General features: G+C 42.4%; 1 pseudogene across 1 annotated transcript; it reads left to right on the forward strand.

Moving 5' to 3' along the window:
* Positions 1 to 73,044: 73,044 nt before the first annotated feature.
* Positions 73,045 to 73,505, forward strand: LOC308416659 (ubiquitin-conjugating enzyme E2 N-like; annotated as a pseudogene). The gene has a single exon. The product of its transcript is annotated as a ubiquitin-conjugating enzyme E2 N-like (transcript).
* The last annotated feature ends 70,674 nt before the right edge of the window (positions 73,506 to 144,179 follow it).

A 144,179-nucleotide genomic window follows, 5' to 3' on the forward strand; every position in this document is an offset into this window, starting at 1 on the left:
TGATTTGAATGGCAATGACCCTCATGGGCTCATATATTCAAATGTTTGATTCCCAATCAGTGGACTGTTTAAGGAAGGATAAGGAAGGTGTGGCCTTGGAGGAAGTATGTCACTGGGAGAGGGTTTTTGAAGTTTTGAAAGTCCAGCCACTTCTAGTCACTGCCCTTCCTCCCTCTCCACCCCGACCCCTCCCCTCTCTGCCCCCTGCCTGCCAATTGGAATGTGAGCTCCTAGCTACTGCTCCAGCCCCATGTCTGTCTTTCTGCCATAGTGCTTCACATGATGATAGAAACAGACAAGCTCTCAGCTAATTTTTTTCTTTTATAACTTGGACATGGTTTTTCATCACAGCAATAGGACTATAGCTAGGACAGTAGCTTCCTCTCCTTTTTTTTATCAGAATTGGTGTGTGAGAAATAATCCAAAGATCTTAAAAGATTATTTTCTGAAGCTCTCCTACAAAACCCTCATTCCCAACAATGTTTGAATCAGATTAGTCTCGACCATTATTTAATAATAGTTTCCTGGTTGTTGTCAAGGCATAGTATGAAGCAGTTCTGATTGTCTATCTCACAAGTTCTCAGAAGTATTAGAAAGAAGGGTGGCTCTACCACTCTGTCACTATTATGGCCTTGCACAGATCCATATAGATCACAGAAGCCAAGAACACAGCATAGTAGCCAGCTTTTGAGGCGTTCTTCAGCTCAGGGAACACCAACTGTGTTGTACAAAGTCAGCATGAGATGGTGCCTCATCTGCCTGCCTGTGTATGGTGAAGCCTGTCTTAGTTATGGTTTTGTGTGTGTGTGTGTGTGTGTGTGTGTGTGTGTGTGTGTGTGTGTCATTGGCAGAGCATAAAATATTTTTTCTTACAACTTTATTTTTAAAAAAGAGAGATACATGTACAGATTTTTAAAAGCATTTTGGCATAAAACTATATGAACCTATTTTTGTCAGTACTTGATTTTTGTAAAGGTTTGATAGTATGCATTGAAATCTTACTAGTTACCATAAGCATAAAGTACATGTAAAACAGAACGTAACATGGAAACAGTCAGAGTTTTCTTGGTGTGTAAAGATTAAACATAATGATTTTTAAATACCAAAATTTTCCACAAGGCTATCTTCTTAGCTCTTGAGTTATTAATGATTTAACATCTAGGTGTACCCCACTCTGAGAGGGTGATATACATTTGTTGTTGCTGTTTGTTTTGTTTTGTTTGTTTTTCTAAGAACTAAGGCTTTCACTTTTTGGTCTTTCTTTTTTTGAGCTTCATATGATCTGTGAGTTGTTTCTTGGGTAATCAGAGCTTTCTGGGGCTAGTATCCAATTATCAGTGACTGCATATTATGTCTGTTCTTTTGTGACTGGGTTACCTCACTCAGGATGATATTCTCTAGATACATCCATTTTCCTAGGAATTTAATAAAGTCATTGTTTCTAATAGCTGAGTAGTACTCCATTGTGTAAATATACCACAATTTTTGTATCCATTCATCTGCTGAAGGACATATGGGTTCTTTCCAGCTTCAGGCTATTATAAATGAGGCTGCTATGAACATGGTGGAGCATGTGTCCTTATTGTATTTTGAAGCATCTTTGGAGTATTTTCCCACAAGTGGAATAACTGAGTCTTCAGGTAGGACTATGTTTAATTTTCTGAGGAACCACCAGACTGATTTCCAGAGTGATGTACCAGCTTACAACCCCACCAACAGTGGAGGAGTGTTGCTCATTCTCCGCATCCTCACCAGCATCTGCTGTCATCTAAGTTTTTGAACTTAGCCATTCTGACTAGTGTGAGGTGGAATTTCAGGGTTGTTTTGATTTGCATTTCCCTGATGACTAGGGATGTCGAGCATTTCCTTAGATACTTCTCAGCCATTCGATATTCCTCAATTAAAACTGCTTTGTCTATCTCTGTAACCCATTTTTAATAGGGTTGTTTGATTCTCTGGTGTCTCGCTTTTTGAGTTCTTTGTATACCTTGGATATTAGGCCTCTATCTGATGTGGGGTTGGTAAATATCTTTTTCCACTCTCTTGGCTGCCGTTTTGTTTTGACAGTGTCCTTAACCTTACAGAAACTTTGCAATCTCATTAAGTCCCATTTCTCAATCCTTGATCTTAGAACACAAGCCATTGGTGTTCTGTTCAGGAAAATTTCCCGTGCCTATGTGTTCTAAGGTTTTCCCCACTTTCTCATCTAATAGTTTTAGTGTACCTGGTTTAATATGGAGATCTTTGATCCACTTGCACTTGAGCTTTGTACAAGGAGATAAGAAAGGATTGATATTCATTCTTCTGCATGCTGAGTGCCAGTTGGACCAACACCATTTGTTGAAGAGGCTGTCCTTTTTCCATTGAATGTTTTCAGCTCCTTTGTTAAAAAATCAAGTGACCATGTGTGTGAGAGTTTATTTCTGGATCTTCTGTTCTGTTTCATTGATCTATCTGCCTACCTCTGTACCAGTACCATGTGGTTTTTAACACAATTGCCTTGTAATATAGCTTGAGATCAGGGATGGTGATTCCCACATAAGTTTTCTTGTTGTTGAGAATAGATTTCAATATTCTAGGTTTTTTGTTATTCCAGATGAATCTGCAAATTGCTCTTTCCAACTCTATAAAAAACTGAGTTGGAATTTTGGTGAGGATTGCATTGAATCTGTAGATTGTTTTTGGTAAGATGGCCATTTTTACAATGTTGATCCTTCCAATCCAGGAGCATGGCAGATCTTACCATCTTCTGAGATCTTCTTCAATTTCCTTCTTCAGAGATTTGAAGTTCTTGTCATACAGGTCCTTCACTTGCTTAGTTAGAGTCACACCAAGGTATTTCATATTGTTTGTGACTATTGTGAAGGGTATCTTTTCCCTAATTTCTTTCTCAGCATGTTTGTCCTTTGAATATAGGAAGGCTACTGATTTGCTTGAGTTAATTTTATATCCAACCACTTTGCTGAAGTTGTTTATCAGCTGTAAAAAGTTCTCTGGTGGAATTTTTGGGGTCACTTACATACACTATCATGTCATCTGCAACTAGTGATATTTTACTTCTTCCTTTCTGATTTGTATACCTTTGATTTTCTTTTGCTGTCTAATTGCTCCGGCCAGGACTTCCAGTACTATGTTGAATAGGTAGGGAGAGAGTGGGCAGCCTTCTCTAGTCCCTGACTTTAGTGGGATTGCTTCAAGTTTCTCACCATTTAGTTTGATGTTGGCTACTGGTTTGCTGTATATTGCTTTTATTGTGTTTAGGTATGAGCCTTGGATTCCTGCTTTAGTTACGGTTTTACTGCTGTGAACAGACACCATGACCCAAGCAAAAGAACAACATTTAATTGGGGCTGGCTTACAGGTTATCATCGAGGCAGGGACATGGCAGTATCCAGGCAGGCACGGTGCAGGAGGAGCGGAGAGTTCTACATCTTCATCTGAAGGCTGCTAACAGAATGCTGGCTTCCAGGCTGCTAAAACTAGGGCATTAGAGCCCACAGCCTCAGTGACACGCCTACTCCAACAAGGCCACACCTCCTAAGAGTGCCATTCCCTGGGCCAAGCATATACAAGCATATACAAACCATCACAAAGCTCAACCTTTCAGCCTCAACTGTATCATATTCCCATCACTCTTAGCCCCTGACTTTCCCACATAGGGCATGGCTACTCCTAGATACAGTCTACAACTGAACAACCTATCTGGTCCATTTCATTTTGTTATCTTCTTGTGACAAGGAACCTAGGAAAGTGATGTCACTCTGAAGCCTGCCCATGTAAATAGTAAACCACTGGATAACAAGTCCTCCTACCCACTGCTTCTTAGAGGATGAGCATGATACTTACACATCAGCATGCTACTGTAGCCAGCATTCTCTGGGATTTTCAAAGTTGAAATGCCATTTTTTTATTCTAAGAAAAATTTGTCTTGGCTCTTGTTTTCTTATTGAGTTGTGTGAGAGGCATCTCTATTTGATTACATTGAAAGAACCAGCCTTGTTTTTATAGACCCTCCTTTTCTGTTGTTTATATGTTACCGTTTTTAGGCCTTTGTGTTATCATTTTCTTTATGTAATCCTTCTCAGACAAATTGTATTTCTGAGTCTTCAATTTCTATGAAAAAATATGACATACCTATGTATCTCTAATATTTCTTGTGCTCTGATCTCTTTCTCTTGTCTATATAGATCTGTTTGTCTCTCTGTTTATCTGGTATCTGTCTATATACATACAACTCTTTATGTAAAGTTATTGTGTTTGTGATACATATGGAATTTTTTTTCTATTTTTATTACTATGCCTGTCTCTTCAGAATGGTCTCAGATCCTATCTCTAGTTTGTTAATTTGTTCTTCAACCACATCTAATTTTCTGCTGTAAAAAATCCAATATGGGGGTTGGATAGAGGTTAAGAGTTCTTGTTTTTTCAGAGGACCTCAGTTCAGATCCCAGCACACATTCAACTTGTAACTCCAGCTCCAGAGTATCCAATGTGCTCTTCTGCCCTTCAAAGGTACGTGCTGATTGTGTGCATACACTGATCATGCGCGCATGCGTAAGTGAACACACACACACACACACACACACACACACACACACACACACCCATGCATGGGATTACCAGCTACAGCTTCAGCTTAAACGTATTTCTATTTTTTTTAATTTTATATTCCCTGAGTCTCTGCAGATTTTCCCTTTTCTAGGAAATCCAGCCACTTAGTCTAAGGTGGTCTTCTACCTACCTCCTCCAACATTTCTAGATGTTTCTATTTGGAAAGGTCTGGTGCACTTTTAGTCTTCTCTCTTGCTGTAACCACAAGCCAACTGAACATGCCATATGCAATAATGTTGAACTATTGAGGAGTCCAAACTAATGCTAAGAACCTCACTATGTGCCTCATGAACTTACATATGACAGACAGCAATTTCTTTTTTAGAATCGTCTTGGAGTGGGAGACCTCAATACCCCACTCTCACCAATGGACAGATCATAGAAACAGAAACTGAACAAGGACACTGTAAAACTAGCAGAGGTTATGAACCAACTGGAATTAATAGATGTCTACAGAACATATCATCCTAAAACAAAAGAATACACCTTCTTCTCAGCACCTCTTGGCACCTTCTCGAAAATTGACCACATAATCGGTCACAAAATGAGCCTCAATAGATATAAGAAGATTGAACTACTCCCATGCATCCTTTCAGATCACCATGGTCTAAGGCTGGTCTTTAATAACAACAAAGACAACAAAAAGTCCACATACACATGGAAACTAAACAATGCTCTATTAAATGATAGCAGGGTCAAAGAAGAAATAAAGAAAGAAATTAAGGATTTTCTAGAATTCAATGAAAATGAAAACACAACCTATGGGATGCAATGAAAGCAGTACTGAGAGGAAAACTCATAGCTCTGAGTGCGTCCAAAAAGAAACTAGAGAGAGCATACATCAGCAACTTGACAGCACAGCTGAAAGCTCTAGAACAAAAGGAAGCAGATACACCCAAGAGGAGTAGACGCAAGAAATAATCAAACTTAGGGCAGAAATAGACCAAATAGAAACAAAAAGAACCATTGAAAGAATCAACAAAACCAATAGCTGGTTCTCTGAGAAAATTAGCAAGATTGACAAACCCTTAGCCAGACTAACTAGAGGGCAAAGAGAGAGTATCCAAATTAACAAAATCAGAAAGGAAAATGGAGAAATAACAACTGAAACTGAGGAAATTCAAGAAATCATCAGATCCTACTACAAAAGCCTATACTCAACAAAGCTGGAAAATCTGAAGGAAATTCCTAGACAGATTCAAGATACTAAAGTTAAATCAGGACCAGGTAAACCATCTAAATAATCCCATAACACCTAAAGAAATAGAGGCAATCATCAAAAGCCTCCAAACCAAAAAAAGCCCAGGTTCAGAGGGGATCAGGGCAGAATTTTATCAGACATTTATTGATGACATAATACCAATACTCTCCAAACTATTCCACAAAATAGAATCAGATGGAACACTACCTAACTCATTTTTTGAAGCTACAATAACCCTCGTTCCTAAACCACACAGAGAACCTACAAGGAAAGAGAACTTCAGACATATCTCACTTATGAACATTGATGCAAAAATACTCAACAAAATCCTTGCAAACTGAATCCAAGAACACATCAAAACAATCATTCACCATGATCAAGTAGGCTTCATCCCTGGGATGCAGGGATGGTTTAACATACAAAAATTCATCAATGTAATCTACCATATAAACAAACTCAAAGAAAAAGAAACCACATGGTCATATCAATAAATGCTGAGAAAGCATTTGACACAATTCAACCAACCTGTCTTGGAAAGAACAGGAATTCAAGGTCCATACCTAAACATAATAAAAGCAATATACATAAAACCCACAGCCAACATCAAACTTAACGGTGGGAAACTTGAAGCAATCCCACTAAAGTCAGGGACTAGACAAGGCTGCCCATTCTCCCCCTACCTATTCAACATAGTACTGGAAGTCCTGACCGGAGCAATTAGACAGCAAAAGGAAATCAAAGGGGTACAAATCGGAAAGGAAGAAGTAAAAACATCACTATTTGTAGATGACATGATAGTGTACTTAAGTGACCCCACAAATTCCACCAGAGAACTCCTACAACTGATGAACAAGTTCAGCAAAGTGGCTGGATATAAAATTAACTCAAACAAATCAGTAGCCTTCCTATATTCAAAGGACAAACATGTGGAAAAAGAAAATAGGGAAAAGATGCGCTTCACAATAGTCACAAACAATATGAAATACCTTGATGTGACTCTAACTAAGCAAGGGAAGGACCCGTATGACAAGAACTTCAAACCTCTAAAGAAGAAAATTGAGGAGGATCTCAGAAAATGGAAAGATCTCCCATGCTCATGGATTGGAAGGATCAACATTTTAAAAATGGCAATCTTACCAAAAGCAATCTACAGATTCAATGCAATCCCCATCAAAATTCCAACCCAGTTCTTCATTGAGTTGGAAAGAGCAATGCGCAATTTCATCTGGAATAACAAAAGACCTAGAATAGCGAAATCCATCCTCAACCACAAGAAAACATCTGCAGGAATCACTATCCCTGACCTCAAGCTATATTACAAGGCAATTGTGCTGAAAACTGCATGGTACTGGTACAGAAATAGGCACGTGGATCAATGGAATAGAATAGAAGATCCAGAAATGAGTCCTCACGTATATGGTCACCTGATTTTTGACAAAGGAGCTATAAACATTCAATGGAAAAAGGACAGCCTATTCAACAAATGGTGTTGGTCCAACTGGCACTCAGCATGCAGAAGAATGAAAATAGACCCTCTCTTATCTCCTTGTACAAAGCTCAAGTGCAAGTAGATCAAAGATCTCCACATTAAACCAGGTACACTGAAACTATTAGATGAGAAAGTAGGGAAAACCTTAGAACTCATAGGCACAGGAGAAAATTTCCTGAACAGAACACCAATAGCTTGAGCTCTAAGGTCAAAGATTGGCAAATGGGGCTTAATGAGATTGCAAAGTTTCTGTAAGGCTAAGGACACTGTCAAGAAAACAAAACGGCAGCCAACAGAGTGGGAAAAGATATTTACCAACCCCACATCAGATAGAGGCCTAATATCCAAGGTATACAAAGAACTCAAAAAGCGAGACACCAGAGAATCAAACAACCCTATTAAAAAATGGGATACAGACTTAAACAAAAAGTTCTCAATTGAGGAATATCGAATGGCTGAGAAACATATAAGGAAGTGCTCAACATCCTTAGCCATCAGGGAAATGCAAATCAAACCCAGATTCCACCTCACACCAGTCAGATTGGCCAAGATCCAAAACTCAGATGACAACAGATGCTGGCGAGGATGTGGAAAAAGAGGAAGACTTCTCCACTGTTGGTGGAATTGTAAACTGATACAACCACTCTGGAAATCAGTCTGGCGGTTCCTCAGAAAAATGGACATAGTACTACCTGAAGACCCAGTTATTCCACTTCTGGGCATTTACCCCAGAGATGCTCCAACATACAACAAAGATACATGCACCACAATGTTCATTGCAGCTCTATTTATAATAGCCAGAAGCTGGAAAGAACCCAGATGTCCTTCAGCAGATGAATGGATACAAAAATTGTGGTACATTTACACAATGGAGTACTACTCAGCTATCAGAAACAATGGCTTAACGAAATTCTTAAGAAAATGGATGCATCTAAAGAATATCATCTTGAGTAAGATAACCCAGTCACAAAAGAACAGACATAATATGCAGTCACTGATAATGGAATACTAATCCCAGAAAGCTCTGAACACCCCAGAAACAACTCACAGACAGTGTGAAGTTCAAGAAAAAAAAAGAATATATTTTAATTAAAATAGAACTGTATCACATCCCCCTTTCCTTCCTACAACCCCTCCCAGTTTCTCTCCTATTCCTTCAAATTAATACCCTCTTTTCCTATATTATTGTTACATATATACATATGTGTATATATATATGTACCCACAAATACTTAATTACAACCTTAAAAAATGTATTCGTATACTTCTATGCAAAAATGTACATTTATCTTTGTTTTTTTTAAATAAAGTTTTTCAATTTATAAAAATCATCTTGGGCCTTCTAGTCTCAGAGAAACCACTTTGAATTTTAGCTCTGCAAATTTTAATGCTTATGTGACCTCAAATAACTTAGACTTTGCAAGTTTCGATCTCAAAATGCAGATTTTGACAACTCATGGTTGCTAGCTGTGCCAAACCTAAATACATGCATTAAGATATATTTAGTACAAAAATAGTTCCAAGTTCTATGACCCAGTTCGTTCTTTCTACCAAAGAAGCAGAATTACTTTGCTTCAACTTGTTGACTCAGAATCAGCCCTTTAAACCTCAGTGACCAAGGTGGCAGGTGGCCTGTTATCAGAAACCCAAGACTTCTGAGCCCCAGCAGGACAGACAGTCTCACAGTTGCATCTTCCCCTTAGAGACTTGCTCTAAAGAGAAGTCAGGAGAGACAGGTGTGAAGTTCTAGAAACAAATGCAAAGCACCTCCTGTGAAAACCTTTACACACCCTCTCAGGGATCTGCAGTACAGCCCTGGGGATACACCCTTCTGCCTCCGTTTCTTCAGAACTGGCATTTCAAGCATGTGCCACCATGCCTGGGGTTTCCTTTTGTAATAATTTTTTAATTATAATAACACCATATCCCCCTTTCCTTTTCTCCTTCAAATCCCTCTCATGAATCCCCCTTATTGTCTAATGCATGGCCTCTTTTTAACAATTGCATTACACATGCACATGTGCACACACAAACACATATATCCATATATGTATATGTATGTGTTCACTCTTAAATGTATAAATATAACCTGTTCATTTTGTATAATGTTATCTGAATGTATATGATCTCAGGAATGACCATTTGGTATTGGATAACTAATTGGACGGCTTCTCCTGGGGAAGACCATTCTCCTGCTCCCAGCATCCCCAGTTGCCTGTAAGTCTTATTGAGGCCCCATGAACTTTCCTTCATCCTTATCAGCACATCCGTCATTGCCTGGGTCTTGTCATCATTGTCTGGTTCTTGTTTAGACAGCCATGTTGATAAGACTTCTTACCAACTGAGCAAACTTCCCAGCCCCCACTCAGGACATGATGAGGACACCTACTATATCTTGTATTCATCTTTAAGTCCTAAACCTCTTGACAAGCTGGATCAATCAGAGATTTACTAAATGAATGAAACATTAGCTTCCTGTCTCCAAATCCAGTTGCCCACCTCTGGACCGTACTATCCCCTGCTCATCATGACAGGAAGCTCCAGAACCACCCAAGCATAGGCCCACAAGCTGCTGCTCCTGTATCCATGCTCCTGCTGCAAGATGAGTGTCTCCATGAGGCATTGGCCCTATAACAGTGAAGAACTGTGATGAGTGTAAGTTTTTAAAGCCTTTTAGATATGTAGAAGTATCTTGGTCAGGAACCCCAATATAACTGAGGCTGCACCTAACAACCAGAACCCAGTGATATCACTCACTCAAAATAACAAGCATATGATGTCATAAGCAGAGAATGCCCAAATGCCCACAAGACCATATATAAGCAGAGACTAAGAGCAATACACCACTCCTTGCCTCTTCGGGACTGATATAAACATTGGAGAAACACACCTTGATCTGTCCTGTTACTGGAGAGTCTTCCCCAGGGTCCTGAAATTTCTCTTGGAGACTGGGCCCAAACTTTGGCTAAGATCCATCGCACAGATGAGCAGCCTTGGGAAGATAGGTGTAGTGCGTTCCCAAGTGTGAACCTTGTATGATGACCCTGAGCATAATAAAACATAACCTTTGTTGTACCAGTCATGTACACCTACCTGTCTGCTTGCAACATTAACTAAAGCCTAACCTATTGTGGTGTCCCTATCTAGGCTGGGCACAGCATCTGGTAGAGCCAGGCACACCTCAGGTGCCCAGAAAGCCTTAGTAGTTGCCTTGGTAGTTGCAATGAATGGGCTTTTGACTTGAGGAGCTTCAGACACAAAACAATGCTGACTCAAGGAATCGCTGCTCCCTGCCATGACTCACTCATCATGACCCCTTTAATGTGGAACTCTATAAATGCACTGCCTAGTGCTGTTTTAGTTAAGGACAACCTGGTCCTTACTGTGCCCTCTGAACGGATTCTCCTCCCCTCCTCCTCTCTCCTTCTCACCTTGACACTTGGAGGAAAAATAAACCTGGCTGCCTTTGACAAGGTGTCTTCTCTCAGCAATGCTCATGACAAGCTCAGTTTGGTAACAGCTGAGCTAGCCAGAGCTGGCAGCCCTTCCCCCACTCCCAGCTTGAGGCTCTCTAACTGACCACCTAAACTAGTGAGCAGCAGAGCTCTCTCCCACACTGCCCTGTGTGAACTCTCAGGAACTTTGAAGGCGGGCTTGTAAGCAGACCAATCAGGCTGAATGCTCCTCTGGGGTTCCCATCCCCTCACCCCCCCACACACCCCCACACCCCCACCCCTGCTATCTCAACACTAGTTTATCCCAGAGAGGACAGTTTTTCTACAAAATAAAGGTGGATGTCTGAGTTAAGGAGAGAGGTTAATGGTTAGGTGTTTGCCAAGCAAGTGTAATGCCCTGGGTTGGGATCTCCAGAATCACATAAGTTCCCAGCGGTGTGTCTGTAATTTGGGCGTTGGAAGGTGGAGATGGGATTGTCAGAATAAGTTGGTTTGCAAGATGAGCCACATCTGAGAGTTCTGGGTTTAACTGGGAAGACTTGCCTCAAGGAATAAGGGAGGAAGAAGATGGAAGACAATTTCTGACCTCAAACTCTAGGCCTCTGCATTCATGCGCATCCACGTGCACACTCATCCGTGTGTACATGCACCCACACAGTGAAAATGTGAGAAGGGAAAAGAGGAAAAGAGATGAACTCCTTGACTCCCTATCACCTCTGAGCTCCAGCCCCAAGATGGACTCAAAGCCCCAAGGCAAGGGAAGGTATGTGCTCTGTGGGCTTGGGACGCCCAGGGACCACGGTAGAGGCTTGAACTTCAGGAAGGTCTGGCTTCCCACACCAAAGGTTTTGACTTTGTGGTTTTCTTCTTCTCTTCTACATACACACACACACTCACTCACTTATACACTCAAGCATACACATACATTCACCCACACATACACACATACACTCATGCACACACTCACACATGCATTCACACAAGCACATACACACTCACATTCATGAAACCCACAGAGAAAAAGTACAACTGCACTCACAAACTCACAATTAGACCCTCATTGGAAGACACATGTAAATACACTCAGTTCACTACAGGGCCATGAAATAATTACTCAGAAAATGAACGCAAGAATACTTTGTAGCCTCTTGTCTATATTTCACCTCAGTAAAATGTTCTCTCTTCCGCAATGAAGTCTCTCCAGCTAAACAAATCTTGCATGTATCTGAATCCTTGAGTTTGATCCCCAGTGCTGTAAAAAATAATAATAATAATAATTTATTTGCATACATATATCCTCATGAAATTACATTAAAAATTCTTAACTTTTCAAAGGAAATGCTCAGATCTTGGCTCTTTATAGCCTCACAGGGTTTGGGTAGTAGCGATGGTTTGAGGGGATTTGGGCTTTGGGAGACAGTTTTATTTTCTGCTGTTGTGGAGGTAGGTTTTATAATTTCCAAACCCATACTACCCCAGATCCACTCTGTTAGCATTCAGATGCCCATCCCTTCTGAGTTTTCATGACACCAGAGACAAACATTTCCTGGATTCCTTGTCAGCAGCTGCTTTGAGTCCATCAATAAGAGGCACCGTGATGAGATTTGGCAGGTGAAAAACTGTTGGTCCTCTGGTACTGGTCCTCAGGAGTTGTACCATGACCTCCCTTCCAGAAGCCCTCCTGTGAGTCATCCAAGGGAAACTTTTCTGTCAGCTCAGTGACGGTTTGTTCCTTTGCTGATAACCTTTATAACTTCCTGGTTCTCTAAAACCACTGTTAGCTTTTCCCAGCCTCCACTCTTCCAGCCTTCAGCAAATAACTGTTTCCCCTGCCTGATACCCTTCTGGATGCCACACATGTATTTGTGCAGATTAACAACAGCTTCACAAACAATGACCTCATGAGGACACTCTGCTCCAGGGCCATCAGGCATATTTTACTTACACTGAATCATTCTACGGGGACTATTGTTACAAAAATAAATGATTGGGCAGATTGTTGTTGCTTGTTCTCATTGTCTTTTGAGATGGATGAGGTTAAGGTGGGTAGCTCAGGCTAGCCTCGATCCTCCCTGAGTGCTGGGGTTACAGTAGTGTGACCCGTGACTGGATTTGCTCAACAGTTGAAACAACAAATCTGCTGCATCAGCTCTGGGAGCTAGAAGTCAGGAGTGCACTGTAAACAGGACTTGCTCTTCCTGAGGATGAGAGGGAGATGCCGTCAGTGGGGCAGGGAAGGTGTCTTTCCTATCTTCTGGTAGATTGCTGGGAATCTCTGGTGTTCCTTGGAAGCAGCTGCTTCACCTGGGTCTCTGGCATCTCCCCTGTATCTCTGCATCCAAAATGTCTTCTTTGCCTAAGGACAGCTGACATGTCCGATTAGGGCCATGCTGGTGAGCTCATTCTAATGCAATTACCTCTACAAACATACTTTTCTGAATGAAGTCACTGTCTGGGGTTCTGTATAGGCTGTAGATTGTCACTGTCTGTATAGGGTGAAGATTATGCAATTCATGACGCCATCCAATGAAAATGCCCCGGCAATATAGTCAGCTCTGTGCACATCTCAGGAATGAAGGGAGTTTGAGTTAGAGACAAGGAGTTCTGAGGTTCAAAAAGGGGTAGTGAACTCACTGAAAGTTCAGTCAAAAACTAAACTAGACAAGGTGCCCAGACGGCTGGAGATATAGATGAACTGGTAAAGTGCTTGCCTACTGTGCATGACTAACACTGCATAAAACCAGATGTAGTAGATACAGTTGTAATCCCACTCAGGAGGTGGAGACTGAAGAGTCAGAAGTGAGGCCATCCTTGGGTTCATGGAGTTCAAGGGTAGCCTGGTCTACATGAGATCCTGTTTCATAAACAGAAAAGGAGGTGAACCAAAAGGACCAGTAGGACCAAAAGGAGAAGGGGGAGGAGGAGGGAGGAGAGAAGAGGGGGGAGGAAGAGGAACAGAAATGTCTGAAAGTCTGCCAAATCCCAGAACACACTGGTGTGCACACTGGGGACAGAGGAACAAGAGGCACAGAAGAAAGTGTTGACAAGGTGGAAGACGATCTTCCTGAGAAAGGACCAAAATTCACCACGCTTATGTCACACACATCATCTGGGACCTGGCTTTCAGCCAGCGGGGTGGATGTGTGTAACTAACTGACTTTGATATTGGCCAAACAGTCCAGATTTACTATCAGAAGTGTGAGGATAGGGGCTGGAAAGATGGTTCAGCAGTTAAGGACACTTGCTGCTCTTCCAGGTGTCCTGAGTTCAGTTGCCAGCACCCACAGGGTGGCTCACAACCATCTATGATTGTAGTCCCATTGACCTAATATCCTATCCTACTGTACATATAGAACAAACACCTTTATACATTAAATAAACAAACAAATAAAGTGTAAAAAAGATGAGATTTTATTGGAAATTTTATGTATTTACATTTCAGATGTTATCCCCTTTCCCCCTTCTCCCCTCCCCCTGCTTCTATGAAGATGCTCCCTCTCCCACCCACCTACTCCCACCTCATCGCCCTGGCATTCCCCTACACTGGGGAAACAAGTCTTCACAAGACCAAAGGCTTCTCCTCCTATTGATGCCAGACAATGCCGTTTTCTGCTACACATGCTGCTGGAGTCATGGGTCTCTCCATGTGTACTCTTTGGTTGGTGCTTTAGTCCCTGGAGGGGTTTGGTTGGTTAATATTGTTGTTCTTCCTATGGGGTTGCAAACCCCTTCAGCTCCTTTAGTACTTTCTCTAGCTCCTCCATTGGGGTCCCTGTGCTCAGTCTGATGGTTAGCTGCAAGCATCCTAATCTGTATCAGTAAGACTCTGGCAGAGCCTCTGAAGAAGCATCTATATCAGGCTCCTGTCAGCAAGCACTTCTTAGCATCAGCAAAAGAGTTTAGTGGCTACATATGGGATGAATCCCCAAGTGATAAAGTCTCTGGATGATTTTTTTCTTCAGTCCCTGCTCCACTCTTTGTCCCTGTATTTCCTCCCATAAGTATTTTGTTTTCCCTTTAGGAAGAACTAAAACATCCACATTTTGGTCTTCCTTCTTGAGCTCCATATGGTCTGTGAGTTGTTTCTTAGATATTCTGAGCTTTTGTACTAGTACCCACTGATTAGTATGTGTGTTCTTTTGTGATTGGGTCACCTCACTCAAGATGATATTTTCTAGTTCCATCCATTTGCCTAAGAATTTTATGTAGTCATTGTTTTTAATAGCTAAGTAGCACTCCATTGTGTATATCTACCACATTTTCTGTATCCATTCCTTTGTTGAAGGACATCTGGGTTCTTTCCAGCTTCTGGCTATTATAAATAAGGCTGCTATGGACATGGTAGAGCTTGTGTCCTTGTTATATGTTGGAGCACCTTTTGGCTGTATGATCAGGAGTGGTACAGCTGGGTCCTCAGGTAGTACTATGTTCAGTTTTCTGAGGAACCTCCAGACTGATTTCTGGAGTGGTTGGACCAGCTTGCAATCCTACCAACAATGAAGGAGTGTTCCTCTTTCTCCACATACTCACCAGCATCTGCTGTCACTGAGCTTTTGATCTTAAGGATGTTTTTTTTTTTTTCCATGTGAGGATGCAAAACTCAAAGCAGAAATGGAAAACAGATGTCTGACACACCACCCACTATTTTAGCAGCCACCTGCTCGGTTGAATTTCAATAGTTATCTGACTATGTGGCATCAAAGCAGTCTCTTCCTCTCATTGGTCCAGTGGGGATGACTATGCCATAATGAGAATGAATGAAATAATGCATGTAAAAGCCCCTGTGCTTCCCAGGATTGTTACATAATGAATCAGCAAAGAAAGGAAACATTGTTGCTCCTACTATCAAAATAGGCTGGGAGAAAATAGAAATTTTGCAACTCAAACTTCTGAGCCTATTTTCAAAGAAATAGAAAAGAGAGGGAGAACCTAATTGAGGGTAATTATATTTACCCCAGGACTAGGCATTTATACAGCCTCCTTGAATATGCAGCTTCAAGCCCAGAGAAGTAAAGAGCCTGCCTCAGATACAAAGATTAGAGCTAAACAGTGATAGGTGTGGGACTAAGACCCCTTAATTATAAAACCAGTCAGTCCCAAGTGCCGACCCAAACCTCCTGCCTCTCCACTTTACCATGCCCAGTGATACCCCAACCTAACAGTTAACATCCTAAGCCGACACCGCGGCCTCTGCTGCACCGTGAGCAAGCTCATGACTGCTGAGCCACCAACGCTATGGTGGAACTGAAACCCAATGGGGCATCTGGAAAGCTGGTGGGATGTCTACAAGTAATAAACTTGTGACTGTGTGTTCATTTGGCACCCAGTCGCGATAGCACAGATTCCTCTCCTCTCTGTTTCTTAAGAATCAATAAAAAGTTAGTGATGCATTTAGCTGGGGTTCAATAAATGGGATTGAGTTCCTTTTTTAACCTTTTATGGGGCTGCTCCTTGGGTTGCACTCCTGAGAGCCACTCTGGGGCAATCAGATACATCATTTGGTGACTGCAGCACAATTTTCTAAAACAAGAGTATTGGAAGATTGCTAGAATCCAAGTCAGAGAAGCATTTAGCTGGCTAGAGCGGGGTGGGCTGACAGTGAGAAAGGAACGTTGTTTTCTGAACCTTGAAGGCTGAGCATTGAGGGGAGTGGACCAGAGTGACTGGGGATGTGGCAACAAGAAATAGTCTGTTTGGCACTGATGGATGAAATGTGAACTCAGGGGTGACTTTAGTGAGCATCAGATACTGGCTGAGACCAGAGGAGTGGTCTCAACCATCCCTGTCCCATCTGTCAGCCACAACTGAGGCAGTGGGGTCACAAGAGAACATATAAGCCAGAGGTGGAAACAAATGTGTCTTTTCTGATCCTGACTCAGACATACTGGGAGAAACATACCTGATTTCAGACCCCACTACCCGCCATGATTATACGTGGTGTAAGGTTTTGTATGCCATTATTTAATCTATGGCATATCTGACTTCTGGAGGTCTGGGATAATAATTCTCCCATTAGAGAATTCAAATATGACACCTACAGGGAGAAACAAGTAAAAGCACCTCACCCTGGTGTGAAAAAAGCCAAGGAGTTGCAGAGATTTGTTCAACCTCCAGTGCTAAAAGTAGTCAGAAATCACAATGTTTTTACAACATCGCTCAGGCCAAACAAAACACTCTGGGCCATGATGTCCACTCTGAGTGTGAACGTGACTATTGGGAGAGGTAAGTGTTGTCTTTTTTAACAGAGTGCCTATTTACAGGAAGATCAAGAACCAGGCAAACCTGGGTTTCGATGGCTCAGCAAGTAACCAAGACTAACAATTTTAACTCAAGTTCCAGAACCTACTGGTGGGAGAACCAGCTCTAGCAGGTTGCACTCTGATCTCCGTGTGTATGCTGCAGTGTGCGCACGCACACCCATTCACATACATATGCGTGCACACATAAGTAAATAAAAGTAATTCAAACTTTAAAAAGAACAGACAGACCGAGCTGTGATCACTGAACTCCAGGTAGTGTCTGGGGTGGGGAGGTTGGCAGTGAATATGCACGAAGGAGCCTTTGTGGGTGTGGTTATTCATCACGATTGTAAACCTTTCGGGAGTTTAAGTCAGCTAAAAGACACACTTCTGTGAAGATGGTTCCAGAAAAGTTTAGCTGAAGATGGAAGACCTGCTCTGGAAGTGGCACCATTCCATGGATAAGGAGGTCAGCTGAGCACTGGCTGTCACCCCTCTGCTTCACAACTGTGGATGCTATGAACCAGCTGCCTCATACTGGCTACCATGTCTTCCCCACCTTGATGGACTGTATCCTCAAACCATGCACCAAAATAAACTCTGCTGTAGTGGTTTGAATAAGAATGTCCCTCGTGGGCTTATATATTTGAGTACTTAGTCACAATGTAGTGGAACTGTTTGATAGGGTTAGAAGGATTAGGAGGTGTGGCCTTATTTAAGAAGGTGTGTCCCTGGGGTGGGCTTTTGAGGTTTCAAATGCCAGGCCCAGACACTCACTCTTTCTCTGTCTCTCCTTCCCTCCCTCCCTCGGGATCAGGATCTAGCTCTCAGCCACCACCCCAGTACCACGTATGACATCTGCCATCATGATCTCTGCCATAATGACAATTGACTGAATCTCTGAAACTGTAAGCCAGCCCCAGTGGAAAGTTCTCTTTTATAAGAGCTGCCGAGGTCAATGCCATAGTCACTGCTGAGGTCACTGCCATGGGCATGGTTTCTCTTCCCAGCAATAAAACACTGCCTAGGACACCTTTCTTAAGGGGCTTTTGTCAGGTATTTTTGTCATAGCACTGAGAAAGGTGACTGTCATTAAGGGTGTCAAAGTCATGCTAGAAATGTTTGCTGTCTGGTTCTAGATTCAGTTAAACGCATGGAGCTGTATGGATAAGTCTCATGAACCCCACTGTATCTAAGTTAAACCTCTGATGAAAAGAAGATGTTTAAAAGGCAATATTTTAGTAAATGTCTAATAGGTAGTTATTGTGGGAGGTGCTGGCATTACGGCTTGCTGTTTTGTTTCGTTATGTTTTGTTTGTTTTGTTTTTTCCCAGTACAAGGGATTGAACCCAAGGACCCAGGGTATCATATACACTAGGCAAGCGCTCTACCCCTAAACTATATTCTCATAGCTTTTTTAAACTTTGTTTTGACATAGGGAGTTACTAAGTTGCCCAAGCTGCCCTTGAACTCACTCTGTAGCCCCAATTGTCCCTGAATTTATGATCCTTTTGCCTCAGCCTCCCAAGCAGCCTCACAGGCCTGTACCCGGTGTAAACAGTACTTTCATCTTGTTAGTAGTAGTCAACCTTCAGATCAATACAGTGGCCAAATCAGTCACAAACATTCACCATAGACCCACTGAGTATGACGACATATGTCACTGTTCTTGCTGCAATAGTTACACTTGTACCTAGATGTATACATACAAAGGGTGTGGGTCGATCCTAGATGCTCCTCCTACAACGTAAACTAACATTCCTCCCACCAAAAAGTCTCTCATCCTCTTGGATCCTGCCTGTGTTTATAATTACTGCCACTGGTAACATGTTGCAAGTTTTTTAGATTAGGTCATAAACAAACAGAAGGCCTCCACCCAGCTCTCTGTGGAACACATGCCTTCTTAAGACATGAAGTCTGGCTTCCCTGAAGGTACCACACTGGAGAGACCACAGGCCAACTGTGATGATTAAGATGCGTAAGAAGCTGTGGGCTGTTCCCACCCCTGCGTGTTATCTTATTAGCCCAGGTACCAGACACATGAGTCAGGAAGCCTTTTGAATGACACAGATATCAGCTGCCTGCAGCTCTATCAGTGGCTGAGTCAAAAAGGCTGCTCCTCCACTCCTGGTCCTTGGAGACCATGAGAAATTAATAGATTATCACCTGAAGTCCATGTTTGGAACAGTATTCTGGAGCAATCACAGACATCTGGTATCTATTTTTGGCATTCGGAAAAGAAATGATGCTATAACAGAAAGAAAGAAAAAAGAAAAGCAGAACCAAGTCTAAAATTGTGAGGGCTCGGGCTGGAAGGACTTTGAAGAGCTGTGAAGTCTGTGGTCTTCAAGGAGGCAGCTACGGCAGTGTACAGAAGAAAAAGTCCCAGGTGGAGAAGATAGGACCGTGTGTGTGTGTGTGTGTGTGTGTGTGTGTGTGTAATGTATAGTGCATTAGGATGCTCAGGTTCCATAAAAAAACACCAGAGACTAGAGGGCTCACATGATAGAAATGTATTTTCCTACAGAGAAATACAGGAGAGCTGGTGAGAAGGCCAAGTGTGTTGACCGAGTCCAGTTGGATTCCTGGAATCCACAGCAGGAGAGAACCAGCTCCTGCACATTGTCTCCATGTGCATGCTGGTGCATCGTGTATACTGCAAATTTACACACAGATAAATAGACACCCATAAATGTGATGGTGGAAGAGGGAAAACCCTGGCTCCTCTCCTTCCTACAAGGCCCCTATGCTATAGGACTGAGGCCACCCTGTGGTCGCCCATAACCTTTCCCACCTTTCCCTGGGCCTTGTCTCTAAATCCATGCAGTTTGACTTCCAGTGTGCACAGACAGCACTCGCTAACATGCAAGGAAAGAGGTATAGCAATGCTGTCTCTCGTTATAAAATGGGAAGCCGTGTGCGCAGTGAAGCAGGTGACCCATTAAAGGTAGTTTCCACATTTCCAGGGAGAACATCGAAGATGCTGCCTGGCTTCTGTATGTTTACACTAAAGTGGGAAAAGAATCAGACACATTAGAGAAGGAACCGTCACGAACAAAGGAGCCAGGGCTTGCTAGCTTTGAAAATAAAGACGTGTTATTTCATTCAGTGTGAGATACTAAAAGTTTAAAATGGCCTCCAGGCAAAAATCAAACCCGGGATGCTGTCAAGGAAGTGTGGTCTAAAGAAAAAGCTGGGGGAACCTATGTGAAACTTTTATTAAGGCTGCAGGGATACAGAATGTGATGCTTAGACAAGAAAAGCATTTGTGTGGATCCTGGATATGCTGCCCAACAGCAGCCACAGAGGAGACTCCAGACAGTTCACAGGAATCCTGGGTATGCTGTCCCATGGCAGCCACAGGTTCTAAGCCTCTCCAACATGCAGATAGCCACCATTGTTGGACTAACCAGCTTGAAGTAAGCCAATTTAATAACATCATGTAAACATACATACATGTTATGTATTCTTCTAGAGTCCCTGATAATAAAAAGCTATGACCAAAATACCTGACCTAAATGGCTCAAGAGAAAATTTTCTTCTAGTCCATGGTTTCAGAGAGTCTCTAGGCCCCTCAGGCCTGGCAGGAGTTGTGGTACTTTAAGTATGCTTGGCTCAGGGACTAGCACTATTTGGAAGTGTAGGCCTTGTTGGAGGAAGTATGCCACTGTGTGTGTGGGCTTTAAGACCCATGCCCTGGCTGCCTGGAAGTCAGTCTTCTCCTAGCAGCCTTTAGATGAATATGTAGGACTCTCAGCTCCTCCTATGCCATGCCTGCCTAGACACTGCCATGCTCCCACCGTGATAATAATGGACTGAACCTCTGAAATTGTAAGCAGCCCCAACTAAATGCTGTCCTTATAAGAGTTACCACGATCATGGTGTGTCTGTTCACAGCAATGGAAACTCTAAGACAGTGGGCAAAGGGAATTCTTCACTTCATGGAACAGGAAATGAGAGAGGAATCTGGGAAGGACCTGGGCAAGAAACAGCCCCTAAAGGCACACTGCCAATGAGCTATTACTTCAGCAAGACCCTTCAATGCCTCCCAGTAATGACCTTTTATTATGATGTCATCAATTTTCCAAAAGTGCATCCATAGGTAACCACATGCCCAACATGTGAGCCTCTGGGTGCATCTCACAGTCAAATCATAATAACAACAGCCTCCCAAGATTCTTGTCTTCTGCTATTGATTACTTCAGATCAACCCCCACTCCACCTCACCCAAAAAAAAAAAAAAAAAAAAAAAAAAAAAAAAAAAAAAAAACAGCACACACACAAGTTCTACGTGGCAAATGTCGCCAGAAGAAACAAGGCATTGAACCCTCAGACTTTGAGACTCATGCTGCTCTGTGGAAGAAAACAGGGGTCTTTTAGCCAATCCCACCACACACTCCTGTGTGTGAAGCCATCTGGGCGGGGTCTTCCATCTGCAGGCAGCATCTGACTGCAAACTCAGGAGCTTCTCTAGGCCAGAATCCCATCTGTTCCAGAAACTTCATCTTAAAGCAACAACAGAGGAACAATTGTTTAAAGACAGGAGATAGGGGTCAATTTGTTTCACCACAGTGGATGCTAACAGGACTTTGTAGGGTATACCTGAGGAGAATTTGGACATAGTGATATCCATAAAGGAGAACTAGATACAGAGACACCATGCAGACACTGGTGGACACAGTTCAGGGCAGCCTGAATTTCCCTTGTCCACCACATTAAAAGGCAGTTTCTCTCCCCTGCTCATACTGACAGAGTTCTGAGGTGTGGTGTGTAGGACTGTGAGCAAATGGGAGACCATTTTAAGATGGAATAGGTGCCCCCATCATTTTCTTTTATCATGTATTTATTTACTTACTTATTATGCATACACACGCACACTTTGGCATCCAGAGAACATCTTGTAGGGGCTGATACTCTCTTCCTATCATGTAGGTCCTCGAGCTCAGACCCTCAGCCTTGCAGCAGGCTTCTTTACCACCTAGCTATTTTGCCAGCCCATGAGAGGTATATTCTCACCAGCACTAACCCTATGGCTTTGCTGTGAAGAGGTTTTTCCATTTGCTGAGGTCTCTTCAGCATTTGGTCTGCCATCAGGTAAGAGAAGCAAGTTGGGGATTATCACCCTCTAACACAAAGCAAAGTCAGAAGCCAAGTTCCCACTAAAGAACTGGGTATGCAGGCCCTCAGCAATTTCTTCTTGGAGCCGTATGTCTTTGGAATTCTAAAGAATCGGTGTTCAAAATACCTGGAAGCTGAGCCTAAACACACATGAAGAATCAACATGGAGGAAAGATGTCAGCTAATTGCTCTGGTTCAGAGTAACAACAGACTTTGGCTACCTTAAAACCACCCTTCACCCCTCTGAAAATCTGTGCCTAGCATGCCAAAACCTGACTAGACCCAGAGACTGATTACATCCCTCTGTAGAAGTAACCTCAGGTCTCTCTGGCTCTCTGAGCCTCATCCATGTTCTGTGGAGTTAACAAGGTTGATCTCTGAGACTCTGTCATCATAGGTTCCTGAGGAATTTGTGGAACATCCCATACTGATGTTGGCAGAATAATAAATGTCCATTTCTGTCTTGAAGCTACAATCCACAAGATCAATGCCAAACAGGAAATTGCTGGTGGTAATTTATTCTGAATTCTCCCACCATGGAACTTGTTTAATATACATTGCTACATAAACTCTTCTAAAACATTAAACTGACAGACATGGCTTCTGCCAGCTTCCCCAACCCCCCTGACATATGCTCCCCTTTCTGCCAGGCCTCCCCAGAGTGGGGCCTCTCTGGGACAGCAGCCATGATCAAAAATAACCACAGAGAGCTAGGCGGGGGGTCATTCATGAAAACAAGCCAGCCTATAAACTAAAATCACAAAAGAATAAAACATTACAAAAAGAAACAAAACGAGCAGGCTATAGTAATGTCACAAGACTCTTTCATCAATATACACCTTTGTATAGTTCAAAGAAGGAAATTAATTAAAATAGTTAGAGGAAGGAAATTAATTAAACCATCAAGCAAACAAGATATCCAGTTCTGTCCGCTTCTCCTAACCTGTGCGTGTCTGGCTTCTCCAGATAAATAGAATCAATAGGAAAAGGAATCAGAGAGAGGTTTACTATAGCAAACTAGTCTGCACAGTGATGGAGGTAGAGAGTCAGCAAGCTGGACATCCAAGAGAGCCAATGGTGAAGCCACAGTTCAACACAAACCCAAAGATGGAAGATGGGTGTTCCAGTTCTAAGTCAGGCAAAGAGAACAAATTCTTTCCTTCTCACTTCAGTCCTCAGGTAGGTTGACTGAGGCTCACCCACATCAAAGAGGGTGGCTGCCTTACTCAGTCTGCTAAGTCAGATATTGTCATCCAAAAGCATCTTTAAAGACACACCTAGAAATAACATCTAACCAATTGCCTGAGCACTATCAATGAATTTGGATCATAAAATTATTCTTTAAGGTTTAAGGATCACTGAGAAACCTAACTGAGGAAGTGGGGTCTGGAAAGTAACCATGCAGATGCCACACCTAGTGTGCTGGACTTGTGTTGTGTGACTATTTCTTTTCTATTGAATCATTCTTTCCCAAGGCTCATAAGATTAAGGAAGGAAGCAAACTATACCAACCTAGAGAAGTTATCAAAGCTTAGAAGCAGTAACAATCTCCAGGGAGAGAAGGGTTCCCCCAACTTATAGAGACACTTACAAGTCATACATGGGCTCCTAGAATACAGCCTTTTGAGTCATCATCCATGCTGGAATGGGCTTTAGAGAGATGCTGCTGCCTTTGAGTCACCATGTTCCTGTAAGGAACCCCAGTGAGGCTCTTGTAAGAAACCCCAAGGAAGCTCTCTGGTCCCAAGCCAGACTGGGGTGAAACCATTTCTTTGGTCTGTCATTAGATGAACTGATACTTGTCCACATCTGTCCAGAAAAAGTCCAAGTTAGAACCAAACTAAGACTACATTATAATAGCAACCATTACAGGTCCATGGGAGAGGGTCAATCTTTCGTCTTTCTCTACCACGGCATTCTCTGCTGTAGCATGTAGAACAAGAGAAACACAGAAATTCAGATGCAAGTCAACCATATGAAAGCTGTGTTTTGATTCATGAGGGCTTTGGGCAAGGAGCATGCCCATTCTAAGTAAGGTCCCTGGTGTGACCAAGCCATGGGCTAGCCCAGAAGCAGATGTGGTCCTGCAGAAAATGCATAATCAAGACCAAGTAGGTGAGTGGGGATCTGGATGGTGCTTAACTAGCTTTGTCTAAGTAGGTCAATGTCACCCTGGGGATCCAGGTTGATGAGCACACGGCCCCTCCTCATATGGTGCTTCTCACTGTGACTGCTGAGCAAATGAAACACAAGAAGCTAACTCCTGAGATAACTGTTGCTTTTCTTGGCTATATGACAAAACGCCTGACCTACAGGAGTGGTGTTTTATCTTTTGACTCAGAATTAGACTTCAACACATCATGGCGGAGAAGGCATGGTCTGGGGAGCAGGTGTGTCTATGGTGGGGGTTCATGGCAACAGATCTTCACCAGGACACTGGTGCGGGAGTCTAGAGCAGACTAGAAGGTAGGCCAGGCCATAACTCCCAAAAGCCTGTGCCCAGTGACCTATCTCTGCCAGCCAACCCCACCTCCTAAAATTCCACAACCTTCCCAAAACAGTGGCCCCAGATGGACAGTAGGTAACCAAATACAGGAACATTTCACATTCAAACCATATTACTAACCTTTCAGCCATTAGCACACTTGGTTATTTAGTTAGCGAATGTGGGGGGAGGGGGTACACATGCTATGGTACTCCTGTGGGAGTCAGAAAACAGTCACAGGAGTCCATCCCTCCACCTTGTGAGCCCCAGGGATCAAAGTCAGTGACAAGTACCTCTACCTACTGAGCCATCTTGTCAGCCAGCCTTTTTGCTATTTTCACGGTTTCCTAAATAAAGGGTATGCTTTGGTACCTAGAAGAGAGACTAAAATGCAAGGACATATATTCAACGTTTATGGTGACCACTCTCATGTTAGGCATGGTTGCTCAGGAAACAGGCCCCTGTTCCTGCTGCCCTAAGAGAAAAGGGAGCGCTCCTCCCAGCTCTAGAGGGTCACATTCTCCTTATAGGTCAGTGATAGACAGAAGTCCTTCCTACATGACTTGATTCCTAGCCCTGTGTTTTCTCTTTTGTGCTATGAAGCCAGACTCAGGCTGCTCAGAAACAAACACCAGCTCCCTATCAAGTGGACACAAGTCAGCCCATCAACGGTATTCTCTCACATATCCTCCCAGTCTAGGATCACTCGCAGACATGGACACACATGTGCACACAAGCACACACATCAACACCCATAAACACTGTGAAAACAACTGGCACCGAGGAATAAAAGTGGAAGAACAGGCTGATGGGCCCAGGTCCCGAGAAACTCAGAGCTACAGAGAATCTGACAGCTAGAACCCGGCAGATAATGGCAGAGCAGAGGCTTGGCCTGTTCCCAAGGATGTGGACTTCCCAGCCCACAAAGGCTGCTGTGGTCATTCTAATCCCTTGCCTAGTTCCTCTCTAATGTCACACCTGCCATTCACTTGTCCCTAAACCCAAGCCCCTAAACTCCAGCTCTGGAGACTGCCCCTACACAAGGACGCTGGTACCAGAGCCTTCCATCTCTTATGAACCATTACGGGGGTACATCCTGAAGACCCTAACGCACTTAGTTTCCCTACCTGCTCTGGCCCTGAAGATACCAATCCTGATCTCAGTCTTTTGGCCAAGCTTTCACCGGCCCAGCTTCCCCTAACAGGGTGAGGACAGATAGCAGGACGTTCCCCTCCATTTCAGCCCTGAACTGGAGGACTGGAGCAGGCAATTCAAATGTGTCTCCAAAGAAGACAACTACAAAAGCATGAAAAGTTGCCCAACGTTATTAGTCACTAGTGATATGCCCATCATACCTCACACTTCATAATTCATAGGATGGCAGCTATCAGAAGGAAGCAACCGGCTGGTGAGATAAAAGCATTTGCTGTTCAAGATTAGTGACCTGACTTTGATTCCCAGAGCTCAACCACAGACCTCCACAGACATTCAGTGACATACACACGTACCTGCTCTCACAATGTTTGCAACACACACACACGCACACACACACACACACACACACACACACACACACACAGTTAAACAGAAAAAAAGGAGAAGGGAGAGAAGGACAAAGAACAAGACACAACAGCAGAAACAGCAGCAGCAGGAAATTCAGCGTGACGGCACATGATTGCACAATCTACAACCCCTAAGGCACAACAATCACGACTTTGAGGCCAGCCTTTGTCCCCAAGCTAGCCAAGGCTATTGAGAAAGAAGAAAGAAAGTGAAGATAGAGAAAGAGAAGGAGGTGGATGAGGAGGCGAGGCAAGCTGTGATACAGAGAAGCGAGACAGTGTGCGCATTGCTGGTGGAAATGTAGAATCGCTGTGGAAACCCATCTGACCGTGGCCTTCATAGGCCCCAGACATCTATGTGCACACCTCTTAGAACTGAAACCAAGGACTCAAGCGCACATTTGTGTATCAGTGCTCATGACAGAAAAATCATTATAGCCAAAGTAGAGACCGTGTCCGTCCACAGATAAGTAACAAACTGGTGTCGATACAGAAAAAGGGATGGGAAGAAAGAAGATGCTGACACAGAGGGAATGATCCTCAAAAACATTCCACTGCATCAAATAAGTCAGATGCAGAAATACAGATATTATCATCTAAAACCACTTTGATGGGTTGCCTGGCAAAGATAAGCTCAGATAAACATCAGAGTAGTGGCCACCATGTGAACAGGGGGATGGAGAATGAGCAAATATTGTGGGTAGAGTCTCTTGTCGGGAAGGTAGAAACGTTCTAGAAAGTTAGCAAAGTGGCTCAGCAAGGAAAGCTGCTTGCTCGGATGGCCTGAGTTTGATCTCCAGAGCCCACAACGAGGTATAAGGGGAGAACAGAACTTACAGATTGTCCTCTCACTGCCCTGCTCAGGAGCAGTGACTCCCACCTCCCAGGAGTGGGGCAAAGCTATTGTATATGGGATATAGCTCTCCCAGCAAGCCAGATACTATCAGCCTTCACTTTTATTGATCAGGACATCATTACCCATTCGTCACACATTCTGTGAAAGTCATTTCCAATTCTGGGGCCTAGGAAAATGGCAGAGAACCAGGCAGGCACCGTGTGGCCTCAGACAGCAACCACCGGAGTGGAAAAGACAGGCGGGCAGTGAGCCGTGTGATCGCCACATGCCTGCCGAGTTCAGCGCATGCCAAGGGCTGTCAGCCAGAGTCAGATCTCCTCTGGACCATCAAGGTGGCTCTCCCAGAGGCGACAAGAGCCATGAGGGTGAGCCCTGAAGGCCAAGAAGGGTCAGTGATCCTAAGTACAAAGCACTCACAAGTCACTGGCTGACACCATTAGAGAAAGCCTCGGCACAGCCTGGGCATGTCGAGTGCATCCAGATGAAGGTTCTCTTTGTCCTTTGTCAAGTTGGAAAAATGAAGATGAATTGAAGTTAGCCAACATGGCAACTCCATCCTGGCTCTGGTGTTCTCTGGGCAAATCTCACCCAACTCTGCCTCGCACTCATCAACTGTGGGGGGGGGGGGGAGTGCTGATATTGATTTCGGGTTCTGTACGTGTGCCTAAGGGTATGCGTGTACATACATACATGTGTACATGCATTTGTGCATGTTTTATGCACAGATATGAATTTATGTGTGTTCATTGAGGCCATAGGATAACTCCAAGAGCCATTTCTTTTCAGGTACTAACTGCCTTGTGTTCTGAGCCAGGGTCCCTCACTAAGACTTGGGCTTGCCTAGGGGTTCATTCAACCCTGCCTCCCCCAGTGCTGGGATTCTAAATGTACACCATATTACCTGGCCTTTTGTGTGACCACTGGGGATCAAATTCAAGTCCACACTCACACAGAAAGCACTTTACTGTCTGAGCTTTGTCCTACACTCAGCCAACATTTACCAAGAGCCTTCCACCTAGCCAGCCCTGATCTCATCCATGAGACGTGATGGTTCCGTGAAGGATGCCCTCACACAGCCTGCCTTTGAGGAGGAGAGATGAGCAATAGACACACTAGGCTATGGATTAGAGGAAATTGGAATGGGGACGGAGGACGGCAGCTTCATTATAAATAGAGGGACTCATGCAGAAGCAGGATGCGCTGAGAGGCATAGTGACATTGTATTACAGCACAGTCCAGAAAAGGGGCCACAGCACCAAGGCAATGCAGCAAAGGCTCTAAGCAGAGGGTGCACAGCAGGTAGGAACCGTGGAGGAAGCCAGCCCCACCTGCAGCAGAGCGTGAAAATGGACGTCAAGTGAAAATGAATCCAGAGAGGTAACCAGGATGGTCAAACAGATGACAGAAAGCTTGCTAGGTTTGTCAATTGCTCTAAGGTTCCTCTCTATAATGGCTGCAAAGTTCCCACCTCCCACCTGCAGCACCCCTTTCATTTACTTGGGGCCCCTCGGGGAGTAGGTTCATCATATTCCTACAGCCCCGCCTCGTCCTCCAGCTGGGTGCTGTTGTGGCATTGTCTCGGGAACAGCTGCCATGTATCTCGGCACTGAACTTGGCAATCGAGACTCAGGCTTGCAGCATGGCGCTAGAGTAGGCAGGCTGGGGGATCTATGGCCTGCCCCCTCCCTCAGCAGGGCTCCCACTTCCTCTAGCCCAGCCTTTATCCAGCTAGGCACAAAGGAAATAGAAAAGAAAGCAGTGTTAAGCGGTGTTCCGGATTGCTGGTGATTTTTCCCCTTGAGCTAATGCTATTTACCACTAATTGATCCTGATTGCTCACTTCCATCATTTGGAAACCCATGCCAGCCCTCAATTGCTCTCTGTGCCTCTGAAAAGTAAAAAAATCACTAGGCTTCTAACTGCACAATAATTACCTCAGCATCACAAGGCTAACCAGGCCCCTCACCTTAGTTTATTGCCTTTCTTCTCTCTCCAACCTGGAGAAAAATATGAATCGATACAGGCAGCCATTTACTCCCCACGTACCAGCTGCACTCCAAAGGAGTTTGTTGGGGGGCCTTTCAAAACCCACTTCCTCTTTTGCACTCTGCTGGGCAAGTTGCTTTGTCATTCTCCTGGCCATTGATTTCTGCATCTCCTTAGAGTAGGCTTGTTCTATGCTCCTAAGAATTAGTAGCGAATTAGCTAAAGCCAAGCAGCTTCAACTCAACTCAGCCAGTTGGACATTCGAGGTGAATGGGGGTGACCCTAAGAAGAGTTCCTAGACAGGGGTTCAGTCTTGAGACTCTTAAGTCTTACTCTGTGTCACTGACTCTAGGCTTCTTATGATTTGAATAGGACATGTCTGCCCAGATTCCTGTGTTGTGTGTTTAGTCCCCAGCTGGTGGCGCTATTTTGAGAAATAGAAACTTAACAGGCATGTCCAACCTGCAGGCCATGGACTGGCCAAGGATAGCTGTGCATGTGTGTGTTTGTGTGTGTGTGTTTGTATGTGTGTGTGATTTTCTTTTTTGAAATCCACTGTGTTATTCTGCATATGAACTTTACATTTGACAAGGTCATTGTCTTAGGGTTTTATTGCTGCCGTCACTGTGGCAACTCTTATAAAGGAAAACATTTAACTGGGAATGGCTCACATTTTCAGGGGTTTAGTCCATTATCATCATGGCGGGAAGCATGGTGGCACGCAGGCAGATGTGATGCTGGGGAAGAAGCTGAGAGCTCTACATCCAGATCTGCAGACAGCAGCGGGAAGAGACTTCAAGACACACCGGGTGTAGCTTGAGCATATACAACTTCAAAGCCCATCTTTGTGACACACTTCCTCCAACAAGGCCACACCTTCTAATAGTGCCTTTCCCAATAAGCCAAGCACGAAACTCACAAGTCTAGAGGGGCCATTCCTACTCAAGCCACCACAGTCATATAATGTCAAAAAGTTGGACACATCCGCAGGGAAAGACCTAAATGGGGAACACAGGTCCCTGAGGTGTTGGTCTTAGCAGCTATACCTTGCCCCAGACACATTCAATCTTTCTTCTCTTTCCTCTTCCTCCCTCTTTTCTCCTCTCTCCTCTTCTCTCTCTTCCCTGTTTCTCTCTCCTCCCTTTCTCCCTCTCCCCTCTGGCATGTTCTTTCTTTCCCATCCTCCATAAAGTGAGCATCTCTGCCTCAAACTCCAATCCATGTGATCTTTGCTTCACCATAGGCCCAGGATGAATGGAGACAAGAAGCTGAGACTAATATTTCCGCAACCATAATCTAAAATACAGATCATCCTTCTCTTTAAGCTGTTCTCATGGATATTTGGTCATGGTTGTCAAAGCTATTAGCTTTCTTGGAGTCTTTAGGATTTAATGCAGACCTCTAAAAAAGAGGGAGGTCACAAAGAATGGTAAAGTAACTTTTGGAGCCCCACAGATCTGAGCATGAATCCTAACGGAACTACTTCCATGCTGCAAGGCCTTGGGCAAATACCCCACCTACTGTTGAGTCTTACAGAGGGGCCATTGAAAGTAGTAGTACATACAATCAGATCTGTAAGAATATGGCCTTAAGTTATGCTGGGTCTCTGTCCTTGGAAGGGGCTGTAGAGGCCATGAAAAACTAGTCTAGAGTTGAGGCTAAGAGAACAGGTTTTTGAGAGGGAAAAGGTTGAAATATGGTTCTCAGTGTCCAGCCCAGAGTCATGAGGTACCCTGGTCAGACAAGGCAGGGGAGGGGAGGTGACAGTGCTTCTTGGAACATTGTGCTACAGACAATACAAAAATGTAGCTAAATGCCCAGACCAGAAGTCAGACTTCTAGGATCCAAATCCTACATTGACCAGTGAGCTAGGGCTTTGGCTGGTTTTGAATTTTGTCTTTAATCTCTATTTGAAACATAAGTAGAAGCACCTGGCAGATTTCTTAAGGTTTGTACCTCAGTTTCTCGTTGGCAATAGAAAGTTAGACCTCATCCTTCCTGGGGTTGTTAAGGAGTTAAAATGTGTAATTGGCTAAGGAAAATGCCTAACACCTGTGAATTGCTATGTACACACACACACACATACACACACACTCACACTCACACCATTGTAACAGGTTAGACCTCATTTGTGAGTGTGTCTTTGAAGGTATAACATACACCTGTGATCTTGATCTCTTGGACCTACTTCTTTCAGTCAAGCCCAAGCCCATCACTGGCACCGTCTGCAATTATGAATCTATCAGTGAGTGAATCCACGGCTGATGTCAGAGCCCTGAAGATCTATCTACCCACTTCCCAGTAGTCCCACCAAAATACCTCAACACATGAGCCTTTTGAGGTAGTCCTTTGATGTCTGTGGGGTGTGATAAATGTTCCCCCATGGGCTCATGTATCTGAACACTTGGTCCCCAGTTGGTGGCACTATTTTCAGAGGATATGGAACCTTTAGAGATGGAACCTTGCCAGAGGTAGCATGTCACTGGGGGAGAGCTTTGAGAATGTGTAGCCTCTCCTCACTTCCTGTTCTCCCTTCTCGGCTTCCCGTATATGTATGAATGAAAATGTGATCACCCAGCTTCTTGTCCCTGACTATCAAACTGCCTGCCACACCATGATGGATTCTCTTCCCTGGAAAGGCAAGACAAAATAAAACCTCTCTTCTTTAAGTTGCTTTTTGCCATGGTATTTTCTCACAGCCACGGAGAAGGAACTGATATAACACCTAAACTACAATGTGTACTCTGAATAAAATCCTCCAGCTTTCCAACCCCGTATCAACTTTAGCACAGTGCTTTCCCCACCCCCAACCAACGACCACCTTGCCTTTCTGCTTGTTCTACTCATGTGCAGCCACACGCCCACTACTCCTGCTGCGGACCATTGTGTCAGTTCCGCCTCTGACTGCTCCCTTGTCTTCCGGTCTCTACCCTCAACTCCTCTAATCCACTTATCACACTGCCAGCAAAGGGGGCACCATAACTCACAAATCTGATCAAATTGTCCATTTCAGATCATTCCACTGGGTCCTTCCACGTGTCTAACAGCATGATTTAAAAATCCCATTAGACACTCCATATTTTCTTACAGCCTGTTTACTGTCTTCCATGGCCACTCCCTATTTCATTAACACTCAACTGCTTATTGTCAACAAACCGTAAGATATGTACACACACACACACACACACACACACACACAGTGTCCACATGCAGCATGCTCCATTTACACTGCTTTCTCTGTCTGAAGTATCTCATTTCTGTGCCCTCCTTCCTCTTACCCCTAAACTCACCACCACTGTCCCTACACAGTGTTTGACTCACAGTCAACCCACCAATATCAAGACTCACCTAAATAGCTATAGTCTGTTTCCAGTCCAACCTCTCTCATCCTAAGCAGCATGGGCTTCTTAGGTCATCTCTATGTACCTGCAGCAAGAGACCAGTACTCACTCAGATAGTTGCATGAATGGATGACCCAGTCAGGGCCAGATCTGGAACTTGTGGGTCTGACTCTGCAAACAGAAGGGGACTTCCTGAAAACACCTCAGCCAGCCTTGGGAGGGAAAAGAAGTTAGACCAGGTCATGTAGGGAAACCTTCCCAGGAGGGAATCAAAGACATAGAAAACGCTATGGCTCTTTTTTGTTTTCTTCTCTGTTGTTTTGATTGGGCCAAAGGTTGCTCACAGAAAGCTCTAAAACACACGGTCTTCATAGCTAACACATGTCATTCATAACATGCACCAAACACTATCCATAAATCCTCAAAACAGCCCATTTCACATATAAGATAAAGTTCACAAATAGATTCAAGGGGCTAGGGAGACGCTTAGACTGATAAAAAAAAAAAAAGAGTGGTTGCCATTTGAGCATGAATACTTGAGTTTGGATCCCAGCAGTAGAAATTGGGGCAGAAGCATGCAGCTATAATCCCAGGGCTGGAGAGGCAGAGACAGACACAGCTCTCTAGAGCTCACAGGCCATCTCCCATAGCCAAATCAGTGAGCTCTAGATTCAGAGACAGACCCTGTCTTCAAAAATAAGGTGGAAAGAATTGAGACACCAAACTTCAACTCCACCCTCCACAAACATCAATACATGCACACATGCACATTCGAACACGTATATACACACATACACAGGCACATGCGCACACACAGAGACATAGGATAAAATGGCATGCTACTGTCTCCACCATAGTCTGAGCCTCTCTGGTTCCCCTGAAGCACTAAGACAAGGATGCTTCAATCCAACTCCCAGAATTTCTGCCAATGAGAACTGGAATTTATAGGGGACTAGCTCGCTGAAGGCCAGAGCACACATTTCAGAACCCCCTACACCCTTTCTATACCTTGGCTCAGGAAACGGGCCGACAGCCAGACAAACCACCAAGATGACTCTCACTATGCATTCTAAGCACTTTTTAAGCTAACAAAGACTGGGCCTTCCATTGCTGTTTAATACTACAATACCTCTTGGTCAGATTAAGGAATGGCCAAGATTGGAGCAAATTAACAAACTGGAAAAACCCCAAACCCATCTCAAAGACTTACCAGTGTCAATGTTATGACGGTTGTCTCCTCTCCACCTGCCGTGGTGAAGCTGAGGACCCAGAGGCCAGCAGTGCAGAAACACAGCTCCACTCAGCCACGCTTCACATCCCCTGCACCAGACATTTCCATAATCCTAACTGGATAACAGCCACTCCCCCTGCCAGCCCCCTTGGGAAATCACTGCCTCGAAAATGTTTTCACACTGATGACAAGAGAAACAGCTGTAATTTGTCATTATAGAAATATCCAATTATCAAGCCACCGAGTGATGCCTGCAGCTTCCCATCATCGCTTGCCAACAGGCTGGGCTCAGCTAGCACACCTGTCAGAGCCAGGACCTGCCGGCCTCAGCCAGAGCCAAGCCTGGGGTACCTCACCTGTAACCAGGAGGGTTTAGCAGCTCCTGCTCTGCAGAAAGCAAGGTCTCCAAGGGCACATCTCAGTACCATCTTTGACACAAGCACAGAAAGGACAGACAGTGAGCCTGTTTATGCCTCAGAAGAGCTTCTCTGGGAAGCCTGGCATAAGCCTGTTATTCAATAAAGGATAGAGAGGCCTGTGGTAAGTTATAAAGGAGTTTGAGAGGTTTGGTTTTTTTGTTTGCGGGTTTTTGGTTTTGTTTGGTTTTGAGACAGGGTCTCAGTAGGCAGCCCTGACTAATCTGGAAGCCAGAGATGTACTTATCTCCGCCTCCCTAATGCTGCTTAAGATTAAAGGCCTGTGCCACTGTGCCCAGCTTTTTTTTTCCCTTAAGGTTCACATGCAGCCCAACCTGGCCTTGAACTCACTATGTGGCTAACTATGACCTTGAATTTCTGGTCCTCCTGATTCACCTCCCAAGTGCTGGGATTATAAGCATGTGCCCACACAGGCGTGTATGGTATTAGGGATTGAACCCAGGACTTTATGAATCTAGGCAAGTGTCACGCGCCCCACGTCCCGCCGGCAGGAATGGCGTGCAACAACAGGATTCTTCTGCGAACAACCTTTATTGTACAATACTCTGAGCAGGGGACCACGTGGAAGGAAAATGCACTGCTTATATATGCCCAGGAGACTCGTGTCGCTACCTGATTGGTGCGCTCTCCAGTAACTCATTAGTATGCCCCGAGAGCGGGCTGTGACGTCTGTGGCACATGCGCACTATGTCTCTTGGGCTCTGCTGAGTTATGGGCGGGAAGCCGGCGCCATGTTTGGGTGCGGCACAAACGGCTCTCTACAGGCAAGTATTCTACAAACTGAGCTACTTTACCAAAAGGTTCAAACTGAACCCTTGCATTCAATTTGTGTCGCTAAGGCATCCTAGCTACACGGCCTGGGAGACACACTTTGGACAGGCTCCTTTGTTGATGGGATGCACTGAGGAAGAAAACAATTAAAACCAGCTAGCCCAGTACAATAATAGCAGCCAGGTGTATTAGTTACATTTCCATGTCTTCAGTTAAGCATTGTGAGCAAGGCAACTTATCAAAGGAAGCCTGTAATGGGGTTTACGTTCTGGAGGGTTAGTCTGTGAGGGCAGAGGAAAGTACTGCCGCAGAAACAGCTGAGAGCATATGGCAAACCTCAAAGTTCATCCCCAGTGACACACCTCTTCCCACAAGGCCACACCTAGTAATCCTTCTCAAGTAATTCCACCAGCCAGTGATCAAGTATTCAAGCTTTTTTTATTATTATTATATTCATATAAGCCTATGGAGGCCATTCTCACTTAAACTGCCTGTCTGACCAAAGCAGATTATGAAGGAAAGAGTTTATTTGGCTTATACTTCTACATCCTAGCCTGAAGGAAATTGGAGCAGGAGCCCAAACAGGAACCTGGAGGTAGGAGCTGTTGCAGAGGCCATGGAAGAGTACTGCTTACTGACTTACTCCACATGGCTTGCTCAGCCTGCTTTCTTATGGAACTCACGATCACCAGCTCAGCTGTGGCACCACCCACTATGAGCTGAGCCCTCCCCCATCAATCACTAATTTAAAATATACTCTACAGGCTATGAACACAGACTGATCTTATGGAAGCATTTTCTCAATAGAGGCTCCCTTCTCTCTGATGACTCCAGCTTTTCTGTGTTGAGTTGACAGAAAACTAGCCATTACAACTATCCTCTTGTCAACTTGACACACAAACATATCACTGTTACTGTTAAGCCACAGCCTTTCCTTTATTTTTCATCCCCAGGAGCACACATTAATATGAACAGTACAAAACATTCCAAGTTTTAAAGGTCCCACAGTCCTTAAGAATTCAGACACTTAAAAGTACAAAATTTAAAATATCCAAGCCCTTTTAAAATTCAACGTCTTTGTAAAACTCTAAAATCTCTTTAAATTTTAATGTCTCTTGACTGTGAGCTCCTATAAAAAAGAGTAAAAATATTTTCTTACTTTAAGATGGAAGAACTACAAATCTGAACAAACCAAAACTAAACTCCAAGAGTGTAAGTGACTCAATGCCAGACTTCTGGATCCACTCACAATCTTCCAGGCGCCTCCAAACCTGTCCTCTGCCACACATACAGTTTGTTTTCTAGGCTCCTGCTGACTCCACTCCACCATTGCTTCTGTTCTTGGTGGTCATCTCATGGAACTGGCATCTCCAAAATGCTAGAGTCTCTTGCTATATTTGCGCTGCACATTCACCAATAGCCTCTCCCAGGCTCTTTTCAGAGGCTCCAGCCCTGCCACGTAGTGCCAAGCCTAAGCTGCTCTCTATGACCCTTCATGCCTTCAAAACTGAAAGCACCTGAGAGACTCCATCTTTCAATGACAAAGTTCAGCTTCCAGCAGGAGGTACAACCTTGGTAGGTTCTGGAACACAGGTTCTGTGCTGAGATCTCTTTCTCGTCAGTTCTTGAGGCAGCAGAGGGGAAAGAGCTTCAGCAGAGAGTAAGACTTGGTCTTACAAGAATTGGGGGCAAGACTTTGTCTTAAGAGATATTTAGGGTTGCTGTATAATAAAAAATTATAAGTTACTATGCTACTGTAGCTGACCTGCCTTCTGTGTCTCTCTGAGGCCAGAAACTGCATTCTCTGGCACATAGCACCTCTTCCTAAAACACCAAAGAATTAAGTTAATAGCCTTTGTACTATCTCAGCTGGAACTTCTGGGCTCTAATTTTCAGCCTACTAGTTGGAAGTTGAGGGAAGAAAAGGGAACAGTTAGAAAAGTGATTATAATGTTTATTACTACATTGTAAAAAGTTTTCTGTGAAAACTATCTAAGAAAGATCCTAAGCCTGGAAAGGGAAAAATTCTAAGTGGGGAAAAGGAAAAAATTCTAGTAAGAGAAAAACGTTCCTTCTATTTCTCATCTCTTTGTACCCAGTACTTATACATCTTTCAGAATACATATTCACGTGTTAAAAAGTTCATCACAAGTTCACACAAAAAAATTAAATCATAAATTGTAATAGAAGGTTACAACGGAGAATGTTTACATGCATATCCATTAGGAGTAATTATCTGACTAAACATCCATCACCTGTCTCAGCTCCACAGGTTGACTGAAGGCTTAAACCCATAACTAAGTTCTTAGTGAAGTTTTGTATAGATAAACCCAGTCAATATTTTATCCTCTGTTCTGGCACCTATAATAAATCATTAGTTCCCTTTTATGACCTTTGGTTAATTGTTTTTACAACCTCTTGGAATGTGCTCTGAATAGGAGAAAGTCTGGTTACTATCTAAGAAGAATTAACTGGTGACACTTGGGAGACTGGCAAAGTTCTCACTGCAGTTTTGACTATCAGAAAAGGACCTAAATAGCAGTTTCACTATAAAAAAAAAGCTTAATAATCACTGTTATAATTTTAGGAATTCTTAAAGGAGTATTAAGACTTAAGAAGTCATCTATTTGTCTATATAGCATCATTACAAGACAGTACATCTTCGTAGATCTGCAGAGATCTGCTCCAAAGGGGTGTGCTATTAGTTAATGATGTTATATATGTTTAATAATAACAGGAAAGGCATATTAATAGCAGGAATCTTTCCTAAAATGAATCCCTTACAGCCTTGCATAATAAGGGTGAATCTATCACAGATTATATAATAATCTCAAGATGGTCACCTGCTGGTTATTAGCTTGTCCTGTTCTGGCTGCTGACAGTCCTGTGTGCTGACTCTTAACACTTTCTGGAAGATTTCACCATACAAACACTGGTTTCTTCCTTATCACTACTAATTTCTCAGACCCAGCTAACCAGCATCAATTGTCACAGTAATGCAAAGGTTTTGCTTCAATGGTATTCCTGTTAATGATGGCTGATTCTTTAGCTTCAGCTGACCAGAACCACGGATGTTTTTTTAACTCAAAATATGCAACACCCCCAATGAAGTTTTTAAGGAACTCAAGCATCCCTCCCGAACTTTATTCACAGGCCAGGACCCCATGGACTGCATTTCTCTCAACTTTCTTATTTTCCAAGCTCCCACAGAACAGTTCACTGAGCTTTGAATGTTTAGCAGCTTTTCTACTCCAAAGTTCCAAAGTCCTTCCACAGTCCCCCTAAAAACATGAATCAGATTGTCACAGCAATTTCTGTCTTAATTAGGGCTACTATTGCAGTGATTAAACACCATAACCAAAGTAACTTGGGAAGAAAAGGGTTTACTTAGATCACAGTTCTATATTACTGTTCATCATTGAAGGAAATCAAGACAGGAACTCAAGCAGGGCAGGAACCTGGAGGCAGGAACTGATGTGAAGGCCATGGAGGAGTGCTGCTTACTGACTTGCTCAATCTGCTTCTTTACAGAATCCAGGAGTGACACCACCCACAGTGGGCTAGGTCATTCCCCATAAACCAGCAACTTAGAAAATTCTATATAGGCTCCCATGCTTCTCCATCTTAATGAGGCATTTTCTTAATTGAGGATCCCTCCTCTCAGATGCCTTTAGCTTGTGTCAAGTTGACATAAAACTAGCCAGCACACCACCATACTAATATTTGGAGATACTGCATACTAGTTAATTCACAACAACCCTGCAAAGTAGATGCTTAGTGTGATGCCTATCTTACAGATGAGGAAACTCATGTTAGTTATCTTTCTGTGGCTGTGGTAAAATATCACCATCAAAGGCAACTTACAGAAGGAAGGGTTTATTTGGCCTTATGGTTCCAGCAGGAAAAGAGTTCCATTATGTCAGGGGAGCATGCAGCAAACAGCAAGCATGTCATCTAGAACAGGCAGCTGAAATAGCATATCATCAAATGCAAGCACAAAGCAGAGGTGGGACAGCTGTGAGCTCTCAAGGCCCACCCCCAGCGTACTTCCTCCCAGCAAGGTTGTGCCACTAATTAAGAACCAAGTGTTCCATGGTATACAGTCACTAATAATTAGACACTAGCCCCAGAAAGATCTGAATACCCAAGAAACAATTCAGAAACCTTATGAAGCTCAAAACAAAAGGAAGGCCAAAATGTGGAAGCCTCCGTCCTTCTTAGAAGGGAGAACAAAACAGTCATGGGAGGAGGTACAGGGTCAAGTGGAAGAGCAGGAATTGAAGAGAGGATCATTCAGGGGCTGTCTCACCTGGGGATCCACCCCCTGTGCAGCCACTGGCCCAAGCACTATAGCTGATGCTGGGAGGTGCTTGCTGGCAGGAACCAGATAGGGATGCCTCTTAAGGGGCTCTGCCAGAGTCATGCAGCTGAGCATGCTTGCAGCTAACCATCAGACTAAGTATGGGGATTCTGTTGAGGGTGATGGGGGGGCAGAGTGTGGGATGAAGGAACTGAAGTGGGTTGCGGCCTCATGAACAACACTGTCAACCAACCAAATCCTCCACAGCTCCCATGGACTAAAATACCTACCACTGAGCATGCATTGAAAGGCCCATGGTTCTATTTGCATATGTAGCAGAGAATAGCAGTGTCTGGCATCAATGTGAGAAGGTGCCTTTGGTCCAGTGAGGGCACATTTCCCCAGTGTAGGGGAAGCCAGGGCACTGAGGTGGAGAGGGTGATTGGGAACTAGTGCACCTTCGTGAAGACAAGTAGAGGAGGGGGGGGGATGGGAGCAGGGTGGGCAAAGGGGATAACATTTCAAATGTAAATACAGAGAGTATCTAATTTAAATAATTAATTGATTGATTAATTAATTAAAAAGAACCAAGTGTTCAAATACCCAAACCTAAGAGGAACATTTCTCAATGAAATCACCACCAAACCAAAGCCATGAAGATTAAGAAACTTACTGTCCATATCTGTGACAAGCATGAGATTTATGCCAGACAGCCTGGCTCTTGGCTTGTACTCTAACATGGTGCCATTCTTTGTGTAAATATATATGGCCATCTATGTCCCAGGCATTGTGTTAGGTTCTTTTTACATGGGGCAGTACATAATCCCTACCATACATTATCCACAGTGTACACAGGGAACAACCAACTAGTTTGCCTGAGTTCATGGCACCACAAAGTAACAGACTCAGGCCCATGCGTTCTAGCATAATGTATACGATGAACCACTGACTGCAGATCCCTTTCTAGGGTTCTCTGATTACCTTATATGAACTCTCGTTTATTCATCCTGCTGATCCTACTTATAAATTTTTAAAAAGGGAGTTCATAGAATTTAAAGAAATTAAAGTCAGTAACTAAGGGTCAGTATTCAAACACAGGCATAATCTGGAACCTGCTATTTAAATCAAATCCTCTCCTGCTGGAATCTGCTCATCACAAAACGTGTGACTTTGAGTTACTTCATGACAAGTGTGCATGTGTGTGGTATGCTCACATATGTATATTCATGTTTAATGAGTATGGCATTCATGCATATGTATGTGTATATGTGGAAGCCATAGGTTGATATTGGATGTCTTCTCTGATCACTCTCATTTGTATATTGAATGAGAGAGTCTCCAGTTCATCTACCTGACTAGCCAGCTCACTCTGCTCTGGGGATTCAACAAGCTGACACACCCACCCAACATTCATGTGAGTGCTGGGGTTTTAAACTCAGATCCTCATACTTGCTGTGTTTTACCCACTGAGCCATCTCTCCAGCCCTGAGTGACTTTGAATTTAAGATCTGAAACGCAGTTCTATTCAGCATTTGGTAACAATGCTACCTCCTATGAAATGCCACCTCAGTCAGGACCCCCTGGTCACCTTTACTTTACTGGCCTGCTGTGATTGACTGTCAGTCCCTGTGCTGAGGAATTAAGCATGCTTACCCTCTTACCCTAGTCCTCTGAGGAGAATGCCTCAGAGCAAGCAGTAGGACAAAGGACAGAAGCAGGAGTGGGTCTTGGGACAATGTCCTTTGGCTAGACGGAGACCTCCAAAAAAATGAGCCACAGGGACAGGGGAGAGGAGATGATAAGGATTCTTTTTGTAGACTTAGTAAGCAATGGATAAGTGGTTACTATCATGGCAGAGCTGAGGAAGCCAGATCCTAAAGGTGAGAATGAACCCAGTGGAAGGCACAGATGTAGGCAGCATGGGAGCCTCTGGGTTGGGGGTGAGGAAGGGAAAACAGGCTAAAGTGTTGGAAAATTATTAAGAATCTGTTACAGCCCTAGAACCCCTCCTCCAGCTGTGCCTCAGGGAAAGACAGGAGTGGTTATTCTCTGAGAAGAAGATGGATATCTGCACCAAGGAGTACAGCTACAGGCAAAACACCGCCATCCTGAGCTGAGAGAATGTTGGGACGCCATCCTGCTTCCTGCCCTGGGCTTCCAGAACATTCGCAAACATGGAAATCTGACAAGTTGATGAGAAGATATTTTTAAAAGTCAACGCTGGGGTTTGTCCCAACAGACACCAAAGTTGGCTACTGAAATTTCCCCATTTGACAATGTTACATATAAGCTTTCTAGTCCCCCACCACCACCCCACTTCTTGCCAAAGTCTCCAACATGAAGGGTAGAGACCAAAATAAATGGGAGGGGGTGGTTAGTCTGAAAGAAAACAAGGGAATGAGAAACACTAAAAAATTGTAATTTGCTCAGAGAAATAAAGGAATGTATTCTACCCATGAGTCACAGAACTTATGGGTAGTCTCTATATAGTAAAGGAATTTGTTACTTACCATCTGTAGTCCAACTCCCCAGCAATGGTCAGCAGCAGCTGTAAATGGAAATCCAAGGATCTAGTGGTTGCTCAGTCCCACAAGGCAAGCAGGTGAAGAAAAACCTTCCTTCTTCCAATGTCCTTATATAGGTCTCCAGCAGAAGGTGTGGCTCAGATTGAAGCTGTGTACCACCATATCTGGATCTGGGACTTGCTTTGTTCCAGATGACCTTGAACTCAGAGATCTCCTTGCCTAGGATTCATAGCCACTATGCCTCAAGATCTCCATGCTAGATCCAGGTCAGAAATGTGTATCTTCCAGCCTCAAGATCAGGATCATAGGTTAGCCTTCCAATTCTGGATTGTAGTTCATTCCAGATATAGTCAAGTTGACAACCAGGAATAGCCACTACAGATGCTATAAAAAAGATGGCAAATACACACACACACACACACACACACACACACACACACACACACACACACAGAGCAAGTTACACAATTAAATAAATATTTTTTAATTAATAAAGAATAAGACATTCAGAGAACAAAGAAGTGCTTTAGGAAATTAGAAACATAAAAATAGAAACAAGAGATTCAACAGATGGCTTGAAGGGCTGAGACTACACAGAATGGTGGAGAAACAAACTTAGATGAGACTATGTTCCTGCTTGGGGAAGGGAAAGTGGGCACAAAGTACCCACCTCTAACCAACAGGCTGAAATTCAGAGCTGCTGAGAGATAATGAGTTTGTTCCAATGGAGTGTCACTGAGAGAGAGAGAGAGAGAGAGAGAGAGAGAGAGAGAGAGAGAGAGAGAGAGAGGAGAGGGAGGAGAGGAGAGGGAGGAGAGAGAGAGGGAGGAGAGAGAGAGGAGAGAGAGAGGTCTGCTGTTTGTTCTATATTGTTTGAGTTTATTTTGTTTTTTAAGAGCAAGATAAAGTTGGGTTGGGTAGGAAGTGGGGCAGGATTTTAAAGGAGTTCAGGGAGAGGAAAGAATATGATCAAAACATATTGTATGAATCTTTTAAAATAATAATACTTAACTAAAAACTACACAACCAAAAATGAAAGCCTGAGTTCATCAATCTTTTTTAAAAAATGATAGTCCTTGCCAGACATGAAGGCTCACACCTTTCGTGTAAACACTCAGGACGTGGACGCAGGCAGGCATCTGGTGTTTGTCACCTAACAGACTACATGCTTGAAGCCCAGCCTCTCCTTAATGACTGGGGAGGAATCTCTGTAGAGCATGCAGATTCCGGCCATCTGAAAGCATCATGTTCATTGTAAGGCAACAAAAGCTCAGGGAAGTCCCCTCTGCATCACCTTCCTTATTTGGGAAGCTGTTCTGACTTCTTAGTGGTGTGTTTGGAATATGACATGTCCCCTGGGATATGTGTCACCTGGTGACAGTATTCTGAAAGGTCATAGGACCTATAGCAGGTTGAGCCCTGTTGAAAGAAGTAGGTCAATGGAGGCAGGCCTTGAGGTTTTATAACCCAGTCCTACCTCCTCCCCACTTCCTGCTTCCTGTTCCTCTGAGATTTAAGGAGAGGAAGAATCCCAGCCACACTCTTCTGCCACCATGGAGCTGCCTGCCCCCATGCCTTCCCCTCCATGGTAGACTGTCTCCCCTCAAACTGTGAGCCAAATAAGTCCTTCCTCCCGCCAGTTACTTCTTGTCAGGTATTTGGTTACTGCAACAAGAAAAGTAATCAATATACTTTGTGTTGCCATTTTTAACATGAAGGCTGTGAGAGGGGCACTCCAAGGACACAGCTTAGTACAGTACATCTTGTTCTCAAAGGGCCAGTGAATCCCAGGTACCTGCCCACTCAGTAGAGCCAGCTCTTTCTACCATGGAGAGGCAAAAAGAAAGAAGACAAGGAAGGGAGCAGAGATGAAGGGGAGCAATTAGAAACAATCTCTCGGAGTGTATTTAACATTCCACTCCATACGTATCAAGCACATCTCTTCACTAAATACCCTCAGATACAGCCACATCCCTGGAGAATTAGTCTACTGCCAATGTTTGCTCCATCTGCCCATGGCAAAGCCGTATTTCAGAGGCAGAAGATGAGCTAACATTAGACTTCAATGTCAGGAATAAAAAGCAAATAACTTTGGGCCTGAGAAACAAGAAATGAGAGTGGAGCCTTAGTACTTCCATAGAAAAGCAAATATTTGCACTTATTAATATCCTGGAACCCGTGTTGCTACTCCTTTCATCCCACGCCTTTTGTCTAACATGATGATATATTGCCACCCTTTCAAAACCCTGACACAGATGACATTGAAGCAAATTATGTACCTCAGCCAGATCTTGCGGTTGAAATGGAGATAGCGGATATGTACATTTTCCCGTCTAATTAGCATTCCACAGTTTGAATAGCTGTTATCGTGTCCCGGGTCCCATATGAATGGGTGCACAGATAGAAAGATCCATAAACAGCCCGGGTGGCACAGAATGAGACTTCTTCTTAACCCGGAAAAAGAGAAAAAGGAATGAAAATTTGTCACATGAATGGTAGCAGTCATCAGAGACTAGCTCAGGCATACTCTACCCTGTGCTCAGAGCTCAGGTATGTCTCCTAGAACCAGCAGCCACTCTGGGGGGTGGGGGCTTTTACACTCCAGATCTCTGCTACATTTAGTCAGGTGATTTTTTTTCTCACCCATGCCTTTATCAGTATTGTATTAGGATCAAAATTACACCCTATGTTTTCTAGGACACCATCATTCAGGAAGTATAGAGTCTTTAGTTTCATACTTAGTGATTTGAGTCCTGTCTTTGTGTCGTGAGTCTATTCACACCAGTCATTGCGAAGGACTGAGAAGTGAGCCATTCTGGAAGCAGATTCAGCTCCAGTCTGTCTGCAGAAGACAGCACAGCCATTACCACAACCATGACTGCAGCCTCACAAAAGAGCCTGGACCTAAACCATCCCTAAGGAATTCCCCATTCTTAAAAATGGCATAATCCGAGGCAGATGCTCAGGAGCTCAGAGCACTTGATGTTTTTACACTAGAGTTTGGTGTCTAGTACCCATATCTGGCAGCTTACAACCTGCCGTAACTCCTGCTCCAAGGAACCTAACGCCCTCTACTGGCCTCTACAGGTACATACACTCACATACATATATACACACATGCACATAAATAAAAATAAGATAAATCTTCTACCAAAAAAAAACATAATAATAAAAGTTTGTTGTTGTAAGCAGCTAAATGTTGGGGTTATCTGCCATAGCACAATAGATAATTAATAAGTACTATGACTTTACTTAACTCTTGTCAGCATGTTTGTGAAAACAATATTTTTTTCCAAATACCTGAAAGCTAAGATGCTATCTGCCTTCACTTGCAGTGAATATGAGGTGAGCAGTAGCTTGCTCCAGCTCCAACAAGGTTAACTCTCTCCTGAGAATCACCTATCCTACTACAGAGGGAGAAAGGGAAACTGAGGAAAAACATCAAGGTCGGGTCTCAGTCCGCTCAGTTCCCACACTGCGCATGCATCTTCTAAGAACTGCCTTGCAGTGATGCGTCTCTCACAAGCCACACGCGTCTGCGGTTAGACACTCTGGTGCTGCCATCGTACACAGTGTCAGGGGACCCTTGGTGATGTCAAAGGCAGACAGGTACAAAAACCTTCTAAGTGGAGTAGCTGCAAGTTTGAACAGTAGTTAATTTAACCATAAAAGTCTTAGCACGCTGGAGCACTCCTTTAATCCCAGCACTCAGAAGACAATGGCAGGTGGATCTCTGAGAATCTGAGGACAGGTAGAGCTACATAGTAAGACCCTGTCTCAAAGGGGGGGGGGAGCATAGTTAAATGTATTCATTTTAGAGATAGACAATCATAAATTTGATTCTAGGATCTGCCATTGACTCACTGATTGGCTTTCAACTAGCTAGATAATTAATCCTTGGGTTCCTTCTCTGTAAAACAAAAGTATAGTATTATCTATCTCAAATGGAATGGCGTTAAATCTATGGGGGTACTTAATACTGACACTTTATTTATAGCCATGCTAATGTAGACGGAGAAGGTTAACACTGTGAGTCCAGTATCTGTCCCTGGCCCTGGGTAGTTACTCTATTTATGAGCTGTAATTTAAACATGAATTGTCCCCCACAGACTGACACATTTGGACACTTGATCTGCAGCTGCAGTCAGGTCCTGAGGGGGAGTCTAATTAGAAGGAGGGGGTTACAAGTGTCACCTTGATGTTTCCTAGCTGGGCTTACAGTTCCAGAGGGATGAGCGTCCATCATAACGGTGAGAGACAGAGCAACAAGTGGTAGGCATGGCAACAGGAGCAGGAAGTCCTCCTCCTCCTCCTCCTCCTCCTCCTCCTCCTCCTCCTCAAGGTTCCATAATTTCCTCCCCCAAACAGCACCACCAACAAGGCTCAAATACCTGTAGGCAGACATTTTTCATTTAAAAGAACCCCACCAGGGAAAATCCTACTTGCCTGTGGTAGCAAATTCCAAGAAATTTCAATAAGGATATTGGCCTGAATAATTTTTTTTTTTTTTTTTTTTTGGTAGCACATTGTTTGGCTTTGGTGTCTGGGCAATACTTGTCTAGTGGAATGAGTTTGGAAGTGCTAGTCAATATTTTGAAAAAACATAAAAAAAGACTAGCGTTGATTTCTCCTTAGGCATCGGTAGAATTCCCCAATAAAGCCATCTGTGCCTTGACTATCCTCTGCTGTAAGGTTTTTATTAGCCCACTGATCTCCCTACTCTATCTGTTCTACTATGCTGTTTCTTCATGACTGAGTCTTAGCAGGAAGCATGTTCAGAAATTTAGCAACTTCTTCTAGGTTATCCAAATTGTTGGCACACATTACTCACAAGACTTTTTATGATGGTGTGTTTGTATGTTGTTTGTTTTCAAGGCACAGTAGAACTTTGCAACCAGGCTGATCCCAAACTTGCAATTCCCCTGCATCAGCTTCCTAAACACTGGGATTACAGATGTGGGTCATCCATCTGGCTACAGAAAATGCTGTTGTTGTTGTTGTTGTATGTTAATGGGTGTTTTGCATGCAAGTATGTTTATCCCCTGCAAGTAGAGTTTCAGACAGTGTGAGCCTCCATGTAGGTGCTAGGAATTGAACCCAAGTCCTCTGAAAGAGAAGCCAGTGCTTTTAACTGATGAGCCATTTCTCCGGCCCCCAGAAATCCCTTATGATCCTTTGTGTTTCTGTGTTGCCATTGGAATCCCTCACGCCTCCTCATGTGTTCACAATTTTATTTGCATCTCCTGCCTTTGCTCTTGGTCTAGCTGCTTGCCTATTTGGCTTTTCTTTCCTAAGCACAATTTTTAATTTCAACAAGCTTCTCTATTATGCCTTCTATCCTGTATTTTGTTTATTCAACTCTAATCTTGTTTTTCCTCCCATCTGCTAGGCTGATTTGTTCCTCCTTTCCTAATATAAATCTTCTTAATGTAGGTCTTTGTTACTCTAAATTCTCTCCTTAGAACTTCCCTTTCTTTTTGTTTTCTATGTCGCTCTGACTCACCTGAAACTTTCTATGAAGGCCAGGCCACCCTTGGATTCACAGTGAGTAGATCCCATGCCCAGAGTGTGGGGTGCCAGGTGTTTGCGGCCACACCTAGCCCCTCTTAGAACTGATGTGCTAAACCTTGTAAGATTTGGTGCATCGTGTTTCCACATTTTTCTGTTCTTTGATTTTCTGATTTTTTTCCCCTTGCCTCACTGGTTGTTTGGGAGTGTGTTACTTGGTTTTCACATATTTGCTTGTTTTCCAATTTGATCTACTTTTTAGTGGTTTTTCATTTCATATCAGTTTGGTCAAAAAAATAGCCCCTTAAGATTCAAGTCATCTTAAATATATCAAGATTCATTTTGTAGCTTGGCATATGAGCTAACTTGTGTAACGTTCTATGTACACTTGAGAAAAATTACATTCATTCTGCTTATTTTATTACATTCTTATGTGTGTTTGTGTGTGTGTGTGTGTGTGTGTGTGTGTGTGTGTGTGTGTGTGTGTGTAAGATGACAACCTGCAAAAGTCAGAGAGTTGGTTCTTCTTTTCTACCATGTGGGCCCTGGGGGATTAAACTCAGGTCATCAGGCTTGGAGGCAAATGTCTTTACCCTCTGAACCATCTTACTGACCCCCATTCTGTTGATTTAATGTGGAATATTCATTAAAAGTTTGTTAAATCCATTTGGTCTGTAATGTTGCTCAAATCTACCATTTCCTTATTACTAGTCTGAATGTTCTATCCACTGTTAAACGTAGAGTATGGAAGTCTCCGAAAAGTATTGTATTCATCTGTAGAGGCATTTAAACTATTCAAACACAAGCACTATGTCTGTTTTGTTTGCTTTCCCCAGTTTGACATTCCTCTCCTGGTCTCATTAGTGAGACACATTCTCTGTGGTATGCAGTTTATGCAGGCAAACATAGCATCCTTCCTTCTAGCCACTGCCCACTGTCTCGGTTAAGATGATTTCCCTCAGCAATGGGCAATGCACATCTCCGAAGTTCGGTTCCTGTGATGTTTTTCTCATTTGTTTTGTGCTTAAACCCTTAAGCCATCTGGAATTTACTTTACTGTGTGGAAGAAATTTAAAGTCTCTTCATTTTCTTCTCAAAGAATAGAGTCATTTGGGGAGTACGACTTCATCTATTAGTGGGTTTTGTTCCCACCAGGGCCAGCTTCCTAGATGGTTATAACGGCCAGTCACATATGGTGCCACAGCCAGAAGGACCTTATGTGCTTAGGTTCATGTTCTGCTGTTGCCATCTTGAAATTCTTCCTGGCTCTTTCTTTCTACTTGTATTCTGTAAGTAAATTCTGGTAGACCACTTATCTGTATAGTCCAGCCTTTTCTTGCCTTTCCCAGCTCCCTAGGCCCCAGGCATCTCAGCCCAGCTTCCACGCCCACTTTCTCTTCTTTTCAAACCCCCAATATGCAAGATCACAAAAGTTTAATTCTATGCAGCCTTCCTGTAAAGCAGACCAAAAGATACACTTCACCCAAGTGTCCAGTGAGATACAACTGTGAAATTCCACAGCACAGTTCCAACTTTAGGGCTGAAAATAAAATGGCTCGGGCTAGAGAGATGGCTCAGTGGTTAAGAGCACTCTTCCAGAAGTCCCGAGTTCAAATTCCAGCAACCACATGGTGGCTCACAACCATCTGTAATGAGATTTGATGCCCTCTTCTGGTGTGCCTGAAGACAGCTACAGTGTACTTATATAAATAAAGTAAATAAATCTTTTTTAAAAAATGGCTCCGTGATTAAGAGCACTCGTAGCTCTTTCAGAAGACCCAGGCTCTGTTATGGGCATCCAGTTGGTGCCTTACAGCCATGTTTAATTCTACTTCCAGAAGATCCAACATCCTCTTCTGAAGTCTACAGACAGAAGGCACTCTGATGATGCACAGACATACATAAGCAAAATACTCATGCATATATTTTTTAAAAGTCTAAATAAACAAACTGAAGATCCAACATGGAGATGTGAAAAAAGATTTTTAATGAAGATATCAAGTCCAAAGGCCTATGGAACAAACACACCACAGCTGATCTGAGGGCTGTGGAAGGAAACACCTCGGGAGCAAGTAAAGCTGCTGAGTTGTATAGAAAATATTCTAGATGTCACCAGGAGGACTTTCACAGCTCTGTGAAAGTTTGGGTTAAATATGAACTGAGGTTGAGTTAGTTTTAGGAGGAAAAGGGAAATCATCCCTAGCAATCATTAACTCTAAGAAATACAAAATATACAAAGAACAGGAAGTAGAGCCACAGGTTATTTCTTGGCTAACAGTAAGATAACTAAATAGTCCTATAAAGATAAAAATTGAATATTGATCTCACTGGAAATTATGGAACTATATTGGGAGAGTGTCAAAGAGAAAATTGAGAGACCACCAAGAGCTTTGTCTTTCTCAGTGGGGGATCAATAGGGCATGCAAAGCCAGAAGGTTATGAAGGAGTATGTTAGCCTGCAAATCAGAAGTACAGAGCTAGACACAGCAGGAACAGACAATGAATTAAAAGTGCCGAGCAGGGGGTAGGGACAGGCCTTAAAACTGTTGCTGTTAATAATGGCTTTTGTAGAATTCTCACTTTTCATCTAGATATCCACGGCAGTCCACAGAATTAAAAATAGTATTCCAAGAAGGAATGGGCAATAGAAATTCTGGATTCATCTCAGGCTGTGTTTGAGTTCAGCTCCAGTTACTGGAGGTGAGTCTGCAACACCCGCCAGTTTCCCTCCAATTTAGATGATGCTATTTTAGTATTAGTTTGGGTTTCTATAGAGGGTTTTGGTGGTGGTGGTGTGTTTGTTTGTAAGGGGGGAGAAGGAGTATTTGTGTGAGAGAGAAAGAGAGAGGGAGAGGAAGAGAGAAAGAGTGTGTGTGTTTGTTTTATTTTTTATTTTTATTACATTGATTTTCTTACTCTTACACTTACACATGTGGAACTCAAAGGACAACATTCAAGAGCCAGTTCTGATCTTCCAACCGGTGGGACCAAGGATTGAGCCCAGGTAGTCGAGTTTGGCAGTAAAGGACCTTTACCCTCTGAGCAATCTAGCCAGCCCTGTAGTGTTAGTGTAAATGATGAGTAGTGTTAGTGTAAATGAGTAATGTTGGTGTAAATGAGCAGTGTTGGTGTAAATGAGCAGTGTTGGTGTAAATGAGCAGTGTTGGTGTAAATGAGCAGTGTTGGTGTAAATGAGCAGCATTGGTGTAAATGAGTGTGCTTTGCTTGGGTTCTCTAGAACATCAAGAACTGGATGGCAGCATGGATAGCTAAACTCTAATTTTAGGACTTTTTGAATCACTAAATTGCTTTTGTGCACTTTCCAAAAAAGTTTCTGATCTTCTTCTTGGGGCTTGAGGTTTTTTTAATCTATTATTACCTTTTCTCACTCCTTTCAACTCCAAATGCTTCCTTTAAATCCTGTGTGTGCTTCTCACCTCTGACCTCTGCCTGTAAACCTCAGCCCTTCACCACTGTCTCAGAAAAGGCCCAGGACTCTTCCGCCTAGGAGGAAGAATGAGAGAGGGCTCAGAGCTTTTCCTAAAGGAACAAAGAAAGTTAGGATGATAGACAGAAATTATCAATTGCTACTGACATCTAGCACAAGAACTTCTTGTGCCTTATTGAGATGTTCATTCTAAATTATTATCATTTGGGATATATTTAGCAATCATTCAGATTGTCTTTGTAGTGAATTTTATGGGAGGGGGGTCACTAGACCAGTGTGAGGCTTACTCCCTGAGACTTTTATTTAATTGGCTGGGTATAGTATGGATGCAGACATTCCCCAGTTCATTCTGGCTCATTCTGGCTGCAAAATCTGAGCCACACTGCGCTGAGTCATGCCACAGTATCCACTCTGAAGATACCTAAAAATAAATAAATAAGTAAATAATAAAAAATCCAAGTCCCAAGTCCATAACAGAATCCAAGAACTGAAATCACTTGGTGTCTTGACAGTATGCCCTTCTAAAAGAGCTAGCCAGTGGGCCTTGCTAAAACCTTAACGTGGGAGCACCAGTCACTCAGGATCTCGAAACTTTTTCTTTAGTTTGTGGCGGGTTCCCAAGATGGCATAAGCCATAAGAACAGTTTTGAGCTAACATATAAGACATAGACACAGAATCCATCTTAACTATGAATGAGAAATGCAGATTATCCTCTTTCCTACATGTGCTAGTGTGCTTTCTGTTGTTCTAATAAGACACTTGATAACACCTAAAATGTAAATTCAGGGAATATCCAATAAAATAATTATAAATACATACATACATACATACATACATACATACATACATACATATATACATACATACATATATAAACACTCTACCAAAAGCAGTCCATCACTGAGAGAGTCAGGTCAGGACTGACTAACTCACTGGCACATGCCCAGCTAACTGTCTTATGCATGCCAGGCCCACCTGCCGGGGATGGTGCCGCCACAACAGGCCGTTTGGTGGCACTCATCCATCAAGCCAATTCTTCACAGACATGGCCTCAGGCAGGTCTGAACAAGGCAGTTTTTCAGTTGAAGTTCCTCCTTCGCAGAAGACTCTAGGTGTGTGTCAATTTGACAGTAAGAACTAACCAGACAATGTACATTTAAAATAACCCTCCTCTACAGATCAGATCGCCTGGTTCTTCTTTATATATTTATTACATGTTGCATGTGCACGTGTGCATGTGTGTGGAGGTTAAACTACAATTCCCCAGAGTCAGTTTTCTTCTTCCTCCATGTGGTTCCGGGATGGAAGTTCAGTGGTCAGAAGAGCACCTTCACACACTGAACCATCTCAGTGGCCCCAGACCTGGTGCTTCTAAACCATTCTCTTTTTGCCGGTAAACCATCTGAGGAGGGCTAAATGCTCCACAAGGAAGAAATATGGGAAAAAAAGTGAGACCATATTTTAAACCACCATGATAAATAACAACAAAACCAAAAGAAAAAATAAGAAACGCTTGGTTTGAAAAATGAAGATGTGTTGACTCACTTAACTAGAATCCAGAGTTAGGGCAGATTTGGGGACTATCAGAAAGCCAGTATCTGTCTGCCTTTTTTGCTGTATTCAAAGGATCATTTTTAAATCATTTTCCCCATGGTCACAGAGACAACTGCTAAAAGCACTGACTTCAAATCAGGTGATCTTAGAGCCCACATGTACCTGAATCATGTAACAGACATTACTCAGTGCACCTGCAAACCTGTCCCTCACTGTCACCTAGAAGGGACTCATTTTCCTCTGCTCCCTAGCAACCATAGGAGCCCATCTACTGGCAATGAGAAATGCTATTAAAAAAATAATGAGGTGTGGATCATATGCTGGGCCTACATCATAACCCTGACATTCACCAGCTTCACAGCTCTAGAGAGAGGATACAGCCTCACACACCACTGCTTCATCTGTACAATGGGAGAAATGTGGGTACTCACTCCCAATGGTGGTTGTGAAGAATGAGATAATACTGTGAATGCTGGAAGAGATTAATACTATGTATGTGTATTTGTGTATGTGTGTGCATGTATCTGTTGTGTCTGTATATGTATGTATGTATATATGTATGTATCTATGTCTGTATATGTGTGTGCTATCGGAGTCTTTATATGTGCATGCATGTATCTGTGTCTATATATGTGTGTTTGTATATATGTGTCTATGTATCTCTCTATATGTGTATGTGTTTGTGTCTGTGTGTGTATCTGTGTCTGCATGTGTATGCATTTCTCTGTGTCTGTATATGTGTCTATGTATATGTGTTGGTATATGTGTGTATGTATGTATGTATCTGTGTCTATATATATATATGTGTGTATGTATTTGTTGTGTCTGTATATGTATGTCTCTGTGTATATATGTCTATATATGTATATATGTGTGCTTGTGTATATGTGTATATGTGTCTGTATACATGTATGTCTGTCTATCTGTCTATATATGTATGTAAATATTGTGTGTATGTGTGTATGTGTCTGTGTGTTTCCAGGGCTCTTATATTAAATGAGAGGGCAATGGACAAAGTGTAGCCTTCAGAGTAGAACCCAGACTCAATCTTAAAGCCCCTAGATTTGACAGCTAGAATTCATTTTAGCTAGGTCAGATGGAACCCCCTAAGCCACTACCCCCTCCATATTTAGATATTCCAATGACAAGAGGTCTCCTTTTAATTTGTCCAAGGGACCACTGGTCCCAGTAAAGCCTAGAAAATGGAAGAAAACTGTCCCCTATCAGTTTCCCTGCCTGCCCCTAAATAATAAGGTGGATTCCTGGTGTTGGCCTTGGAAGATTGAATTCCACTCCTCCTCCTCACAGGGAAACTGAGCTCTGCCAATCATGAAGTTTTCTACTTGTACCCTTCACCCACAACTTGGAAACAAGTAATGTGTTCCTTCACAGGGCTGGGACTGTTCATGGATGTGTGGTCCAGGGCTTGGCTTGGCCTCCCATTGGGCCAAGGAAAATGGTGGCATTTGCTGGATCGAAGAAAACACTTTGACTGTTCCACTAACCCAGATCACCTCACCTTCAGTGGGCCACCAGGCTAAACCACATCTTACCTTTGCAATAACCACACTCATTTTTCTATGGCACTTCGATCTGTTCCCAGGTTTCTAAACCCTGGCTTAGAGAAGTGTTTTATATCTACGGCATCAGAATGGGTTAGCAACTTGCTGAAGCAGGTGCCTTTTGGGGTCATCTCCCATATGAATTCACTTCCAAAGTACCCTTTCCTTCTGTTCCAGCTAAAACCTTCCCGGAAAAACCAAGCATGACTAAAGATGCGCCTTTCTATCATCTTTATAGTGCAAGCCGAATATGCCCTAAGGCATCCCGCCTGCCATCTTAACCTTGTGAACCTGTGCTCCATGACTGTGAGCTGAAGATACCAAAAGAATCTTTCCACCCTCCTTCCTTCTTGAACTATGACCTTAAACAAAGTATTTGAAACATACACTCGCAACTGAGCATGCTCAGACCGTACCCAGCCCATGTGAGTATGCATAAGCTCCTGAACAAAGCCCACATGCTCCCCTTGTTCAGGGAAAGCATTGCTTTAGAAATAACTTTTGTGGTCACCTGATCTGCTGCAGTGGTAAATACTTTTTTCTTTTACTTTTTTTGGCCATGCACATTTGGGTCCTTGTACTTACCAAGATGATAGGAACTAAAGTTTTCTGCTACAAAAGACCTTGGCCAAGTAAAACATCCTGACTGTGGAGAAAGGAAATGCTGTAGGTCAACATTGGGGCTATCTTTAGCACCCTCTTTGATAAGCATTTACTATCAACCTCTGAATCTGACCTAATATCCTCTTGACATCTAGATAAAACTCTAGGAGTGGATTGCTGAACTAATACACTTAGCTTCTACCAGACCTACAGCCGGGAACATGCCGAGACCAGTTCTGGATCCTGTGGCTTTCCCCGCCCTCTGGGATAGAATAGACAGGATGAATCCGAGACACAGCGAAGGTGGGAACCCCAGTTCTAGACATTTCCGAAGGAAAGAATCTCCTTCTCAGGAAGCTGTGCTTTACTGTTCTTTTGAGGTTCTATTCCCAGGCTAAGAATACCTATAACTCCAGCTCTAGGGCATACACACACACACACACACACACACACACACACAAAACTGAGTCAGCAGGAGCCCCTCTTTGCAGGCCACCCAGCTCATGAGAGCAACAGCATCTGTGCAAGCCTCTACTGTTTGACAAGCCTCCCTTAGAGACTCAAGTATCTTTTCTCATTTCTTAACTGCTGGTGAAGTCCTGACTCTCATTCACAGATGGGCCTCGGGAGACCGACTAATGAATCCCCCATAGGTGCCCATCTTCTAATCCTCAGAATCTGGTGTTTTTTAAATTGGCAGACCCCTCTATAACGCATTTTGTATAAAAGTCTTCAGTCCAGTAACTCCCTATCTTCAAATTCATCCCATGTGGGAGAAAGGGCAGGGCAGCGAGAACCATAAAAACAAATGCAAAACTCCTCATAGGCAAAGGTATTTACCACAGCGTTTTATTAGAAAAATCAGAATAAATTTCCAAAACTAGGCAAAGACCTGAGTAAATTTGGTCACATCTTGTCAACAGAACATTATGTGACTGATTGTATTCTCACACTTTGTACTAACATAGAATATAAATTATAGTCTAATCTCTGGGAAATAAACAGGCTTTCCGATCACATAACTATGTAAAAACTTGTTTATGAAGTGAAGGTCTGGAGAGGTGGTTCAGAAGTTAAGAGCATGTACTGCTCTTGCAGAGGACCTGAGACTGGTTCGTAACACCTACATCAAGTGTTGCTTCAGCTCTAGGGGACCCAATGTCCTCTCTGGCTGCCAGAGATACTTGCACTCATGTGTGTATAACCACATACCTTTACACACACACAGCACATAATTAAAAATAAAACCCATGTGCATATACCTTCATACACATACACAATCACATACTTAAAAATAAACTCATAGTCTCTACTGATGTTCTGAGTGCTGGGCAACTTCCCGGCTACTCTCTTCCTGCCTCCCGAGCCTACCGTTCTTAGACATCAACATGCCGGTTCCAACGCCCAGGCTCCTCTGGGCGCTCTCCCAGCAAAGCAGTGGCTGCATGGGCTGCGGGATCCACCGTCTGGCAGAGAAAAAAATGCCAGCTGTGGAACCTGGAGCGCAGGCCGCACCACCTCTGCAGGGACTCGGGGCATGTGGCGGTTCTACACAGAGGATTCCCCAGGGCTCAAAGTTGGCCCTGTCCCCGAGGTGGTGATGAGTCTTCTGTTCATCGCTTCCGTATTCATGCTGCTCATTTGGGGCTAGTACACGCGCTCGTAGGTCTGGCTACTACCATCTGTCATCTGAAAAAGAAGGAAAAAAAAAACAACAAATCTTGGACCAAAAGTATAGTGATTTGTGTTCATGTGTATTTTACAGAGAATAAGAATTGATTTGAGACATCAGTTTTTTTTCCCCCTATGGCCAATAAACTTGGGAATTGCTTTCTATAGAAAATATATAAATAAATAAACTCATAGCTGAGCGATGGGTCACATGCCTTTAATCCCAGCACTTGGGAGGCAGAGTCAGATGGATCTCTGAGTCTGAGGCCAGCCTGGTATAGAGAGAGAGCTCCAGGACAGCCAGGCTACATAGAAGAACCCTGTCTTGGAAAAACAAAATATAATAATTAATGATAATAGTAATGTGAACATACCTTCACATACATGCAAGCACATAATTAAAACAAAACTCATGTTCCTTCACACACACACACACACACATAATTAAAAATCTTTTTAAAAAAATAAAACAAGTAAATAACTGTTTCAGAAGAGATTTGTGAGTTATACCTCTCTCTCTCTTTCTCTTTCGCCCCCTCCTGTGTGTGTGTGTGTGTGTGTGTGTGTGTGTGTGTGTGTCTGTGTCTGTGTCTGTGTGTCTGTGTGTCTGTGTGTGTGTGTCTGTGTGTGTGTTATACATACCGAATGTGGGAGGGATGTATCCACACCTATACATGTGTACTTGAAAGCCAAAGGCTGACACCAGCTGACATTCCCAATCTCCCTCCACCGTAGATATTTAAGCAGGGTTTCCCACTTGAACCTAGAACTCACCCTTTCATCTAGGCTAGCTACCTAGCTTGCCCTGGGAACTTCCTGCCTGCACTTCCAGAGTCCTGAAATCACAGGCAGGCTGCCATGTCAGCCGGGCGTTAACACAGGTTCTGGGGATCTGAACTCAGGTCCTCATGTATCCAGACAAATGCTGAAATACTTGGCCATCTCACCAGCCCACGAGCTTCTCCAGTCTACTTATCTGATGGTGTTCTATTGAGTTGAGTTGATGTCAGTTAAAATTAACTGGTTTTGTTAAATCAGACCCATGGATAGCCCCCCTTCAAGATGTCCACTCCCCAGAACCTAAGAACTTTGAATATTGAATGAGTCTTTGTGGGCGAGATTGATTTCCAAGTAATCACAAGATCCTTATCAGGAGTGTCTTGATGGAAACAGATTAGAATGGTGTGCACAAGAATCTAGTCTACACAGACTGCCTCAAAAATTTGAAAAGGCAACAATGATATTCGCTCTGGAACCTCCTGAATGAACGCAGCCTCTGACTTCAGCCTCATAAAACATACACTTCAGAGTTCTAGGCTAGAGCTGTTGGTAAGATGATAAACGTGTGTTGTTTACAGTGCAGCATTTGTGTTCATTTGCTGCAACAATCATAAGAAACTAACGCAAGACCCAACAGGTAAAAGTCAAAGTAACTACTGTTGCTCAGATCGAGCCATGTCTCTAACACTCTGCCGTCCACAGGGAACCTTAAAAGCTCAGCCACTTCATAAAGGAGGAGGGCCGGCTCACTGCCCAGGGCTACAGGCTACAACCATCCATCCTCCTCTTCCTCCTCACCTAGAAAACCTGGAGGAGGCTTCGGGGAAGAGCAGGGGAATGCACTTGAATTCGGGAGCTTATCACAATCCATTCCAGTGAGTTCAGAAATTCCCAAATGAGTGGAAACTGACGATAAACACCTAAAGGAATCCTGCCATTTTAAAAACTACCTACAATTGTAAAAAGGGCTAAAAAGCTTCCTTTTTTTAAGAGAAATGTCATGGGCATGTAGTGCTTTAGGGTTTTAGACTGGGGATGGGAAACACTATAGAGTTTTCTTTATGTATTATTACACTACCATGCTTCAGGGGATCTGCTACCCTGATCCTCAAAAGGTTATTTCAACCGGGAGGTGGGGGGAGAGAGCTGGCTGTACACCCAGAGGTAGAGACCATACACACAGCAGCAGAGCCTTTCTCTGGGAGACAGGGACCCTGGGTCCAGATCTCAGCTGTCACTCAAGTGTGACTTGACTCAGTTTCCTCCAGGATGCTCTAATGAGACAATGAGTCAGGGATCTCACTGCAAGGAGCGGCAGTAACTCTAGCTAAGAATAGCCTGAAATTTATTGTCCCTTGGAGACCAGAGAGAAGTTGGGATACCAAACTTGGGACCCAGGAGAGCCCAAGGTAACCAAACACAGGAATCATGGTAACATAGATCCCTAATGGACCAAGTCACTCACCAGTACAACGCAGCCTTGAAACACATGTTCCGATGGTTCTGAAACAACTCTTGGGTGAGCCAGGACCATGGAGCACCAAAAGGAGAAGACTCGGCTTCTGGCTTGGGACTTAAAACAGAGGAAGAGGAGTTGGGATGTAGCTCAGCTGGAAGTGTTGACCTGCATGCACTCCGTGAACTGGTGTGCTGGCTCACACCCACAATCCCAGCACTCGGGCAGAGGCAGGAGGATCAGAACATCAACATCATCCTTAGCTACAAGACACTGGAGGCCAGCCTGGGCCTCAGTCATCATCATTATCATTGAGGAAACAATGGCAGATCATATGAGGACAGGAATTCCTTTACATCCCAAGTTCCCCGACCAGGAACATCAGCATCTTTAGAGACACCACAGCTTAGAGCGAGACTGGCAAGAAAACTGGGTGATACACCGGGGAGAGGGGGTTAATTAATTAATGTATCTTCTTATGATGTGTGGGGCTTTGTCTACAAACAAACCCACCGTGTTTCTTTCTCATAACATCACAATCCTGAGTCTTTCCTCGGCTCCCATTCCAGCCTCCTTCCCGACTTCCACCCAAAGACCTAGTCCACCACCCAGGGAAGCTACTGGCCCCCTCCTTCAGAAAGCCATCAACTAACCTCCTTTTCACAGTGAACCTTCAATATCAGAACTGTCTCTTGAGACTCTTGGTAACGAACAAGCAGCTGCCCCACTCTTGGTCTGAGAAACGCTTGTCTGCCCCTTTTCTTTTCTCTGGCTAGAGGGCACCAGCAGCCAGCGCTAGTTCAAGGGCTTAGGGCAGCCTCTGTTCTGTGAAGCCTTAGACACTGGAGCTAGTCAGCAGTCTGAAAGATTTAGACTGAGTTGGAGGGACACCATGTGGCCACAACTAGTATGACATTAAGCCCGAGACCTTTTTTGTAGTAAACACTATGAGGCAATGCCGTAAAGGATACATTGAGAGGAAAAGCTAACGTTGACCCTTAACTATCTAACTCCATCATTTTTATTTCTAATCCTTTCCTTCGATGTTCTCTGACAAATCCAGCCACACATGCAGGATGTACCTTCCTTCCCAGTGGCATCTGACCCTCAGCCTGCTCCAACCTCAGTCAAGATTTGCACCACCACTGTCTCCAGAGTTGGTCAGTGGTTGGTAAGTTCTAGCACTCTCAAGTGGAAAGAAGGGTTTTGGGAACCATTGGGGCTGCGTGGTGACGAAGAACACCATCTTCACCAAGTGGCAGGGCAGGTTAGGCCACGAAGTGCTGCTCGTGGACTGTGGGGTCTTAACCTACTTCCCTGATCCCGATCTCATTTTCTGTCTAGTGGATGGAGGGAGTGGAACTATGTCCAAGGTTGCTAAGAGCTGAATGAGACATGGTCTCAGGAAATGTGCCTTGCACAGTGCCTGACCACAACCCTGACGTAGGCACCCCTTCAGAACAGGATTCCTGGACAGGAAGGGATCCCTGGCTGGAAGCTGAAAAACTCAAATAGGCAGGTCAGACAGGTAGGTCTAGAAGCTTGTAGAATTTCAAGCAAGTCCCTTTTGCCTCTGCTCACCAGAACCATGAGCTTCATGTGCCTGTCCCTCCTCCCAGCTACTGGAGAGACCAGCTTCCTCATTGCTTCCTCAAATCCAAGGCACTGAGAATTTTAAGAAAAGCTAAAGATGCTCACCAAGACATCTCACACACACATACACACACCATACATACATATATACATGCAATCATATGCATATACATATGTACTATACATACGTTGTCTACACATACATGCATACACACATTTATACACACACATCCACATATCTATATACAGATGTACACATGCAAATTCACATACACACACAGGAACATCACGAGGTATCTGACTCTCAAGGGCCTGTCTGAGGTAACTCTGCCCAGAAAGTTTCTTTAGGAATCACCTGCCGCTGAGTGGGCCCTAAGGGGCAAAATGAAACAGGGAAGACGAAGCCAGACCCACATGAGGGTTCTCCCACAATCATCCTCCAGAGAGTCAGACAGCAGCCTTTCCGATGACCTAGTGCTGGCCACGCTGTGCATTAGAATCCCTACCCCCACCCCTGCTCTCCGGGCCACATCTTTCTGTATAAGGAGCAGGCACAGGGAGAAATGGGGTTCAAGCTAACAACTGGGACGGCGTCCCAGGTTTCCTAGGTGCAGGAATAGAGGGATGGCCAGCTATAGTAGGAACAGACCTGCATCAAGGAAGGTGTCCCAGAGGAAGTGTCCTTCGGACAAGGTAATATAGAAGTGTCAAATCAAAGGCTGGACACCGATGAAGCTGTTTATTGAGGTCCAACTGAATACCAGAAAACCTAAACTAGGACAGAGTCTACGGATCAAATGGGAAGAACTTCATCAGAAATCTCCGGGAGTGAAACAAAGCGCGCACACTCGAACACACACACACACACACACACACACACACACTGTCTCTTCCTGTATCTATCACATGGGCTTTGTGCAAAGGCCACAGCAGATCTAAGGAGACCCCAGAAGCTGAGTGTTCAGTGAGCTTTTCCCACAGCCACATTACACAAAACCTGAAGCCTCTGCAACAACCTCCCACATCAGCCTTCCCCAAACTCCTCACAGCTTCTGTGTACTCAGCCCAGAAGGTTCTGCTCCTGCTCTGCAAACTCCTCCTCCTTCACAATCCAGCTGCTCAGACATAGCAAGGAAAACCCTTTCAGAATGTTCCCTCCACACCAGTGAGCAATTAGCTTGATACAAACCACTTCATTAACCCTCCAAATAAAACCTACGGAGTGGGTCTCCTACTAAACGTGATGTTACAGACAACGAAACTAAGGCACGGGCAGTGAAGAAGGCACAGCTGGCCAGGCTGCCGGGAAGAATTTCTATCAGCAGGACTAGTCATAGCAGGAGATAGCCATAGTGCTAAAGCTGGGGCCCTGGGGGCTAGCTCAGGGTCCAAAATAGTGTAGCCTCTCAGTAAACATGTTGAATAAAGAAGCCGATCAAATAAGCATCTTTCCATCTGTGGCCCTCAGCTAAAGCCCGGCAACAAGCACCCTCTCCTCCGACTCTGCTCTCAGCCCTTCCCAAGTCTCTCTCCTCTCTTTCACTAAGGCCTTTCCTCAAATCCAGTCACCTAAAGGAGGAGCCCCGAAGCTCCTGCCCTGATGCTCACCATGTGACAGAGAATACCCTCCCCACCCCACTCACAGCCCCTCCATGGAGTATTAGCTGAAGGCGTTGCCAGGCCTCTGGAGCCATCTCTTTCCTGGGCCTGAGCCAAGCCTCTCCTCCCATCTCTGCTCCCTCAGTGCCTCAGCCCTGCTCTTGATTCTTTTCTTCACTCCTCCCCATTCTTCCAACTTGTCCCCTCCTCCCAAGCCCCCTTCTGTCCAGGCGTTCTTCTCCCTTCCTCTCTCACATCCTCCCTTCCCTCTACCCCTGGCCTCTCTAGTTTTCCCCCCTCTGCCTTCCCAGACCTCCCACTCTCTCTTCCTTGCAGCCAGTCCTGGCCTCTCTCCAAAGGAGGTCAACTGACTGCCTGACTCTTGGGGCCTTGCGTCAGAACCTGCAGACCTTGGGGCCCTTCCCTTGGACCTCTAGAGGCCTCATTACAACCTCCAGGCCTCCTACTCCCAGCATCAGAGCCCTCCCTCCCTCCCTCCCTAAAGGACATGTCCCTAAGCTCCCCCAGGCCCCTTGTCTTCATCTTTACACTATCAAGAATGAAGACAACAAAGGATGTTCTCTGTGATCCCCGGGGGTAGGTTCCAGAGAAGGCTCTCAGCACCCATACCTTATCAGAGTTTACTCCCATTTTTACTTTGCTTGTCTCTTAAATGTGATCATGCTGTGTGCTGGACGTGTGATCTCTGTTTTCTAGGAGCTGGTGGGAAAGAAACACCAAGCTGTAAAGCAGTAGGTAAACTAGAGGGTTTCACAGACACGGGTGATTTGTCTGGCATGGTAACATGTGCCTTTAAGTCCAACTCTAGGGAGACAGAGACAGGAGGATTTCTCTGAGTTCCAGGCCCTCCATAACTACATAATAAAACCAGTGTTATGAGGGGGGAAGAAAGGCCAGGGATTGGGGCTAAGGCTGGAGAGATGGCTATGCAGTCAAAAGCACTTGCTTTTCTTTTGGAGGACCCAGGTTCAGTTCTCAGTGCCCACATCTGGCTTTGTCAGGTACCAGGTATGTACACATACAAACATGCAGGTAAAAAAATACTCGGTCGTTCAAAATGTAAATAAATAAATAAATGGAGCACTTTTTTAAAAACTACATTTCTGAGTAAGTGGTCTGGTTAATATTTGATTCCGAATGTTTCCTAGCAACCCAGCATGACAGATGCCAGGGCTTATATATACTGCCGGCTTTCTGTTTCACTCCAATAGTCAGTCAACCTTTAAAAGAGTTCCTGTCGCCCAAACTAGCCTGAAACTCACTATGTAGCCCAGGCTGGCCGAGAATTTCTGGTGTCTCCCCAAGTGCTGAGATTCCAGGTGTGAGCCACCACACCCTGGGTTGTGTGGCACTGGAGAACTGGTCCCAGGACTCTGTGCACACTGCACACGCACTCTCCAGACTGACCCTCAGCCTAACTTGCCAGTTCCTTGATAAAACATCACTTTTGATTTCTTTTCATGAAAAGCAGAGGCTAGATCTGGAACCTGTTCTTTTTTTTTTTTTTTTTTTTTTTCTTGTACTATGTTATTGAACCCAGGGCCTTGTGTGTGTGTGTGTGTGTGTGTGTGTGTGTGTGTGTGTGTGTGTTTGAGCATGCTAGGCAAGCCACTCTGCCAGTTAAGCTAACCACTAGGCCTACGGAGCCACTCAATTGCTGTTTCTTTCCAGTTCCTGCCAGTCACGGCAGGACCCCTTCCTTACCAGAGCAGTGTGGGAGGCAGCTTTGTTAGTAAGCAAGTAAATGCTCGATTGGCTGAAAGCTTTCAGCTGTTCTATCAAAACCCGTTTTCCTCAGTGACATTTCCGTCTGAATCACTCCACTTATGTGGCAGAAACAAGCTGGCATGGTGGCTCACACCTGTAAGAGGCTAAGGAGGGAGATTCCAATGTTTGAGGCTAGCCTGGGCTACATAGATAGTTATGGGTCGGCCTGTACTAACTGGCAAGTGAAAAAGAAAAGTATGACTTGGATGTCAGACTGAATAAATTCATATCTCAGCATCTGCTCATTAAAATAAAATTAATAAAAAAAATTGGAAAAGTCCCTGAACCTCAGTTTTCTCATCTGAGATATGGGGACAGGCATAGGCCTACAGGATGTCTGAGGAAGTGGCCTGGGCACAGTGTGAAGTGCTTTGCGAGTCCTACATGCTAGTAGTTGGTGTTCTTTTTATTGTGGCTGATAATGTTGAAAATGGGAGGGAGCTAGAAGTTCACTAGCGAGTTCCGAAGTTCATTGATTTAATAAAAGTAACTTCCTACCACAGGAAGCTAGCTGCCAAAGATTTTTCACATTAAAAACTAGTGACAACTTTGAAACTCCAGTGACTGTCCACTCCCTGGGATCTGGCCATCTAGTAGCGACCGTGTGGGACCCCTTGCTCAGAGACCCCCCAGAGGTATGCTTACTTGATCAGTACTCAGCTTCTAGAATCTGAGGTGGTTCTAGGAGCGATCTCTGAGCCCTAGGCTGTGGGAGCTGGAAATGACAGATGGCTTCTTCTTTGTGTAAGGAAGCAACACTCCTGACTCATCCACCAGACAGGGAAGTCGCCAGGCAGGGCCACAGCAGCACTGAAATTGTGAACCGGTAGATCCTGATCTCAGCACTTCCAGGTCTTGCAGGCTCCTAGACAAAGGGGGGCCAGGATTGGCTTCCATCTCCTCCAGCCCTGTGTGTCCTCCCCAGAGTCCCACAGACAGCAGAAAACAGTGACTCCTTCTGTCGTTGTTACAGGTGTAACCTTCGACCCCTTCTGGAGCTGCGAGTGAGGTAGGCGGTACTGCATCTTCTGGGGGCCAGACAGCTCAGACAGCAGTTTTCCTGAGTGCGCATGCTCAGCCTCTGTACTCCGGGCCTTTGCAGGGAACCTTGACTTTCTCAACGGCACGTCTACGGACTGGTCAGTTAGCTCAGTAGGTAACGTGTGTACATTGAAAGCATGAACACCGAGCTCGTTATCCCCAAACCCTACTAAAAAAGAGCATGGCCACCGTGTGCCAATAACCCCGGGGGTTGCAGTAAAGGGGTGGGGTTATGCAGAGACCGGAAGGTTCCCTGGAGTTTGTGGACCTAACTTTAGACTTAATGAGAGACCTTGTCTCAAAAATAATGAGGCAGAGAGTGAGAAAAAGAAACACTTGGCATTTTCCACTGTCCTCCACGGCACACGAAAACATTGTCCCCCGACCTCCACACTCAAGTGCAAACATGACTGAAAACATGTGCATGTGCACTTGATGTGTACTTATGAGTACACACACACACAGAGAGAGAGAGAGAGAGCAGCTTTGGAGAATCTCAGAAAGTCAGCAAACACTGCATTCATACTCATGGATGGAAGCCAAAGAGATGACCAAGGCTGTGTGGGAAGCGCATCGTGTTCCTGAGGCGGCATGAGCCAGACACATTGGACACAGCTTCACCTGGGAGGAAAGCAAGGAGGAGAACTGAGTGACTGATAACACCAAGGGTAAAAACCCGTCACCACCCGCAGCATTGTCAGTCCGCTCTGAGCAACTGAAATTCTGCAGATAGAATCATCACACGCCCTCCCCCTCCCCCCCACCTCCCACCACCCCATCCCACCCTCACCCCCACCCCCACTCCCTGACTGGGATGAGCTTGGCTCCTGTCCCCACATTCTGGGGCTTTCTCACAAAACATATTCTAGGTGTGCCTGGCATACAGGAATCACAATAAAATTCAGCCAATGGTTCGTCTTGCCTGAGTCAAACTTCATGGTCATGATGGCTCCCATAAAGTCCCTTGGCAGAGCAGAAGCAAGCTTTGATGGATGAGGAAACTCCACCAAACTGAGGACCAGAGGAGGCCTGGATGAAGTTCTCCCATCCCATAACTTCTATGAATTCAGCCAGAGCTTGTATCCTGAGAATCCAGCGGCTGTCTCACTGGCGCCATGTAACCGTATCCTAACCCTGACTTCACCTGATCCCTGTACCCCAGTCCTCCAAGCCTTTTGCTTATGACTTGGTGTCCACAGGACCACGAAGTGAACAGTGGGCACTAATCACTATACTGGAAGGCTGTGGAGCCCAGAATCCACAATACCACCACCTCTGAAAACAGTGAGGTGTCAGCTGGGGGTACAGCTTACTTAGTAAGAAGCCTACTTAATGGGAAGGAAAAAAAAAAAACTGTAACCCTCAACACCACATAACCCAGAGTGGTGATGGAAATCTGTAATCCAGGGTTTTAGATGGGAGAAGCAAGAGGATCAGAAGTTCAAGGCCAGTGCTGAGTTAAGGCACAGCAAGTTAAGGCCAGCCTGGGCTACATGAAACCTTCTTTCATAACACACACACACACACACACACACAAAGTGTGCCCTTCCTCCCACCACCTGGATCCTGAAGCATTGTAGCTGGAGACACACACAGTCCCACACAAGCCTATTTACTGATCACCCAATGTGGGCCGGGGACATAGCTGAACATGTTATAGGCGTTATCTGATTGCATTCCCTTGATAGTCAAATAAAGTAGACTTTATGACAACCATTTTGTATGTGAGGAAACAGAAGCTCAAAGATCAAGGGACTGGGTTGAGATCACACAAGTAGTCAGTGGCTGAGCAAAATGACCCCTCTGGGTCTGACTCCAAAGTCCAAGCCTGCAGCCCCTGCCCTCTGGAAGCCTCCAGCTCACGGTGATTCATTTCAGAGCTGCAGCCCCACGCACAGAGATTGTCAGGCACATAGGACAGCAAGCAGCTGGAACTAGCCTAAGCATGCATACATTTGACCACTCTTCCAGCAGATGCTGGCACCTGTGTGAGCCAGAACTGGGGTAGGTGCTGGGGATCAAAATAATGTCTGTATATGTATGTGTCTGAGCATGTCTACATATGTGTGTATGCATGTATGCATATTGTATGTAGGTATGCATGCATAGCTCTGTGTCTGTGTGTATGTGTCTACATATGTGTGTCTGTGTATGTGTGTGTCTACATATGTTTGTGTGTCTACATATGTTTGTGTGTCTACATATGTTTGTGTATGTGCATGCATGTACATTGTGTGTAGGAATGCATGCATAGCTCTGTGTCTGTGTGTATGTGTCTACATATGTGTGTCTGTGTATGTGTGTGTCTACATATGTTTGTGTGTCTACATATGTTTGTGTGTCTACATATGTTTGTGTATGTGCATGCATGTATGCACATTGTGTGGAGGTATGCATGCATAGCTCTGTGTGTGTGTGTGTGTGTGTGTGTGTGTGTGTGTGTGTGTAGAGCGAGAAACCACAGGTCAACTCCAGGTGCCACTCATCAGATGTCATACACGCTGGAATTACAGGTGTGCTCCATCACACCTGACCTTTCACACGGGTGCTGGAGATGGAACTCAGTCTCTCACCCTTTCTCGACAGGCCCGTCACTGTCTGAGCTGTCACCTCAACCCTTGCAAGAAGAGGATCTTTAAAAACATGGAAGAGCTTATTCTGGGTGTTTCTCAGCATGTGAGCCTTGAAAGTCCGTTCTTGCAGAGTTTGTCTTTGTGAAAATCTTTGGGTCAGACTGAGCTAGCTCCTGGGACCTGGATTGTGCAAAGTCCAGAGCACAAGGCCAAGAGGTGCTGCTGTGGGTCTCGTGCTAGGCACGTAGCCCAGGGGAACTTCAAACAGTGGGAACAGTGCCCCGAAATCTGTCCTTCCCACAAGCCTGGACCTGCTGCTGGGCCTGCCTTCAAGTGACCCACCGGAAGCAATATTTCTGAAGCCTTCCCAATTCAAGTGGGAGTAGTTGGTGTGTCTTTAATTACTGGTTTTACCTGATAGAGGAAGGATGGGAGGGCCTGAAAGCAACGGCTAAGTAAACTAAATACAGATAACAATCCCCAAGTCATTCCCGGGGTTTTGGTTTTCATTCCTCCTAGGAAGCCAGTGGGGCTAGACAGTTAGAAGTGGCCCTGTGCTCCAGTCTCACGGCCTTTGTGTCAGCAGGCACCCTTCAAATGACTAGTTAGTCAGCCTCCTATATCTGTAACTACGTGTCTATGACATAAACCGTGGGTCCTTGTTCCACAACATGGCAGAAGGACAAACGGGCCAAAGCACGTTCTTAAAGCTCCTATAAAGAGCCACTAAACCCATTCCTGAGGGCTCTGCCTCCTGAGCCAATCACTTTGTAAAGGCCCTGATCCATAACACTGTGTCTACTTCCTTCAACAATGGGAATGAGCCTGGGTGTAGTTGTCCATCGCAATTCCTCTACAGCCAGCAATCTCATTTGCATGAACTTTAAACGTTCTCATTAAGGAGAAAGAGAGCCTGCCCGTTGGGACTGTTCATCCCAAGGGAAGAGTCTGCAGGTGCCAAAACAAGCCTCAGGCAAATGAGTTAAGTGTTTACCCACTGAAACCAAGTAGGCCATACCAGCCCAGGAACACTTAAATCCTGCAACTTCCAAAACAACCCAGTAGCAATGCAAACGGGAAAAACAACACACCTCACCCCTGGATGCTTCCAAAGAGAATAAAGACTTCCTGAAACTGGGCTCCAGTTCATGTCCTAAAGGATCCAGCTCATAACTTCATAAAAAGAATTTTGGGGCCTGGGGGTGTAGGTCAATTAGGTGAGTGCTTGCCTAGCACACCCAGAGCTCTGGTTTCGATCCCTAGTACCACATAAACTGGGTGTGGCATTGCACATCTGTGATCCTGGATGTTGGAAGATCTGGAGGTCAAGCACATCCTCAGTTACATAGCAAATCCCACATCAATCTGAGAAACAGAAGACCCTGTATGAAGCAAGAATCTAGGTTAGCCTAGCCTCCATTAGGCATGCTCAGGGTTTGTCTTCTAGGTCATTTAGATCCCATCGAGTTGACATTCAAGATTAATCATCACACCAATCAAGCCCTGCCTCTTTCAGAAAGTCTGCCCTAGTTTTCACTCTGAGTCTTTTTCCACCCCCACCCAGCCTTGGTCATCCATGACTAAAGACTGAATATGACTGTAAAACAAACTAGCAATAACCATCAAGGGAGATGGGTCCCTTTGCCTCTTAGATGAGGAAATAAGTAGAAAATCAGACTGTCCAGTGCCTTTTTAAGACCAGCTCAGTTGTCTTCCTGGTGACCTTTCCCAGGAAGCCACTGGATGCTCGGCATTCTGTCGCAAAGGGTTAGCATGCTGGACTTTTCTGTCAGCTCTCCAGCTGTTACTCTGGAGGTCAGATATGGTCGTCTGGCCTTGCAAGGGTAGAAAAGCCACATCTGAGTGCCTGCGGAAGAACTACCCAGCTGCACAGGTGCACACACCAATGCCCGTGGTGGTGCCACCTTCATGGGACAGCCTGTCTTCACAAGGCTAGAGAGAGACAGGAAAGCAGCGGCATGTTTGTTAGAAAACTACTGGGTGGCCATGGCAATAATTTCAAAAAAATAAAAATAAAAAGACAGAGACTTGAGCGACAGCTCAACAGTTATGAGCACTGGGTGCTCTTGCTAAGGACCCAGCCCGGGTCCCAGAGCCCACGTGGAGGTTCACAATTGCCTGTTATTCCAGTTCCAGGGATTCAACACCCAGGCTCCACAAGCATGCATATTGTGCACATACATACATGCAAGGTGTGTGTGTGTGTATATATATATATATGTGTGTGTGTATATATATATATATATATATATATATATATATAAAACATATTTTATAATATATAAACCCTTAAAAAATAAAACTATGGCAAACTATTCACAATACTTTGTTAGATTTTTGAGGTTAGGTAGTACGGAGATTATTTTCCCAGATTTATTTCCTAAATATGAGGGAGGGGCATAATGGTTAACCTGGGGTTTTTCTCGAGCCCCAACTTTTCTGCAAGGACAATATTTTCAGATATTTTTAAAAGCACCTAAAGAGAACAAGGCAACATCAACAGTTGAATTTGAGAAGAGGCTCTGGGTGTGAGCATCCGTGTGGCTTCAACGGTTCTAGGTACAGAGCCAAGAAAGAAAGTTCTCACACTCACAGCAGCGACCAGCAAATGTTTCTCTTGCAGAGAGCACTCCTCTCTGTCTTGCGGAAGGCTGTGAGTTAAGCTTTCCCAAAAACAAAACAGACCATAAACTATCCTAAGGGGTGGGTGACAGCAGGGACCGTTTGTTCTGAAAACACAGCACTGACTGACTTTCCTTCTCATTGTCCCCTCTGGAACCACCTGACTGTTCTCCAGATGTTCATACGCTAAAGAAAATGCAGTGTCAATGTATATGAAAGTGGAACAGAATTTAGTCTCTAAAAAGAAAACCCCGGAGCTAGAGAGATGCTGCAATGATTAGGAGCCCTTGCTCCTCTTCCAGAGGACTGGAGTTCAGTTCCCAGTGCCCATGACAGGTGGTTCATGACCACCTGTAACTCTGGCTCTTACAATACATGTAACATGCGGCACACACTCATATTGATATTCATATATACACATAAATAAAAATAAAATTTTTTAGACTTCAAAATCACTTCTTTTTTTTTAAGTTTATTTATTTATTTATGAGTACACTGTCGCTGTCTTCAGACATACCAGAAGAATGAGTGTGAGGCAGTTAAAGAACACGAAGTTTCAGTTTTGCAGGACTGTGGTCTAATGTACAACATGGTGACTATAATTAACAAAAATGTGTTGGTTCTTATGTTACTGCCAACATGTATGTGTTCAGGTGTCCAGAGGCATACACAAGGAGACTGCATTAGACAGGAAGTATGTTAACCGACTTGATTGTAGCAATTGCGTCACAGCAGATAGATGGCGTGGGGGAATAACAGATAGATCTCAAACCATACCATTGGAAGCTTCTCATGATAATACATGCCTGAATCCCACCCAGCATGTTCAAGAGTTTTCTGTTAATTACAACCAAAGAATCCCATATGGAACACTGGGTTAAATTACCCATTTCCAAGTCTTACAAATGTCCTATAGAAGTTGAAATCTTTTCCATTACAGTGATCAAGGAAAGCCAGAACAGAGCTCAGAAATGTTTGTGTTTGTTGTCCTTATTGTCCTTGGTCAATTATACTCCCGAATAAAAATACATCCTTCTAGGGCAATTGTGAAGAATAGGTAGCTTTTAAAGTTTGCTTTCTGTTGCTGTAATGAAACAGCACAACCAGAACAACTTTGGGAGGAGAGGACTTTTTAGATCCAAATCAACAAAAGATAAGGAAGTTCACTGCCGAGACCTGAGCATCTAGAAAATCCTGCCCATGCTCCAGAGACAATGACGCAGGAGAGACCTGAATTAGGATCCCATCATTTTCACCTCCTACTTAGGAAGGGACCTTGAACTGTCATTTAAACCAAGCCTGGCTCTGTTTTTTCCCGTTTGCTCACTTTTGAACTCCTTTGGCTAATGGCAGCTTACTGAAAGCTACTTCTGTCTCAGTTGCAGCCTGAAATATACAATAGATAAGGCTGTTGAAAGAAAGTTAACATAGTCATAAAAGGGGAAGTTGGGGGAGTAGAGATGCATCCACAGTATCCTGACATGGCTTTTATTTCTTTTTAAAAGGAAAGAAAAGGCAAGCGCATCTTGGCCAAGGACTCAGGAGTATGAATGAGTCTCCTCCTCTGGGTAACAGTGGAACAGGTAATCAGAGCATCTCTGTAAAGTCCTCCCATAACTCCAGATGACTGATGTCATGTACCAAAGGCTAGGTGGCTCAGAGAGTATGGCATTTGCCTTGTAAGCATGAGGGCCTGAATTGGAATCCTCAGTACCACGTAAATGCCATTAGAGTATGGCAAACCACCTATAATCCCAGCACACAGGAGGTGGGGAAGGGATGTACTAGGGTTGGTTAGATACCTAAACTAGCTGGCTCTGCAAGCTCTAGGTTCCAGTGAGAGACTGGCATCTCATTGTGTTAGGAGAGTGATCAAGGAAGGCGACTGACATCAACCTTGTGCCTCCGATGCTCATGTGCCCAATGTCTCTCCACCTGCTGCTGAATTCAGATAAAGACTTCTCAGCTGCTTCTCCAGCACCATCTCTGCCTGCTTTTGGTCATGCTCCTCACTGCGATGACATTGAGCTAAATCTCTGAAACTGTGTGTAAGCCAGACCCAGTTAAATGCTTTCCTTCCTAAAAGTTGCTGTGGCCCAAGGTGTCTCTTTGAAGCAATAAAACACTGACTAAGACAACTTTATCTCAAACAAACTGGAAGACCAGGATCAACACCCAAGGTTGTCCTTTGACCTCTGTCTACACACACTGTGGTACAAACAAGCCTGCACTCACATACATAAATGTGACCACACACACACACACACACACACAAACATACACACCACATACTCAGAGAGAAAAAAAGACAATAGGAAGAACTATAATATTACATATACTCTGAATTTTGCCATTTGGACAGAGGACTTAAAAAAAAAAAAAAAAAAACAGAACTCTCTGGGGGTGGGAGGAATGAAGGAGCTGAAGAGGGTTGCAGCCCCATGAAAAGAACAACATTGTTGACCAACCAAATCCTCCACAGCTCCCATGGACTAGAACACCAACCATTGAGCACACATTAAGAGGCCCATGGCTCTATTTGCATATGTAGCAGAGAATAGCAGTGTCTGGCATCAATGTGAGAAGAGGCCTTTGGTCCAGTGAGGGCAGGTTTCCCCAATGTAGGGGAAGCCAAGGCACTGAGGTGGAGAGGGTGATTGAGAGCTAGTGTACCTTCATGAAGACAAGTAGAGGGGAAGGGGGAATGGGAGCCGGGTGGGCAAAGGGAATAACATTTCAAATGTAAATACAAAGAGTATCTAATAAAAAAAAAAAAAACAGAACTCCTTCTTTAATTACAGGTATTCATTAGTTTTCGTGTATGGGAGGGGAGGCATGCCACAGCATATACGTAGAGGTTAGAACTTGCAGGATTCAGTTCTCTCCCTCCACTATGGGGAGCATGGAAATGGAACTCAGGATATCAGGCTTGGTAGCAGACACCTTTACTGGCTGAGCTATTCCGCTGGCCCTAGACAAGAGGGATTTTAAAAGGGAAAAGAAGGAAAGGGGAGGGAGCAGGAGAAGATAAATAAAATCCGACAAATATTAAACTTCTAGGCATAAAAATCTCTAGTGACAATAGAAGAAACATAAATGTGGCAATTATAAACAGACACCAAATACACTTTTAAAAATATTAAGCTCTGATAAAATAATTTTAAAAGTATTTTGATCTCGCCAGAGTGAAAGGCACTAATCAATATTTCATCAAAGAATTACAGCTAGTTCAAACACAAGCCCAGGAAAATCATTCATGATCCTTCTTTGTAAACAAATGCATGCAAACTAAAACAAGAAACGGTTAAGAATCGTGTCTCCGTGATTGGCAGAGGGAAAGTTTGTGATATTGCTGCTTTCTTCAGAGCAGTGGAATTCTAGTAAGATAGATGATAACATATTTCTAGGGATTCTGAAAAACACAGGTTATGAATTTTTAAAAAAAGAAAAAAAAAAACAGTCTTCCATAAAATCACAACTGGGGATCAAAAGGTTTTAAGACAAATTTCTAAAAGTAACAAGTAGGGCTCAGTGGTTGAGAACACTGACTGGACTCATGCGTGAGGAGAGAGCAGGGCCGGAGACAAGAGCAGAGGCGGAACTCGGGATCTGACAAGATGGCGGGGCATCCCCGCAGGATCATCAAGGAAGCCCAGCGTTTGCTGGAAGAATCAGTTCCTGGCATTAAAGCAGAACCGAATGCGAGCAACGCCCGTTATTTTCACGTGGTCAGTGCTGACCCCTAGGATTTCCCCTTTGAGGGAGGGACTTTTAAACTTGAACTATTCCTTCCAGAAGAATAGCCAATGGCAGCGCCTAAAGTACATTTCATGAACCAAAATTTATCATCCTAATGTAGACGAGTTGGGAAGAATACCTTTAGATATTTTGAAGTATAAGTGGTCCCCCAGCTCTGCAGATCCGGACAGTTCTGCTATCAATCCAGGCTTTGTTAAGTGCTCCTAATCCGGATGATCCATTAGCAAATGATGTAGCCCAGCAGTGGAAGAGCAGGGAAGCCCAAGCCATAGAAACAGCGAGAGCACAGACTAGGCTCTACGCCAAGAACAGTATTTAAGTCGATCGGAACATCAAGTGTACACCTCTTCTCCTGTTCTGCCAAGACTTCTTCCTTTTTTCCTTTGCATTTAATGGACACAGGCTTAGAAACATTACAGAACAAAAGCCCGGGCATCTTCATCTTTGGTGATCACATGCGCATCAGCAAATCTGTCTGGTCCTGATTCACTGTCAGAAAGCACGAGCAGAGGCTAGAAGTATTGTCTGGGCCGCTGAGAAATGCTGAGAAGCAGAACTCTGTGCTGGCTCCTTCCCCATCGTGGTTTAAGTACAAGGCACTGTGAATGAGGGTAGTTGTCAGGGTTAGCTGCCAGGGGTTTGGGTGTTTTTATCTTATTCTTTAGGGGGGAAGTAGTTTTATTTTAATTTTATGGCCTCCTTTCTCCCTCACACCCCTTAAGGGATCTAATTACAGTGGTTAGATGCAGCTAACCAGATTTTTAGAATATGCTCTGTAGCCAAGTCTAACTTTAGACACTGTAGATGGACAAGCTTGATTGTCTGAACCAAAATGGGAACATGAAATAGACATCACATCCCTCACTAGTAACATTGTGACTTTGCTGTCAAGTGGTTTGTTTGTTTTGTGTTTGTTGTTTTGTTTTGTTTTGTTTTATCTTCAGTTGTCTCTGATGCAGCTTATACAAAGATAAGTGTTGCTCTGTTCTGTTAACTGAATACCACTCTGTAACTGCAAAAAAAAAAAAAAAAAAAAATCGGCTGTTTTGTTGACACTCTGAATGCTTCTAAGTAAATACATTTTTTCTATTTAAAAAAAAAAAAGAAAGAAAGAAAGACACTGAAAACAGCTGAAGATTTCACACCACTTTCAAGACAGAAGTGATGTTTGTAGTCCAGAGAAGGATGCAGAGGTAGGAAAAGGCAAAGAAGGGAGTCTCCCAAGAGCCCCCTAAAACAGCCCTTTTTGATGACTTGATCCTAAAACTTAAAATCAGTTACAGCAGCAACTGAGAACAAATACAAATATGTGTTATTTTATGGTTTAAAAAAAAAAAACTTTATCTGATTAAAACATGCTTCATTTGGTTAAAAGAAGCCTTAAGAGGTAGGGATGGAGCTCAGTGTAAACAGAGAGCTTGCCTATCGTACATGTGCCCAGCCCAACATTAACCACATTTAGAATTACAAATATGGCACCCACTGTAATCCCAACACTGGGAAGGCAAAGAAAGGGAGCTCACAAGTTGAAGGCTATCCTCTGCCACATATCAAGTTGGGGGCCAGCCTTAGATGGGTGCGCTGTCTTTGTTTAAAGATGCTTTAAAAAGATCTTTTGTAGTAACACGTGGGCACACACACACACACACAATGGCATGGGTTAGTCGTCACAGTCTAATATTTCTTCATTATTTACATATCACAACACAAAGAACAATGGCATTGAGTCTGTTTCAGAGGACTAGGCCTTGTTTTTAATTATTCTCACCGTCAACACAGCAGTGCCTTACAATACAGTAATAAACATCGGGTATGTAGCAATTTGCTTAAAAAATGACATCTGGTACACAAAGCCCCAGGAAGCAGGCACCAAGCAGCAGGAAAAAGAAGCTAAAACGAGAGAGGGAGAGAGAAAATTTGATGAATCATAACCAAAACACACCCCCACCCTGAGTTGAGCAACTCTCAATGTATGCAGACAGAGTTCTGCACAGATTTCTTACCAAAAGGCACATGCCACAGTTTTAGAGAAGCAGATTAACTCTAGCGCAGTTAACGAGCAATAGACGTACAAGACAACTGTCATCATCTCCTCACTGGTTCCAGAACGTTCTCCCTTTGTGCCAGCATGCTGTCCTATCTGGTCTGTGTGCCTTCCAGTTGGTGGACTAGTCTTCACTTGGATGTGTCTGGCTTCCGGCCTTCAGACCCTAACCCTCCACCTTCCCACCCCACCTCCCAACTCTCTCTCTCTCCAGTGTTTCCAGCACCTTTATCAGGTGGTTCACAACTGCCTATAAGTTCTCCCCCGGTGATCCAACGCCCTCGTCTGGCCTCTTCAGGCACTACATGCACACAACCTTCACATAGAGACACGCAGGCACATGCACACAAAGATAAAACACGTTTCTTTACATTTTTTAAATGCTATACAGCAGACCAGAGTCTGATGGTAAAGAACAGGGCAGTCTTGGGTAAAGAACAACAATTTCTCAAATAAGGGCTTAAGAGAAAGCAGGGGGTGTGGGGGTGGGGAGAATAAATGAAAAGAAGGGAAGGACTTAGAAGTCAGCAGTCACCTCAGGGGAAAGTGATGGAAGCCACCCATCACACACGGGATGTTTCCACAATTACTAATTTTAGGCAAACGGCTCATTAGCTGACTTGGCTTATGGAGGGGCTGGTTTTAGTGAGCTGGCCTATTTTCCAAGGGTGAGCTAGCACAAGCACATGTGTACGCCACTTGGCAGGTTCAGTACATGCTGGAGGAGGAGAGAGTGCCTCAGGCCATCTCCAGTTGGAGACAGCCTGCTCAGATCCCTAATTATCTACTCTGGCCACCCTCATCAGGCCGGCTCCTCATTATAATTTGGCTTCCCCTGTAGATTTCCCTACTAGGAGAGAACGGGCTGACCCAGAGTCGCAGTATTCTTGGTCCCACTGGCGGCTACCCAGCATGAAAATTAATAGATTGGCATTCTCTTGAGAATCCCACGTACACATCTGTTCTCCAAAGCCTGTTCTAAAGCATCTTCATGAAGTCATTTTAGGTTGTATTAACAACATGCAGAAATTCACATAGGAGGGTGTCTGTATGTCGCAGCCTTCAAGGGAACAGGTTGTTAAGGCTGAAACATCAACCTGGAAAGTGTCTCCCTGCTCACCCTTCAGACAAGTTTTCATCCCAGACAACTCTCCGCTTCTCTGAAGACACCATCTGGGTGTCCTGTCATCTAACTCAGATACTGGCTAACTTGGCAGATCTCTCAGGCTGGACATAAACCTCAAACGTCCATCACAGCAAGTGCTCTCTAAATAACCCACACTTCGGCCTGGAGCCGGATGTAGTGGGTCCCCAAAATAATCTACATTCCGCCTGACTTGACTGAACAACTCTCTTTTCAAAGTCAACAATTTACCACAACAGTTCACAGAATGCAGGAAGTGCTGTCATTGTGTGTCCTGGTGTCCTATAAAGGGTAACATTAAGGAAACAAAAGGCTCTATCAGATAAAGGCACATACACACCAAGTTCTATAAGGGTCTGAAGTGCAAATGCTCCTTTTCCCGTGGAATTGGGGTGCTCTACCCTCTTGCTTTGTCCTTGTGTTCACCAATCTGGAAAGTCTCCACTCCTACTGTTCACAATGTCTAAGGAAGCTGTAGGTCTGATCAGGAAATGTCCTCTGAGCAGTGGCACCATCGGGAGGTGCTGGAGTCTTTGGGAAATGGAATTTAGTTGGAGGGAACGGGTTACTGAGAGTGTCCCTTTGAAAGAGCTACTGAAACCCTGGCCCTTCTCCTTTCTTCCCCCCTCCCCTGCAACCTCTCTTCTGCCTTCTCTCTCTCTCTCTCTCTCTCTCTCTCTCTCTCTCTCTCTCTCTCTCTCTCTCTCTCTCCATATCAGCCTTTTCTGCATCTCAAGTGTCAGCTAATGAAAGCTGCTCCTTACCTGTCTCTGTCCTAATTTATATCACCTGTGTGTCCGGGCTACAAATTTCCCCCAAAGATGACTCGGGAGGCCCAATGGAATGTTGTACCTATCAATTTGTCCACGTGTTCACCTCAACATGAGTCTACTCATAGGAGGACAGGGTAGCCCTTCTCCACAAAGTTAAGCACAATTCCCAGAGAAAGGCTTTGAATGGGGTTAAACATCTACAGATTATCACAGACAAACAACTGTGTGTACACAATTCCTGGGAAGACATGAGTCTATTCACCCCAGACAGGAAACAGACAAAAGTAAAGTTAACACCAAAGTCCAACTTGATGAACCAATGAGTTTTATTGGGGTTACTTATAGGTAAAGGGTTATTTAGAGCAGCAGAAATTACTCAAAGACAGTTAGTTACATGACCAAAAGTCCACCCTAACAAGGGTGGTGGCTGGCTCAAAAAAAGCTGTAACCTAGAGCACATTGCACAGCCTGTAGACATCCCAATCAGTGGGAGACTGTTCTTTCCAGGTAATTTGGTTGGTCTGAGCCTCTTCTGAGCTGTGCTGAGTATCTTCTAGGCAGATCAGTTCATTTAATTGTGTCTCTCAGCAGTCCTTAAGGCCGATATATGCTTGGGAAGAAAGAGACCAAGTGAATCTGGTCAGTTTCAGGAACTTCCTGAAGTCTTTGCATTGTTTACTCCTGAGATTAAGGTGCAGAATAGAATGTTTCATCTCACTTTAGAACATTCCTTGATCCACTCTTACCCATTCCCCTTCAAGCAAGGAGCCTGTCCGGGCCTACACCAGGTCTTCTGCATATATTTAGAGCTGATAGCTTTGTGTTTTGTGGGACTCCTAACAGTTGGAGTAGGTGTGTCACTGACTCTTTGTCTGCTCTTGGGACTCTTTTCCTCCTATTGGGTTGCTTTGTCCAGCCTCAACATAAGGACTTTTGCCTTGTCTTATTGTATCTAGTTTTGTCCTGTTAGGCTGATGACTCTTGGAGGGCTGCTCTTTTCTGAAGAAAAAATGGAGGGAGAATGGATTTGAGAAGAGGGCAGGTGGAGAAGGGAGCTGGGAGTAGTAGAGGTAGGAAAATCTGTAGTAGAGATGTACTGTATGAGAGATGAATCTATATTCAACTAAAAATTAGCTAAGTATTTCTTAAAGAAGAATATCTCGTCTTAATGAGCTTTCCTCCAAATTGGAAAGTTTTAAGTTGGAGGAACTTGCCGTGCAGCACAAACTCAGTCAAAAATATTTCAGGATTCCGAATGTGAGGCTCCAGAATATGATAAAACGTCTCACCAGCATCACCCTAACAGAGCCTAAAGTAACTTCTTATAATCAAACATAAAAACAGACTCACAATAAAAATATAATATTCATGTAAACTCAGAAGTACATTTTCTAAATAGCCTCATACAGGTTCAAACCATATTTATCTTCCTCTAAAAGAAGATACTTTTTGGATTTCATTGGCTCTGGATTCAAAGCAGAACGTAAAACTTATGGAGTGCACCACTCCAGGCTTGCCGAGCACCAGACTATGAACACTGTGAACATCACGGTGCCCCCCATTCCTTAGACATCAGTGTTGCCCTGCAAGCTTGTTAGAAGCACAGAATCTTGGGCCTCATCCCAAAATACTGAGTCACATTAGCTCCTTCATATGCATGTTGAAGTCACTGAAGCACTACTCTAAGTGGCTGTTACATCCCCAAGTTGTCATCAATGGCTACATTTGGGAACTACCACATATATTTGTATAGTCACCACTGCACTCCATCTCCATCACCCTGGCTATATATCTATCTCTCTGTCTCTCTGTCTCTCTCTCTCTCTCTCTCTCTCTCTCTCTCTCTCTCTCTCTCTCTCTCTCTCTGTGTGTGTGTGTGTGTGTGTGTGTGTGTGTGTGTGTGGTCACATTTATGTATGTGAGTGCAGGCTTGTTTGTACCACAGTGTGTGTAGACAGAGGTCAAAGGACAACCTTGGGTGTTGATCCTGGTCTTCCAGTTTGTTTGAGATAAAGTTGTCTTAGTCAGTGTTTTATTGCTTCAAAGAGACACCTTGGGCCACAGCAACTTTTAGGAAGGAAAGCATTTAACTAGGTCTGGCTTACGCACAGTTTCAGAGATTTAGCTCAATGTCATCGCAGTGAGGAGCATGACCAAAAGCAGGCAGAGATGGTGCTGGAGAAGCAGCTGAGAGTTCTCTATCTGGATCCACAGGCAGCAGGAGAGACATTGGGACTGGATTGGGTTTTTGAAACCCCAAATTCCATCCAGAGAAACATACTTCCTCCAACAAGGTCACACCTATTCCAAGAAAGTCATACCTCCTAATTCCAAATATTCAAACACATAAGCCTATTCTTACTCAAATAACAGGGTCTCTTGTGGTTCCACATTGTGAACATCCGACTAGCTGGTCTAATTTAAGCTTTGGGGAATCTTTCCACCCCTGTCTCCCAGCTCTCTGCGTGGTCTCTGGGATGACAGATGCCTGAGATATTGTGTCCAGCTTTACAAGGTTTCCAGAGATTTAAACCTAGATCTTCACTCTTGCAAGACAAATGCCTTACCCACTGAGCCATCTTCCCAACCTCCACTTCTGTTCTGTTTAATTGGATTCAAGCATGATATCTAAAACAACAATAAAGAAACTGTGTCTGTGGTATGACACTCCAAGTCAGGAGTCCACCACCAGACCTGAGAGCTGGGATTCCTACCTAATTTACACCTTCCATAGTTGCTTAACTGCCCACTTTAGTCAGCACACCAAGACTCCAAAGCTGCTTCCTGCTGGTGCCTAGGCACAGTGCTGGGTTCAGTTCACTTGCCCTTCAGTTATTTCTTGTTCCCAAACTGCCTTCTAAAACTTGACTGTAGCCAGGACTCCTAGAACCAAGAAAAATGGGTACAGTACATGCCTGTATTTTTGGTTGCTATGACCTACCAAGAAGCAACAGAAGTGAAGAAAGTTTATGTTGGCTCAAGGCTCAAGGGATACAGTGCATCATGATGGGGAAGGCATGACAGCAGGACCAGCTCCTATCTATGGAGGCCACACAGCTGCTTGCTCACATCTCCAGAGACCAAAAGCAGAACAAAGAGACAAATGTGGAAATTCATCTGGCTTCCTCCTTTTCCCACTTTAATTCAGTATGGGCTCCTCAGCCTGTGGAATGGGGTCCCTCCCTCCCCTGCTAATCCTCTCTGAAAACACCCTCACAGACATGCCCAAAGATGTGTCTCCTGCATGATTATATATCCTGCCAAACTGACAATTAAGAGTGACTATCGAAATGCCTGAACCCCGTCTGTGGGAATGGCTCAAGCATTCTTTCTCAGGAGCCCTTTGGTCACCAGGAAAATTGTGAGAGAGAAATAAACCTTTGGGAAGAAGGCTGTAACCCCATTCCACATGTCATATGTTGGTGTCTTTCAGCTTCTGTGAGCCCAGCTGAGGTCCAGCTGTGCAGATATACCACACACGTTTTTACATCTGTTTTAAAGAAAATAACTTTGTGGTCCTGCAAGATGTATGCAAGTGTGCCAAAAAAAAAAGTCTACAGCTACAAATAGCACCTAAACAAAGTAGTATATAGTTCACTCAGCCTTTTCTTCACAGTGGTTTCTGGGAGAAAATGTAGACGTTCTGAGAACTTCTCTCTCAGTTCCCTACAGAACAATCTGGATGACCCTTGAAGACACAAGTCACAAAATGATAAAAACTGTATGGTTGCGGTCAGCTGAGAGCAGTCAGACTCTCCATCAGCGAGAAAGGACAGAAGGGTGGGGGAGGGGAAATGGGTACTGAGTTAGATGATTGGATGCAGTTGGTTTTACAAAACAAACAGGCTCTAGGGTTGGCTCAGGAGCTTGAGGCCACCACACTGGAGACCTAAATGTGGCTAAAGTAGGAAACGTGGATTTCACCACATGAAAAGCAAATACACTGGGAATGTATGAACCACCTCTGAGAAGCAACAGCCGCCACAGATCTAGAGATGCTGAGAGTGGCATTTGGGAGATAGTGCACCCTGAAAACCGGAAAGCGATGGTTTGTCTCTGATTCACCAAAAAAAAACAAAAACAAAAACAAAAACAAAAACAAAACAAAAAACCCCACATTATTCAAGGCTGGGTGATTGTGAAGACTGAAGAATTCTGGGAAACAGATGGAAGTGGAGGTGGGGAAGATAAACTGAGGATAATTACCCCTCACAGGAATGCCCCATGTTTCCAAAACATTTATACAATAGACCTAACCCACTGTCACAAGCCTGGGGAACGAAGGTCAAGGGTCAGACTCCAGGGCCCAAGGGAGGCCTAGAGAGAAGCTTTCAGAGGTGAACTGCCTTGCCCCAAATTCCGGTTACTAAGGAGCAGGGTGCGGACCTCACTCTCTCAGCTCCTGTGCTCACTCCCTAGCCAAGGATCACTTCAAACGGAATGAACCTGAAAAAGCCAAAAATAACTCTGTATTGCATTAAAGGAAGAACGAAACCCTGGTATATATGAGCATACAAATATGTATAATTTGAGGGTGTATTTTAAACCTGGCAGCATCCTCCACCCCCCCACACCCCTGAAGAGAAAAGTGGGTAAGAACAAAATGTGGGGTGAGAAGTCATCTGACTCACCCATGAGGTGGTGGGGAAGAATCTGTAAGCAAACACTGTGTTTATTTCCAGCACACATCTCCCTCTCCCAGCCCTGGCAGCCAGCCCACCCATGTGCTGCAGGGGCCTCCTTTGGAGACGTGGCCAGAGTCCTATTTTAGGAGGACAGAAGTAGCCTAAATCATGTGGCTGCTAAGCTGGAATTTAAAGAACACACACTCCAGGAAGGGGGGGGGGGGGATGGAGACAAAAACAGAAAGAGACCGACACAGAAAGAGAGAGGAAAGAGAAAGGAGAGGAAGAGGGAGGGAGGAAGGGAGGGATTATATATGATACTGGACACCACAATGTGCTAGCAGTTGGCCATTTGACATGTTTCAATCTTGTCTAACCTAGGGAAGACTCAATATAGTCCCTTTGTCCTGTCCGTTCCGGGAACAGCCAGCAAAATTGCCTGCAAGAAAAAGCACATGTTCTCAGAGGTGAGCCAGGGACAGCCTCTGAGGTGCCAAGGGTTTTTCTGAGCAGACATTGATGGACAGGTCTGTGTGTGTGCTGGAGAAACCCGTTCCCCTGGCTCATTGCGGAATTCAGCCCCAGGGGACGTGAGCTAATGACTGGGGTGGTTCACCTTCAGCCCAGATGCATCATAAAATCAACTTGTAAAGCCTGGCTCTGAATACTTTTGCTCACCCAGATGGAGTTTTGTGGGGCTCTGTGGCCTTTCATACTGTAAGATCCAGGGACAGTTCTTCCTTTCTCTGGCCTAAAACCAAGGCCAGTGTCCTGAGCCCAACAGCTAATCCAGGCTGTGGTCAAATCTGCTGACAGCAGCCACCGTCTGCCTGTGGTGTATGCCCCATATCTGGGACTTGTGATTCACCAGCCAGTCTCTCCCCCAAACCTAGTTTTTCATGCAGGCCTGAGCATGCAGTAGCCACAGAACCTGGGCCCCAGTGCCTAGACTTGTCTTTCCACCTGAACACCCAGTAGGGTTTGTCCTTATCTCTAAACAGCCTTCCCCTCCCCTTGGGCTCAGCCTGATTCACCAGGAGAATCTCTGTCTTGACTTTCTCATTCTAGCCTGAGCTACAATGAGAGATTCCTGAATGGGTTCTGTGTCTTCTAGATGCTGCTGGTATCTGTGAGGACCCTTAAATTCAGAGGAGCCCCCATACCCCCTTCCTATCCCCACCCCCTCATTCATCCCCACCCCACTCTCCTCCTCTTGCTTGCCCAGGAGAACCCCTACAGAGAACCCCAGAGAACTATCCAATTCTGCTTACCAGGATTTCCTGTTTCTGCTCTCACCTCCTGGGCTCTTAATCCCTTGTCACAGCTGCTTCTGGCCCTCTGGTGACTCTTAAACTTCCCTTTTTACACCACAGTCTTATTAAGTGTTTCTGAGTCTGTCTGTTTCGGCACCACAGTTTCCCTGTTGGTATGCGGTAAGGATTCCGAAAACCAGCCTCTGAGTAGCTTGTAGATTGCTCCCAGTGTCCCTGACTCTGTCTCACCTGGCCTTTTGGTTCTCACACTAGGGTTTCCTGGCCCTGGCCCTGCCTGCTGGCTCCACATTAGCTTTGATCTCTAGAGCCCCTCCCTCACCTGAGGCAGCTACATCCTAGGCTCAGCTCTTGACTTGCTGGGACCATTTTTCAAAAACAAAATGAAACAAAACTGACAATGCTTTCTAATCAACAGGAAAAGAAGGCTCATTCCATATTTATTTCAAGTGTTATTGTTAATACTTATTAGATAATTTCCCCCATCAACAGGAGTTGAACATTATCAAGATTCATCTCAATTTCTGCTACTCCAAAGATTCCTAGCCAAACGTTTATGACTAGTTAAAAAATAAGCCAAGTTGTAATAGATTGGAGAATCTCTCCATCAGAATCCATAAACCAGTGTATAAGAGTAACTTTCATGGAGTACCCAGGGGACCAAAAGATACCTGAAGTCACCTGGGGGTGCCTCTTACACTGACACAAACCTGTCATCGTATGTCATAATATAGGTAGGGTTCTGTGTGCCTCTTGTGCCTTAATGTTAAATCATAAACAGTCACTACATAGAATAGTCATGTGTGCATGTATTTATATTTTATATGCTTGTCTTTGTGTGTGTGCAAAGTATGTGTGTGTGTGCAGGTGTATGTGGAAGTTCAAGGACAAACTCTGGTAGGTATCATCCTCGGGAGCCACCCATCTTGGTTTGGTGTTGTTATTTAGGGACAGAGTCTGTTTTCTCGGGGCTCACCCATCAGGCCAGCAAACCCCAGAGACCTCCCTGTCCCTACCTCCCACTACTGGATGCATACCACTATATCTGGCTTTTTTATGTGGATTCTGGGCATTAAACTTAGGTCCTCATGCTTGTCTGAGCCATCGCTCCAGAACCAGCTCAGTGACTGCAAAGTAACCCTCTTAGCAGTGGTTCTCAACCTTCCTAAAGCTGTCACCCTTTAATACAGTTCCTCATGTTATGATGACCCCAACCATATAATTATTTTCATTGCTACTTCATAACTGTATCTAGGCTACTGTTATGAGTCGTGATACAGTATGCCGAATCTGATATGCCGGATATCTGATATGTGACCCCGTGAAAGAATTGAAAACCACTGTTTTTAGTTCATTTGCCGTAACTGAACTGACTAGTGGGTATTGGTGTTTTTCTACTGTTGTGTAGGAGTCTCCAGTCCAAATCTTAGCACCAGGAACTTATTTAAGAGTATCTCTTAGGCCAGTTCTCAGCCTTAGTAGGCCAAAGAAGGAAACTAAAGTTTTGCAAACCTGTTGTTGCTTCCATTGCTTTGTGCTGCCCTGAGATGGGGATGGAAGAGTTGGGGGGGGGGGAGGTCTAAGTACTCCTCAGGAAAGCAGGAAGAAGAAACAAACATACATAATTGCGTCAGGCATCCCACGTGGAATCTTTGATATGCTAACAATACAGCATACCCAGATTTGTAGATGTTCTTTATTCTTTAGGCTGTGTATGAAGAAATTCACTGCACAGTGTTTTATAGAGTCTCATCCATCCTTACAAGCATGCCCTAAGAAAAATGCTTCCCACCCCATTTCATAAAGGAGGATGCAGGAGCTCAGAGAGGTGGAACCAAGATCCCAGGAAAGCAAGAACTCATGCAAGCTTGTTCTCTTTCAGCTCTACCACGCAGTGTTTCCTCCCTCCCCATCTCTCCATCTGCACACGTGCACAGTGGAGTTTTCAGCTCCTCCTGATGGGTGGAGGGAATGTTGGAGAGGTAACCTAGGAGGAAGATACAGCTTTGGAGCTTTGCTAAAGAAAACTGATTGCTCCCAGCTGTCAGCCCACAAACCATTTCTCTTGCTTGCTGGTGGGAAGTATATTAAAGATAATTTTGGTTTATGTACATACACACAAACAGACAGAGAAGGTTCCATGTGGGCTAGGGAGGTGGCCCAACTGGTAAAAGTGCTTGCTGTCCAATCGTGAGGACCTGAGTTCTAATCCCAGGACCCCACATAAAACTTAGTGGTATAACATGGGTCTATAACCCCAGCACTCCCATGATGAGATGGGAACTGGAATCAGGAAAATCCCCCAAAGCTCACAAGTCAGCTAATCTGGCATACACAGAAGCAAAACCACAAGAAACCCTCTCTCAAATGATGTGGAAAGCAAAGATGTACACCCAAAGGTGTTTGCTGACCTTTATACACGTACCGTGGCTTGTACATATCCCACTCAGACATGAACAACATGTATGGGGGAGGGGCCCACTGGGGAGAGAGCCTACTGCTTTTGCAGAAGGCTGGGGTTTGATTCCCAGGACCCATGCTCCATGGGATCTGATGCCCTCTTTGGTCTCCTCTGGTGGTAATGTGTACACATAATCACACGCAGACACATATGTATAATTTAAAATAAAAAATTTTAAGAGAAAGAGAACAAAGAGGAAAAAGAAAACAGAGGAAGAGGAGAAGGGGGGAAGATCTCTCTAAATTTAGGACTTGCCACCTATCAAAGACTGATCTTTGAGGCTAATTGTTTTTCAGAACAATCATTATTCGTTCTGAGCTCATATCCAACCTACCAATGGAGCGACCTGTCCTTATGTTAAAAATATGTGCAATTTTTATACTAGACGTAGTTCTGATGCCACTGGGTGGTGGCGTCGCATACCTCTAATATGGGTACTTGGAAAGAGGAGGTAGGCGGATCTCTGTGAGTCTGAGGCCAGCCTTGTGAGTTCCAGGACAGCCAGGGCTACACAGAGAAACCCTGTGTTGAAAACAAAAAACAAAAGCAAAACAACAACAACAAAAAGTAATTTTGTGGTAAAATAATTTGATCTGCCTGACTTTATCAAATCTGTGCACATTTTACTGCCTCAAAATTCCTTTAAGTCAACCAATATTAATTTGGGCCTTTTTGCATATGAAAAGGGAGATGTCTTTAATTCCCTGCATATCTTAAAATATTGTCACTCAAAACACACTGAATTTGAAATCCCAGATGTTGCCCAACTATGCCTCTGGGCATTGACTTCTAGAATTTCTTAGTGACCAAGAACAAGGAAGAACTGAGCCAGGCACTGGATGAGTTCGGACAGAGATGGTTGAGCATCTGCACAGACTGAAAACACCAGATTTGACTGGCCAAGTGACTTAATTAGAAGCCTTTGGTTGGTATAGCAGATCAGCAATATTGCTCGTGGAGCTGAATTCTGCTGTACATAAGACTAGGCAAATGGTCCATTTGTCAGGCATCTTTAAGACACAACTGACAGACACCTGATCGCTAAGAGCAGAGAAGTTTCTGATCTCTAACTGAAAACTCTAAGTATAATTGAAAACAAATGCTTAGGGCTGGAGAGATGGCTCAGTGGTTAAGAGTGGCTGCTCTTCCAAAGGTCCTGAGTTCAAATCCCAGTAACCACATGGTGGCTCACAACCATCTGTAATGGGATCTGATGCACTTTTCTGGTGTGTCTGAAGACAGCTACAGTGTACTTATATAGAATAATTAAATAATCTTTTAAAGAAAGAAAAGAAATGCTTAGATCGTGTTATCTGACTCTTTCTCCGAAGTGGTGATAGTGACCAACAGCTTCAGGTGTACTCGCCACAGAAATGCACGTAGATATAAGAACCCATTTCCCAATTGTCCCATCAAAAATCTTAGTGCTGCTGGAGCCAGAATCTTGAGTCCAGAAATAAAACCAGCCCCAGAGGAATGCAGACAACTCTATTAGGACATCTGTTTAGGCAAGTCAAGAAGTGCAGTTCTGAGAATCAATCTCTCACTGGAGGCTCCTTGAAGAAAGGAAAGAGGGGGTTCAGGAAAAGAAGAGGAAGAGGAACAGCGACGAAACATGGCGGCTATGGTTGCTGTGTGCAATGGAGTTGTGGAAGAGGTTTGATGATGGCCGCTGTCGGCCTCAGCAATCTAGGAAAGCACACAGTGCTGTGAAGAAGAGGTAGCCAGCAATGAGAACCCTCCCAGACCAAAAAAAAACCATTAGAAGGAGTCTCTTAAGACTTGTCAAGCGGTGGTGGCACAGACCTTTAATTCCACCAACAGGGAGACAGAAGCAGGTAGAATCTCTGTAAGTTTGAGGCCAATCTACATAGTGAGTTCCCAGACAGCCAGGGTTACACAGAGAAACCCTGTTCTGGGGGTTCGGGAGGAGTATATCTTGTGTAAGAAATGTACTCTAAGAATGTACAGCTTTTGTCCCAGTTTACCATGTGCATTTACTAGGACACACAAAGGGTCTTTGTGGAAAGAAAAAATAAAAATCATTAAGAGAGAGCTTGTCTCAAAGACCCTAAACTTTGTAATATCCAATATCATGAATACATTTTATAAAGTGACTGCCAATAAACATGAAAGTGGTTGTATGTCAGAAAGAAAGAAACTAAAGGAAATGAAGGAAGGAAAAATAATAAGGTTCAATAGCTTCATTTTCTCAGCCAACCTAAAGTTCTTCCCAGTCAATCTCTCTCTCTCTCTCTCTCTCTCTCTCTCTCTCTCTCTCTCTCTCTCTCTCTCTCTCTCTCTCTCTCTCTCTCTAACCTCTACAACCTTAAGTGGTGCCAAACCATCCCTTACCATGAATAGGTCCTCCCCACCCCAAAACTGTATTATCTCTTGTGATTTTTCCCTACATCTACCCATAACCCTGTGGGAAACTTATTTGAAAACCCACTTTGAAAATCCAGTGCTATCTGTTTCCAGGATTTGACAGTTTCAGCAAACTTGTATATCCCCAAATGAAAGCCATGCTTCTTATTGGACAGGTCAGGGTCACACGCCTACCCTTGAACTAGATCTGCAATCGGCTCCTTCCAAATCACATGCATTGAGAACGGGGAGGAACAGAGAGAAACAATCTGTGATTACTATATTTAGCAAAGTAAGACATTCTGCTCATCAATATTAGTCTCAGCGCCTGTTCCTTAACATCGGGACTTAGGTATAAACAAGACTAATCGCACGCTGAAACAGCGTTCAGCCTGCCTTCCATCCATGTGTGTACAAATCAATTCCTTCTAAAGATCTGGCCACTTACTTTCTGAGCTCCAGGCCTGTTGTCAACTCTCCTCTGAAACAAATTGAATTTTCTATCATCTATCCGCTTTGAGATGCCATAAAGCAGCGCAATCCTTGTCTAGCTGAGCAATAAAGCAAACCCTCTTGGCAGCTCCAACGAGCAGCCCCTGACAGAAGGACAGGGGACACGCCACTGAGCATTGCCAAGAATAGACAATTTGAAAGCTGTATGGTGGCGGGAATGACAAGGCCAAGATTATAACCACTTTGCAAAGGAACTGACATGCACTGTGAGATAAACACAGAATAGAACACCAGCAACCTCATCTCAGAACCATAGAGGAAAGTTTTACCCTGCAGCTACACAAACATCTCCCTCTTTGGAGGGATTTCTTTTCCTGTGGCTACTGTGATGGCTCTTCTCCGACTACACCTAGAATTACCTAAAACCCAAAGGGGTGGGTATGCCTGTGAGGGATTTTTGCTTAATTGAGTTATGTGACGTAGGGAGATCTTTGAGGTAGGAAGAGCCATCTTTGATCTGGGCCACAGTTTTTGCAGCCAGCCTCTATAAAGGACTTGGGAGAAGGATGCTAGCTCTCCCTCACAAGTTCATTCTTTTATTAGTGCTAGAACTTCTTCAAGATTCTGGCATATAATGAAGACCAGCTGAGTCACTGAGATATCTAGCCTTGTGGACTGAACAACTCACTACCATTGGACTGGCCAGCCTGTAAGCCATTCTAATAAATCATACACACACATAGACTATATTTACCCTATAAGCTCTATTCCCCTAGAAAACCCTGGCTAGTACAACCACCCTGAGAGCAGGTGATTGGCAGGTACAGTAAGGATGACTCTCTTTGCACGAAAAACCATGAACTCTACTCCAGGAGCCTCTGTCTCTTAGAATAACCACTAATCAGAAAACTACTAGTCAAAATTGTAATTACCTCATCCTCTAACCCTTTGCCTCCATGGAGCCTCCACCGTCCCACTGTGCCTCTTTAATGGAGAAACTTGCATCCAAAGACACACTTGGAGCATATAGCTTTTCTCTACCATACCTCTGGTGCTGCTCTGATTGGAGCTCACTGGGTCGAGCCTCCTGGGCCATGTTGTTTGCCTCTCCTCAGTTCCTCGCCATTATCTTCACTCATGAAACAACCTGGATGTCAGTTCTTGCAGAGAGAGAATTTTTTAAAAGGCCTCTAGTCTCTGGAGTCTAGGAAATGGCAAACTAGAAAAAAATCTAAGGTTACCAAGAGAATCCCTTTGCCACATCTGAGGTACAGTGAAAGATGGTGAGCATTCAAAGTAAATAAATTGGGTTCAAGTCCTAGCATGTACCCTTGACCTTATGAATTTCAATATTACTAGTATTGTAGTATAAGAGTTTCTAAACATTAATGGCATGCTAAGCATTTAAAAATTTTTAAATGAGGGCTAGTGAGATGGCTCAACAGGTAAAGTGCTTGTTACGCAAGCCTGGTAACCTGAGCTCAGTCCTTGGAACCCAAATAAATGAAGAAATAAGCTGACTCTGTAGTATTGCCTCTGCCCTCCACACACACTATGCCATGTGCACCCCACAACACACAAACAGCACATCACAGTCACACACGATGATAAAAATTCATTTTAATTTTAGGATGAGTTCTCCAAGATGAAGCAGATCTGATTTCTAAGTCCCGGGAGTTGTACTTTGCCATGGTTACTGTTATTAATACATTTAAATTGAATTTTAGGGCGAGTTCTCCCAGCTGAAGCAGATCTGTTTTCTAGGTCCGGTATTTCTACTTTGCTATGGTTACTGTTGGTTTACTGTTATTCACCATGTCGGCTGCATTCTAAGCAAATGACAAAATCAACTCTTTGCTGAACTTGCAACCATTAAAAGCCATTTTAAAATGTCAGATCCTTCCAAGCCATTTTGCCCTGACTCAATAAGCACTCACATCCTGATTTATTCTTAGCAGCAGCATTCTCCAGTCAAGAACGTTTACTTCAGCGCGCTTTCTTTTCTCGTCCTAAATGGGAACTTAGAATAATATCTGAGCATGTTTCAAAGCACTGCAGGTAGGCTTTGGACCATTGCCAGGAACAAAAGTACACATACTTTTTCTGAAAACATTTCTTTAACATTTCTGAAAACTCTCCCTGATGTCAGAATTGTTACTTACTTCAACTTTTAGAAGAAATCTTTGTGAACTTTATCTTGTTAAAGTTAAAAAAAAAAGATAACTTACATATGATGTGAAGTCTAATCTTCCCTAGCCTTTCAGACTTTCATATGTTGCTAATATTTGTGTGCGTGCACACACATGCTCATGTGCACACGCATACACACACACACACACACACACACACACACACATTTGTGAATGATGCTATTGTCCTTAATCCCACATCAGTATTTTTATCTTAATCCCATACTAGAAAAAAAACTGAAGTCATGAAAACATACTGAAAAGAAGAGTCATCTTTAACAAGATCTTAAAAACCAGACCCAACGCTGGTTGCCAAACTCAATGAAGAACTGTTTGGAATAAAAACAGAACATCACTGTGGGATTGAGCCAACTAGAAGGGCAGATCCACTATGACAGCCCTGGCTTGTATAACCTCCCAGCCCTTGAAATGAACTCTGGAGAGAAGCTGCAAAGTCAACCTTAACCATGAGGTAAGAAGTGTACCTCCCTCTCACAAAAGTACTTAAAATCTCCCCATCTAAGCCACTTAGAGGAAAGGTCATTCCAAAATATTTAGACTTTTTATTTATGTGTTTGTGTCTCTGTGTGTGCACACACTCAGACTTGCAGGTAGGTGCCCATGGAGCTAAAAGAAGGTGTTACAGCCCCTAGAGCTGAGACGGGCATACATAAGTTACACAACGCTGCTGCTGGGAACAGAACTCTGATTCTTTGCAAGACAGAAAAGGTTCTTTGCTGAACCATTTCTCCAGACCCAGATTCTTCCAAATTAATTAAAAGCTCAAACCCTGACTTCTAAGGACAAGGCACACACTAGACTTCAGAAAGAATGGGCTTTCAATATGGTGGATAGTTGCACAGCATATACAAGGCCCTGGATTTGAACCCCAGTGCCTCATAAAAGATGTCTGATAAAGTTAAAGGCTTTCCCACCCCTCCTTTCAAAATCGGTAATTGAAATAATAGAGACATAAAAAGAAACAAAAATGAATTCTAGAGTTACCAGGAAGAAAGGTGTCACTCTCATACCCACCAGGCGAGGAGACCACTACCACAAATTCTGAGCCAACTTTAAAGCAAGCTTTCTTAAATACTTAAGTCCAGGACAATGGACAGTGGCCAGGTCCATACCTAGGACTCCCAGCGTGTGGCTCCAGATTCATTAGTTAGAGGCTTATAAAGGCAAAGCATACAAGGCTATGTACTTGACGCCTTCATCCAATCAGGTGCAAGCATTCATGCTGACATACTTCCCACCTACATGTGGTCGAACACATCCTGTGCAGTTTGTTTTTCTTACAGAAACAGCAGCTCCTAGTATTCCAGGAAGTTATCTGCCCTGGGGAGATTAAAAACTTTCAGTTTACAGATCTCTCTCTCTCTCTCTCTCTCTCTCTCTCTCTCTATCTATCTATCTATCTATCTATCTATCTATCTCTCTCTCTCTCTAAGATTGATTGATTGATTGAATGAATGAATGATTATGAGTACACTGTAGCTATCTTCAGACACACCAGAAGAGGGCATCAGATCCCATTACAGATGGTTATGAGCCACCATGTGGTTGCTGAGAATTGAACTCAGGACCTCGGGAAAAGCAGCCAGTGCTCTTAACTGCTGAGCTATCTCTCCAGCCCATCGTTTTACAGATCTCTTAAACACAGTAATATAAACTTAAAACATGACTTTAGCTGTCACATCCTCACCACATGAGAAGTCAGTGGATTTCTAGAAGACATGAAGTACATAGGTAAACGTAACTGAATGTACTTAAAAATTAGGTCTAAGGGCTAGAGAGATGGCTCAGCGGTTAAGAGCACTGACTGCTCTTCCAAAGGTCCTGAGTTCAACTCCCAGCAACCACATGGTGGCTCACAACCATCCGTAATGAGACCCGATGCCCTCTTCTGGTGTGTCCTATATATAAAATAAATAAATAAATCTTAAAAATTAGGTCTACATATAAATATCTGACTCACTAAGCCAGCTGGTAAGAAGAAAATTGATGCTGGATTGTGCAACTCAGGCAGACACTTGCTATGTTCAGTGGAGTAAGCAGATAAGCTTCACCAAAGAGGCCATTACAATCACACAGAGCTCTCAGGACAAAGGCTTACATTTTAAAGTTACTTTCTTATGTCAGCCCTGTCTGCAGACCAGCAGTTCTCATGTGTACTGCCTCTGGAATGATAACCATTTCGCCAGATGTGGTAGCACAAGCTCTCAGCTCCCAGGAGGCAGAGGCAGGTAGATCTCTGTGAGTTCAAGGCCACCCTGATCTACAAAGCAAGTTCCGGAAAAGCCAGAGTTGTTTTGTGGAAAAACCCTGTCTCAACAATCAAATGAACAACATTGTCAAAAAAAAAAAAAGAAAGAAAGAAAGAAAGAAAGAAAGAAAGAAAGAAAGAAAGAAAGAAAGAAAGAAACCATTTTGTTTGTTTGTGTTTTGAGGAAGGGTACCCCAAAATAGCCAGGAACTCCGTATATAGCTCAAATTTGCCTCAAATTCGCAGGAATTCTATAGCCTCAGGTTCCCCATTTAATGCTCAGTGCTATGCCTAGCTTTAATTTAATTTAAATTTCCAATTAAAAAAAAAACCTATAAATAAACGTGACCCTCTCAAACAAAAGAAGTTTGGGCTCCTCGATGATTTGTTTGTGAAACAGGGTTGCATGTATTCTGCACAGATTAACATGGAACTTACTATGTAAGCCAGGATAACACTGAACTTACAATCTTCCTGCCTTCACTCCCTCTTCCTACTCCCCAGTACTAGGATTACAATGTACCACCATAGCCCATTTTATGCTGTGCTGGAGGCCAAACCTAGAGATAGGTATGTTAAGCGAGCACTCTATCTACAGAGTTCCAGCCCTACACTTTTCCAACGATTTTTTAAGAGTACAAAGTGCTCTTGAGTTTTAAAACCATAACACTTTTGTCTTTTCGTTTGGTTGGGGGTGGGAAGGGAGCTAGAGAGACGGGAAGGTAAGCATTAGAAGAGGTCCAGCTGCAACCCAAAAGGAGGAAGGGTGACAGAGGACAGCAGCAATGCCCTGTAACTTTAGTAGAAGCTGGAAGTGACAGTCAGAAAGCTAGTTTGGGAGAACATATAAGTGTTTTCATACAGCCCATTCACACAGGGAGGCACTGGGCTGCCCCTGTTCAAGTTTGAGAAAATTAATAAATAACCGATAATAAAAAGAAATGATCTGCTGTGGGTTTATGACTCTGTCCTTGGGCAAAATACAAGTTCTTGAGTATAGCAGGTGCTTTCTTCTTGTCATGTTCCAGGAGAGTTACCATAGCAGGCTCTGGCTGGCTGCCACAGTGGGAAAGTGACTACAGGAAGGGATGCCAGACACAGGCAGGCGAAGCCTCCTGAGAGGTGGCCAGTGTCTCACAGATGATGACAGTTAAGCAGCTGGTCCTCCACTTAGCACTAAAGGTGTTAACCTGTTAACCGGTGCTGGGCGCCTGTGGATCAGAAAAGGACGGCATATCTTTTCTTTCAGCCTATCATAATTTTCCTTTTCTCTCAGGAATGGGTTCTTATTTTCAATCTGGAAAAATAAAGTATTACCTTATCAATGAAAAGGTTGGGCGCTGCAGTAAGTGGATAATGGTTTAATAATTCTGAGAACATACTAATTATCCTACTCAGACAATCCGGGAAAGGTTTGGCTTTGGTTAAGGGTGAATATTCCCCTTTCCCTATCTCAATTCTCATGTAATTTGAAGTGTTCAAAAGCATACCTTGTGCAGCTACAGGCCTTTGGAGAAATGGAAAATAGCAAATAGTTCTAGTGGCTAGCATGTTATCTCAGTTTCCTCCATAACTGCCTCCGTTGTTTGGTTAGGTTAGGTTAGGTTAGGTTAGGTTAGGTTAGGTTAGGTTAGGTTGGGTTGGGTTGGGTTGGGTTGGGTTGGGTTGGGTTGGGTTGGGTTGGGTTGGGTTGGGTTGGGTTTGGTTGGGTTGGGTTAGGTTTGGTTAGGTTTGGTTAGGCTTGGTTTGGTTCGGTTCGGTTAGGTTAGGTTCGGTTGGTTTGGTTTGGTTTGGTTTGGTTTGGTTTGGTTTGGTTTTTGTAGTGGGTAAGAGCACACCAGGTCCCAGATCTGCTGTTTTCTTCAGTGTGTCTTCTCATTCCCATTCTCCTTCCTACCCTCAAGTAGCTACCCAGCAGCCCACTAGACACAGTACTAGAGATTTGCAGTGCAAACATCTGAACTTTCTCCAGCAACCTCCCACTCCAGGAAAGCAAGTGCCCGTGTGTGTTTCTAAGGAGGAGCAGAATGCTGTTGTTTAAAGGCAGCTGAAAGGTAGTGCTGTGTCTGTGCCAAAATATCTTCCCCTGCCATTTCTGACTACAGAGGACAAGTACCAGAGACCTTGCCAGGGGCCCCAGTGCCTTCACTTGTCACAGGTCCTAGGGTTTGGGGAAGAACTCCTCTAGGACTTCCTGGAAGGTGCAGGAGGGAAAGACATGTGCAGGTCACAAATAAATCTGCTTTCAAAATTCCTGTCTTCTTTGTCTATCCATGCAGCCTCAGTACGTTTTCTGGCATCAAACTTCTCTGAATGTAGGTTTTCCCTGAGCTTGAATTTTAGTCATCTAAGCAAGCCATAAAAACCATTATCAGCTTTAAAGGAGTAAAGCCAGAATGGGTGGTAAATATATTCATGTCCTGTGCTAATTCTGATATAAAATTATATCCTATTCTTTTTTGCCTACATCCTTAGAATCTATTCCCACACATACTGCTGAGTTTCTACTATATATGAGTCATCAAATACTGCACTTTTTTTTTAAAGAACGGCAAACAATTTCTCCCTAGATCAGAGTCTACCTTTGTCTTACTGAACTTCCTCATGTCTGCCTCTTATTAGGTTCAAACTAGAAAATACCAAACATCAGAAGCAGGTCTTAAAACTAAGCAACCCCTTGCAAGGCAACTGCTGTAATTAAGGCAAAAGACAAGGTAAACGGCATGGTGACAGGTGCTTGTCAGCACCGGGGATGGTACAGATTAAAAAAAAAATCCTCGGAGCTCACCAGTCAGTCAATTTAGCATACTTAGAAAGCCCCAGACCAGTGAGAGACCTTTTCTCCAAATACAAGGCAGGAATCGCCTGAAAAATGACACCAGAGTTGAATTTGGTTCATAGATGCACACACATATTCAAACATACAAAAAACAAGGGAGAAAGAGACTTAGCAAACATGCCAAATACAACATAAACGCACGGGCCAGTACAATGGTTTGAAACAACTATTAAACTTTGAGGGAACTTTGATGTCTGACTAAGATGGGGTCCCAACATATAGTGCTGTTGCCTGGGAATTTGTTAAATAAGAACCAGGTTGGCCATGAATTAAACAGGCCACCTTTGCCTCTGACAGTGAGGAAGTGAGGAAGGATTAAGATCTGAATCACCACACCCAGCCTTAAGGGTATGTATTCCTTTCTCATGGCTATTCAGAGTAATTGACTTCACAAGGATTAAAAGTTTAGCAAATTTTAGCAAAAGGGAAGAAAAAGGAAAAGTCAGTATCTTAAAAGCCAAGAGAAACAGACCCAACACCACTTTCAGAGTCATAGTATTTTAAGAGATTTTACAAATAGAAAATGAATCTTCTGAACAGACAATTCACAGAAGAGATGGGAACTGAGATAAGCATTAAAAAAAAAAAAAAAAAAAAAACTCATTAGTAACCAAAGAATTGCAAAAGTTAGAAAGACTGATTATGTGTGTGTGTGTGTGTGTGTGTGTGTGTGTAGACTTCAGGGGTATAATATGAGCCATTGTTTAACTGAGCCAGTGTTTTGAAGCCATTGATTCCAGGTTCAGAATCTAAATAATAAAAGGACACAGATGTACACATGATAATTACTGTAGTATTCATTCTAACCTGCCTCAAAGTCTTTCCATAAGGGAACAATGAATTCAGTGGAACATTAGCTTTATATGCTAGAAATCTCTCACCAGATTAATAAAGCCAAATATGTGCTGCCAAATCCTGTCGAATACTTAAATCAGTTATGAACGTTGGTATGTGCACTTATTGTTAGGTTTCAAACCTGAGACAAATGGCTGAGATGCCTACTTTACATATCAAAGGGGATACAGGCTAGTAGGTTTCCCCTTCAATTCCTACCTGGCTGACATATCCCAGCCCCTGCCCTGACCTCCCAGGCTCAGGGCAGCTCTTCTCTTACGATCCAACCATTTGGGTTGCCCATCTCTTTGTACCTCTGGGCATCCTGGCTGCAGCACCTGGTTCCCCTCTCTCCCCTCTCCACACATGAAACAGCTCAGTGTGATCATGTCTACTCTGGACTCTCCTCCACTATACCTAGGAACAGTCATATTTCCTTTCCTCTTTATTTCTCTTCTTCACTCACTCACACGAATACATAAAAATCTATGGGCTGTGATGAGTGAAGGAGAACGTAATTGGACAGAATGGGATCAGAATGGGATGAGAACATATTCTTCTCAATCCTATGCTTTACAGTTGCAGCAGTAATTATTTCCAGTAAAATGTCTGTGGGGATGGGTTTAGAGAGGGGGTGCGCACCCCCAGCCCAGCCACATGCTGCATGGGAAGCCTCAGAGCAGCCAAGTACAGCCACTCTGAGCACTTGTGTTATCATTCACCTATTGTCAGCAGCTTTACCCTTCACAACTATCAACGCTGAGAGACCTCTCATCAGAGAAAGCTAAGCAAGATTTACAACAGAAACACATTTATTCACATAGCACATCTTTGAGGCAAAGCTATAATTCCAAAATCTACAGACATAATAAATGACTCGCCCAGATCCTCAACAAGTCAGGAAATGATCCAGAGACAGAATTCCACTCCTGCACAAATAAATATACACACTGGCTCTCAGCGAAGCGCTATAAATACTCAGTCCCCTGGCATCTCGGTCTCTCCTCAAGTAATTGAGTGTTTAAATGACTTGCAAACCCTCACGTTGGCATCAAAAACTGCCTATGTCTGGGATTCTTTTTTAAAGTAATGGCTTTATAAAGTTTAACATCAACCTTCCCAAGAAAGTCAGGAGAATAAGATTCATTTTCTTCTTCTGTAAAACTCTAGAAGTAGTGTTTCCCCCAAATGACAGCTCTGATCATACCATTTCTCCTAAGATCAAAACCTTAGCAGGGGGGACTCTGTAACTGCTTTGCTCAAATTATGAAGGCATTCTAAGGAAATATGAAGATAAATGAATCAGAAAACTGATCAAGGAAAACGTGCCTCTTCCAATAACTTCATGTGCAACCACGTGGAACGCCATCAAACTCTTGATCTCAGATTCCTCATGTATAAGATGATTAAATACATGAGCTATCTCAAGTTTCAAATAAGAGAGACTATGAAGTGTTAGATTCCTACCATTATTGTTGAATGAACAAAAAAAAAAAGAAAGGAAGAAAGAAAGGAAGAAAAGAAAAGAAAGTCATAACTGCTCCTAGGTAGAGGAGAAAGTTTATTGTAAATAAAAGGGACAGCACAGCCAGAGGCAGAGACATCTGGGAGAGTCCAACATGGACATGACCCTGGCACATGTAAGAGCTGGGGAACATGGGGAAGAGAAAGGGGAGAAGCAGCTGCCAAAAGGGTAAAAAGTCAAAGGATAGATTTGACCAAGAGGGCTGGATTATATAGGAAGGAGCCTCTTGGGGGAAGGGGGAAGGAGAGTCAAGGTAGAAGGCAGGGTATGCCAGCCATACCCTGTACATGTGAGAACTAAGGGATGCTAGGAGAACCTGGGGGCCATGTCCCCTTTGATACATTAAATAGGCACCTCAGTCATTTGTCCCAGGGTTTGAGACCTAGCAATTATTAGTGGAGTTCTTCATATTAGTGTATTTTCTACTCCATCTTCAAAATACAAAATGTCTGATTTGTTAAATTTAAGTCTCTCCAGTGGTAGCCCAGAGATTGCTTTGTTTAGTTTAGTTCTAGACTGAGTTTTCATCTTCAACATCTTGAAAAAGAGCATATGAAATTATTTAGGTGTGTCAGGTTTAGTCAAAGATTAGGGAGCATTGTGGAGAGCTTTTGGGCCTGCTTTTAGAAACATGGCAGGAATTTAACATTGGGCCAGGACAAGGAAGTAGGCTTCAGGCAGGAATTTGACTTTGGGCCAGGACAAGGAAGTAGGCTTCAGGCAGGAATTTGACTTTGGGCTAGGACAGGGAAGTAGGCTTCAGGCAGGAATTTGACTTTGGGCCAGGACAAGGAAGTAGGCTCAGATATCTTGGTCATCCTGATAAGCCCCTAGAAACAGTGATCAAGAAACTTTGTTTATTGCCTTGCTTGTTCCTTAACCTCAAACTGATCTTATTACTTGGCATGTAATTAAAATGGTACAAAAGCAGACTGGAAAAAAATAAACCTGCTTCAGCCCCAGAACAGCCTGGGGTCATGCTACAGTGTTGTCTCAGTGTCTTTTTAATCCTTGCTTCCCCGCTGGAGAACCCATTGACTGACTGATCTGGCTTGCTCAGAGTTGCTTCTCACTGCAAGTCCGTTTTGGCACAAATCGCCCCTTCCTTCAGTTTCTGCTCTCATGACCCTACTTTCTAAACCAAAGCCAAAGCTAGATTAAAAGATGGGCATTTGGACAGTTGCTCAGACCACTCACCTATAAGGGGTCTGAAGCATCATTAGAATATGAAGTCAGTACATAGATAATTCAGGCATCCACGGGTAACCTCTTGCATGTTAGCAGGTGCTTCTCACAGGCGTGGGGAAGTAGACCGTGCCACCAGATAGAAAAACTGGGAAGGTAGTATCAAAGTTCAGAACCCCAAAAAGCTATTTAACTTCTGGTTCACTCTGAGTAAGTCCTATGAATCCTCATCTGAAGTGGAAACTTTAGGGTTCTTTGGAAGGTTGGTCGGATGGTGTTTTGCTGGGGTGAACACATGAAGGAACACATTGTTAAAGTAAACATAGACACAGGTGTGAAAGGCTAAAGCTGACTCATAAAGGAACATTTTCCTGAAGCAGACACAGGAGAGAGGGTGTTCTGTTAAAGCAAGTGCATGAAATGACTCATGATGAAGGACTCTTTGCTAATGACGCATGCATTGGTCCATCTTACATTGCTTGGTTGAGCTGCATTTGTCATCACACCATAGAGAGAAATGCACCAAAAAACCTTCTGGTGGTGTACTGCAGTTTGTTGCTGCTTCCAAGGACACAGGCTGATTGGATGCACATGCCGAGGCAAGGCTCGTGATGAGGCAAGGCACGTGGAGGACACGTGATGTTTGGAAGGTGTAAATAGGACTCCAATCCTATTTATAGGATTGTGATGGAGACAGAGCTTGGCTTGCTGGTACAGCAACGCTTGTGAGTCTCAAGTCTTCACTGATCTTTGCTTCCCTGAGAGAGGCACCTCGAGAACTTCTCCTGATGTTTCTGTTGGTCCCTCCTGCTGATTCAAGCTGAGGCTGAGGCGTGGCTGTCTCTGCTAGGTAATGTCGCCACTGCTGCTAACCCAACTCTACTGAACTGGGCCTGGGCGGCTGGTGTATCTATGAGGTGTTTCCATGTGGTGGATTGAGCTGCTGCTGCCTTCTAACCTGTGAACTGATCTGTTGATTTCCAGACGACACAGACGGGCGCAGCTCCAAGGAATCTTTCTAAACAAGTCCACTTCCCCTGTAGCCTTTCTTCTCCCCAACTCTAGTGGGTGGTGGGCTACAAGGGAGTTTAAGAGCCACCATTAAAAAATAGGATTTGAAGAAATTAAAGTTACATCCATCCTCCATGAATAAAACTGTTTGGATGAGCAAAGACTGTCAACTTCATCAAGAACCCCCCGTGGGGGAAGGGTCTGCTATGTCATGAGCCTAAATCTCCCATCAGAGGCTCCCTGTGCTCTGGACACTCACTCAGAGCTAAGCTGGATCCCCAGCCCTGAGCTCATTGCAGGCCCAAGGGCTCTTCCCAACTCTTAATGGTTCACAGCAGGGTCTGGGTACACAGGAGGAAGGGAACCACTGTTGGCAACTCTTTGAATTTCTGAGCAGTGTCTGGGTGCACAGGAGTTTGAGAACCAAAGCCTCCATTCCAGCCCCCACCATTCCTCACCTGGAGAAACACGGGCTGGTTTGTATGTGGTTGGTCCAGAGTGGCACTATTAGAAGGTATAGGCCAATTGGAGTATGAGTACCACTATAGGTGTGGTCTTTAAGACTCTCATCCTAGCTGCCTGAAGGTCAGTATTCTTCTAGCAGCCTTCAGATAAAGATGTAGAACTCTCAGCTCCTGCCTGCCTGGATGCTGCCATGTTCCTGCCTTGATGATTCTGAACTGAACCTCTGAACCTGTAAGCCAGCCCCAATTAAATGTTGTCCTTTATAAGAATTGCCTTGGCCATGGTGTCTGTTCACAGCAGTAAAGCCATGAATAACACAGACCCCTACCTCAGACTGCTGATCGCCATGTTCAGCACCCCTGCAACAAAGAAATACAGCCTAGCGCCCCTGAGTTTCGCCTCCCTGAGTGGCTTATCAGCAGCATTCTGACACCCCATCAGTGAGGCAGGCGCTCAGACCCACAGCTGCCGTAACAAATACCTGCCAGAGCTGTGTAAGAGAAGGGCTGAGCGAAAAGAATGGCGGAAGAGGTGGGAGGCAGGTCTCACTGCACGTGTAGGCACTCAGAGAGAGGTGAATGCTGGGACTCAGTTGGCTTTTTCCTCAGTCTGGGACTCTGGTTCACAGGATGCTGCCACCCATGTCCAAAGTAACTCCTTCCTGGTCAGTTAAGCCTCTGGAAACATCCTAAATGATCCCAAACCCTAGATGGATAACAGTGAGAACTAACCATCACATAGGGATGTGAAGGTATATTTACCCCCATTTGAAATACAACCCAAGCAAGTGGAAACAAAAGATACTGCTAGCTGAACATTTACTGTATGCTCTTTACATACCAGGCCCTATGCCAAGAGCTTTACATATATTATTTATTTTAAACCCAGCAATTATATATGTGACTGAACCTATTTTCCTGATGAGGAAATTCAGATACCAAAGGCTGTAGCACAGGTAGCATATGGGGGTGTTATTTGTATGCGGTCTTCCTCCAGGAGTGATACTAACCATGCCTTATAATCCCTCCCCAATTTTTCAATCTGTTATTATGGTGTCTTAGTCGAGGTTTCTATTCCTGCACAAAATATCATGACCAAGAAGCAAGTTGGGGAGGAAAGGGTTTATTCAGCTTACACTTCCATATCGCTGTTCATCACCAGAGGAAGTCAGGACTGGAACTCAAGCAGGTCAGGAAGCAGGAGCTGATTCAGAAGCCATGGAGGGATGTCACTTACTGGTTTGCTTCCCATGGCTTGCTCAGCCTGCTTTCTTACAGAACTTAGGTCTACCAGCCCAGGGATGGCACCACCCACAATGGGCTGGACCCTCCCCCCTTGATCACTAGTTGAGAAAATACAGCTGGATTTCATGGAGGCACTTCCTCAACTGAGGCTCCTTTCTCTGTGATAACTCCAGCTTGTGGCAAGTTGACACTAAACCAGTCAGAATACTCTGCCTGTTGGTAGTTATTTGGAGGAGACTGTGGATCTTTTAGGAAATGGGATCTAGCTGGTGGAAACAGATTGCTATAGCCTGGCCCCACACTGGACTGATAACTCTTTCTGCTTCATGACCCACTGAGATATAAATGGCTCCTCAAGAAGCTGTGGACAGAACCCTGCTCTAAGCCTTCCCTGCCATAATGTACTCTATAAGGTACGAGCCAAAATGAATCCTTCCTCCCTTGACCTGTTAATTAAGATAGAAAATGGGTACCAGGAATGTGGCTGCAGTTCCAATAAACCTGTGTAGCTTGTGAGCTTCAACATTGCAAGAGGAATGCAGAGACGTTTGGAGCTGTCAGCTAGAGAGAGAAGCCCCAGAGTGCAACATGCTGCACTGGCTAAACCATTCTGTGAAGAGTTTGGAAGACCAGAATGCCAACACAAACACAGGGAAGATTGAGCTTGTGAGGTTTTAGAGGAGACTAGCTTTACCAGGAACTAGATCCGAAGCTGTTGGCATTCCATTCTGGAAAGGCATCTTGGCTATGTCCTGAAAACTTGAGTGAGGCTGAAATTCAGAAGCAGTGGGCTAATTTGTTTGGTAGAGAAAATGTCAAGCTGGCTTTGCTTTCAGGTTGCAGCATGGTTACTGCTAACTGCTCTTAGCAGGTTACTAAGAATAGAGAGCAAAAAGTGAGGTTATTTCTCCACCAGTGAAATGAGCCAATTCAAACCAGATTAGGTTATATCAAATTCAGGAAGCTGCTCTTGGGAGAGTTCACTGGCCCAAGGACTGAAGCCAAGGAAGTTGCCAAGGGGAGAGAAAAGCTGAAGGGAGGAGGATGCGCATGCAGATAGGAGGGAGAAAGAGAGAGACCAAATGTCTGGATTATATAGGGAAGAGCCTCTGGGGAAAGGATAGCCCAGCCTCTGATTAAGGGCAGAGTATGCCAGGTAGGAACTGAGGGATGCTGAGAGAATTTAGAGGCTAGTTCTGCTGTGGTATGTAAAATATGTGCCTTAGTCCTTGTCCCGGATCTGAAACTAAACACAAATTAGATCAGAAAGACTTTTTAAAAATATGCATTTTTATCCAGGAAAAGCACTAATACATATTCAAAATTGCCAACAGGGCAGATAAGGCAGATGGATGCAGGCCAAATGACTGTAAAAAATAAAAATAAAAAAGTGGTCATGGTACGGTGAAGTAGAAACCTCAGACTACACACTGACACAATAGGGAAGGTGCTTTGAGAGGAAGACTCCAGTCTTCACAGGCTCTGCCAGCTGTGCATTCAGTATAGCTGCAGCTGTGGCCCAATGGGGCTGCACCCCAAGCTGGTGTAACCTGGCACCATACATATGTATGATGCTGTCTTTCCAGGCACGCGTAATGCCAGAGTTACAGCATCATGGAGGTCTATGCCAAATTTCCCCAAAACCCAGTGGCCAGGCAATGTGTGGCAGGACCGGATTCCCCCAAGAGAGGACCAACACGTGAAGTGAAACTGCTTTGCAATAAAGACTGCAGGATATTGGAGATGCTAAGAATGTGGGATGAGGAAAGGCTGTAGGCACCTGGAGTAGCCCAAGAAAGAATGCACAGCAGGGAGTAAGCCTGGAGGAGTGGGTCAACCTAAGCCTATTGTTCAAATGATGTCACCGCAAGTTCCAGGTGTCAGACCTGAGCTGCAGGATTTATTTACCCTGCTGGGTTCTGCTCCTGCTGGGCTCTGGTCTTCCCTTGCTTCTTGGTGTGGAATGGGAGTGTTTACTCTGTGCAATCGCACACTGCAAGTGTGTAAATCGTTTCCTTTTTATTTTGCAGGCGTTTACAGTCAAGAGAGTATGAGTGCCAGAAAAGACTTCAGACTTTCTTTTTTAAGTGTTGGGGCTGTTAAGGCTATAGGGACGTAGGGAGGTGGGTTTCATTTTGTGTCATGAGATAGCCGAGAGTCTATGAGAGCCAGGGCCAGCATGTTATGGTTTGAATATGAAATTTCCCCATGGGGCCCATGCACTTGAACACTTGGTCTTTAGCTGGTGACACTATTTTGGGAAGCTGTGGATCTTTAAGAGATGTGAGAAGGCTAGGCTGATTCCACCACAGGTTTCAAATTGGCAGTTAAGGAGACTAGGCCTAAATCTCTGTTTCCAAGAACTGGGTGATTCCAGGCAAGTCCAGGCCTCAGAAGCTGCCCTGTCACCTAGCCTAAGGTAAGGCCAATGGGTCAACAGCAGTTCCCAGACTTCCTCAACTACTTCCTCAACAACAGTTTCCAGACCTCCCCAGCAAGTTTCCAGATCCCATGCCCCAGTAATGGAATATCCGTAGAGATGCACCCAACAGATTAACACAGAGGTCACCTACGCTGGAGTTCCCTAATGTGCTTTAAATCAGGCCTACAAGCTCACTTGGTTGTCTCTCTGTTTTAGTAATGGGAGACCCCAGCACACTGGACTTCGGCAGAATAAAACACTCTTTGTGTTTACATACTTTTTTTAAAAAAATATTTATTTACTTTCCGTATATGAATACACAGCAGCTGTCTTCAGACACATCAGAAGAGGACATTGGATTCCATTACAGATGATTGTGAGCCACCATGTGGTTGCTGGGAAGTGAACTCAGGACCTCTGGAAGGTTAAAAGCAGTCAGTGCTTTTAACGGCTGAGTCATCTTTCCAGCCCTGTTTACATGCTATTTGAATCCAGGGTGTCATTCTTCAGAGAATCATGAACCCTTATAGATGGGGTCCAGCTGACTGAAGTGGATCTCTAGCCTGGCCCTGCTTCTGATCCAAAAGCTCTGCTTCATAAATCACTGAGATGTAACACATGATGCCATAAGGTTCCACTGCCATGTTCAGAGTCCCAGCATTCATAATTTCCAAGGCTAGCAGACTATATCCTCTTGAATTGGGACCCAAATAAATTGTTCCTTTTTAAAATTGGTCCATCAGGTTTTGGCCACCGCAATGAAAGAAGTAACTAATTTATCTGCCAAACATGTTTATATTTTGCCTCATTATGCAGAAGAATTTGGTGAAATTAATCAGATAGACTAAAACTAAAACTATAGAATTATTCATGGCTTAGGCTATTGACAAGGAACCAGTGACTTATTTAAAACCTGTTAGTTAATATGTTTCAAAAATATGTTCAGCTCAGAAAAATTGCAAAAGAGGGCACTACAGAAAAGGGTGAAATACATCCAAAATGTTTCAAAATACTTAGACCATGTAGGGAATGTGTGTAATTTAACTGATGGAAAATTAGTTTTTTTACTGCCCCCATGAAATATGCATTAAACATGTATTTACATTTTTAAAAAGATATTTCAGGATTCAACATCATGTAGAACAGATTTTACTCTACCTAGTTAAATATAAAAGGATTCACGAGGAGGAATTGGGTGTTTATAAAAGTATCAGAAGAATGGAACAACAGGATTGAGGCTGGACTTTAAGAGACAACTTCCGGAACCCCTTTACAGAACTAGCCCAACCTGGACACAGAACTGGGAGTCTGAAAGCTCTGCCATGATCTGAATCAGCGAAATGGGTGCCCTACTTCTATCTCTCCTCATCCTTGAAATGTTGGAGCGTGATGCTGGGACTTCTGCTTGAACTGTCTCAGAAAACAAAAAGCAAAAAAACAGACCTTCCCAGTGGGAACCACAGATGTGACAAAAGTAGTCGTCATTTGAACATTCATGCTCATTCATACAGCCCTAAGGCACACCTGGTTTACATGATTAGGGTTACAATCCAACCTGTAAGGTCTTCTGGCAAATGTAATCTCTGTGTTTCTAGCTTCAGACAGTAAGACCTGCTATTAGAATTAAATTCTTCAATGTATGATGTAATCAACAATCAGATGCCAAACTATTAATCAGACTAGTGTACCCACCCATCTCGCCCCAGGCCTGACGTAACCCTCCTGGCAGGATGAAGGAAGACAGTCCTGCCTCTCCCTTTGGCTATCAGACAATTGAAATGATGCTCTCCAAGGAATGTTGGGAAAAGAAGAGGGCTGAAGCCTGGCATCAGTCTGAGGAAGAACGTGGTTCCCAGGAAAAGATTCCACACAGTTCTGAGAACTTGTCAGACCACCTTGCAGGGCAGACAGGAGCCAGGACAATGATAGGTCACTGATAGGCAGGATAACATCTTTACCAGAAACGTCATGGTTATGTATACAATGAGTGACCACTAGTTGAAGAGAAGGGTTCTAGACACTCTGCCATTACTGTCTTACTTCCTATCAGTTCTGCTGCTATAAACTTGAAAAGCAACAAAGCTTATATTTGAGAAGTTGGGCATGATGATACCAATCTATAATCTCAGTACCAGGAAGGTAAAGACAGGAGGATTAGGATTTCCTGTCATCCTCAAGCCCATACTTACTGAGTTTAAGACAAGCTTGAGCTACATGTGACCCAGTCTCAAAAAAAAAAAAAAAAAAGGAACACAAAAATTTATTATTATTTCTGAAAACCCTAAATGCCATGCCAAAAGGAGTTAATTACCCAACAACAGTGAATGAGAAAATGACCTTAATATCTGGATTTTACAGAAAGTCTATAATAATATGTGTATTAATTGTCTTGTTACTGTGATAAAATATCTGACCAAAGCAACTTCAGGAGAGGTTTATTTTGGCTCACAGTTCAAGGGTACCATCTGTCATGCTGGGGAGATTATAGTGGGAGGAGCTGAGGCACCTGGTGGCATTGTAGCCAGTAGGGAAGCACAGAGGGATGAACACTGATCTTTTTGTGTGCTTTCTTTTTATGAAGCACAGCCCCCCATCTCATGGCATGATGCAATTTAACTCAGGGTGGTGCTTCCTACCTCAAATAACCTAATCTAATAATTCCTCATAATCATGCCCTGAGGCTTGTCTCCTAGACAATACTAGGCCTTGTCAAGTTGACAATATTAACCATCATAGTACACACATACACAGATAAATCTAGAGACAGACTAGAATTTAAATGGTGACAGTGGGGCTAAGAGAAAAGGATGGACACAGTGGTCTATTAATAGAGGGCTTCTTGGCTGGTAAAATTCGAGGAGCAAAAGTAAGTTTAGTGTTTTCACTGTTCTGTACATTTCTTCTGAGACTGAAACACTCCATCAAGGAAGCTTGCCAGTAATAACTCAAAATAACTTCAGGAAGTTCCTGAAACTGACTAGACCCACTAGGCCCCTCCCTGCCAGAGTATAAAATAAAAGCTAAGCTTCCCCCTCAAATAGAAAGAAACTGAGCTTCCCAGAAGACTCTCTGACTCTGAGACCAGACAAGCAGTCTGGTAGAAACAAACCAACTGAACTGCCTGGAAGAAGTTAAGGCATCTGGAAAGGACATTCTCCAACCTGTTTAGTTTCCTGCAGGCCATCCTGGGGTGGACTTTGGTGATGCATCTTTCTTTGAATCATTTCTGCTCCTATAAGTAACCCTTACCCATATTCCAGTTACCACTGGTAACCTCACTAGAACTCATTGGTTCACCAAATTGGACTTTGGTGGTCTTCATACTTTGGTCTGTCATGGGTTCCCTGTCTGGAGTAAACAGATATGTGTGTTGAATCCCCCCCCCCCATTTTTTTCACATAACATTCACTTTTTCTTTCCACATTACCTCCTTTTATGTACAGCCCCTCATCTATTCCATAGGATTTGAGTGTTGATGAGAATAAATCTGCTGTTAAAACAGGAGAGGGGCTTAGGAGATGGCTCAGCAGTTAACACTTGCTGCTCCTTCAGAAGATCCAATTTCAGTTCCTAGCACTCACATCAGGCAGCTCACAACTGCCTTGAGAGTCCAGTCCAGGGGTTCTGGTCTCTGCAAGCACTTGTGCACACCCTTTCTCCCCATCCCCTAGAGGAAAGGGGAGAAAGGGAGAATATGAATGGATTAAAAATGAATCTTTAAGCACACATGCTCTCTCTCTCTCTTTCTCTCTCTCTCTCTCTCTCTCTCTCTCTCTCACACACACACACACACACACACACACACACACACACTGAAAGACCAGGATAAATCCTGACACCCTAACAGGTAAATTAGAAGACCCCTAGCAGGTAGAGTAGAGCCAAAAATGTAGGATAGCAGGTTCAGTGACTCTGTTTCAGGAACTGAGTGACCATAAAGAATTTATGGCCTTAAGGTCAGGGTGACTCTGTTTCAGAAACTGACTGACCATAAAAACATAAAAGTTAAACAACACATTGTAAACAATCTTGAGAAACTGGATGTTTCCCTCTCGATTCCTCACTGGTAATTTTCACCTTATAGGCAATCTTGAAAAACCAGGTATTTCCCTTATGATTCTTCACTGGTATTTTTGGTATTCTCCAATGACATACACCCCCCCCCCAAGTTGTGGTTTGCTTTCCTTAAAAACCCCTTCTCTCAGCCACTCAGGGTCAGACTTCTCTACCCCTGCGTGGGATATGACCCCAGTGCACTGGTTCATTAAAAAAACCTCATGTAATTGCAGCAAGGACGGTCTATCATGAGTTCTTGGAGGGTCGTGTTATCCCGAGACTTGGCTGAGGGTCTCCCCTCTGTGGGGGTCTTTCAACACAAAGAGTGGGGGTGGAATGTCTAAAGTGGACACTACAACTTTTTAGTTCACAAATATAACTTCAAACTAAAGTCCTTTCTGGGAGCCTTCTTCTAATGCTGCTGGAAAGATAGGTCTCTCTCCCCAGAAGTCTTGAGATGTCACAGATCATCATACAATGAAGAGAGGGCTTATAATCAATAGATATAATATAGAGTCAAACAGACTTTATTTAAGACATAGAATCCACCCATGCCTATACTGATGAACTTATGGTGCTGGTGTTTGTTCAGACAGGGTCTCAATACCTAGCCTAAGAACTTGGGTGTGCCATTCTCCTGCTATAGACTCTCCTGAGTGCTGGGATGATAGGCATGTGCCACCACACCTGGTTTATGTAGTGCTATGAACTGAACCTAACACCTGGGAGTGCACTCCCGTATTCAGGCACACACACTGAATAAATGTAACTTTGAAAAATTCTTCTTGACCCTGGTGTAAGGGACATGTAAGATGACAGAAGGAAGAGGATGAGCAGTAAAAACACTAACATATGGCTGGAGACATGGCTCGGTGGTTAAAAGCACTGGCTACTCTTACAGAGGACCCAGGTGTGATTCTCAGTCCCCACCTGGTTGTTTCCAACCATCTGTAACTCCAGTTAGTGGATCTAATACTTTTGACACCAAGAATGAGAGTGGTGCACAGACATACATGCAAGCAAAATACCCCTCCCCCCCACACAAAATTTAAAACTAACAACAAAAACACTAATAAAAAGTAACAACTTGATGCCTGTGGTGGTTTAAATATGCTTGACCCATGGAAAGTGGCACTTTTAGGAGGTATCGTCTATTTGTGGAAGTTGGTCCTTATGAAGGTGTGGCTTTGAGGTCTCATCTATATGCTCAAGTCTGGCAGATGTAGTAGTCTCTTCTGGAAGAGTGTTTTCTCCTGGCAGCTTCCAGATCCAGTTGTAGAACTCTCCAAAGCACATGTATGCCTGGACACTCCCATGCTTTTCACCATGTGGATAATGGACCGAAACCAGCCCCAGTTAAATGTTGTCTTTATAATTGGGCATAGTGTTTCTTTATAGCAATAGAAACCCTAACTAAGACAGAAGTTGGTACCAGGGACTGGGGTATTGCTGTGATAGATCTGACCATGATTTTTGTTTTGAAGAATGTGGATTTGGGGACTTTGGGATTTGCAAAACAGTAGAATGCTTTACGTGGGGGCTTAATGGGTCATCCTTATAGGAATATGGAAGGCAGTTGTGCTGAGGGTGATTTGAAATGTGGGGGCATAGCTCAAGAGGTTTCAGAGGAAAAGAAGTTTATTACATTGCCTGGACATCATTCTTACATTTTGGTAAAGAATGTGGTTGCTTTTTGCCCTTTTCTTGAGAATCTGTTCAAGGCTAAGAGATTCAGATTGGTTACACTGAGGAAGAAGGTCTCAAAAAAAGCCTAGCATATAGACTCTGCCCCATGGTTCACTCTTAAAAAGAGTGTTTTGATCAAGCGTAGCAAACTGAAAAAAGAAAAATACAAAAAGTATGGTACAGATATTAAAGGGGCACTAGAAAGTAGAAGGGAGCTAAATCCTGTGTTCAAGGATGTTAAATGGAATTAAGGAAGTGGTAACTTCATGGCAAGATCCCACCCAGCTAAGCTTATTGTTTATGTATTTGCAGTTGAACAGGGGATAGTTATATCCTTAGGTACAATTATGACCTGGTTGTTGTTTTCATTTGGACATAAGGAGATATGATTATATGTCAAATTGATAAGAGGGGGATTGTGATGGCTATTCTTTATTGTCAACTTGACTATATCTGGAATAACTTTAAAAAGATCTTGTGAAAAAGTAAAGAAAGACTTAGATTCAGGCAGGGAAGTCCATGCCTTTAATCCCAGCACTCAGGAGACTGAGGTATGCAGATCTCTGAGTTCAAGGTCAGTCAGTCTAAGAGCAAGTTCCAGGACAGCCAAGCTTAGGCAGTGAAAAAATTAGAAAACATAAAACTACTTATGATGTAATAGAACAAGGGGGCCATGTTCCAGCCCAGCAAACAGCAGAACTTGGCACCTTTGGCCATGTGGCTCTGGCTTTAGTGTCAAGAGTAGAAGAGGTAATTGGGACAATTGTTGCTGGTTAGCTGGTGAATCACTGTGATTAAGAAGAGACTTGGCTAGAGAGAGGTTAAGAGCACTGACTTCTTGTCCAGAAGTCCTGAGTTCAATTTCCAGCAACCACGTGGTGGCTCACAACCATCTGTAATGGAGTCTGATGCCCTTTTCTGGTGTGTCTAAAGACAGCGACAGTATACTCATATAGATTAAATAAATCTTTATAAAGGGAGGAGGAGGAGCAGGAGGAGGAAGAAAAGGTTGTAAAGTTGAAGTTGCCTTGGAGACCCTAAGATGTTAGAGATGCCAAAGCCATGGGATACCTGCCAAGGAAAGTTGCTAACAAGGAGTGGAACCAGACCAAGAGAAAGAATTGAGTTGCAGTCAACAAAGCTGAAATGAACTGGACATCAGACAGGGAGATGCAGTTTGGGGTTTACCCAGCTAGCTGTTTTGGTCTTGCTTTGGTCTAGCATTTCCTCACTATGTTGTCTTAAAATGGTAACATATTCTGTGATGTTGGGAGTATCTGATTTGCTTTTATATTTGATAGGGGATTACAGTTAAAAGACTGCATAAATCTCAGAAGAGGCTTTGAATGATGGTTGAAACTGTGATAGACTATGGGGACTTTTGAAGTTGGACTAAATGTATTTTGCATTATGCTATGGCTAGGTATGGCCGCCATGGACTCGTGCTCGAACAAGCCTTTGGGGGCCAAGGAGTGGAATATGGTGGTTTCAATATGTTTGGCCCATGGAATATGGCACTATTAGGTAGTGTGGCCTTGTTGGAAGAGGTGTAGCCTTGTTAGGGGAAGTGTGTCACTGTGAAGGCAGGACTTTGGGGTCTCATATATTTACTCAAATCTGGCCAGTGTGGCAGTCTCTCCTGGCTTCCTGCTAGAAGAGAGGTTTCTCCTGTCAGCCTTTAGATCAAGATGTAGAATTCTCAGCTAAGATTATGCCTATATCTTCAAGAAATGAAGATGAGTCAAGAAAAATTGATGACTCCACGTTTAACAGTGTAGGGCTTTAAAAGAATATAAAATCCTAAAATATTTTTGTCAGCTTACTACTTATGTATATGGTGAATACATATAAATGAATATTAAAGAAATAGGGAAAGTTTCATGAGTGAATACAAGCTATTTAAGAACCTGATAATTTGACATGATTTGCTTGATTATTAATATAATCAAACTGTGTTAAATTATACAACAGTTACTTCCTAGGCCTTTAAGCTTAATGAATATTATATGCTTTTAAATTTTATAATCATAAAATATGGACACTTCCACTTTGCTATCATCTAATTCACAAGCTTAACTAAGTATTTCTTAAATATTTAATGTTATTTATATACTCATCTAATTAACTTTTCTTAGACACTTGGAGCTATTATTATAAATATAATAATACCGTAGGCAGTGAGACCTTTATGAGCACTTACATAACTTTTGCAAATCTAATATCAATAAACCAGTCTTATACATGAGGTCACTAAACAAGTGACCTCCATGTTCACGTTTCATAGACATCAAGCGCTGAGAAAGCATATACCACTAATGATAACGTTCACAGAAATAATGAAACTATACTATCACTGTTAAATGTTATAGTTTCTGAAAAAAAAAGGGAGGTGTATCACTACAGTCTTCCTTCAAGAAAGGACTTGCTACATTGTTTGGGAAAGATGGCTATTAACTCTTTTAGCCATCTTTAGTCTGGTAGCACTCAGGGCCTTCCAGGGCATCTACCTGCTGAGAAAGATAGGGTGGAATGTAAATCCCAAAGCAGGACACTGACTCACAATACTAGGTTCAGAGCTTCTTGGCTCATCATCTTTCCTAGAGAATTTAACTGCAGTGTCATCTAGCCACAGCCAAGGTCGACAGAATTGCCACCTCAGACTTCCGAACAAACTGAGTTCTTACTGTTTCAGTGATTTTACTTGAGCTTCAGATTACAGATTCTTTTTTTTTGGGGGGGGGGTGGTTGGTGTGTGTGTGTACACATATGAGAGATTAAACTCAGGTATTCAAGAGCCGTCTTGTTTCTTTTCTGGAATTTAGTTTTGCTGGTTCTTGTATGTGAATGTTTTGCCTGCGAGCATGTATGTGCAAATTTGTGCCCCTTGGATCCCCTGGAACTGAGCCACAATCAACCCTAGGTCCTCTGCAGGAAGAGGTGGTCTTCATATCTTAGCCGTCTCTGCGGCCCTCCTGCCTTGTTTCATACAACACGGAGACCTGGAGATCTGTCATCTGGAGATCACACATATGTCACCATACCTTCCTTATTACATTGTGCTAGAGACTAAACTCAAGGCTTTATGCTGGCTTTCTTGCACACACTTTACTGAATTGTCTTCCACCTCTCTCTCCATTTTTTGGAGACAATGTCTTGCTTTATAACCCAGGCTGGTCTGACACTTCTCAGCCTATGTGGCAATCTTCTCTCCTTAACCCTCCCAGTGCTGGGATTACAGTGTGTGCCAACACAACCAGCTTTCAGTTCCTTTTTAAAAGTGAGGCCCCGCCTTCTTAATTGATATATTATTGTAATCTTACAAGTCTTCTAATATAAATTAACTTTGCATGAGTGCACGCACGCCCACAAGCAAATACACAATTTGTGGTTCCCACAACTAGAAATGAACCCAAAATAGACTAGCACTTGGTCATGTTTGCAAAATTTACTTCTCTGTGCTCTATGTCCTTGCCTGTAAATAAGATCTGACTTCAGACTGTTGATGAGTGAGTTAGTAAATACATTAAAAAGTACACAAAACAGCCAGGGAGTGGTGGTACACACCTTTAATTCCAGCACTTGGGAGGCAGAGGCAGGAGGATCTCTGTGAATTCAAGACCTAGAATGGTCTAGTAAGCAAGTTCTAGGACAACCAAGGCTACACAAAGAAACCCTGTCTCAAAAACCAAACCAAAACAAAAGGTACATACAACAGCCCCTGGCTCCTACAGTGTACTAAACAAACAGTGTTTTATCATTATTTGAGGAGTCCTACATTGCCTGTATTTTTCTCTGAACTAACATATATATATATATTATGTTAGTTCAGAGAAAAAAATATATATATAATTTAAAATAAATATATATATATAATTTAAAATAAATAAATATATATATATATATATATATATATATATATATATATAATTTGGCACAGCAATTTCAGAAAAAAATGTTTCAAGAACACTATAGACTCTTCAGTGTACAGGGCCTAAGCTAAATCCTAGTCTTCATATACTAATATATTTAATTAATTATTCTTCACATTGTCTTATTTTTTTCCAATTTACAAAGACACAAACCAGGTATATGATGTTTACATTGGGAACATATATAAATATATAATAAAAATGAAATCTTATTCCAAAATTATACTGAAACTAGACAACTCCCATCAGTCCCGATAACTATTATGAGTTAGGTTTTGCAGCACACAGTGGCACATGCTTTTAATCCCCACACAGGACCTCGAGCCTTTTGGAAAAGAGGGAGAACGGTGATGGATGGTTTAGAACACCCAAATGTTGCCAGCCCCACACAACAGAGATGAGTTGGTAACTCTGAGTTAAACCTCAGAAAAAGGAAAGAGTTCTAAGGACTTTGCCTTTCGCCCTGCTGGGCCACCCGGGAGGCTTAACTACATCAGGCTTGACCCTGGCAGGACCTAAACCCCTGGCTGGTGAAAATCCTTCAGGGATTTTTTTTTTTTTTTTCTCTCCGCTTTCAAGCACTGAGTGACCGGGCCACCGGGTAGAGAGCCTCGGAGGAGGAAAGTCGTTAAGACCCATCAGGTGGATCCACAGCTGCCACGGCAGCCCTTGCAGGACGCCAGAGCTAGGGAAATGCCGACTCGGCCTCCACCTGTCTGACAGCATCAGCCACGTGGAACTGGAGGAGCCCCGGAACCGGCTCTAAACCAGCGCCAGGCCGGTGACTGACCAGGGAACTCAAAGAACAATCGCTACGCCTGCCAGCCCGCCATTCCGGAGCCGGCTTAGCAACTCCCAAACCACACCGCGCCTCAACCAAACCTGGGCCCTTAGTCCCGCCTCACTGCTCGGCGCGGATTGGTGGCAGGGATAAGCTCTGTCGCTGATTGGACAGCGGCGAAGTCGCTCCCGCAGACCGTAGCGTCTGGCCGCGGTGGAGCACTGAGTGTTCCTACAGACCCAGGGCCGTGCCTTTTGAGAGTCGGAGCCCTTTGGGGTGGCTTAGGTGGTATCCCTGAGTTAACAGCGTCATCCTGTCCCGCATTTTCCTCCCCCTGTTCTGGTTTTCATCATCCCTCCCTCCTCCCTCCAGTCCGCGACGACTGGCCCTTAGACCCTCGCTGAAGGTGAGGAGCTGAGCCGCCGGCGAGTGGTCCGCTCCGAAATGGCCGCTGCCTTGAGCTGTCTAAAATGGCGGTCTCGTGCTCGGCTGGGCACCGCGACGCTGCTCTGCAGCCCAGCCGCGGCCGAGACGGTAGGCCGATGGAGATGGAGTGGAAAGGTGTCGGGTGATGATACGACTTCAAGTCGACAGCACAGGCGACATCCTGGGGCGAGAGGAATCCCGAGGCCAGGGTAGGCTGCGACCGGAAGCGTGGTGCTTCGCGGGCAGTGCACACCGGTCCCTGAAGGATAGCTGTCACTGGACGCAGGGCGAAGTGACCGCGTAGAAATAGGTCCCAGTCGAGCTGCCCCGGCCCCTTCTGCTCCCTAACCTTTATGATTGGCCTGCAGTCCCGCCTGTAAGGGTTTTGTTCACACCTAGGACCGCCTGGCAGCAAAAGGCCCCAAAGGGGAGACCCTAGTGTTTGTTCCCTTTCGATGAGTGAACTGGAAACTTAGAACAGATTCTTTGTCCTCAAGAGCTGGGACATACCTCTAAAGAGAAAGGAATAAGGTGCCTTTTAAGAAAACAAGCTATTTGTGTGTGTGTGTGTGTGTGTGTGTGTGTGTGTGTGTGTGTGTCCACTTGATAACAGGTGGGGAAATCTTAATTTTATCACCAGTGGCTCCGTGAAGCTCTGTTTTTGCTAAATTTAAATCGAGGCTGGAAGGAGAGTCCACTGCTAAGGAACAGGTTTTCTAACTGCTGTGCAGTTTAAGATTGCTGCCTTTGGCTGTTACAACAGGCTGGCAATCTGTTTCTACACACACACACACCAACCTCTAGTACCAGATGCTTGTAGTGCTTGATGAAGTAGAAAACTCACAAGTAGTGTTACACGTCGGCTACACAATCAAGCTTTTGAGAGCTCTGTTCTTTATTCTTCACTAACAAAATGTGTTAATGTAGCAGATGACAACTTCTCTGTGTCTTTCTCTAAAATGCAGTCATTGATAATCTCAGGTTCTTGACAATTAGATGAATTAACCAATGTGAGGAATTGGGCACAGATAATAGGTCACAGAAAGTAAGAGAGTTACTCAGTAAGCATTAATTGTTAGATGGGGACAGATTGGTTATGGTTCAGCATAGCCATGTAACACTTAATATAATTTCACTTTAGATTGAGTTTTTAGTTTTAGAGATATTGAAATGGGGCTCTACTTTAAAAAAGAAATACGCTCAGTTGCCCCCCCCCACCATGTTTCTTTGATGTCGATGGGTAAAAAAGCATTTCAAAGCAGGGAAATTACCAGAAATTACCAGTGGAGTGGAAAATATTGGCAGGTTTACTACACACTAGGCATTCTTTGTTTACATTCCAAGAGCTGCATTGCAGAATCATGTGTTGACTGTATTTAAAATATGATAAACTGTCATCGTAGACATATTTAGTTCTGCCTGTTGCAGTATCTGATTTTAACTTTTCTTATTCTAGGCTTCTGGTTACTCCCATTCCCACCCTATCTCTTAATTTTATTGTTTTGAAGAGTCTGCATTTCAAGCTATCGAGTTGGAGAGAGTGATTACAGAAAGAAGTACTCATTTTTCAGGTATCTTACGTACTAGCTGTTAACAGGAGAACCATTTTGATTGAAGAGCTAAAAAGGATAGGCTAGAGCTTAATCCTTAGCCACATGACACTTAAACCAACAGGAACAATCTGTATACCTTTACAAATTGAACTTAAAACTTAGGAAACAGTTTTCATTAGACAGTCTCAGGTTTGCATTACCCTTGTGTTTCTTTTATTACCTGAGAGAAAAATGTATTAAAGTGAGTTTATATTTTCTTAAGATTCTGACCTTTGGCACAACAGTAGGCAGAGTAAACTAGTAACAATATGCATTACTTTAAATAAATCTTAATTCAGATAATATAAGTATATACTATATGTACTTTTAAATCTGGAGAAATAGTGCCTACTTTTTGGTCTGCAGTGTATTTTTTATTGTTAACACATGCTGCTTAGAGTACACCAGAGTGCTCTGTCTTGGAGCAGTGTGTATTTTTTATACAGATTATTAGAATTGTTTCAGCTCTGAAGGGAGACCTCTGATTATATAATACTACCAACATTGAGTGCATCTAATGGCAATAGTTATCAGAAAGATAAAAGAAATTCTAAACTATTATACACTATGAGATAAGGTGGGTAAATTATAGCCCATGAAGTCTGTTTTGGCACATAAACATTTTATTGGAACTCCCACCCATTCTTTCATCTGTTGCTCTGCTATAAACTACAGAGTTGAAATGTTGCAATGTCTGCATGACCAACAGAGCAACATTTTTACTGTATGGTCCTAAATAGTTATCAACCCTTACCTTAAAGATGTACGTACAAACTCACTATTTCTTACCCTACTAGTTCCCAGATATTTTCAAAGAATGTTAGTATCTCTGAATGTTTTGAGAAAAAAAAAACCCTGAATCTAACAATAGTAGTTTTTCTTTATAGTTTTAATATGATTTGAGTGTAAAATTAATACTACTAGGCACATTTCTATAGTTTTTATTTTTATGTGATAATCTACCTTTAAGATTTGCCATACCAGAAAGCATCAGAAGTTGCATGAGAGATCACCTGTTAAAAGACCAAGTGGTGGTCCATCTTTATGAGGATGCCTAGGTGGCCTTTACAAATTAACTTATGTGCTGCTGTAGATTCTCTCTCATCTTTGTTTCTTGTCTTACAATTTCAAAACATTTGTGATACTTAGTGTTAAATCTAAACTAACCATGTTTTGTACCACAAACTCATTACCTTTGGATCTTTTGCTGAAACAAGGAAACCTTAAATAAGAAGTAGACTGGTTTGTTACCAACTTGAATCTTAATCAGAATGTCAAAAGGTTGGTATAGAACAAAGTGAAGATAAACCACTGCAATCTTTAGTTTCTAAGAAACCAGAAAGTGAACTTTCCAGGGTCAAATTTGTGTCCAATTCCAGTAAAATAGCAACATTTTAGAAAAAATAAATAAGAAGAAAATGTGATGAAAGTTATTTGTCCTTTTTATTCATTTACTTTGGAAATGGAGATGCATCTCATGATTAGTGTACTTTGTAAGAAAAATTTATCCAGTAGCTCTTTAGCCCTAGAAACTAAACACTCTGCATATAAGGACAAAGACATCTTTTTAAAGCATCATCTTGATTTACCTGGAAACAGAACACCTCCAGCTCCTAAGATTGTCAATACAGAGAAAGAAAGTGCTACAGCAGCACAATACAGCATATGTTACAACAGTGCCAAGTGGAGAGGCTCATACTGTTGGAGAATTGCTCATTAAACTTTGTGCAAAAGATGTAGTGAGGCAGATGTTTGATGAGCAGTATAGTAAAGTAATAGATGGAGTACAACTCTCAATACTGTGGCCCATCGGACTAAAGATCTCGCTGCAGATATTCAAGAACTTGTTTGTAGACTGAAATTTGGTAATGGCTTTTCACTGCAACTAGACAAATCAGCTGATGTTTCAGGACTTGCTGTGCAGCTTGTGTTTATTCGTCATAGGTTTAGTAAATCTATCAAGGAGGACCTACTCTCATGGGAATCTTTACAGAGTAATGCAACTAGTGAAGAAATATTCAACTGTATCAACAATTTTATGCAGAGACATGAAATTGAATGGAAGAAATGTTTTGGTGTTTACAGTGATGCTTCTAGGGTAGTGGATGGGAAAATTGCTGAGGCTGTTACCTTAAAACATGTAGCTCCAGAAAGAACCAGTAGTCATTGCCTATTATATTGGTGTGCATTAGCAGTTAAAATAATGCCTCCATCTGTAAAAAAAATGTGCTAGATCAAGCAGTACACATTATCAGTTACATTAAAGCTCAGTCACATCAGTCCCAGTTACTGAAAATGTTATGTGAAGAAATGGGTGCTCAGCACACAGCTCTTCTGAGTACAGAAGTAAGGTGGCTTTCTTTTGAAAAGGGTAAAGCTCTGATAAGACTTTTGAGCTTCACCTTGAACTATTGGGTTTTGTGGCCTCTGCTTTTTAACTATCTGATTGCTTAACAGATTTGTCTTGGCTGCTAAGACTTGTATATCTTTTTGATATTTTTACTAAATTAAATTCTCTTAATATATCAATGTAAGGAAAGAATATTACGATGTTTACAGTGTTTGATAAATATATTATTAAGAAAAGAAGAAAACTTGGTTTTCCTACACAGTGAATTTTTGACTGAAATTAATTTTACAGTTGATAAAAGATATCTGTTGTGCTATCATGCAGCATCTCAGGGTTATGCTCTACTCTTAAAATATTTTTTGTGACAAGTGGTAATAATGCTTGAGTTAGAAATCCATTTGTGGTAACTGTTAAACCAGCTGGAACCATGAGAGTGTGATTGAGTTAACATCTGAATCAGGTGAAGCAATATTTCAGTGAACTGACAATGATTTTTGGAGTAGCCTAATTCAAGAACATGCAAACATTGCAAGTTTGTGTACTTCTTCCTTTTACAGCAATCCACCTGTGTGAAACAGGGTTTTCATATTATGCTGCAATAAAAACAAAATACAGGAAAAGATTGATGCTGTGGCTCATATGCGGATCTGACTTAGCAACATTACACCTAATATTAAACCAATATGTTCCATAAAAATATTACTTTCATGCTTTCAGATCTCAAAAGCCTCAGTCATCCACATAGTCTCTGGGACTCCTACTTTCCAATACTGTGACTTAATTTGTCACAGTGCTTTTTCTATATATTTTAGGTTTTTACCCTATTTTATCCTGGTGGGGAGAGAGACAGAGACAGAGACAGAGAGACTGTGTGTGTTGATTTCACATGTTACTGGCCTGCACTTTTAGAGTATCTTACCTAGATCTCTATTTATTATCTGACAAAAGCCTTTATTAAAAATCAGTAAAAAAGGAGGGGAATGGAACAGTGAAGAAGAACCACAACAACAAAAATGGAAATAGAGATTTCCTACTTCAGTGGTTGGTATAGTAGGATGTGTACACCATGTTACACTTCGGGTTTTTTGCTTGTGGCTTAGGTATTTTGCCAGGCAGAATTCAGTATGAGCCTTCTACAGAAATCACTGAAGAATTTCCTAATATTTTGATAGACACTGAACCACAGAGGGGAAGGAGCAGAAGTATGAAGCATATTTTAGATATTTTCCCAATTTTTTTAGATTATTGCAAATTTCATTGTACTGTGGCCTAAATTAACGAGACTTTTGTGTAAAATACTTGGTTGGCTCATTTGTTTAGTTTATAACACTATTAATTGGCACTATTTTGGAATACTTTTTAAAAATTCCTATTGATTTTCTGTCTCTGGGCTATTTTTCCCATGTTATGTCATGTAACCTTGGTAACCAGTTCTGTTAGATATTTTGTATTGCTCCTGTATTCAAGAGCTACTATAGATAGTCATTATTTCATCTCATTTACTGAAACACTTATTCTGCTTTGGCAAATTGTGTTGTGAAATGACTTGGACGCAAATGTCCATTCTACTACTTAACTAGATATTTGACTACAGCATTCTGAACTTTCTTAAACTTCAGCTAATTTATTTTTTAAATTAGCTTTTCAAGATGATTTTGAAAATTAAGTGAGAATGTATTTAAAGACTGTAATCCAGAATAGGTTGTGGCATACGATATGTCTTCTACCATACCCAGCATCCCAGATAAATTTCATTTAATAATTCATGAAGACGTTCAATAGAATTCATATTTTAATCTGAAGCAAAATGAAGCACTTCTCTTCAGGTTTTCCCTACTGCCTTTGTCAGCTTAGTAAAAATCTGTTTATCTGTCAGTTGCCCTAGTAAGTGTGTTATGATTAATGTTTATAACAATGCTGTGAGACTTGGGCTTGAGTGAGGTTACACACTGAGTAGCAAAACTTAGTCTTTCTCAAAAATGGTACTTTTTTCTGTCGTTGCCTTTCAGGCTTTTCAAAGGAAATCAGACAGTGACCTTATAAGTTCACAACTTTCCCTCCTAAAAATCCAAATATTTCTTAGAAATCTGTGTTTTCTTCTAAATTCATCCAAAATGGATCACCTATTTTATAATTTTATTTTTTTGTAAAAATTACAAATTAATATAAAAATATTCAAAAATGCAGCATAGTTTCCTATACAAGCAACACAGTCTGTGTACAAGCTCTGGTATTAAACATGCCCTAATTTGAGAATCATGTGCAAAGCTATTTCTGCATCTGTCTTGTACTAGATTCTGATAACTAAAAGACTTCGTATGTGATTGAGCTTGATTAAATCTCTCTCCAGAATGTCTCACTCTTCAAATGTAATATTTCCCGATCTTTTTCTGAACCACATTTTTAGTAGTTCACTTTCTTCAATTTAAATCCAGTTCTGTTAACCAGGACCCTGTTACCTGCCATTAGACCTCTTGCCCAACTTGACACCAACTCAAGTGTTCTGAAACCTATCTGGCCTGTTCTGTGATGAAGTACATAACTGAGGAGAATGGAAGTTAGCAGGTAAAAGTGGTTCTGATGCCTGCTGGATAATAGACTAACTCCATGCCACACTTCTAAGTTGTTCTGATTTCTTAGTTACAACTGGATCCCCAAAGAGAGGGTTCTATTCTTTTGTGTTTAAACACTTCTTGTCCTTCACAATTGGCTGGCTGTTCTGTAAAACCCAAAATTAGCATCTCCCTTTTTTGACTGTTTACAAGTCCTTTGCTTATTGTGCCAGACAGCATTTTTGAGAACAGTATGGGAACCTTTCTCTCCAGCCAGAGGATACCTACTATCTGACATATCTTATACATACACACACACACACACACACACACACATGCACAGACATTAAAAGGAGAAATAAATAGAATTTCACATAATAAAATAGCTACTTGGGGTATAAATGATATTTTCAAGGCACTAGCAATGACAGCTAACTTACCTGCCTGTCTATAAAGTAGTGCCACTCTAATGTGCTCAACCCCAAAGGACTTTCTTAATTTTAATCTCTGTATTTCAAATAGTTCTAATAATTAGATTTCTTAATGAGAATTGTTCCATTTTAGTCTTTATTTGCATCTGCACATAAACATGATGGTAATCAAGGTCAGTTTCTTCTTCCTCTTCTTTCTCCTTTTCTTCTTTAAAGACCTGTTTCGCTATAGCTCTGGCTGTCCTGGAACTTGCTCTATTACCAGGTAGCCTCAAACTTGGAGATCTGCCTGCCTCTGTCTCCCAAGTGCTGATATCAAAGGCATCAGCCAGCCTGGTCTACACAGCAAGTTCCAGGACAGCCAGGGCTATACAAAGAAAACCTGACTAAATATCACCCACCCTGACCTTGGCAAAAGTCATGTGCCACTACCACCCAGCCAGATTTCTAATGATAGAAAACTGGATTGAATTTTCTAGTTAAAAGGTAAAATATAATTAATGAGAGACTAGTTTTATAAAGCCTTCCTTAAACAGAATTTAAAATGAGCCTGTATTTCAAGAGCTTCAAAGGCAACATTTCTCTAGGAAAATTCTCTAGTGCCTTAAGATTGTTTTATTCCCTAAAATGTAATTTACCTATAATTTATAAAATGGTCTCTAAGCTTTGAAAATTTATCTGTGTAACTGCTGCATGTTTCATTTTAAGTTACTATAACTGACTACTGTTAATTAGCACAATGGAAAGAATTCTGGAGTATCAAGAGACTTGTGTTCTGTAACTAATTAACTGTCTTAAAGTTCATCCCTCTCTAGGCTTTAGTTAATTTTTTAAATGAAAGGGATTGAACTGAAGTGAGCTCTAAAATTCTTACCAGATAAGATCAAATTTTAAATTTAAATAAGGATTAGGATGTAACTTTAATTTTTTTTCAAAACCTATTTTTAATGGGTTCTTAAATGCTTTAACCTGCCTTTTAGCCCACAAACCACCGTAGGTAGTAGAAAAGAAAGGATATGGGGAGAGTGGGCCTGTGAAGCAACTCCCATCTGTGTTATCTGAAATCAGCAGTTCAGTTCACAGGTTAGCAGGCAGCGGCAGCTTGATCTAGTTGCAAACATCTCACGGATACACCAGCAGTCAGTTCGGTAAAGTAGTGACAGGACCTAGCAGAGACAGCCAGGCCTCAGCCTCAGCACAAGTCAGCAAAAAGGATCAGGAGGAATGCCAGAAGTTCTTGGCTGTGCCTCTCCCAGCAAAGGGAACATCCACAAAGACATGAAACCCACAAGCATTGCACAGCTATAAGCAAATCAAGCTCTGCCTCCTGCACTATCCAGAGTCCTGTTTATACCCTCCAAATATCACATGTCTTCCATGGGTCTTGCCTTAGCACATGTGTCTTGTTTCAGCTGACATCATCACCCAATCAGCCCAAGTCCACAGAAGCAGCAAGAAACTGCATCACATCACCAGAAGTTTTTTGGCAAGTTTCTCTCTATGGAGTCTCAACAAATTCAGCTCAACTACACAGTGTAAGGCCAAGAACCAGTACATTCTTATCATTAGCAAAGAATCCTTTATCTTGTGTCCTTTCACGTGCTTGCTTTAACAAAACACCTTTTTCCTGTGTCTGCTTCAGTGAACTGTTTCTTCACTAGTTGGCCTTAGTGTTTCACACCTGTTCAATGCAACATTCCTTCACATGTTTGCCCCAGAAAAACACCATCCAAACAACTTTCCAAAGAACCCTGAATTTCCATTTCATTAGGGACTTGGTTATTTGAAATTTAAATTTGGGGTATTTGTGGAGATATGGCTCAGCTGTTCAGAACACTTTGGTTGTTGGTTTGGTTCAGGACCCAGTTTGGTTGACAGCATCCACATTGCAGCTCACAACTATCTGAAACTCCAGTTGCAGGGGATTCAGTTCTTTGGATCTCTGTGTGCACACTTAACATACTTGCAGGCAAACACTCAAGCACATCTTTAAAAATCTAAAATAAAAATAAAAATAAGTGAGTTTTTTTTCTTGGAAGCTAACCTTTTCCAATTATTCATTTACTATTTTACTTTCTATCAGTCAAATGAAAATTAACAAGTTGCCCTTTCATCGGTACTGACTGTAAAGAATGAAGTGTTTTGGAGGAAGAGAGGTGTGTTTTGACATTTGGGAAACATTTAAGAAAAGGCTAAAGTGTGAGGAGTTATGTCCAGTTATCTTTTCTATTTTATAAATGAGGAGCTCAATTAGAGTGGTGGTGATCAGTATCATAGAATGGTTTTTCTTTCAGTGCAATAACTTGATAATTCATGGATATTTTTTTTTAAAGCTTAGGCTAGGTTAGTCCTGAATTGGCTATATAATTAAAATTAGAGATTAGAACCTGCTCAGTTTTCTTTAATTTGCTGAAGGTTAGTAAAGACAATAAAAAATTTAAAACTAACAGAAACACATTAGTAAGTCATGATTTGTAGAGGAAGTACCAGGCAGAAGTAGTTTGAGTAGTTCTCTACCTTAAAAGTTGCTTTCTGTCAAAAGCTTTAAATAAGCTCCCTAAAGGAACCATTAGTATAAACTTAATACCCATACAAGATACTCTTGAAAAACTGAGTTTATATGCTAGCTGTACGTTGAAAGATTTCTGCGATCTTTCACTTTAAAGACCATATTGAGAAATGTACATAATAGTTGAAAGTCTCAGTTTTCTGTTTTCATTTCTTTGAGATGGGTTACTCTGTAACCCAGGATAGCACAAAATTCTCCTTGTAGACCAAGCTAGCCTAAAACTCTTACATCCACCTGCCAAGTACTAAGAGTGCAGGTAAACAACACTGTTCCTGTCATAAGACTCCATTTTTCAAAGAGTAGGGACTATACTTTGGGCTTCTTTTCATACTATATAGCACCTTTTATACCAGGCTCTTTGTGTAACTTGAACCTGTTTTATCTTACCTGCTTTATCTTAGAGAAATAGAGTATACTAGTCAGGCCTATAATCTATAAAAATCCTAAAATTTACTGACTTAGTTGGGGTTTCTATTGAACTGTGACCAAAAAGCACTGTTCATCATGGAAGGAAGTCATGGGCAGGAACCTGGAGGCAGGAACTGGTACAGAGGCCATGGAGGAATACTGCTTACTAGCTTGCTCAGTCTGCTTTCTTATAGACCCTAGGGTGGCACCACCCACAGTAGACTGGGCCCTCCTATTGGTCACTAATTAAGAAAATGCTTTATAGCCAAATCTTACAGGGCCATTTTCTCAACTGAGCCCGTCTCCTTACAGATGATTCTAGTTTGTGTCAAGTTGAAATAAAACTAGCCAGTACATTTGCTTTTGTTCTTATCAAGTGAAAGAGATAATTACCACATGAAGGTCCTTAGCTAGGACCTTCAACTGCACAGCTGCTGGATCACTGCTGCTATGCCTCCTCCCTATTATTCCTGTCATTCAGGAAATCTTTTTGGGTAGATTTCATTGTTGGAATTTTTAAGCTTAGTTTTTAAATTCTATTCTTCTTGAATCACAGCTTTTTAATACTTATGTAAAAAAGTATCCTTTCCTCCCTGCCCTAAGTATATAAAGGAGAATAGTGATCTGAATAATAAAGCATGGAGTGAGTTTGGACAGTAGGACTTTATCCCAATGCTTATCTCTGCTACCTGAAATAGTGTTTAAATTAGTCCATTCTTATCCAGAGCACTCCTTAGGCGTTAGGTTACTAATTCTTCACAAGCTATATAATCAAATCATGTCAGTGTCAGAATTGTTTAACATTTAGGAAATCTTTTTTTCACAGAAATCTTTAAAAGGTAAATGTTAGTTTTAACTATTCCAGATGATAATGAAAAGACCCTAATTAGGCTATCGAAAGGAAATGCTGTAGTATTTTCAAAAACACAGTTGCTTTTAGAGGGCTTGAAAAAACTTACTGGTTTCATTGAGCAATTTTCATTCACCATTTCTTCTCTCAACGAGACCTGTTTCAAGAAACGCAACTGAATACTTCTGCCTAACAGCAACTCACTTGTGAAGTGCATATCATTTAAATGTACACATATAATCTATTAAAACACCATAGTTTGATCAGATAGTTGTCAGTGGGAATTAAGCCATCTTTCAGAAATCGTGTGTGTGTGTGTGTGTGTGTATGTGTGTGTGTGTGTGTGTGTGTGTTGGGAGGGTAGGTTCCAAAAGGAAATTGTATTCTAGAAAACAAGTTACTCTAAAATTTTCAGTATCTGAACAAGTACAATATTTTGCTTTGATCTATGAGTAGTTTACAAATTCTGAATTTAGTGACTTCTCATGTTTACTTAATAAGCTAACCGAGTTAGGACGTTTTCATATTTTGCAATACTAAGTAAGTCGTATTTGTTGTGCTTTTGTTTTTATACTCGAGAAAAAACACTCTTGTCAGCTAAACTGTGTGCCAGGAGATAAATAAATCTCATGTAGTAAAAGATCTGAAAGCTTATTAAGTAAAAGATCTGAAGTTGAGAACTCAAATTATGTTATCACGATCTATGAATAATTGATAAAGTTCTACCTGGAATTTAGTCGGTGAAGTAAACCAAGCCTTTGCCATATGTTGCGTAACTGCACATAAAATAGCCTTAGAGAGTCATGACAAAGTTAATGAAAAACATTGCATTTCCAAGTCAAAACATTTTGAAACACAAGCGTGACTATTTTTTTTTAAGATTTGTTTATTTTATGTGAGTACACTGTAGCTGTTTTCAGACACACCAGAAAACAGCATCTGATCCCATTACAGATGGTTGTGAGCCACCATGTGGTTGCTGGAAATTGAACTTAGGACTTTTGGAAGAGTAGTCAGTAGTGCTCTTAACCAATGAGTCATCTTTCCAGCCCTTTACTACTTCTTAATAAAAGCCCAAATTGCCTTTCTCTAATTTATTGTAGTAAATAAAAGGAAATATAAGCTTCAAAAGAACAGATTCTTTAAGTTTATCTTTGTGTTCTGAACCTAAAATAATACCTGATGCTTAATAGTTAAAGATTAAACATTACATAGTAATGATGAAAGGAGATTAGGTGTGACTGTCAGGTCTAATAACATTCTAACTGTAGAACCATGAACAAGTTGCTTAAGTCTTCTGACCTTTCTCATTCAAGGTATGAGAGTATTACACAAAGGCATAAATCCAAGGAGACACAGATCATTGTCAGCCATTTTAGGAGGCATCTCCCACTGCCTGGGATTGTTGAACTTGCTTTTCCAGTTTCACAAAGGTAATAGGTAGCAAACCTAAGACTCCAAGTCCCATCTGCCTGGGAACAAAGCATCTATTACTCTTCTCCCAGTGAATGCATAGGGAAGTTGGACTGGCATTTATCCTGCTAGAAGTTACTCATTCTACACTTTTTTAAGTTTTATTTGTTCTCTAAGATAGAATAAGCTGCTTCCATTCTAATTGTTTTTCTTAGGATTGTTCATCTTAAACATTTTTTTTGTAGATATAAAGAGGTTAAACTATTTTTATTTTTGGTTCAAGATAACTTCCAAATTTTAGAAATATCTGAATTTTCCTTTTTAAAAGAACATAAGAAGATACTTTCAACAAGGTTAAAGAAAATGATTTGGTAAATATGCTGGTACAAAGAATAGACTTTTGGAGAATGTATCTTTCATTTATTAATTTACTCAAAGTATAGTAAGGGAAGGGCATAGACATTTGTAAATAAATAAATAAAAGTGTGTACAAGAAACAATGTCCAGACAATAAATATGACCAAAGTTGTATGAATCAAATAACTTATACAAAGGAAAAAAAACTTTGAGCCTTGCCACAAATCTAAGTTTTCCAGGTAACCATGACACTGAGTTGTTTTTGTGTTGCTGTTGTTGCTGTTCCCAAGATTAGATAACGAGTGGATTTATAACTTTAAGGGCATTCTGAACCAGTTCTCAAAATAACAACAAAAAAGCTAGATCTTTGCTCTGGGACAGAGCTATAGCTCATAGTTAGAAGTATATGATTCACATGTATAACATCCTAGATTGAATACTCAGTACTGGCAAGAAAAAAAAAAAAAGACAAACAAAACAGTATGTGTTCCAGAGAAGAGTAAATTAACACAACTGGAAGAGTATATTTCAGAAGCATGTTTTTAAAAATTACTCCAAAGGAATAATTGAGGGTTGAGGGTATGGCTGGATAAAGTGCCTCAAGTCCATGAAGCCCTGGGTTCAATTCCTAACACTGTATAAAACTGGGTGTGATAGCGCACACCTTTAACCCAAGCACTTGGAAGGCAGACACAGGCATATCTCTGAGTCTGAGGTCAGCCTGGTCTACATAGTAAGTTTTCTACTGGCCAAGCTATGTAGCAAGACATTATCTCAAAAAACAAAACAAAAAAAAATCTCACAAAAACTTATAAAATATATACCCACACATATACATGCCTGTATACATACACATGTAAACATACACAGTAACTTTAATATGAGTAAATTTAGACTTAGAGAAGTCTTAAAAATAACCTTCACAAAGAGTCCCCTAAAGTGAACATAGACAAATAATTAAAATCAATTTAAAAAGAACAAAGCCATTAAAAATTAGGAATATGCCTTATATATACTAGGACAAAAAATAAAACTAGCGGGAATGATTAGTATGTATAGATGGGGGCTGAATAAAAGGAGATAGATAGTTACCCTATCCTTATTTCCATACCTGTTCACTCTGCTGTGTTACTTTCAGTGTTCATTCTGCTGGTCCGAGTTTTCACATGAACTGATAACCCTCAGTTTTCAAATGTTTGAGTCCTTAATGTTCCCACTTGAATGGATTGCTGTGACTTCTTATACCACTTTTCACTGTACATGGCAACACAAGAGGATGGGCACGTCTCTTTAAAACCATTGTCATTGTTTCTTGTTATGCAGCAGCAACCATATTTCCCCTGATCTCAAGGCTAAATGGAACTCTGTATTCTTTCATTGTTCCAGTAGCATGAAAAGCTCCAAATAAGATCTGGTGTGGTGGTGGATGCCTTTCGTCCCAGCACTCAGGGGGGCAGGCAAAGACTATAAAGATAGCCTTTATCTATAGAATGAGTTCTAGGACAGCCAGGGCTGTGTAGAGAGAATCTGTCTCTCAAAAAAAATTTATTAAAATAACCTATAGCATAAATCTCCAGTTAAATAAAGGTTAGGCTATTTTGGGGATTTCTGGGAAAAGTATTATTACTTCCATGGATACTAAGGTCTCTAGGCAAAACAAACCAGCCAACCAACCAACCAGAAAACCATCAAAGCTGTAGGACTAGAAAGCAATATATGAGTTGGATCATCAGACATAACAGATGAGAGAAAGAGCACTCGATGCTGCTGGTTCACTAAGGATAATACTGTGGGACATGGATTAAAGTCTAGAATGAAGAAAATGTATAGGCATATCTCTGTGAGTTTGAAGCCATATTTGATTTTGTTTATAGCCCTCTTAAAGTATAAGAATATTCTCTTTGTTTTGTTTTTCAAGACAGGGTTTCTCTAAGTAGTCCTGGCTATCCTAGAACTCATTCTATAGATAAAGGTGGCCTTGAACTCAGAGATCCACCTGCATCTGCCTCCTGAGTGCTTGGACTAAAGGTGTGAGCCACCATCTGTCAGCATAAAAACATTCTAAAAGGTGTACAAAAATAGAATGTGTGGGCCATATTTGCCCTTAGACTATAATTTGCTAAGCTCTGTGTTGGGCAGCACTGTAAATTTTCAAAGTACTCCCTTTCTGATGACATTGAAGCTAAGTTTAGAAAGCCATTTAAGAGCTCTAAAGTCCAGCTACTTGTGGACAATGGGATTGTCTTAGTCAGGGTTTATGTTCCTGCACAAAAAAATCATGACCAAGAAGTAAGTTGGGAAGGAAAGGGTTTATTCAGCTTACACTCCCACATTGCTGTTCATCACCAAAGGAAGTCAGAACTGGAACTCAAGCAGGTCAGGAAGCAGGAGCTGATGCAGAGGCCGTGAAAGGGTGCTGCTTACTGGCTTGCTTTTCCTGACTTGCTCAGCCTGCTTTCTTATAGAACCCAGGTCTACCAGCCCAGGGATGGTACCACCCACAGTGGGCCCTCCCACCCTTGATCACTAGTTGAGAAAATGAGCTGGATCTCATGGAGGCATTTCCTCAAGGGAGGCTCCTTTCTTTTCTGTGATAATTCCAGCTTGTGTCAAGTTGGCACAAAGCCAGCCAGTACAGGGATATAGTATACAGTAAATCCAGTGAGTCTTGTGAGTTTAGTATTCTGGGTCACCAGGGATTAACACTGCTGTCTAATAATCCCTTTAAAGAAGTGATGTATCCCTACTCCTGTGCCCCTGCATATTTACTTTTATGTCCCTTCTAGAGAAGAGTGAGAGAAAAATTTATGTGTGATACTTCGGATATCCTTGATATGCATGATTTTTTTTTCCTCAGAGGTACACAATATACTTTACACAACAAGGTCTTCTGTCTCTGAATTTCCCAAGACTAAAGTTAGTGATAGCAGTTCCCTTTAGTGAGGCCTCTCAGTCAGGCCTCTGTCCCTCAACTTAGCGTTTGTTCATTCACTCAAATATTTAAGCTCCTAGTGAGTTATCATATATTTTAATACTAGAAACGAATCAGCTCCAAACAGCCAAACATCTGTAAGCCAAACATTTCAGTCACCATGCTTGACCCTATTTTATAATGTGCAAAGTGACTATGGCCAATACATCCTCGTACCTAGTCTCTGCAAATTCAAGATCCCTTATGAACACTGACAAAAGAGCGCCCATTTTGCTTTTTCAGGAGGTGTTTTATTATTTGTTATTTTGCACGTGTTTATTCAGGGATGGATACCATAAGTGTGCATGTGAAACTCAAAGCACAACTTGGCAGTTTTCTCCTTCAACCATGTTGGTCCCAGAGTTCAAATTCAGGTCATCAGGCTTAGCAAGTACCATTCCCCACTGAGTGGTCTCACTAGCCCAAAATGCCCATTTTAATTCCAGTATTTAGCTTTTTGTAAAGATGTGTTTATTTTATATGTATGAGTACATGGTAGCTGTCTTCAGACAGACCAGAAGAAGGCATCAGATCCCATTAAAGATGGTTGTGAGCCATCATGTGGTTGCTGGGAATTGAATTCAGGACCTCTGGAAGAGGTCTTAACCACTAAGCCATCTCTCCAGCCCCAGTATTTAGCTTTTATTTCCAGGTAATAGCCATTCAGGTTGATAGTTCTATTCCACCACTCTGTTTCTTTGTACTATAGTGTGAGACAATGTACTTTAGGCCCCAGTTAGGACAGGGATAGATGACCCTGTACAAGTAACAACCCTAACTTTCTAATTTGTCTTTACTTTTTTTTTTAATGTTGGCAACTCAACTTTTATTTGGTTTCAGTCACTGAGTAAATCTAGTTTTTAATTAGCACAATAATAATACTTCTAGCTACCCAAACTAGTGTCCCCAGAATATTTAGTATTCTCATATCAGCAAAACCAGTGCAATCTAAAATTACAATTTTTTTCTCAAAGAGCACATATTCCTCAGCATTTTGCTTATGTGACTGAGCAAAACCTTGTTATTCTATTGCCATGTAATCCTTCTCTCATATGTTCTTTGTAATTTATTGCCTGGAGCATACTGCAGTCTACCCCAGTTTATATACCTGCAGATAATGAGGGGTAACAGAATAAAAAAGGAAAGCTGGTATTCTATGCAAGATAAGGTCTTTATTATCTTTTATTGTATAGCAAATTACCAAAATTTAGCAACTAAAAATAATGATTATCCCATATAGTTGTTTAGGCCTGAAATGTGGGGTTAACTAAATAGTTTGGTTTAGGTTTCCCTTGTGAATTGGTGTCAAAATGTCAGCAGAAGTCATGGGCATAAGAAAGCTTGACCACAGCTGTGGGACTGTTTTAAAGACAGCGTACTGACACATGTAGTAAAGAAATTCTGGCTCATGACTGAAGATCTCACTTCTGTCCGCAAAACATGGTCTTTGACTTTTCTCACATCAAAGAGAAAACAAATTGGAAACTACAATAATTTTTATAACATTGCCTCAGCAATAATGACAGTGTCATTTGTGCAATATATCTGCGGTGGTTGAATATGCTTGGCCCAGGGAGTGACACTATTTGGAGGTGTGGCCTTATTGGAGTAGTTGTGGCCTTGTTGTAGGAAGTGTATCACTGTGGTCATGGGCTTTAAGACCCTCATCCTGGCTGCCTGGAACTCAGTCTTCTATTTGCCTTTGGAACAAGATGTAGAACTCTCAGCTCCTCCTACACCAGGTCTGACTGGACACTGCCATGCTCCTGCCTTGATGATAATGGACTGAACCTCTGAACCTGTAAGCCAGCCCCAATTAAATGTTGTCCTTATAAGAGTTACCTTGGTCATGGTGTCTGTTCACAGCAGTAAAACCCTAACTAAGACAGTACCATAAATCAGTTTATTTTAGAGTGGGAACAGATGGTACACACAGGTATTCAGTAGTAGTTAAAATCAGTGAGTCTTTTTGGATTTTACAAACTTTATAAAATTTATAAAATTGTAATAGGATTTTCAAGCAAGGTAAGTCCAGCCTCATTAGTAGAGGAAAGGGACTGCTTCTGTGAGCAATGGATATTTAGTAGATTTGTTGACATGGAAGTAATTTTTGAAGTCTCATTCTTTTCCACTAAATATTCTAACTTTTAAATCATAGATCAATGTTAGTTTCAGCATTCTTCTCACTCATATTCTGTGTTTGGTGCTAGACTTGTAGCTTTGGAGACAAGGAAGTTTTTAAAGCAGTACTAGAAAACTCCTGGTTTTGTGAACATGCCTTTAACTGAGGATTTGGAACCTTCATGTTTGTTTGTTTTCTCTGTGTAATCCTGGCTGTCCTTCCTGGAACCCTTTTTGTAGACCAGGCTTTCCTCAAACTCAGAGATCTGCCAGCCTCTGCCTCTCAAGTACTGGACCTAAAGGTGTGTGCCACTGTCATTACTCAACTGAAAATTTGGAATTTTTAAGTACAATTTTCTGTAAAATGTTTGCACAGTAACACCCAGCACAAACACGACTATCTGTGTCTTATAATTTCCCTAACAGTCTATCAGTGTTGCCAGTTGTCCTAGCAAGACTAGGCTCTTTACTCCAGGTAATTACAGATAAAATTTTTAAAACAAAAATAGTATATTTTCTTATGTAACTGAAATTGATGGATAGGCCTCGATCCAGGGATTTGTACTTTTAAGACTCCGTAGCATCTCTTGGCTCTGCCTTCCTCTGCTGTGTGTGTATTCACAGAAGACCCTTCTATGTGATAACAAAGATGATTTTTGTCTTAATTTAATATCTTAGCAATCAATAGGTGATATTTAAATGACTTTCTCCTCTGTATATCATGAACTATCAGTTTCCTCTAATAGAAATCAAATTCTCACTGTTTTCAGATTTTAGATAACTCATCTAACATTTCTATCTACTGGAAAGTTTGTTGCTTACATACTGATGCCTAATCTTGGTTGACAACTTGACACATTTAAAAACAGGGAAAAACAGTTGAGAAATTGCCTCCATCATATTGGCCTGTGGGTATGTCTGTGGAGAGGGTACTTTTTTTATTGCTAATTGATGAAACTATGTATGGTGTCATCCCTGGGAAGGGAGGCCTAGGTTATATATAAGAAGTAGCAGAAGGAGAACAAAGAAGCAAGCAAGCTAGTATGTAGCTTTCCTCTTCTGCTCTACATGATTTCCTGCCCTCAAGTCCCTTAATGATGCACTGTGATCAGGACATGCAAATGAAACAAACTCTTTCCTTCCCAAGTTGATTCTAGTCAACAAAACCCAAACTAATGTGCAGACTTTTGTTCGGTTGGTTTTGGTTTGGGTGTTGGAAGGAGCAGGGTCTCAAACTGTAACCCAAGATGGCTGAAAACTCATTGTGTAGTCTTGGCTGGCCTTGAATTGGTTGGAGGTCTTCCTGCTTCAACCTCCCAAATGCTATGACTAAAGGTGTGGGTCACTGTGCCCAACTACAACTTTTATTAGTGCATTTATAGGTTCAGTTTCATAAAAGAAAGTCAAGGATAGTTTAGGCAAATATAAGAAAAGAAAGGATTTAATACAACAGACTGAATGACAACCCACTGAAAAGTCTAAAGGAGCAAACTGTAGGTCCAACTATTTGGAATCATCTTTAGTACTCACAACAACTCTTATTTCTATTATAATTAGAAAAGCTCCTAGCCTATGGCTGTAGTTGCTACCACTGCAGTCACAATACAATCATATTACCAATGTTGTTGTTACTAATAGAAAAGGCTGCAGAGTCACATAGATCACCTCTAACAAGTTCATATAGCACATTACAATCCATGCATCTTTTCTCATATTTCATTTTTTAATTTCTCTTAATGCAGTTCATTGGACTGAATCTAGAATCCTGCGTGAAATTGAAGTCCAAGAAATGTTCATTGTTAGCTTTCTAGGTTTTTCAGATTAGAAAGAAGTTGAACTCCCATGATATATTCATAGCATCATTTCACAGCTCTTGACATTGACTAGAACAAGAATCACTGGTATAGTCTAAGTATGATAAATACCCCACAGTACATTTCACAAAACAAACCCCACAGCAAATATCATTTGACCCTTATATGTCAATAGTGTTGGGATTGAGAAATCCTGACTTAGTTTTAGATCCAAATCTTTTTTTTTTCCCCAGACTGGACCTCATAACAGCCCTGGCTGGTTTATTATTATTCAACTATGGTGACTACTTTGACTTATTTGTGATTCTTCCTCCTTTACCTCCTGAGTGCTAGAACTGTAGGAGCATGCCCAATAGTCCTTATATTGTCAACTTAGTAGTTGTATAAGATTGTTATCTCTTATCATTTCTGCCAATAACTTCCTCTGTCTTCATTAGGGTGTAGTTAACCCTTTATAGTCTAATAGGCTTCTTTAATTTTATGTTTATACACTGTTTGGAGGACAACAAACTAGATTTCTCATTCTTTAGGCTTATTATCTTGACAGTTTTTATTTTTACTGACTGTGTGAGTGTAGGTACCCATGTTCTTCAACGGCTTTCAGGAGTCACTTTTCTTCTGCCTTGGGTTCTGGGGCTGGAACTCAGGTTGTCATGCCTGCATAGCACTTTTAACCAATGAGCCATCATGCTAGCTCATGTGTCACAAAATTAATCTATAAAGATAATAAGGAAATTAATTGAAACCAACTCCTTCAGAATGTTCTTCTTTAGATAAAAGGCCAAAAGAAAGAAAAGTAGAACCCTTAACTATTCAACCTAGTCAAGCAAATCAAATTTTGGTTTCATGGATGTCTGTTATGACTCATTCTTGACCCTCCCAGCTTTTTATGTTGGCTTTTGATTTCTTTGCAAGTTTCTCATTTATTTGTCTTTAGCTGTTCACTCTCCTAATGGCCAGAGCACCCGTTCCCATTTCTCTAACTTTTCTAGCCACTAATACCCACACCACCCTGGACTTCCTGTTTTCCAACACAGCACATGTCAATTCCTTTGTCAGTGTCTTTCTTCCAAAGAACTTTTAGTTATCGTGAAGGCCAAAATTATTTCTGCTTCCCTTTGTTTTTCTATCACCACATCTTACATAGTTCCCAGCACATGGCAAACATTCAGTAGATATTTATTGTATACATACAATACTGTTTCAGATTTCTTTCTGACACATACCAGTAAATAGCAAAATTTATTTATCCCAATTTTAGTGCAACTAAACTTTTTTTTACACAAATCGTGTTGTTAAAACATAATGGACTCCTAGCTGGGTAGTGGGGGCACACACCTCCTTTAATCCCAGCACTTGGGAGACATAGGCAGGCAAATTTCTGTGAGTTTGAGGTCAACCTGGTCTACATAGAGAGTTCAAGGACAGCTGGAGCTGGGACAGAAACCCTATCTTTGAGGCTGGGGAGATGGCTCAGCACTTAAGAACCTCTAAAGGCTACTCCTTCAGAGGACCCACATTTAATTCCCAGCACCCACATGGCCGCTCACAAATGTGTGAAACTCCAATTCTAGGGGATCCAATATCCATACACAGACACATGCAAGCAAAATATCAATGCACACAAAATAAAAATAAATACATGATACATAGAAAGAGAAGATTCTCTTTCTTTGAATCTCTCTGCAGTGGTTGAACCAAGAGAATTAGCATGTCTCTTCAGTTAATGAGAAAGAAAAGAAAGATAAGTTTCTTATCTAATCAAGGATATTTTTTCTTGATTGCCTTCATTATAGAGACTTAGGCTAACAAAAAAGACTTAGGCTAAACTTCATTAAGTTACACTAAATTTCATATATCACTTCTAATATTTTTTAAATTATTTTACTTTATTCTATTTTAGTTTTTGTGCATTGATGTTTTGCCTGCATGTAGTAGAGGGTGTCAGATATTAGATTTACAGATGGTTGTGAGCTGCCATCTGAGTGCTGGGATTTGAACCCATGTCCTCTAGAAGAACAGCCAGTGCTCTTAACCACTAAGCCATCTCTCTAACCCCCTCTTCTCATATTTTTGTTAGAGAAGATTTATTCAAAAGTATATTAGTCCACTCAAGTGGCTATAACATTTCCATTCACTGGGCAGTTTTTTTGTTAGTCTGGAGGTTGGAAAGTCAAAACCAAGATCCTAGTAGATCCAGTGTTGAGTAAGGGCCCTGCTTCTGATTCATAGGTGGTTCACCTCCTCTCTGCGTCCTCACATGATGAAGAAGCAAAATAAGCTGGCTTGGTCCTCCTTTATCTTAGGGTATTTACTGAATTAATAAGAGATCTTCCCTCTTGATCTAATCATCTCCCAAAGGCCTTACTTCTTAAACTGTCACCTGGGGAGTTAAGATTTCAGCATACAAATTAGCCCAGGGGAGCACATTTCACACCCCATAGTAGACAATTTTTTAAGCCATGATTATTACTACTTGTCAGATTTTTAGAGTTAGGGAGAAATACTAAAATTCCAAGTTTAAGCATATTGCCACCACAAGTCAACTTCCAAGCTTGACTCTGGCTCCATCTGTTTCTGACCGCATGGTCAGAAACCCTTGCCATGTTTTGTCCTTGACTTTACTCTTTTTGTTTTCCTTTGTCAGTTTCCTCCTTTCACCTCTACTTCATTCTCCTCCTCATTGTTTCTTTACAGTTTTACAGTGTGCTGGGCAGATCACAAAGATTAAAAAAAACAAAACAAAGAAAAAACCCCTAATGCTAATTTCCATGAGCAGCATTTGGTCCATTGATAGTCCTAATGGCAAAGGATAACTTTTTCTAGATGATCCTTTATTATTATCTCTACTGCTTTGTTTGTTGGTTTATTTTGACACAGGGTGTTGCTAAGTAGCATTTGCTGGCTTGAACTTGCCACATGGAACAGGCTGTTCTCAAACTTATAGCAACTCTAATGCATTTCCTGAGTGCTGGAATTATAGATTTGTGCCAGCATTCCAGTGTGTGTGTGTGTGTGTGTGTGTGTGTGTGTGTGTGTGTGTGTGTGTGTGTGTGTGCGCGCGCGCACGTGCACCTACTGAGCCATTTCACCAGATCTGTTTACTTTTGAACGAAAGAAAGCATGTTTACCTTTACTTCTGATGTTTCATGGTTTTGTTTGTTTATTTGTTTGTTGCTCTATGAGTCCAGCCTGCCCTGGAATTCTATATATAGACCAGCCTGGCCTCGGATTCAGAGATCTACCTGCCTTTGCCTCCTGAGTGCCGGAATTAAAGGGTTTGCCACCAGGCCTGGCTGCTGAGCCACTGACTAACTATTGTATGTATCCTGATACCCCAGGGGAAAGTACGTTTTTATAATGGCTGCTGTATATTGTTTTCTTCAGAAGGACAGGAGCATATTTTGCATTCATAGGCCTGCATGATTCCCTTGGTCTTGACTACATTTTGACTGTCAAAATTATAACTTTTCCTATTATTAAAAATAAATTAGAGATGATGGGACAGCTCAGCAGTTAAAGCATTTACCATGCAAGTGTGAGGACTGGAATTTGGACCCCAGAACCTGAATCAGTACTGAGTGGGTATGGCCACTGGCCTGTAATTCCAGCCTTACAGGGTAGAAGAATTCCCAGAGCAAACTAGTGAACTCTGAATTTGATTTTTTTTTTTAAAGGAAGAAGGAAAAAACAAGACAAAAACAAAAACAAAACTACATGCTGTCATTTCCCAGGTACTCAGAAGTCCTTGACTTGAATCTTGAGATGGTTCCAGTCTTTTTTGTTTTTTTTTTGTTTCTTTCTGGCATTTTGACTTGGTGGTTTGTCAATGTATACTTTTTTTTCCTTTGGCTATTATTATATGATGAGAGGATTAAACTGTAATCAGAAAGGTGTCAGACTTGACTACTCACATCATTCTCGCCAGTTGCTCCTCAGACTTGGCTGGATTTATCACTGGCTTATGATTAGAGTAAAAACATGTAGAAAAGAGACAAACATATTTTTCTTTCTTTTTTTTTTGAGACAGTTTCTCTATTTAGCTCTGTCTATTCTAGAACTTGTTCTGTAGATCAGGCTGACCTTGAATTTAGGGATCCACCTGTCTCTGCTTCCCAAGTGTTGGGATCAAAGGCACGTGCCCCCACCATCTGGCTGAGACAAACTTTTTAAATGTTCCCAGTAGAAGATAATAAAGAACACTTTCTAGAACAGCTGTGATGTTCTAATATAAATGATGCCTGGGAGTCAAAAGGAAGAGGGAGTGGAGCTTAAGAAAGATGGTGAATCAGCTAAAGAGATATCTTATTGTGTACTGACAAGTACAATCTCTTCTGGAGGATGCTTAGCAGCAAGAATGTGAAAATGGAAACATGGGAACAAAGTACTGAGAGTCAGGCTAGTCTTCTGACAGCATTGCTTGTTTCACCGGTGTTGGCTTTCTGTGTGGAGTTCCTTGGTGCCACACACCCTTCACCTGATCAACCACACTGAGATGTTACTGTCAACAAATGCAGGGAAGGTAGGCATTTTTAGTTTAATAGAAGCCAGAATTCACAAAACTCTGCCTTACTATTTTCAAATTTTCTTTCCCTTCTAGATTTGACTCACCATTCTGACTATAAAGTCAAGGTCAACTGGTGATCATAAAAGGTTTTTACTTTTATTTTCTGACTTTATTGGGGGTCAAGACACAACTTTGTGGAGTCATGCAGGAATTGAACCGGTTAACAGGCTTTACAGTACCCATCAGCTATCTATCTGCCCTCAAAAAATTTTTTAATAAATCATTAATCTCTCAATAATTTTAAAATGATAAATTTTTTCCAAAATTATCAGTATAATAATATACTGTAGATAATTTTTATATTGAATGAGAACAACATTTAATTTCTTTTTAATTTGATAAGGAAATTTAAAGTTCTATATTTATAATTTTAATGCCAAAATTTAAGTAAATAATGGACTTCAGTTTTATTTTGGTGATGGTAAAATATTTGCCTGGCACGTGGAAGGCCCTAGGATTCAGTCTTCAGAACTTTTGTGACAACACCCCCACACACACACACACACAAAGAAGAAAAAAAAAAGAGGAAAAAGAAGAAAGGACAGGACTAATTAAGCTATAAAATTTGCCAATTGCTTCACCTGCCATCAGAAACATTCTCATTTTCTCATGTTCTCACATTATCTTTCTTATATCCACTAATACTATCACCTAAAATTAAGACCCATGAAGAGCACTACACTCCAGGTCCAAATGTATTGGAATTCTTTATAGTCTTTACATATATTTGAAGTGTTCATTATTAAAGCTGACTATCTTAATCAGTGTTCTGCTGCTGTAAAGAGACACCGTGACCACAGCAGCTCTTATAAAGAAAGCATTTAACTAGGGATGGCTTACAATTCAGAGGTTTAGTCCATTGTCATCATGGCAGGGAGCATGGTAGCACATAGACAGACATGATGCTGGAGAAGTAGCTGAGAACTCTACATCCAGATCCACAGGCAGCAGGAAGAGACACTCGGCCTGGCATTGGGCTTTTGAAATCTTAAAGCCCACATCTTCCTTTAATGTATGTTTCAGTTAGTGACAAAATTACTGAAAATATAGTGTATCTAACAATACAGCAAGCACAGCCCTGAGTCATTGCCTGAACATGGATTGGAATCAAAGTCTGAAATTCCTAACTCAGAGAAATGAAACAAATTACTTTCAAAGAGCAACTACTGGGACAGGAGCTTGCAATAGCATATATTCTATGCCTTGTGCAACTTTAAGGGAAGACCCTAAACGTAGATCTCATGCTTTAGTGTCATCATTTGCAGATTTGGATAATACATCTTCTCTTATGGATACTGAGCTCTGATTGCAGGGAAGTACAGAACTTGGAAAGACAGCGCTGCATAGTTTGATGCACTATTGTTCATAATTATTATTATACTCTTAATATGCAACACATAGTCTTGATGTTTCCTTTCATCACAGAAATGCGAAAGGATTTACAAAATTATATCTGTGTATTCATTAAAGCATATCTCTGGAAAATGGTGTGTATATATAACAGCATGCAAAATTAAAAATTAGGTAAGTTTTTAATGAGTTGGTTGAGCTAGGATTGTACTGTGATACAACAGTATAAACCTTACTGCTGTGACCCTTTAATACACTTCTCCATGTGGTGACCCCCTTGTCATAAAATTTTATCATTGCTTCTTCATAACTGTAATTTTGCAACTGTTATGAATCATAAAGTAATATCTGTGTTTTCTGATGGTTTTAGGCAACTCCTGTGAAAGGGTAGTTTGATATTCAAAGCGATTGTGACCCATAGGTTAAGAACTACTACCCTAGTGACTTGAGTGTTTAAAAGTCTTACCAAACTGTATTTAACACTTTAAAAATTATCTGTAATCAGACATTTCACTTTATTTTTACCTGTGGCATCTGGCAGCAGCTTTATTTATCTATAGAGCACCTCCATTCAAACTCTTTTTATTATTATGTGTTTGTTTTATTTGTCTTGAGACAGAGTCTGGCTACATAGCCCTAGCTGTCCTGAAACTCACTATGTAGACCAGGCTGGCTTTGTACTCACAGAGATCTGCCTGCCTCTTCCTCCCAAAGGCTGAGATTAAAGTCTGTGCTACCATGCTGTGTTTCCTCTCTCTCTCTCTTTCTCTCTCTCTCTCTCTCTCTCTCTCTCTCTCTCTCTCTCTCTCTCTCTCTCTCTCTCTCTCCCCCTCCCTCCCTCCCTCCCTCTCTCCCTCTCTCCCTCTCTCCCTCTCTTGATTAACTTATGAATTAGTGGGTTTCCTTATGGATGCTTTTCAAACATTCTTAGCTTTGGTTCAGCCTCCTCTCCCCCATCTTCCTGCTTAAATTTTTCTATTCCCAGTACTCACCCCCATCTAAAACAGATACATAAAACTCAGAACCTAGGATCTGCATAAGAGAAAGCATGCATTATTTGTTATTCTGAGCCAGGGTCACCTCACTGAATGTATTTTCCAGTTCCATCCTCTTCTTTAAAAAGTTGATACTACATTTTTCTTCATGGCTGAATAAAGTTCCATTGTGTATATCTATCACGTGTTTTCCCCAGACAAGGTTTCATGTGCCCCAGGCTAGCTTAGAACTATGCTTCCAGACCAGCTTTGAATTCTTGATCGCCTGTGTTAGTTCCCAAGTACTGGGATTTGCAAACATGAATAACCATGTCCAGATAGGCAATCTTTTATAATTAACAGCTTTTTAAAATATCAATGTTCCAAAGAAATTGAGAGAATATGATTACAGTTTCTGAAAGACAACATGTCATAATAGTCTTCCAAACAACTGTTTTAGAGTTCTCCTGAGTACTAGAACCAAGAGTATGTATTATGTGGTCTTTGTATATATGTCTGTAAAAAAGACTGAGAGAAAGAGAGATAATAAGGAATTAACTTACTTGAGTGTGTGTTGGTGAGGCCTGTTTTAGAGTTTTCCTGAATACTAGAACCAAGAGTATGTATGTATGTGGTATTTGTATATATGTCTGTAAAAAAGACTGAGAGAGAGAGAGAGATAATAAGGAATTAACTTACTTGAATATGTGTTGGTGAGGCCAACATAAAATGGGATAAACCAACAGGCTAGAGGCAGGGAACAATTATAAGTGAGAAAAGAAGGAATTTTTTTTTTCATTTATCTTTTAGGAGTACTTAGGTTGATTACATGTCTTGGCTATTCCAAATAATGCTGCAATAAATGTGGAAATATAGCTATTTCTTAGTAGAGTATATTTCCTTTGCATATATATTCAGTATTGGAACTGCTGAATTATGTCTAGTGTTTTGTCTTTCCTAATAACCAAACCAAATTTCATTCCTACAAAGAATACAAAAGTACACTTTTTTCATCTATATTTTGATGAATATTCTAGCAAGTATAGGGTAATATATCTCACTGTGTTTTAAATTTAAATTTTCTGCATAAACATTTTTTAAATAGTGCCTATTGGTTTATGTCTTTTGATATGTTTGTTTAGGTTCTTTATCTGGTTTTCAGATTATTTGCTTCCTAGCTTTGGGGTTGAGTTCTTTGTATATTTCAGACATAAACCTCTTAGCAGATGCATAGTTTACAAATAGTTTCTTCCACTCTATATGTCCTTCATTCTGTTTATTGTTTTCTTAGCCATGCTGGTTAAGTTTGTTAGAATCCTAATTGTCTTCTTGTTTTGATTACCTGTGCTCTGGGGACTGCATCCAAAGAAATTATTCCCAGAAGAATGCCATGAAGCATATATTTTTTGCTGGTAGCTTTATCATTTCCGAACTTACATTTAAGCCTTTAATTCACTTTTAGTTGATTTCTATATATGATTATAAAATGAGGGCATTCATGGATATATTATGTGGATGTTCTGTTTTTCCAACTCTTGTTTATTGAAAAGACTATCCCTATATTTATTGGTTATCCTTGGCAACTTTTTGGAAAATCAGTTGGCTATCAATGTGTGAATTTATTTCTAGGTTCCCTATTCTGTCTTATTGGTCTGTCTATTTATATATATGCTGGTAGCATGATGTTTTGGTTTAAAAAAAAAGCTTTGAAGTCCTGCAGTATGGGTTGGCTATTCAGGTCTTTTCTGTTTCCACTTGAGCTTTATAATCTTTCTATTTTTATAAAGAATGTTTTTGAAATGTTGACAGGATTGCATTTATTCTATAGATTAATCTATGTAGAATAGACATTTTAACAGTATTTTTCCAATCTATGAACATGTGATATCTTTCTATTTCTTTTTTCTGACTCCTGCCATTTATGCAATTTCTCTGGGTCCAGCTCCTATTACATTGCAGCTATTAAAATAAAAGCTTTCGTTTTTCTGTTGAGTATGATGTTAACTGGGGGTTGTCCTGGGAGTGGTTTTATTATGCTGAGGTGCCCTGCTTCTATACCAACTTTGCTAAGGGTTTAAGGGGAAAATGGATGTTAAATAGTTTCAAATCCCTTTACTGTGTCTATTAAAGTAATCATACAGTGTTTGACTTTATTCTGTTAATGTGTTATATTACATTTATAGATGTGTGAACATTAAAAGAAATTTGCATCTCTAGGATGAATCCCACCTAACCATGGCAAATCATCTTTACAAATTTTACCACATGTTTGTGTACACCCAGGTGTGGATATGGGCACACACATAACTTGTTAGGCTTGATGCAAGCACCTTTATCTAGAGTCATCTCACAGGCCCCAAATCATCTGATTATGCCAACTATGGGCTCTACTGCTGAGCCATATTCTTAACCCACAAGAACTATTAGTTTCACTTTATAGAAAAAAATAGGTTAAAAAACTGATCTCTAGATCTATTGTCTTAAATTTTTATTCCAGTGGTTTTTCATTAACTTTACATCCAAAAAAGGAATATATCTGAAATTTTACTTTGATTCTAAAATCAATAAAGAATACTATTGAAACAAAACAAAATGAAAAAAAAATATAAAATCTGAAAAGATCAGTGAGTAAGGAATTTGAGTCAGTAATTCCAAGAACATTATATCTGAGGCCT

The sequence above is a fragment of the Micromys minutus genome (assembly GCF_963924665.1).
Source record: "Micromys minutus genome assembly, chromosome: 2".
NCBI lineage: Eukaryota > Metazoa > Chordata > Mammalia > Rodentia > Muridae > Micromys > Micromys minutus.